This window comes from Aegilops tauschii, chromosome 2 (genome assembly GCF_002575655.3).
Source record: "Aegilops tauschii subsp. strangulata cultivar AL8/78 chromosome 2, Aet v6.0, whole genome shotgun sequence".
NCBI classification, from domain to species: domain Eukaryota; kingdom Viridiplantae; phylum Streptophyta; class Magnoliopsida; order Poales; family Poaceae; genus Aegilops; species Aegilops tauschii.
In genome coordinates this window covers 585,394,994-585,511,936 of record NC_053036.3, presented here as the reverse complement: position 1 = coordinate 585,511,936, position 116,943 = coordinate 585,394,994, and the positions used below count along the sequence as shown (strand labels likewise).

General features: G+C 46.8%; 3 protein-coding genes across 3 annotated transcripts; all 3 read right to left on the bottom strand.

The window, feature by feature from the left end:
* Positions 1-21,003: 21,003 nt before the first annotated feature.
* On the bottom strand, positions 21,004-44,676 carry LOC120974197 (anthocyanidin reductase ((2S)-flavan-3-ol-forming)-like). Its single transcript, XM_040400626.1, has 7 exons — positions 44,468-44,676; positions 43,590-43,825; positions 43,324-43,490; positions 42,979-43,179; positions 42,726-42,885; positions 42,426-42,642; positions 21,004-21,652 (listed from the first exon to the last, which is right to left on the bottom strand). Exons 1-7 carry the CDS (start codon positions 44,674-44,676, stop codon positions 21,505-21,507), a joined length of 1,338 nt encoding a protein of 445 aa, XP_040256560.1. The 3' UTR covers positions 21,004-21,504.
* Positions 44,677-111,056: 66,380 nt separating this feature from the next.
* LOC120961914 (anthocyanidin reductase ((2S)-flavan-3-ol-forming)) lies at positions 111,057-112,835 on the bottom strand. The gene is made up of 6 exons (XM_040399856.3): positions 112,552-112,835; positions 112,314-112,480; positions 112,039-112,239; positions 111,782-111,941; positions 111,461-111,677; positions 111,057-111,378 (listed from the first exon to the last, which is right to left on the bottom strand). The coding sequence occupies exons 1-6, from the start codon at positions 112,811-112,813 to the stop codon at positions 111,231-111,233; spliced, it is 1,155 nt and encodes a 384-aa protein (XP_040255790.1). The 5' UTR covers positions 112,814-112,835; the 3' UTR covers positions 111,057-111,230.
* Positions 112,836-113,928: 1,093 nt separating this feature from the next.
* On the bottom strand, positions 113,929-115,808 carry LOC109736128 (anthocyanidin reductase ((2S)-flavan-3-ol-forming)). Its single transcript, XM_040399857.3, has 6 exons — positions 115,517-115,808; positions 115,265-115,431; positions 114,892-115,092; positions 114,659-114,818; positions 114,366-114,582; positions 113,929-114,264 (listed from the first exon to the last, which is right to left on the bottom strand). The coding sequence occupies exons 1-6, from the start codon at positions 115,650-115,652 to the stop codon at positions 114,117-114,119; spliced, it is 1,029 nt and encodes a 342-aa protein (XP_040255791.1). The 5' UTR covers positions 115,653-115,808; the 3' UTR covers positions 113,929-114,116.
* Positions 115,809-116,943: the final 1,135 nt, after the last annotated feature.

Below are 116,943 nucleotides of genomic sequence, written 5' to 3'. Positions count from 1 at the left end.
AGGATGACCAAGGCGTGCATGCCAATGTGATGGAGACACACGAACACCACTGAAGGCACTGGGAGCTGGTGGCACATCAAGCACATAAAGACCATTATTGCGTAGTCGACCTCTAAGAAGTACGTCCCTCGTGTCCCGATCCTTAACAAAAAAATGAAAAGGATGAAATTCAGCAAGAACATTATTATCACGAGTAAGTTTAGGAACTGAAAGCAAACTACGTGAAACAGAGGGAACACGAAGGACATTAAGAAGACGTAATTGTTTGGATCGATGTGTAAGAAGTGATGCCTGACCAATATGTGAGATGTGCATACCTTCCCCATTAGCGGTGCGAACCTGATCGTGTCCACGGTACGGCTCCTGTGTAGAGAGCTTGCCCATCTCACTCGTCAGGTGATTGGTAGCCCCCGTATCCATGTACCAAGATGCATCAACTGGGTAAGAAGGAGTATGCCCCTGCTCATGAGTCGCGAGGGCAGCCTGCTTCTCATTGCCCTTGCCATTGTTCCCAAGCCCCAAGAAATCCTGCTTGAAGCGACGATGGCAACGAGAAGCAAGGTGACCATCAAGCCCACATAGCTGGCAGGGAATCTGAGCACCACATGAAGGGCAACAGGCACGGACTCGACCTCCTGTCGAGGTAGTGGTGTTCCGCGAATTAGTCGCGGTCGGCGGAGGCTTACCACCCGTTGGTGGCTTGGAGGGCTTGCCCTTCCCACGTGTTGCAGCGTTGGCGGAAGGAAAACTCGACGTAGACCGGCGAGCCTGGATGCGCTGCTCGGTAGCAAGGAGACGTGCGTACAACTCTCGTGGCTGGATGGGAGTGTCACGACCATTGATATTCTCCACCAAATTATCATAGTCGTCGCTCAGTCCGTTGAGTACATAGGAAGTGAACTCCTCCGGACCAAGCTCCTTGCCAATGGAGGCAAGTGTGTCAGCCATACCCCTCACCTTGTTGAAGTAGTCAGTGACGGTGAGATCATGAAGCTTCACCTCCCCAAGCGCAGTGCGAATGGCATGAGCCCGCGCCTGAGACTGCGAAGCAAAACTGGTGTGAAGAGCCGTCCACGCGTCCCGAGATGTAGAGGCGAAGATGACCAGTGACGAGACCCCCTCCGTAAGAGAGGACTGGATGGCGGAGAGGATGGCCTGATCCTGAGCCACCCACGCATGATGCCCTGGATGGTATGGCGGCGGGCACGGCAGAGTGCCATCAACAAACCCCTCCAAGTAACGACTGCAGAGAAGTGGTAAGACCTGAGCACGCCATGACTGATAGTTATCCGTCGTCAACTTCACCGGGATGAGATGCGCAAAGTAGAACGGTGCATGAGATACACCATAATCCGAAGGCGGCGGCGGCGCATAAAAAACCGGGGGTGAAGGACCACTCGGCACGGCGGACGAAGCCACCAGCTCCGTCGATGCACCGCCGTAGGGTGCTCCGTATGAAGCGGGCGCACCATAAGGAGACGCAGGCACCGAGGTTGGCGGGTAGGCGCAGGCCAACGGGGCAGCGTGGCCATAGGACTGCTGCAGCGGAGAGGGAGCCGACCACTGACTAGCCGGCGCGACGCCGTAGGAGCCGGCCACCGGCGGCTGTTGCAGGGACGAAGCACCCTGATGTGGATGTGCCGCTCCGTAGGGCACATACGAGATGCCCTGGTGATGCACGTCCGAGTGCAGAGGTGGGACGCCACCCGAGCCGGATTGCTGATGAAGATACGGGGCAGCGCCCTGGTAATGTGTATACGGAGCGGCGCCGTAGGAGCCTGCTGGCGGGACTCCATACGGATGCAGGACAGCGCCCTGGTGACTGGCGGCTGGAGCGGCACCATACGGTGCAGACGGGACGGCGGCGCCATAGGAGCCCGCCGGCGGCTGAGCGGCGGAGTCGCCGACGACCGGCGACGGTGGCATGGCGGAGCCCTGGGCAGTGGCAGCCATGGAGGCGCCAGCCAGGGAAAGCAGCGGCGGAGAAGCCAAAAACGGAGAGGCCGGGACGGCCGGAGCGGCGGCTGATGCGGGAGGAATCGCAGCTGCGGCGGCCGGCACCGAGGCCATAGATGCGATCGTGGCGACAGCGGAAGCAACGATCGTAACTAAGCTGATACCATATTAGACGTAGACTTCTTTTGATGAATCGCACAGCCCTCTAGGGGTGGCGTGAGTTGTATATATATTGGTGTTACATAGGTACAAAGTACAAATCCTAACCATACACGGTTAGGTATACAGAAGCTATACGTAATACAATTACATAGTCTAACAAGCTGTTCAAACCCCAAGAATCTACAACCAAGATCGATCTCGGATCTCAGTCTTTCAGCGATTGCAGTGCCCCGCTGATGGATCATTGGCAGTTACTCCTCGAACAGCAGTAACTCCCCAGGCGGAGATTTCTCGAAATAATGGCCATGTTAATTCAAGGGCGGGAGTTCGGGGTTTTGATTCAAATGGTAAAGGAATTCTTGGGCCTGCACCGAATGGTGGGCCAGCCAGTGGTCTTAATGGCCCAAAATGTGCAAGATGCCTCCTTTTGGGCCATTCCAGGGCAACCTGTCCAAACCGCATCTGCTGCTGGGTTTGCAAAGGCTGCGGTCATATTGGGGCCTCCTGCCCAACCAAGACAGACCAAACTGGCAACTCGCGTGATACGCGTCCTAATCCTCGGAAGCCAACCGGTCAGCCCAACAATCCGCAGTTAATCTCGCCCGCACCTCGACTTACCAACCTTGACTTGGCCCCACCTGTCAATCCCTTGGTGACGCTTCGGGCTCCTGCTTCCTCTGCTTCCCACCCCAGTCACGTCACTCCTCCACCACCACCTCCGCCTCGTCCCAAGACAGCAGACATCGCCGCCATCCGCCACTCCGCCGCGATAGCCATGGCCAACTTCCCTTTCGACCCACTCCCTTTTCTCCCTGCTGGACACTAGCCTATTCAGGTTGATGGAAGACCAGCTCGTGTGCGGGTGGTTTGTGGTCACATCCACAGGAAGCATGAAAACCTAGCAATGGCGATGATCATCCCCATGCCGGCTGGAGAGGTGCACTTTGCCAATGTAAGAGAAATCCTCTCCGATTTTCTTACTTTGCACAAGAGAGTAGGGTTTCAAAAGATCTCCAGGTGCCCGCTGGGACAAGCTTTTGTTCAATTGCACAGTGTCTTCGACAGAGATGAACTGGTGCTGCAAAGCCCCCATCGAGATGACGATGTTCACATTATTTTTGAGAAGCATGATGAGGGTATGAACTGGCGACGGTACCACATAAACAGAGAGTGCTGGATTTTTATTGCGAGGTTTCATGCAGATCTGCGGAACATCTCTAAAGTTTTTAATGCAGTCAAATCTTTTAGTACTTTCATCGAATGGGACCAACAACTGAGCACGGATGCGGGCATTTTGGTCAAGATCAGGGTTGAGGAACTAAAAGATATCCCCTCCAGCATTCTTCTCATCGGCACAAATAAGTTCAAAGGTGATTCTTGGGCCTGTCCAGTATCCATCCTGCAGCAGAGGTTGATTGAGGAAGGGCCAGCAGATGAAGAACCAGTGCCTGAGGGAGGTAATCCTCACCCAGCCCCAGAACATCCTCATTTCCATCCCAACTAGCACCACTTCTTTGGACCAATCAATCAGCATCACATTGAGGACCAGCAAGACAACAACTGGCAACAAGAGGAGGAGCAGAATTTCAATAATCAGGTTAACTTAGACCTGAATCTTGTCAATGTTCCTGTTCAGCCGGCTGATGGCTTTGACCATTGGGATCCTTATCCCAATATTGATCTCAATGCTGACCTGGAGCTACACCCTGGGGAGTTCCCTCAATTACAAGACCTCATGGAACCTTTCTTAGATATTAATCAGCCTCAAGCTGAATTGCCAATTATGGATGAAAACAATGATATTACTTTATCTGTGGGCTCAAATGATTCTGAAGGCACTCTTGATGGAATTGGCTTCCCTACGAAACTTGATTTAAATGCCCCAGTGCTTGCTTTGCCAGTTCCTCATCAAGCCCCTGCTTTACAACATCCATTGGAACATGCTGCAGCAGATGTGCTTGCTTTGCAGCATTTGGCACCTTTGGCTGATGAGCCTCATCTGCATGAGTATGCTACATCAGTTAATATTGCTTTGCAGCATGCTGCTCCTGTAGCTGAAGCACAACCTCTTGCTCTTGCCTTAGCAGACCATCAGGCTGAAGAACATCATATTACACCTATGGCTGTGATACTGCACCTGGCTCCTGTTGTTGCAGACCACCAGATAGTAGGACAGCAGCCTTTGGCCCAGATTCTCTCTCAACCTGCAATTGCCATGGTAGCAGAACCAAATTTCTTAGGATCTCAAGATCTTATGTCACAAAATCAGGAACTGGATAGGCAGCTCTTAGCCAAGGAACTTTTTGATGAATTTGCAGCACCAACAATTGATCCTAAAACTCAGGCTATTGCAGATGGTAAAGGACAGATGACTCTTGTTAGATCTGAACTGGATTTGTCTGTTCAAGGTGCAGAGGGGGAAGCAGAGATTAATCCTATGCCACAAGATAACACTGTACATCATGAGGATGTTCTGGCTAATACTGTGGCACTTCCCACATCTGAGGCCTCTGACAGTCTGGGCCCACCTCCAGGTTAGGAGGAGAAGGGTAAATTCCTCGATTCTGAAGATATCTCATGTCCTGACCTTGATATTACTGACCCTCACCTTCAGACCATGATTCCTGGAACAGTTCTTGCCAACAGGGTGATTAATTCTCCACTTGAAGACCCACATATCTTGGGAGGACAGAGTGCTAGGCTTTGGGCCACACATTTTGCGCCCAAGGAGGGAGATGACAAGGTAATTCAGTGTTGGAAATATGCCCTAGAGGCAATAATAAAATGGTTATTATTATATTTCCTTGTTCATGATAATTGTCTATTGTTCATGCTATAATTGTGTTATCCGGAAATCGTAATACATGTGTGAATACATAGACCACAACATGTCCCTAGTGAGCCTCTAGTTGACTAGTTCGTTGATCAACAGATAGTCATGGTTTCCTGACTATGGACATTGGATGTCATTGATAACGGGATCACATCATTAGGAGAATGATGTGATGGACAAGACCCAATCCTAAGCATAGCACAAAGATCGTGTAGTTCGTTTGCTAGAGCTTTTCCAATGTCAAGTATCATTTCCTTAGACCATGAGATCGTGTAACTCCCGGATGCCGTAGGAGTGCTTTGGGTGTACCAAATGTCACAACGTAACTGGGTGACTATAAAGGTACACTACAGGTATCTCTGAAAGTGTCTGTTGGGTTGACACGGATCGAGACTGGGATTTGTCACTCCGTATGACGGAGAGGTATCTCTAGGCCCACTCGGTAATGCATCATCATAATGAGCTCAAAGTGACCAAGTGGTTGGTCACGGGATCATGCATTACAGTACGAGTAAAGTGACTTGCCGGTAACGAGATTGAACGAGGTATTGGGATACCGACGATCGAATCTCGGGCAAGTAACGTACCGATTGACAAAGGGAATTGTATACGGGATTGATTGAATCCTCGACATCGTGGTTCATCCGATGAGATCATCGTGGAACATGTGGGAGCCAACATGGGTATCCAGATCCCGCCGTTGGTTATTGACCAGAGAGTCGTCTCGGTCATGTCTGCATGTCTCCCGAACCCGTAGGGTCTACACACTTAAGGTTCGGTGACGCTAGGGTTGTAGAGATATTAGTATGCGGTAACCTGAAAGTTGTTCGGAGTCCCGGATGAGATCCCGGACATCACGAGGAGTTCCGGAATGGTCCGGAGGTGAAGAATTATATATAGGAAGTCCAGTTTCGGCCACCGGGAAAGTTTCGGGGGTCACTGGTATTGTACCGGGACCACCGAAAGGGTCCTGGTGGTCCACCGGGTGGGGCCACCTATCCCGGAGGGCCCCATGGGCTGAAGTGGGAGGGGAACCAGCCCCTGGTGGGCTGGTGCGCCCCCCCCTTGGGCCTCCCCTACGCCTAGGGTTGGAAACCCTAGGGGTGGGGGCGCCCCCCACTTGGCTTGGGGGGAAGCCACCCCCTTGGCCGCCGCCCCCCTTGGAGATTGGATCTCCCAGGGCCGGCACCCCCCAGGGTCCCTATATATAGTGGGGGGAGGGAGGGTAGCCGCACCACAGCCCCTGGCGCCTCCCTCTCCCTCTCGTGACACCTCTCCCTCCCACTTGCGCTTGGCGAAGCCCTGCCGGGATCCCGCTACTTCCACCACCACGCCGTCGTGCTGCTGGATCTCCATCAACCTCTCCTTCCCCCTTGCTGGATCAAGAAGGAGGAGACGTTGTTGCTCCGTACGTGTGTTGAACGCGGAGGTGCCGTCCGTTCGGCGCTCTGTCATCGGTGATTTGGATCACGACGAGTACGACTCCATCAACCCCGTTCACTTGAACGCTTCCGCTCGCGATCTACAAGGGTATGTAGATGCACTCCTTCCCTCTCGTTGCTAGTAAACTCCATAGATGGATCTTGGTGATGCGTATAAAATTTTAAAATTCTGCTACGATCCCCAACAGTGGCATCATGAGCCAGGTTTATGCGTAGTTACTATGCACGAGTAGAACACAAAGCAATTGTGGGCGTAGATCATGTCAATTTAGTTGCCGCTACTAGTCTTATCTTGATTCGGCGGCATCGTGGGATGAAGCGGCCCGGACCGACCTTACACGTACGCTTACGTGAGACAGGTTCCACCGACTGACATGCACTAGTTGCATAAGGTGGCTAGCGGGTGTCTGTCTCTCCCACTTTAGTCGGATCGGATTCGATGAAAAGGGTCCTTATGAAGGGTAAATAGTAATTGGCATATCACGTTGTGGTTTTACGTAGGTAAGAAACGTTCTTGCTAGAAACCTATAGAAGCCACGTAAAAACATGCAACAACAATTAGAGGACGTCTAACTTGTTTTTGCAGCAAGTGTCATGTGATGTGATATGGCCAGAAGATGTGATGAATGATATGTGTGATGTATGAGATTGATCATGTTCTTGTAATAGGAATCACGACTTGCATGTCGATGAGTGTGACAACCGGCAGGAGCCATAGGAGTTGTCTTTATTTTTTGTATGACCTGCGTGTCATTGAATAACGCCATGTAAATTACTTTACTTTATTGCTAAACACGTTAGCCGTAGAAGTAGAAGTAATCGTTGGCGTGACAACTTCATGAAGACACGATGATGGAGATCATGATGATGGAGATCATGGTGTCATGCCGGTGACGAAGATGATCATGGCGCCCCGAAGATGGAGATCAAAAGGAGCAAAATGATATTGGCCATATCATGTCACTATTTGATTGCATGTGATGTTTATCATGTTTTGCTTCTTATTTGCTTAGTACGACGGTAGTAAATAAGATGATCCCTTATAATAATTTCAAGAAAGTGTTCCCCCTAACTGTGCACCGTTGCGAAGGTTCGTTGTTTCGAAGCACCACGTGATGATCGGGTGTGATAGATTCTAACGTTCAAATACAACGGGTGTAAGCCAGATTTACACACGCAATACACTTAGGTTGACTTGACGAGCCTAGCATGTACAGACATGGCCTCGGAACACGGAAGACCGAAAGGTCGAGCATGAGTCGTATAGAAGATACGATCAACATGAAGATGTTCACCGATGTTGACTAGTCCGTCTCACGTGATGATCGGACACGGCCTAGTTGACTCGGATCATGTTTCACTTAGATGACTAGAGGGATGTCTATCTGAGTGGGAGTTCATTAAATAATTTAATTAGATGAACTTAGTCTAAAATCTTTACAATATGTCTTGTAGATCAAATGGCCCACGCTAATGTTGCCCTCAACTTCAACGCGTTCCTAGAGAAAACCAAGTTGAAAGATGATGGCAGCAACTATACGGACTGGGTCTGGAACCTGAGGATCATCCTCATAGCTGCCAAGAAAGATTATGTCCTAGAAGCACCGCTAGGTGATGCACCAATCCCAGAGAACCAAGACGTTATGAACGCTTGGCAGCCACGTGCTGATGATTACTCCCTCGTTCAGTGCGGCATGCTTTACAGCTTAGAACCGGGGCTCCAAAAGCGTTTTGAGCAACACGGAGCATATGAGATGTTCGAAGAGCTGGAAATGGTTTTCCAAGCTCATGCCTGGGTCGAGAGATATGAAGTCTCCGACAAGTTCTTCAGTTGTAAGATGGAGGAAAATAGTTCTGTCAGTGAGCACATACTCAAAATGTCTGGGTTACACAACCGCTTGACTCAGCTGGGAGTTAATCTCCAGGATGACGCGATCATTGACATAATCCTTCAGTCGCTTCCACCGAGCTACAAGAGCTTTGTGATGAACTTCAATATGCAGGGGATGGAAAAGACCATTCCTGAGGTATATTCAATGCTGAAATCAGCAGAGGTGGAGATCAAAAAGAAACATCAAGTGTTGATGGTGAATAAAACCACTAAGTTCAAGAAAGGCAAGGGTAAGAAGAACTTCAAGAAGGACGGCAAGGGAGTTGCCGCGCCCGGTAAGCCAGTTGCTGGGAAGAAGCCAAAGAATGGACCCAAGCCTGAGACTGAGTGCTTTTATTGCAAGGGAAGTGGTCACTGGAAGCGGAACTGCCGCAAATACTTAGCGGACAAGAAGGCCGGCAACACGAAAGGTATATGTGATATACATGTAATTGATGTGTACCTTAGCAGTACTCGTAGTAGCTCCTGGGTATTTGATACCGGTGCGGTTGCTCATATTTGTAACTCAAAACAGGAGCTGCGGAATAAGCGGAGACTGGTGAAGGACGAGGTGACGATGCGCGTCGGGAATGGTTCCAATGTCGATGTGATCGCCGTCGGCACACTACCTCTACATTTACCTACGGGATTAGTTTTAAACCTCAATAATTGTTATTTAGTGCCAGCTTTGAGCATGAACATTGTATCTGGATCTCGTTTAATGCGAGATGGCTACTCATTTAAATCCGAGAATAATGGTTGTTCTATTTATATGAGAGATATGTTTTATGGTCATGCCCTGCTGGTTAATGGTTTATTCTTAATGAATCTCGAGCGTGATGTTACACATATTCATAGTGTGAATACCAAAAGATGTAAAGTTGATAACGATAGTCCCACATACTTGTGGCACTGCCGCCTTGGTCCCATTGGTGTCAAGCGCATGAAGAAGCTCCATGCTGATGGACTTTCAGAGTCTCTCGATTATGAATCATTTGACACATGCGAACCATGCCTCATGGGAAAAATGACCAAGACTCCGTTCTCCGGAACAATGGAGCGAGCAACCAACTTATTGGAAATCATACATACCGATGTGTGCGGTCCAATGAGTGTTGAGGCTCGCGGTGGCTATCGTTATGTTCTCACTCTCACTGATGACTTGAGTAGATATGGGTATGTCTACTTGATGAAACACAAGTCTGAGACCTTTGAAAAGTTCAAGGAATTTCAGAATGAGGTGGAGAATCAACGTGACCGAAAGATAAAGTTCTTACGATCAGATCATGGGGGAGAATATTTAAGTCACGAATTTGGTACGCACTTAAGGAAATGTGGAATCATTTCACAACTCACGCCGCCTGGAACACCTTAGCGTAACGGTGTGTCCGAACGTCGTAATCGCACTCTATTGGATATGGTGCGATCTATGATGTCTCTTACCGATCTACCGCTCTCATTTTGGGGCTATGCTTTAGAGACTGCCGCGTTCACTTTAAATAGGGCACCGTCTAAATCCGTTGAGACGACATCGTATGAATTATGGTTTGGTAAGAAACCTAAGCTGTCGTTTCTAAAAGTTTGGGGATGCGATGCTTATGTCAAGAAACTTCAACCTGAAAAGCTCGAACCCAAGTCGGAGAAATGCGTCTTCATAGGATACCCTAAGGAAACCATTGGGTATACCTTCTACCTCAGATCCGAAGGCAAGATCTTTGTTGCCAAGAACGGGTCCTTTCTGGAGAAAGAGTTTCTCTCGAAAGAAATAAGTGGGAGGAAAGTGGAACTTGATGAAGTACTACCTCTTGAACCGGAAAGTAGCGCAGCTCAGGAAAATGTTCCTGTGGTGCATGCACCGATTAGAGAGGAAGTTAATGATGATGATGATCAAGGTACTTCGGATCAAGCTCGTACTGAACTTCGTAGGTCCACAAGGACACGTTCCGTGCCAGAGTGGTACGGCAACCCTGTCTTGGAAATCATGTTGTTAGACAACGGTGAACCTTCGAACTATGAAGAAGCAATGGCGGGCCCAGATTTCGACAAATGGCTAGAAGCCATGAAATCCGAGATAGGATCCATGTATGAAAACGAAGTATGGACTTTGACTGACTTGCCCGATGATCGGCGAGCCATAGAAAATAAATGGATCTTTAAGAAGAAGACAGACGCGGATGGTAATTTGACCATCTATAAGGCTCGACTTGTCGCTAAGGGTTATCGACAAGTTCAAGGGGTTGACTACGATGAGACTTTCTCACCCGTAGCGAAGCTGAAGTCTGTCCAAATCATGTTAGCAATTGCCGCATTCTATGATTATGAGATACGGCAAATGGACGTCAAAACGGCATTCCTTAACGACTTTCTTAAGGAAGAATTGTATATGATGCAGCCGGAAGGTTTTGTCGATCCTAAGAATGCTAACAAAGTATGCAAGCTCCAGCGCTCAATCTATGGGCTGGTGCAAGCATCTCGGAGTTGGAACATTCGATTTGATGAGATGATCAAAGCGTTTGGGTTTACACAGACTTATGGAGAAGCCTGTGTTTACAAGAAAGTGAGTGGGAGCTCTGTAGCATTTCTCATATTATATGTGGATGACATACTGTTGATGGGAAATGATACAGAATTCTTGGAAAGTATAAAGGCCTATTTGAATAAGTGTTTTTCAATGAAGGACCTTGGAGAAGCTGCTTATATATTAGGCATCAAGATCTATAGAGATAGATCGAGACGCCGTATTGGTCTTTCATAGAGTACGTACCTTGACAAGATATTGAAGAAGTTCAATATGGATCAGTCCAAGAAGGGGTTCTTGCCTGTATTGCAAGGTGTGCAATTGAGCACGGCTCAATGCCCGACCACGGCAGAAGATAGAGAAAAGATGAGTGTCGTCCCCTATGCCTCGGCCATAGGGTCTATTATGTATGCCATGCTGTGTACCAGACCTGATGTAAACCTTGCCGTAAGTTTGGTAGGAAGGTACCAAAGTAATCCCGGCATGGAACACTGGACAACGGTCAAGAATATCCTGAAGTACCTGAAAAGGACTAAGGATATGTTTCTCGTATATGGAGGTGACGAAGAGCTCGTCGTAAAGGGTTACGTCGACGCTAGCTTCGACACAGATCTAGATGACTCTAAGTCACAAACCGGATACATGTATATTTTGAATGGTGGGGCAGTAAGCTGGTGCAGTTGCAAGCAAAGCGTCGTGGCGGGATCTACATGTGAAGCGGAGTACATGGCAGCCTCAGAGGCAGCACAAGAAGCAATCTGGATAAAGGAGTTCATTACCGACCTAGGGGTGATTCCCAACGCGTCGGGCCCGATGACTCTCTTCTGTGACAACACTAGAGCTATTGCCCTTGCTAAGGAGCCCAGGTTTCACAGGAAGACCAGGCATATCAAGCGTCGCTTCAACTCCATTGGTGAAAGTGTTCAAAATGGAGACATAGATATTTGTAAAGTACATACGGACCTGAATGTAGCAGATCCGTTGACTAAACCTCTCCCTAGAGCAAAACATGATCAACACCAGAACTCTATGGGTGTTCGATTCATCACAATGTAACTAGATTATTGACTCTAGTGCAAGTGGGAGACTATTGGAAATATGCCCTAGAGGCAATAATAAAATGGTTATTATTATGTTTCCTTGTTCATGATAATTGTCTATTGTTCATGCTATAATTGTGTTATCCGGAAATCGTAATACATGTGTGAATACATAGACCACAACATGTCCCTAGTGAGCCTCTAGTTGACTAGCTCGTTGATCAACAGATAGTCATGGTTTCCTGACTATGGACATTGGATGTCATTGATAACGGGATCGTATCATTAGGAGAATGATGTGATGGACAAGACCCAATCCTAAGCATAGCACAAAGATCGTGTAGTTTGTTTGCTAGAGCTTTTCCAATGTCAAGTATCATTTCCTTAGACCATGAGATCGTGTAACTCCCGGATGCCGTAGGAGTGCTTTGGGTGTACCAAATGTCACAACGTAACTGGGTGACTATAAAGGTACACTACAGGTATCTCTGAAAGTGTCTGTTGGGTTGACACGGATCGAGACTGGGATTTGTCACTCCGTATGACGGAGAGGTATCTCTGGGCCCACTCGGTAATGCATCATCATAATGAGCTCAAAGTGACCAAGTGGTTGGTCACGGGATCATGCATTACGGTACGAGTAAAGTGACTTGCCGGTAACGAGATTGAACGAGGTATTGGGATACCGACGATTGAATCTCGGGCAAGTAACGTACCGATTGACAAAGGGAATTGTATACGGGATTGATTGAATCCTCGACATCGTGGTTCATCCGATGAGATCATCGTGGAACATGTGGCAGCCAACATGGGTATCCAGATCCCGCTGTTGGTTATTGACCGGAGAGTCGTCTTGGTCATGTCTGCATGTCTCCCGAACCCGTAGGGTCTACACACTTAAGGTTCGGTGACACTAGGGTTGTAGAGATATTAGTATGCGGTAACCCGAAAGCTGTTCGGAGTCTCGGATGAGATCCCGGACGTCACGAGGAGTTCTGGAATGGTCCGGAGGTGAAGAATTATATATAGGAAGTCCAGTTTCGGCCACCGGGAAAGTTTCGGGGGTCACCGGTATTGTACCGGGACCACCGGAAGGGTCCTGGGGGTCCACCGGGTGGGGCCACCTATCCCGGAGGGCCCCATGGGCTGAAGTGGGCTGGTGCGCCCCCCCTTGGGCCTCCCCTGCGCCTAGGGTTGGAAACCCTAGGGGTGGGGGCGCCCCCCACTTGGCTTGGGGGGGAAGCCACCCCCTTGGCCGCCGCCCCCCTTGGAGATTGGATCTCCCAGGGCCGGCGCCCCCCAGGGTCCCTATATATAGTGGGGGGGGGGGGAGGGAGGGCAGCCGCACCACAGCCCCTGGCGCCTCCCTCTCCCTCCCGTGACACCTCTCCCTCCTGCTTGTGCTTGGCGAAGCCCTGCCGGGATCCCGCTACTTCCACCACCACGCCGTCGTGCTGCTGGATCTGCATCAACCTCTCCTCCCCCCTTGCTGGATCAAGAAGGAGGAGACGTCACTGCTCCGTACGTGTGTTGAACGCGGAGGTGCCGTCCGTTCGGCGCTCGGTCATCGGTGATTTGGATCACGACGAGTACGACTCCATCAACCCCGTTCACTTGAACGCTTCCGCTCGCGATCTACAAGGGTATGTAGATGCACTCCTTCCCTCTCGTTGCTAGTAAACTCCATAGATGGATCTTGGTGATGCGTATAAAATAGTAATTGGCATATCACGTTGTGGTTTTACGTAGGTAAGAAACGTTCTTGCTAGAAACCTATAGAAGCCACGTAAAAACATGCAACAACAATTAGAGGACGTCTAACTTGTTTTTGTAGCAAGTGTCATGTGATGTGATATGGCCAGAAGATGTGATGAATGATATATGTGATGTATGAGATTGATCATGTTCTTGTAATAGGAATCATGACTTGCATGTCGATGAGTGTGACAACCGGCAGGAGCCATAGGAGTTGTCTTTATTTTTTGTATGACCTGCGTGCCAAGGTGGAGGCCAGCAAGGAGGGACACAAGGAGGCATCTAAGGCCAAGGATATCTTCAAGCCATAAGAAGATTTACTAGTACTTTTGCTTAAATATGCATGATGATTCAAATGAATGTAATACCTGAGAACATGTTTGTCTGCCTTTTGCTAAAGTCTGTACTAGTCATCTCTAAGTGTGTCAGATTGTGTCCTATGTTGGTCAGCAAGATTGTTTGGTTGGAGCTCTCTGCTCTCACTCTCTCTGTTTCCTATGAAAAAGATATGAAATTCTTGTCCTGGTTGCTCCTCTTTCCACTTTTGAAGTTCTTGCAGTTTTACGATTACCCCAATGAATACAAACTGGAACATATTAAATTGGAATATTAGAGGGATTAACTCCAAGGATAAATGGACAACCATCTCAAATAAAATAGAAGAATCTGGTTGTGCCATTCTGTGCTTGCAAGAAACTAAGAAAGAAACCTTTGATGCTTCTTATATCAAGAACTTCTGCCCAAGAAGGATTAATAAGTTTGAGTTCACACCATCTGTGGGCACTTCTGGGGGATTACTGGTTGCTTGGAATGACAGTTACTTCCAGGGGCAAAAGGTGTTTGAGAACAAATTCTCTCTCTCCATTCAGTTCACCTCAGTCCATTCTGGAGAAGTTTGGATTCTGACAAATATCTATGGACCCTGTCTAGCAACAGAAAATCTTGAGTTCTTGGACTGGCTCAATAACATTCAGACTCCTGATGATGTTAATTGGATGATTGTGGGGGATTTCAACTATATTCGTTATCCAGAAAATAGAAACAGGGAAGGAGGGAATTTTCAAGAAATGTTGGAGTTTAATGAAACAATCAGTAACCTTGGCCTGGTTGAGATTCCACTTAAGGGAAGAAGTTACACTTGGAGTAACATGCAAGCAGCTCCTTTGCTCGAAAAAATTGACTGGATATTCTCCTCAGAAGCATGGACCTTATCATATCCTAACACCCAAGCTAAGGTTTTCTCTAAACCTATATCTGATCATGCTCCATGTGTAATCAAGATAGGAACAAGTATCCCAAAATCTAATCTATTTAGGTTTGAGAACTTCTGGCTGGAGCATAGTGAGTTCAAAGAGATTGTTCAAAATATCTGGACACAAAATGTGCATGAACAGAACAGTGCAAAAAGGATCACAGTAAATTTCAAGAGGTTAAGAAAGGGGCTTAAAATTTGGTCCAAAAAGATCTCCAATCTTGCAGCTACTATTAGAGCATGTAATGAGTTCATTCTGCTACTGGATATAATTGAGGAATTCAGGCCACTAAGCAATGAGGAATGGAATGGCCGATGTATCATCAGTGAACACTACTTGAAATTGTTATCCTTTCAGAGAACCTACTGGAAACAAAGAGCTACAATTAGATGGGTCAAGTTGGGTGATGAGAACACCAAATTCTTTCAGGCAAAAGCTACAATTAAATACAGGAAAAATCATATTAGTACTCTGCAAGATGAAACTGGACAAGAAACAACAAAGCACCAGGCAAAGGCAGCAATTCTATGGAGAGCTTTTAAGGAAAGGCTAAGCACAACCATACCCACCTTTGAACCATTTCCATTGGACAATCTGCTACACAAACAGGGGACCCTAAAGGATTTGGAAAGGCCTTTTGCAAAAGAGGAAATAGATGCTGTGGTAGCACAACTACCTTCTGATAAGGCACCTGGGCCAGATGGTTTTAATGGGGCCTTCATTAAGGCTTGCTGGAATATTATTTCTGCAGATTTCTATGATCTGATCAAAGATTTTTATGAAGGCAATGTTAATCTTCCTCATATATCACTCTCATCCCAAAAAAAAGACAACCCCATGCTTCCTAGGGATTTCAGGCCCATCTCCCTCCTTAACTGCTCTATCAAGATTATCACAAAGCTCTTGGCCACTAGGTTGCAATCTGTCATTCTCAAATTGGTTCATATCAATCAGTATGGATTCATTAACTCAAGAACAATCCAAGATTGTTTAGCATGGGCATTTGAATATCTTCACCAGTGCCACCAATCCGGAAGAAATTATTATCTTGAAATTGGATTTTGAAAAGGCTTTTGATCTAATTGAGCATCAAACTATCTTGGATATTTTGAAAGCAAAGGGGTTTGGGCACAGATGGATAAGATGGATTGATATGATCTTCAAATCTGGTACTTCTGCAGTGCTACTAAATGGAATTCCTGGGAATTTTTTTCATTGCAAAAGGGGTGTCAGGCAAGGGGATCCTCTATCACCCCTCCTATTTGTGTTAGTTGTTGATCTTCTACAGTCCATCATCAATGAAGCATGAGAGCTAGGGTGCTATCTCCTCCACTACAAGTGAATAGCTGCCCAGACTTCCCAATTATCCAATATGCATATGACACTATTGTGGTTCTCCCTGCAGACAGTAGGCAACTTTTGCAAATCAAGAGCCAACTATCTCACTTTGCTGCACAAACTGGACTCAAAGTCAATTACAGGAAATCAATTGCAATCCCAATTAATGTGGCACACCAGAGAATGCACCCCATCCTCAACATTCTGCAGTGCAAGCAAGGCTCTTTTCCTTTTCCCTATTTGGGCCTTCCACTCACTATCAACAAGCTCAAGATAGAGGATTTTAGTCCTATGCTACAAACAATTGAAACAAGAATAGCTGGTTGCTCCACTTTAATCCCTTATGATGGAAGATTACAACTGATCAAATCTGTGTTTTCCTCTTTGCCAACCTTCTACATGAGTTGTCTTGCTTTACCAATTGGCATGATTGATCAGATCAACAAATACCTCAGACACTGCTTTTGGAGAAAATATGGATATGAAGAAGCTGGACAAGCCATGACCTCATGGGGAATTGTAAGTAAACCAAAATCACATGGAGGCTTAGGAGTAATTGACATACAACAGCATAACAAGGCACTCCTATTAAAGAACCTGCACAAGTTTTTCAACAAGCAGGATCTCCCTTGGATTAAGTTGTTGTGGGAATTCTATTACTTGGAGGCTCCACCCAAAGATAGACTGGAAGGGTCCTCTTGGTAGAAATCCCATCCAAACTTGATTCCACTTTATAAAGAAGTGGCTCATTGTAAAGCTGGCACAGGTGACACAACTCTGTTTTGGACAGATAATTGGCAGTAGCAACCTCTGGCTGAAGTTCACCCTGAATTACACTCTTTTGCAATTGATGCACAAGCTTCTGTGGCACATATGAAGCAATCAACAGACATTACACATCATTTTCACACCCCACTCTCTGCCATTGCATTCCAGCAACTTAATGAACTGAATGGTTTGATACAGCAATTAGATGATTCCTCTGATGCTTGGAGCTATACCTGGTGATCTGGTGTGTTTTCAGTATCGCATAGGACCCTCAGAAGTGTACCACCTGTTTAGAGATTTGTGGAAGGCAGCCAGCAGAATCAGACATCAAATCTTCTTCTGGTTACTACTTTATGATAGAATCAGCTCTAGAAGTCTCCTAAAAAGAAAGAACTATCTTTTGCCAAGCTACACATGCGCTCTCTGTCAAGAACAAGCAGAAGAAACTTCCTTGCATCTTCTTTGGGACTATCGGTTTGCCCAGTCTTGCTGGGACTCCATTGCCCCAAATAGGCATAGAGTCATATCCGCTTTTGATGGCATCATCTTCCTCAAACAAGCTTTCCTCCCTCAGATTGCCATGGACATTGTTATAATGGGTTGCTGGAATATATGGATGCAAAGGAACGGGAAGATTTTCAGAAACATTAGGCTAACCTTGGAAGCCTGGAAATTTGGACTCAGGCACGATCTCTCTCTAGTGAAGCACAGAACCAAGCATAAGAACATCGATTGCCTAGAGCAATGGATAAACTCCAATCTACCTTAGTTCCCAGCTTATGATTTTTCCATGTTAGAGAAAACAGGAGTTGGATAATTTTCTTTCCTTTTCTTTTTTTGTTGTTTTCTTTTGTACATAACTATATTAATGAAAATTTACCGTAGAACAATTGTTCTACGGTTTCGGGGTCAAAAAAAGTATAGTCAGAAATGATTTTTTATTTCCTTTGCGACATGGCTCTTGTGTTTAGACGATTATGGAGTAGCAACCAAAAGAATATCTTGTGCTTGTGCTGGCAAAAAGTTTTACAAGTCCATTTTAGAGTAGGGATGACTTCCTGGTGATCTGTCGGGATTTTTTATGCTTGGGAGACTTGGAATCTGTAGTACCAGGATGAAACTGCATTTGATAGGCTTCATGTACTAAGGAGAGGTGATGTAGAAATTTTGACAAATCTTGGAATTGAGCAAAAGCTTCCTCTAACAAAGGTAAATGGAAATGATCTGCAATGTCTTCCATGTGACAGATGGACTGCAAGGAGATTTGTTGATTTTTAGAGAAATAAAACAAATGTGGTCAAAGTTGTTGCTTTGTGGTGTCATCCTAATTATCACTCCAAAACTTCATTGTTTTGCCATTCTCTACCAAGTAGATTGCATTTTCTTTGTACCTAGTCAGGAGCTTTAAGAAATTTCTCCACCAAAAGGAGCAGTGTATTGTCATTAAGGATGTAAAACCATGAGGGTAATAGAATTTACAGATAAGATGAATCCAACGAAGGTCACAGTGATTCATACATTTGAGCACCATCTGGAGCAGGAGGCAAATGTTTTGGGTGTGGAGGTCGAGCACTCCTAAGCCACCTTCATCCTTTGGTCTGCACACTAGCTCCCAAGAAATAAGAGGGGGGTATTTATTTTCCAAATCTCTGCCTCTCCAAAAGCAATGCCTTCTATATTTGTCTACTTGCTCTATTATACCTTTGTAAAGTAGTAGATAACTCATTAAAAAAATTGGTAGGGAGGAAAGCATTGCATTAACAATCACAAGCCCGCGATCATAACTCAAAAGTTGAGAGCAAGCATTCAATCCTTTTTGTATCCTCTCAATTATGTACATGAAGAACTCCATGTTGGGCTTAGTGTAGCTGAGAAGTACACCTAGGTAAGTGAAGGGGGAAGCACAAACTTGGCATTGTAGGATGTGGCACAAGCTTTGGATATCTTCCTTTGGGTTATTGATAGGCAACAAGTTAGACTTCTGAAAGTCTACCTTCAATCCATAAGCTTTAGAAAAAAGATCCAAGAGTCACTTCAAATGTTTTAGCTGAGTAGAGCGGGCTTGCATTATGATTAGGGTATTATCGACATAATGCAGAATAGGAAATTCAAGGCATGATGCAAATCCGAGTGGAGCCATTTGGTTTGTTTATTGGTCATTTATTCTTTGGAGGTAGCCTCTAACACTAACTGTGACACCTAGCTTGCAGGTAGTTGAAATGAAGTTTGCAGTGTATAGAGGCAGCATCTCAGACCTTAGAGGGGTCCTTAGATGCGGTAAAACACTACATCGTGGATGTTCTAAAGAAGCCACGCCACTGCTTGTTGGACGTCGACACTCATTGGATGTCTCGGAACCCGACGACCAGCAGGAACATAGCACCACCACCTTGACTTGGCATGGACGGCTGTTCGGAGACCAAGCCGCTTTGCCATTGTACCTCCACCATGCCGCTGACACCCTCTCCATCGCTCGTGCGCCCCTCCGATACCATGGCATGAAACCGAGAACCATGTTGACGTAATTGTGCATGTTTGCATCTCCGTCGTGCACGCCTTGTCCCGGATTGGTGGTGTTCGTACTCGGGAGGGCATAATACTCAGGAGGTGGAGGAAAGAGAAAGATGGGGGAGGGCCCGGTGCCACTTCTTCATTTTTTATGTTCCGTTACGGTTAGATACTTTAATTTTTATATATTTTGTTTTTATTAGTTAATGTCTCTGTCTCTCTTACTCAATCATATCAATGCCTATTTTTTGTTTTATTTCTATGTCCTTTTTTAATGGATTGTGATTTTCCCCCTATTTTTATGTCTATTTGGTTTTGGTTGTAGATGCTTAAAAAGTTTTTCAATTCAACATGAAGTCATGTCCATATATGTATTCATATGCTAACCAAATATAGCGGCATATTTCTTGAAAGTCTAGTTGTACACTTGTGTTTGGTTTTTTAAGCTGGCATATCTATACCTTTTTGAAAAGTGATTGGTGCAACTTGACACAACTCTTTTTATTCTTGACTCTTTTTTTAGAGAGGTTTATTCTTGACTTGTGTAAGAAGAAACCGTGTGAAATCCCAAAATCACTATGGAGTCTGAGCATCAATATCTGAGAATAGGTGGCTCTACAGAGCTACCAGGTGAGTCTGAGGCACCCAGTTGTAAGCACCCTGAGAGAACAAGGGGCGGGATCTTTATGGGGGAAACGATGAAAAAAAAGAGAGTTAAGCAAAAGGAGCGAGTAAAGGAGAAGACGTCCCACCGTTCGTTATTGCCTTTTGGCTCTGGCATGAAGTATTGGTGGATGCGACTATCGAATGTGATGTCATTAAGATGCTGATTAGAACATCACTTCATGTCCGGGATGAAAACTCTCTTCCTCACCTTTATTGGTCGGGTTCAGTAGTGACGAATTTACGACATTATCCTTGTTAAAGGCGTTGTCTATTGGTTATTTTGTTGATCTTCATTGGCTGGTCTCGGCAACCAACATGACAATAATTATTCATGTCATCTCCGGTTGGATGTGGCAGAGATGGCACATGGAAGTGTATCCCCTCTGAAGGCTTTGTTGCAGAAGAAGTTGACTTGTAGGTGTTTTTTCATATCTTGTAATGTTTTTGCCATCGTTGCCTTTGCTCTGTACTCTCTTTTTGGTTGTGTGCATCATGTTTACCTCGTTTCTTTAAAAGGAGGTCAACTGGAGAGGGAAAGGAAAACACTCTGTAAGCATCAGGCCATCTTCAACAAGCTTCTACAACACACATGGGCCGACCTCGTCAGTCCAGCAATGGTTGCCTTCCATTTTACTTCATCGGCACTGGCAGTAGATTCAGGGGGTATTTTAGCCATAGTTCCTTCTTCCTAAACATGGCTTTGGACACATCAGCGGAGGGGAGCTTCTGGCAACCACTCACAGAGATGTAGTGATTTCCTCCACTTATTCTCGTGCGCTTCTCGAGCATAAGGTCTTCCACTAAGAACATGCTTTTGCAATGTTCTTCAGGGTCGCCTATAAAATAATCCAAATGCTATTGTTGAAATACGGATCATTCCTACGTCTGCAGATAGCCCAGAGGGTTGCACATGGACAAGATTAATAGTCTGATTCTTCTAATTACCAACCCACGACCTAGCTACACCTTCGTAGGTGAGAAGTGGGCCAATACTAGCAAGATCAATCTTCCAAATCTCTACTGCTAAAACACAATCAAAGAATATACGAGAGCAAGATTCTGCCTCACTACGGTGCAGGCATGAAAAATCATCAAGCTGCTGCCTCTTGATCAGGTTGTCACTACTGAGCAACTTTTTTTTTGATAAAGAGACTCTACTGAGCAACTTATTATGAGAAAGAAGGCAAAGAAGTATGTGTATTTCAGGCGGTATATATACAGGAACAACCCCCCTAAAACGTTCATGATGTCAGCACATGGATCCATCACTTTTCATACATTCTTATACATTAAATCCCTTTTCCATATAAACTAAGCACCCACATTTCATCATTTGTGCACTCTATTAGACTAGGCTTATCTTGCTTGCAAGCCCATATTCTAAGATCGATCGTGCTAGTACGGAAGGATTCCAAGGGCCCTTCCGTACTCGTCGACGTTGTCATATATCTCGTCCAGGTTCTTGTACTTGTACTCAAACCCTTCCTTGACGAGCTTCGCCGACGAAATGCAGACTCTCAGCTTATCGGGGAGATCTCCGAACCTGAAAACAAACAAAACACACTTCAATGCACGAGCTTATTTTGAGCAAAAGATGGTTTTCCCCTCCGATTTCCATTAAAGAAACCAGCGAAACAGCGTCTGAGAAAGTTTCGTTCGACCCACACCACTTAAGCTAGTCCTATTACATGCCAGGAGGAATCTCAAAGTAAACCATAGTCAAGTAAAAGCTACATAAAGCAAAGAGGGCCTTTGGGGGCAGCCCCCAAAGGATGAAGTCTCATGCACGGTTTCCCCACTTCACTTCGCTGGAGCGCCAAAAGACCCCAAAACGCCAGCCTTGCGCAGCCTTATAGACATCACTTGCTACTTGCACGATGAGTTTTGCCCCCAGCATCAACATTTTTTCCTCTAGGTCCCTTTTCTGCAAAATAGCCCAGTCAGAGATCCATCCACAAAGCATTTTTACAATTCCCATAGGGACAAAAATCTTTTTCTATCAAATATAATATCATTTCTGCATCTCCAGATCGCCCATAACAGCGCTGAGATGCCAACCAAAATAAGTTTCTTGCTATCTTTCTGGAAAAAAATTAGCCAGTTTCCCAGACAATCATCAAGATCTCTACGAGTACATTTTAAATCAAACGCACATCTTACTAATGCCCAGATAATTTTGGCCACTGAACAAGAGAAAAACAGGTGATCAATTGTTTCATCCTTCCCATAGAACACGCAGTGCTTATCTCCTTTCCATCCCCTTTTTAGCAAGTTATCCCTGGTAAGTACACTTTTCCTCGCCAGAAGCCATTAGAAAATTTTAATTTTATTAGGAACTTTAATTTTCCACAGGAATTTTCTTGGAAACCCCACATCAGTCTTGATCAAATATCTGTATAAAGATTTGATCGAGAACTTTCTATCAGTGGTCAGCATCCATAAAGGTTTATCTCTACCCCCATGCATCAAGACTTCCTCACATCTCCCTTTACACTATCCCACAGTTGTTCAGTGTCACCATAAAGTGATCTCCTGAAGGTAAAGCCACCCCAGCCTTTGTCAACAGCATCTCTCACTGTTATCTCATGATCATTACTAATAAAGAAGAGGAGTAAGCCTCTTTGAGAGGTTTATCACCTACCCACCAATCTTCCCAAAACCTAGTGTTTTTTCCATCCCCCAATTTTTTCTTGATATGTGGATAGAAATATTTCCTAACTATCAAGATATTAGACCAATACTGGGAATCCCCACTTTTGTGTTTGATCCTAGAGAGGCATTTGTTCCCCACATACATTTTTTTGAGAATCCCCTGCCAAAAACCCTCTTCGTTCTCTATTTTCCACAACCATTTAGCTAACAGAGCAATGTTAAACATCTCAATATTGGTGACCCATAACCCCCCTTGCTATTTTGGAAGGCAGCAAGTTTTGCAGTTCACCAGGTGATACTTCCTTTTATCTTCTTCTAATTGCCACACCATCCTGGCTCTATAGAAATCTACTTTTTTTCTAACACCAGCTGGTAAAAGATAAAAGGACATCATGTAAATAGGGATATTGGATAAGCAGGACTGCACCAAAGTGACTCTACCTGCAATATTTAGTTACCTACCCTGCCAACAAGCACATCTCTTCTCAATTTTCTCAGTTACATTTTCCACATTTTATTTCTGATTCTTTTGTTAGACACAGGTAAACCAAGATATTTCAGGGGTGTCTCCCCCAGAATGCAAGTGAAAATGTCTTGATATAGGTCTTTTATCTCTATAGCTTCCCCAAACAAGAATACTTCACTCTTATGAAAATTTATTGTCACGCCAGACATCTGCTCAAAAGCAGTTAAGATAAATTTCATGTTTCTAGCACATCATCTTGAATCAAGAAGATAGTGTCATCTGCATATTGTAGCATATTGACCCATCTTCATGATAATCAGTAAGAACCCCTTTTACAAACCCCTCTGTTCTAGCTTTATCTAAAATAATGGCAAGGGCATCAACAGCAAGGTCAAACAACAGGGGAGAAAGGGAATCACCCTGTTTGAGCCCTTTAAATGTTTTGAAGTAAGGACCTACGTCATCATTTACTTTGACTCCAACATGCCCCCCTCATAGTATGCATAACCCAGTCACACAATTTATTAGGGAATTTTTTTAATTTGAGGATCTTATGGACAAAAGGCCATTTGATTTTATCATATGCTTTCTCAAAATCCACTTTGAAAAGCATAGCACTCTGTTTATTAGTGTGAATAGAATGAAGAGCCTCATGCAGTATCACAACACCCTGCATAATAAATCTCCCTTTCACAAAGGCAGTTTGAATGGGAGAAATAATGGGATTAACTACCTTGCTCAATCTGTTCATCAACACTTTAGTGATAATCTTGAAACTGACATTCAGAAGACAAATTGGCCTAATTTTTTTAATTTTTTTAGCATCTTTAACCTTTGGAACTAGGGTAATAATCCCATAATTCAATCTGGCCAAGTCAACTTTGCCACTATGGAAATCATCTAAAATAGCTTTTAAATCTGCCTTAAGCAACTCCCAAAAATGCTGATAGAAATCCACAGCAAATCCATCAGGGCCTGGACTTTTGTTTTTCTCCATGTTGAAAATCACATCCCTAATTTCTTCTAGATTAAAAGGTTTAATCAACTCAGATTCTTCCTGTGGGGAAATACCCTCAGGGTTTTGAATGTCCAAATTAATACTGGACTTGTCAGCTTGATCAAGTAGGTTTTTGTGATAACTGGTAACATGTTCCATGCGTTTAGAGTCACCCTCAATGAGCTCTCCCTCATGTTCTAGAGTAGTTATCCTATTCTTCCTTCTTCTGCCATTAACCTTGGCATGGTAATACCTAGTATTAGAGTCTCCCTCCTTTATTTCTCTATCTTTATATCTTTGCAACCATTTAATTTCCTCTATCTTCAGGATATCTTTCAACTCTTTCCTCCAACCTTTCTGAATCTTTCTGTCTTGTGCACTAAGGCCACTATTTTCAGCTTTTTTGTCAATCTCATCTAATAGCTCCAACAATTCTTTTTTCCTTTTTCTATAAGCAACATTTGCATTGATAATCCATCCTCTGCTTTTTTGTCTAATGTTTCTCATTTTAATTTTCCACCTGTCTAAGCTAGATCCTTTACATTTAATATTCCAATTTCTCTCCACAAACTCTTTAAACCCTTCCATAAGCATCCAGGCATTTTCAAATCTGAAAATCGGCTGGTTTTTTTTGTGAGTACCAGGGTCTAACAACAAAGGGGTGTGGTCAGATATCTCCCTTTCCATTGCATTCACCATAGCCAGGGGACATTTGTCTTCCCAATCAGGACAGATTAAAATTCTGTCAAGCTTCTCATATGTGGGCTCAGGCAGATTGTTTGCCCAGGTGTACTTCCTCCCATTCAAAGGGAGATCTCTGAGCCCAGGATGTTCAATAATAGCATTAGAAACAAAGCGAAAATGATCCAGTCCCCCAGGTTTATTTTTTCTGAACTGTTTCTTATAAGATTAAAATCACCCCCAATCACACAGGGTTGTGGATTATCTTGATAGAATCTGGATAGCTCAGCCAAGAAGGCTGCTTTTCCATCTTTTTGAGCATCACCATAAACTGTAACTAGATTCCAGCTAAATTTAGCTATTTTGTCAAACAACTGAATTTTAACAAAATAAGTTCCTATCAAAACAATCATTATTGATCCCTACTAGGATTCCTCTAGATTTCCCTCTAGGGGCAATCCATTCCCAGAGGAAATTCCTCCCTCCAGCAAGGTTATGCAACTCATTTTTTTGTAAAATCACTTTTCATAGTTTCCTGGAGTCCAACATAATCTAGTTGTTTCTCCAATATGGTATCCCTAATGAAATTTCTTTTTATATCCTGCCCAATACCTCTCACATTCCAAAACAGACCTCTCATTTCTTTTTCCTTTTTACTTTTCTCCCTTTGTTCCCTCCACTCAAGATGGACTTTTCTCCAGCTCCAAAGGCTGGCATCCCACCTTTCATTTTCCTGTTGCTAGAAAAGATCTTTTTAAGTTTGTCATAATGTTCTAATTCTACATCATCTTCAGTATTATCTCCTTCTGAATACAGATCTTCCAATTCAACATCTCCAATGTCAATGAGACTTGGAGAGTAATCTTTTTTTCCTCACTCTTTTTATTAATTGAGTTTCGGAGATATATATCTCTGTTGGGGAACGTAGTAATTTCAAAAAATTTCCTACGAACATGCAAGATCATGGTGATGCATAGCAACGAGAGGGGAGAGTGTTGTCCACGTACCCTCGTAGACCGAAAGCGAAAGCGTTAACACAACGTGGTTGATGTAGTCGTACGTCTTCACGATCCGACCGATCAAGTACCGAACGCACGGCACCTCCGAGTTCAGCACACGTTCAGCTCGATGACGTCCCTCGAACTCCGATCCAGCCGAGTGTTGAGGGAGAGTTTCGTCAGCACGACGGCGTGGTGACGATGTTGATGTTCTACCGACGCAGGGCTTCGCCTAAGCTCCGCAACGATACTATCGAGGTGTAATATGGTGGAGGGGGGCACCACACACGGCTAAAATATCGAATATCAATTGTGTGTAAAGAGTGCCCCCCTGCCCCCGTATATAAAGGAGCAAGGGGGAGGCCGGCTGTCTTGGGCGCGCCAAGGAGAGGGGGGGAGTCCTCCTCCTAGTAGGAGTAGGACTCCCCTTTCCTAGTCCTACTAGGAAGAGAGAGGGGGAAGGAAAGAGAGGGAGAGGGAAAGAGGGGCTGCGCCCCCTCCCCTAGTCCAATTAGGACTCCTCATGGGAGGGGGCGCGCCACCTCTTGGCTTCTGCCCTCTCTCTCCCCTCAGGCCCACTAAGGCCCAATACTTCCCCGGGGGGTTCCGGTAACCCCTCCGGCACTCCGGTTTTTTCCGAAACTTCTCCGGAACACTTCCGGTGTCCGAATATAGTCGTCCAATATATCAATCTTTATGTCTCGACCATTTCGAGACTCCTCGTCATGTCCGTGATCACATCCGGGACTCCGAACAACCTTCGGTACATCAAAACATATAAACTCATAATAAAACTGTCATCGTAGCGTTAAGCGTGCGGACCCTACGGGTTCGAGAACTATGTAGACATGACCGAGACACCTCTCCGGTCAATAACCAATAGCGGAACCTGGATGCTCATATTGGTTCCTACATATTCTACGAAGATCTTTATCGGTCAAACCGCATAACAACATACGTTGTTCCCTTTGTCATCGGTATGTTACTTGCCCGAGATTCGATCGTCGGTATCTCGATACCTAGTTCAATCTCGTTACCAGCAAGTCTCTTTACTCGTTCTGTAATACATCATCCCGCAACTAACTCATTAGTTACAATGCTTGCAAGGCTTATAGTGATGTGCATTACCGAGTGGGCCCAGAGATACCTCTCCGACAATCGGAGTGACAAATCCTAATCTCGAAATACGCCAACCCAACAAGTACCTTTGGAGACACCTGTAGAGCACCTTTATAATCACCCAGTTACGTTGTGACGTTTGGTAGCACACAAAGTGTTCCTCCGGTAAACGGGAGTTGCATAATATCATAGTCATAGGAACATGTATAAGTCATGAAGAAAGCAATAGCAGCATACTAAACGATTGAGTGCTAAGCTAATGGAATGGGTCAAGTCAATCACGTCATTCCCCTAATGAGGTGATCCCGTTAATCAAATGACAACTCATGTCTATGGCTAGGAAACATAACCATCTTTGATTAACGAGCTAGTCAAGTAGAGGCATACTAGTGACACTCTGTTTGTCTATGTATTCACACATGTATTATGTTTCCGGTTAATACAATTCTAGCATGAGTAATAAACATTTATCATGATATAAGGAAATAAATAATACTTTATTATTGCCTCTAGGGCATATTTCCTTCAATCTCTTCTAGCCTGTTCCATATTAGAAATCATGTCTAGATTTTGTGCAACCATAGCTAAAGCACACCCCAAATCAATCCCAACTTTGCTTGCCATATCATATAAAGAAATTTGTTTCTTCAGATAGAGTAGAGTTCTTACCATAATTGTGTTTTTCAGCAGCCCTTTCCTTGGCCAGTGTCGGTGTCAAAACCGGCGGATCTCGGGTAGGGGGTCCCAAACTGTGCGTCTAAGGTCGATGGTAATAGGAGACGGGGAACACGATGTTTACCCAGGTTCGGGCCCTCTCTATGCAGGTAATACCCTACTTCCTGCTTGATTGATCTTGATGAATATGAGTATTACAAGAGTTGATCTACCACGAGATCGTAATGGCTAAACCCTAGAAGTCGAGCCTGTATGACTATGGTAATGAGTACGTGTCCTTTCCGGACTAAGTCCTCCGGTTTATATAGGCACCGAGAGGATCTAGGGTTACACACGGTCGGTTACAAAGGGAAAAGAATCTACATATTTGGTCGCCAAGCTTGCCTTCCACGCCAAGGAAAGTCCCATCCGGACACGGGTGCAGTCTTCGGTCTTCGTATCTTCACAGCCCATCAGTCCAACCCATGGCTAACAGGCCGGACGCCCGAGGACCCCTTAGTCCAGGACTCCCTCAGTAGCCCCTGAACCTGGCTTCAATGACGAGGAGTCCGGCGCGCTGATTTATCTTCGGCATTGCAAGGCGGGTTCCCTTTTCCGAACTTCAAGATAGTCTCCGGACGGATGATTGTATCCGGACCTGTAACACACATCACACACAACCGTAGAGAGAATATAATATTACACGAGTCCAATCCGCTGACAACTTTTTATAACATGACGTCATATCTGTCTGGTCGTACCTTCGATCCGTTTTTCGTCTGCCGCTCCACGTTCAGAGACGCGGTTTGTCATAGGCACGTCTTGTCAAAGCAGAGATCATGTCCCCTTATTGCGGGATTCTCATCAATACGGGTATGGGTAACCCAACCGTGCTGTTTATACAGCCCTTGGGAATAGGCGAGTGAGGAAGCGTTTGACATTCGCTGCCTTTGTAACGGGATAAGGATTCGTCCTCATCCACCTACGCCTTCTCCTTCCTCCGCCCATCCATTCTTGAGCTTTAGTGCCCAAGCTCTAGCTTTCCCCGCCCGAGAAAGCACTCCAACCATGTCCGGATCCAGAGCTGGAGGCAAGTGGATGGCCTCCTCCGTTAAGAAGAGAGATATCAAGGAACTCCGAGAGGCCGGATACCTGGCCAAGGAGATCGTTCACCGACTCCCGACCAAAGGGCAGGTCATCCCTACCCCCGAGCCTCATGAGAGGGTGGTGTTCCTCGCGCATTTCGTTCGCGGGCTGGGATTCCCTCTCCACCCGTTTGTCCGCGGACTGATGTTTTACTACGGGCTAGACTTCCATGATCTAGCCCCCAACTTATACTCAACATCTCGGCATTTATAGTCGTGTGTGAGGCCTTTCTCCGCATCCCACCTCACTTCGGCCTGTGGCTGAAGACCTTCAATGTGAAGCCGAAGGTGGTGAGCGGTCAACAAGCAGAGTGCGGAGGTGACATGGTGGGCAAGATGCCCAATGTCACCTGGCTCGAAGGCTCCTTTGTGGAGACGGTGAAGGGGTAGCAGTCGGGGTGGTTCTATATCACCGAGCCGCGCGATACCAACTGGGCGGCGGCCCCCGAATTCCGATCCGGAGTTCCGATGCGGCTCACCTCCTGGCAAGAGAAGGGCCTAACCTGGGGTTCTTCGAACGAGATGACTGGGCTCCAGACGTGCGTCCAGAACATGATAACTAAGAACATCGAACTTGTCAACGTGATCCAGGTTATGCTTATTCGCCGGATCCTTCCGTGCCAGTGTTGGACCTGCTATTTGTGGGAGTTCGATCCGGCCAAGCACCAGACACTGCTAGAGCTCTTCGGCACGACGCACGAAGACATCTGGAAAGTACTCTTCAAGGCCGGCGAGACACCACCGCCTACGACCGAGGATCGTGGGCTTAGCTTAAAGCGCCAGGCTAACTCGGTAAGCTCTTTCATGTTTTCAAGGTATAGCCTTTACTGGCATATTTTGAGGAAAGAGTTTAAGCCTTCCTATCAATTTCTTTTAGGCCTGGACCGACATAGCGGGGCGGATTAATTATCCTGCTCCGCTACCCGGAGATGAAGAGACCCCACTCCTGACGAAGATGCTATTTCCGATGCCTTATGATGTGTCGGAGAAGAAGGCCAAGAAGACGGCCAAAGGAGTGGCCTTCGCCGAAAGAGTGCTTCGGACATGTCGTCCGAAGACGAGACTGACTCTTCGGCTGCCGAAAACAACGGCGAGGAGGAAGAAGAAAGCGGCTCCCCCCCCGAGGGGGGAAGGAAGAAAAAGGGGACCGCCACCAATCTGGAGGGGAAGGCGCCCAAGAGGAGGAAAGGCTCCCCTGCGGATAACTCCGCGTGGGATGTCGATAGCAGTCCGGAGCGAATGCTCCGGACCAAGCCTCGGGCCGCCTCGTCAGAACCTCAAATCTTGTACACATCAGATGCCTGGCCTTTCCGCTTTGTAATATTAATAAGTTTAAATTGTGCCATTGCAGTCCAGCCCGCGATCCTCAATGGAGGGTTCACTAGACTCAAAGGAGATGGCTAGCATGTCCCCGCTTCCCGCTCACTCTGTCTCGCCCAAGGGTGATGACAAGGTGGTGTCCCAAAGGACCTTCCCAGACCGAGGGGAGGTTTCGGAGATCGTCAGGGTGGCGCCCCAGGATGACTCCTCGGCCGCCAGACACATGGGGGAAAAAGCCCCCATGGGGACTGGTGATGGCGGCCAAGTTCCATTCGGCCCTCAGCCGGATACCATTCCGGAGACCTATACGGCTCCGGAGTTCAGCGAACAGCCTTCCCTGAAAGGAGGAGGTGTGCCTGTTCTGCTGGTGACCTCTGTCCAACCAGAGGCACCGGATAATCTGCTGGAAGCGCTGCGAGGCGCCTCCATTGTGGATGAACACAGTGCCCTTATGGGTACGGTGATCGAAAAGGTTCAGTCCACTAAAAGCAGACTGGCCGAGGCCTGCACTAGCCTTTTAACAGGCTTTGAGGTAATGATAGTAGAAAGAATGTCACAGTGTGGACAGTAGCCCTGATGCTCTGTTCGGTGTTCGGAAAGAAAAAGCCGAACAGAGGATCAAAACAATTTTTGCAGGAGTCTAACATAAGATGTCTATGTGAATAAGCAGGCGTCGCTGCTGGCTGCTGCCGCTCATACTGTGGAGGTCTCCGGCCTGAAACAGAGCCTTGAGCGAGCCAACGAAGAGCTCGGCCTCGTACAGAAGCAGCTGGAGGACAGCCAAGGTATGCAATAACCTACGCATATATTTTAGGAAGAATGAATGTTTCGTGCGGACTAAAGCGTCATGAACTTTGTTAGGGGCCACGACCGAGGTGGCGGCCCTCAAGAAGGCGTTAGCCGAGGCCGAGGACAAAGCGGCCAAGGAGCGCGCCGCACGCGAGAAGCATGAGGCCCGGGTCGGCGAGGTCCAGCAAGAGCTCCAGGACGCCGTCAAGAAGTACGAGGCATTGGAGCGTGATTCTAAGACGCAAGCGTTCGAACTTGCGAACGCCCACCAGAGCGCACGAGATGCCCGAGCCGAAGCCCAGAGCGCCCTCCAGGAAATCCAGGCGGCCAAGAAGATCACGGCGGGTAAGGCTTTCAGTATGCGAAGCAAGTCTGTGAAGGAAACGTTCCTTTTACTTACCCGAATTTGGAGCTCTCCAGGGGCGTTTACGGATTTGCCGCGCAGTATATCGAATGCTGTCGAGTTCTATCGAGCCGAAGAAGGGAGTTCTTCGGAGAAACTGTTCTGGTCTCAATACCTCGGACCAGACCATCCGGTGCCCTTCAGCAACCAGCTGAAAAAGCTGGTCGAGCTGCACAAGGCGGCTGAGTTAGCCATGAAGGACCTAATAGTCCGGCTATGGCCTGCCGAACCTAGCCCAGCAGCTACTTCAGACTTGTGAGGCGGCTTGTTAGTGCCTGCCCGCGGCTTGAAGTCCTAAAGCGGTCGGTCTGCATTGAAGGTGCACGGATGGCCTTCGCCCGCGTCAAGATGCACTGGGTGAAGATGGATGCCAAGAAGCTGATGACCGAAGGGCCGCCTGAGGGCAAGGAGCACCGCCGACCCGAGCTATATTTTGATGGTGTCCTGGAGGGATCCCGCCTTGTGGCGGAGCAATGTGCGAAGGATGTTATATTCCCATGAAAGCATTCATGTTATCCTGTCTTGTAACCATGAAACAAGGTCGTTATGTAATATAATGCTTGTGACTCTTAAAATTTACCTCTTGTGCAGCCGTTTATGTAATCTGAGGGTTAACTAGTCGTCGGCTTCTGCCCCCACATAGATACTATGGGGGTGTTCGGGATAAATCTAAACACTCTTTACTCCACATTCTGGTCCTTAAAGAAGGTGTTTAGTGCAACGAATAAGGCAATCGGACTATACGGCTTTTATCGCCCTCACGTAGCCATAGGGGTTTGACAATAAGAATCTTTGGCGAAGCCCCTGGTATTTGGAAGACCGAGCTAGGGGCGCTATACACGCCTGATCGGATAAAAACCGATTCCTCACATAAAGCGGAAAAAATCTATAAGGATTTGAAACCTCTCGAACAGCTGACCAGCTCTCGCTGCATTATGACAGTCGGTTTTCGGCTTTCTCTACTGAGGTGCTCGTCCGGAAGAACCGGGACACAATCGCAGTAGTTCTCCCTTTACTACCCTAGCCGATATAGCAGAACGTAAGGTAGTAAGCACAGAAGCCGGGTAACCCAACTATTGACCAAAGACATGATTCGGAGCCGATGCATATAATGCTATAAGTTCGGGGCGCCGAACCGTACTATAAAAAGTGTTCGGACTTTATTGCCATACTGCGGGGCGTGATGAAGCCCCTGGCGAAGTGATACGTACCAGAGTGTACATGTTCGATGAGTAATAAATACAAAGGCAGGGAGAAAATCAAGTAATAAGCTGATGCTACCATTTATTTACCATTGTAATGTGATTAATACGTCGAGGCATAGTTGTACAAGAAATACGATAAGCAAATAAGGCTATTTTAACATGCCATGACCAAGAGCAAGTTGCATGCGGGTATGTAAAACAGGTATAGCAATCGTTAGTAGAGACCACCTAGAGATTCCCTTGTACGCCAAAGCTCCTTGCCTCATTGGTGTGTCCGACAAACGGGTTGTCAGAAGAAACCTCGAAAAGAGAAAAACCCGAAATGAAATGGAAAGGTGAAGGTGTGCGAATCCGAGGGTCGGTCAAGCCGCACTGTGGATCGCGAGCTAGCCATGCCTCCGTCGATACCCATGGGATTTTGAGTGCGTAGTTATGTACGCGCGGTACGAATGCCACTACCTAATCAGGGCTGGGACGGGGGGCCAAATTGCTAGTCGAGCTCTTGATTTGCCACTCTGTCCTGCTGCAGCGTAGTTCGGACCCTCTTTACAATGTCCAGGGGCTCGGCAGCCGGGTTACGGTTCTGCTTGAGAAGGCCGCTCTGTACTTCTGCTGCTAGGGCGGCGGTGTGCTCCTCTGTACGGAGGGAGCGTTCCGTGTTTCCGTTGACCGTTATGACACCGCATGGACTGGGCATCTTAAGCTTAAGATAAGCATAGTGTGGCACCGCGTTGAACCGCGCGAATGCCGTCTGTCCGAGCAATGCGTGATAACCATTGCGGAATGGGACGATGTCGAAGATTAACTCCTCGCTTCAGAAGTTGTCGGGGGATCCAAAGACAACCTCTAGTGTGATCGAGCCCGTACAGCGGGCCTCTACACATGGTATGACTCCTTTGAAGGTAGTCTTCGTTGGCTTGATCCTTGATGGATTAATGCCCATTTTGCGCACTGTGTCTTGATAGAGCAGATTGAGGCTGCTACCACCGTCCACGAGGACTCTCGTTAGGTGGAATCCATCAGTGATTGGGTCCAGGACTAGTGCCGCTGATCAGCCATGCCGGATACTGGTCGGATGATCCCGACGATCAAAAGTGATCGGGCATGATGACCATGGATTGAACTTGGGAGCGACTGGCTCTATCGCATACACGTCCCTTAGTGCGCGTTTGCGCTCCCTTTTGGGGATGTGTGTGACGTATGTCATGTTTACTGTTTTCACTTGAGGGGGAAACTTCTTCTGTCCCCCTGTGTTCGGTTGCCGGGGCTCCTCGTTGTCGTCCTCGCTCTGCGATCCTTGTTCCTTGGTCTCGGCATTTAACTTGCCAGCTTGCTTAAAAACCCAGCAATCTCTGTTGGTATGGTTGGCTGGTTTGTCTAGGGTGCCATGGATTTGGCACGGGCGGTCAAGTATGCGGTCCAAGCCGGATGGTCCCTGATTGTTCCTTATATACGGCTTTTTTCACTGACCGGACTTGGAGCCGCTGAATCCGGCATTGACAGCAGTGTCATCGGTGTTGTCGCCATTGCTTCGGCGTTTGTGTCTGCTGCGTCGGAGCTTGCCGTTGCTGTTCCTGACCCCAGAGGGGCCTGCCTCGCTGCTGTGTTTTTGCTACGAGCTAGCCAATTATCCTCACCCGCGCAAAAGCGGGTCATGAGTGCCGTGAGGGCTGCCATGGATTTTGGCTTTTCTTGGCCGAGGTGGCGGGCGAGCCACTCGTCGCGGATGCTGTGTTTAAAGGCCGCTAGGGCTTCGGCGTCCGGACAGTCAACGATTTGGTTCTTTTTAGTTAGGAATCTAGTCCAGAATTTCCTGGCTGACTCTCCAGGCTGTTGGACTATGTGACTTAAGTCATCGGCGTCTGGTGGCCGGACATATGTTCCTTGGAAGTTGTCAAGAAAGGCTTCCTCCAAGTCCTCCCAGCTGCCGATGGAATTTTCAAGCAGGTTGTTTAACTAGTGCCGAGCTGGCCCTTTGAGCTTTAGTGGGAGGTATTTGATAGCATGGAGGTCATCTCCGCGGGCCATGTGAATGTGAAAAATAAAATCCTCGATCCATACCGCGGGATCGGTTGTTCCGTTGTATGAGTCAATATTGACGGGTTTGAACTCTTCAGGGAACTCATGGTCCATTACTTCATCAGTGAAGCACAGAGGGTGTGCGGCGCCTCTATATCGAGCCGCGTCGTGACGTAGCTCCGATGGAGTCCGTCTATGGTTATCGGCCCAAGCGTGACTAGGTTTGTCACGTCCAAATAGGTAGCCGTCGTCGCATGTCAAGGCACGTCCTCGCGATCCATAGATCAATCTTGTATGTCCTGCTCTACTATCCAGGTCTTGCCGAAGGTCATATGTATAGCCCCGAGCTGTCTTATCCTTGCCTTTACGGCGAGGTGGAACAGTCTGTTTTTCGGCTCGGGTTGCCGTTTTATCCCGGCCGCGCGATGGCCGATCGACCGCATTGCCTGATGCTGGTGCGGGCTCTGGCGCCTCATCATCGAACTGAGGTAGCAATTTGCGCTTCGGGTAACTTTTGGCTGGGCGTTTAGGGTTGTATTCCTCTACTGCCAGGACATCGGTCCATCTGTCATTGAGCAGGTCTTGATCAGCTTGAATCTGCTGCTGCTTCTTTTTCAGGCTCCTCGCAGTGGCTATTAGCTGGCGCTTAAAGCGCTCCTGCTCCAGAGGCTTCTCAGGCATGATGAAGTCGTCGTTGCCGAGGCTTGCCTTCTCCTCGGAGGGCGGATGGTAACTACCATCCTCCGAGTCTTCTTCCATTGCCTGTTCGTCAGGGCTGACTTGCCCATCTTCCCGATGATCTTGTTCGGCAGTTTGTTCATCGGGTTCTTCTGTGTCTTAGGCACCATCCGGAGTGTTATCGTCTCCTGTGCCGGTCTTGTTGTTGTCCCGGTTGCGACGGGATTTAGAGCGGCGCCGCTGACACCGACGCTTTGGTTGTGTTTTAGGAGGGTCCTCCTTTGTGGGGTTTTCCTTGTCATCGCCACTATTATTTTTTGGCGTATCTACCATGTAGCCGTTGTATGAGGAAGTGGCCGTCCATCGTCCGATGAACGACGGGTTTTGGGCCTCCTCGTCTCCGGCATCGTCGTCCATACCGTCGATGTCTTCGGAGTCATAGTCAAGCGCGTCGGTTAAATCTTCGACAGTGGCTACGAAGTGGGTGGTGGGTGGGAAGCAAAATTCTCCTTCATCAGCCCCTAGCTCGAATCGAACATAGTTCGGCTGTGAGTCCCCAGCCAAGGACATATTTTTTTAATGAGTTTAGCACATCGCCCAAAGGTGAATGTTGAAAGATGTCTGCGGCACCGAATTCGGAGATCGATAAACGATCAAGTTCGGCGTTCGCGGGCTCATATGGTTCGGAACTTATGACCGGAGACGAGTCCGGAGTTCCGTTGACACAGATAATGTGTGAGGTTAAGTCCATGTGCGGCTCCAACGCCGGGGAATTTGTGGCCTCCGTGGTGGGGTCGAGCCTCCGATCCTGGGATGCCGCGGTGTGCTCTGGATCTAAAGCCAGAGGGGTCATAGGAGCTATCTCCTGGATGCGGTCTGACGACAGATTTAGGTCATGTCCGTTAATGTGACCAGGGGCGGTCGCCGCGGTCTCAAATCTGGCGAAGATCAAATCTCCACGGATGTCCACAACGTAATTAAAGCTCCCAAATCTGACTTGATGACTAGGGGCGTAGCTATCAATCTGCTCCAGGTGGCCAAACGAGTTGGCCTGCAGTGCGAAGCCGCCGAACACGAAGATCTGTCCGGGGAGGAAGGTCTCTCCTTGGTCAGCGTCATTGTTAACGATTGAAGGGGCCATCGAGCCTTTTGGGGACGGCATAGTGGAACTCTCAATTAAAGCACCAATGTCGGTGTCAAAACCGGCGGATCTCGGGTAGGGGGTCCCGAACTGTGCATCTAAGGTCGATGGTAACAGGAGACGGGGGACACGATGTTTACCTAGGTTTGGGCCCTCTCTATGGAGGTAATACCCTACTTCCTGCTTGATTGATCTTGATGAATATGAGTACTACAAGAGTTGATCTACCACGAGATCGTAATGGCTAAACCCTATAAGTCGAGCCTGTATGACTATGGTAATGAGTACGTGTCCTTTCCGGACTAAGTCCTCCGGTTTATATAGGCACCGGGAGGATCTAGGGTTACACACGGTCGGTTACAAAGGGAAAAGAATGTACATATTTGGTCGCCAAGCTTGCCTTCCACGCCAAGGAGAGTCCCATCCGGACACCCACTACTAGAAAAAGGCCTACTAGTGTCGCACCAGTTTTGCCTACTAATGGCGCACTACTGGTGCGCCACTAGTACCACGCCACTAGTTTTTTTTACTAATGGCGCACCAGTGGTGCGCCATTAGTATACTACTATCTGACTTAGTAATGGCGCACCACATAGAAGTGCGCCATTAGTAACAATTTTTTTCAAATATTTTTTCAGAAATATTTTTTTCAAAATTTTTCCAAAAAAAAAAATTCAAATTTTTTTTCGTTTTTTTCTTAATCTCGGGTCAATATGCTTAATCCCAAGTCAAATTGCACTAAGTGGTCAAACTTTCCGGAAGGTCACCCATCCTCACACTACTCCAGCCCGAGCACGCTTAACTTCACAGTTCTATCCAACCCTAGCACCACCTCACTTAACAGCCACTTGTTGATATATCTATCATATCAATCCTATTAAACCTTGTTGATGTCTACGACTTTGTTCATATTCATGAGTATGATGAAATTTTGAAAAATATTTCAAACTTCCCTGTCATATTACGAATCATTTTTTGAAAAAAAAATTCAAAACCAATATTTTTTTGAATTTTTTTGCCTCTAGATCTTGAAAGCCCCGTATCTTTTTTCTGTTAGGCTTTTGAGGATTTTGAAAATGTTTAACGGGGTTCCCCCGGTTAAATTCGGATGTATCTTTTCGAGTAGATGATTTTTCATATAAAAAACTTTTCCATCATTTTCTTTTATTTTTTTAAACTAAAAAGGCGGTCCACGGGGGGCGGGGGGGGGGGGGGGGTGCATTCGGTGGAATGGGACAAGTTACTAATGGCGCATCGTGGGGTGGTGCGCCATTAGTAGTTCAACTAGTAATGGCGCACCACCCCCACGGTGCGCCATTAGTAGTTTTTTTAAAAAAAAAACAAAATTTGTAATAAAATTACTAATGGCGCACCGTGGGAGTGGTGCGCCATTACTAATTCAACTACTAATGGCGCACCACCCCCACGGTGCGCCATTAGTAGTTTAAAAAAATTTTGAAACAAAATTACTAATGGCGCACCATGGGGGTGGTGCGCCATTACTAGTTGAACTAGTAATGGCGCACTGTCCTCTGGTGCGCCATTAGTAAATTTGAAAAAAAAAAAATTTACTAGTGGCGCACCGTGGATGTGGTGCGCCATTAGTATTTGGACACTAATGGCGCACCCACGCATAGTGCGCCATTAGTGTATAGTAGTGGCGCACCCACACATAGTGCGCCATTAGTATATAGTAGTGGCGCACCACATGTGTGGTGCGCCATTAGTGTCCATATTATCTTTAGCCCTTTTTCCTAGTAGTGACGGGTGCAGTCTTCGGTCTTCGTATCTTCACAGCCCATCAGTCCGGCCCATGGCTAACAGGCCGGACGCCCGAGGACCCCTTAGTTCAGGACTCCCTCAGCCAGATCTTCTATTTTTGAGTCCTCCTTATCCAGATTTCTGTCACTTCTTTTAGTAGGTCCATCCTTATCTTTATGTGTCACTTTCCTCCTTTTTTGTGAATTCCTAGTTTTGAACCTAGGGATTCAACCGAATCTTGGCTAGCTGAATAGTCTACTGGTTCTGCATATGCATCTTCAGCAGTGTGATCCTGGGGGATTTTAGTCTCAAGCTCATTTTTTTCACCTAGGTCTTCTCCATAGATCTCTTTATCTTCCCAAGCATCAATTTTCTCCATGCACTTGTTAATAAGCTCTTGTTGGCCTTGAATCATTTCAAGCAAATTCTTCTTCTCTTCCCAATTTGCATTCTTCTTTTCCTCCACAGCTCCCCAGGCATCATTTCTGCATCTGATTTCCTCAACCTCCTGGAATTTTTTTAAAGCTGTATCTAGCTCAGCCTCAACTTTCTTTCTCAAACCCACTTCCAACAGGTAATCTTTCTGTATCTTCAGAATTTCCTCATTTTTTTGTTGCATTTCTTCAAATTGTTTGAGCCCCACACTTCCCAGAGAGATACTTTCTTTAAACCCTTCTGATCCCATATCACCTATCTTGATTTTTTTCTGCCGCCCCCCCCATTGTTGTTTTTCTCTGATTCATTCTCCCTGTTCTCAAGCTTTCTTTTTTCTTCATACCAACCCTGCTCAACTACCTCTTCCAACTCTATATTGATTCTATAAATCATCAGATCCTTGTCAGTTATCTCAGTATGGTGGGGTTTTTTTTTCATAATCTCTGACTCCCACTTTAGCCCTGATTTTCTCTTTCAGAATAGTGCTCATATCAATTTCTAAAACAGGACCAATAGAAGCAGACACCTCACACATTCCAAAGAAGTGGCTAAAGCACTCAGGAATTTTCCCAAACTGTACCCACGCTGTGTGCAATTTGCCAATGGCCTGAGTGTCATTGGTCCAACTGTCTACATTGATCACAGCATTGGTCCCCAGCAAGTTGAAGTTTCCAAATTTGTGAAGCTCTGCCAGCCTGCTTCTGCTAGGGAATCTCATCAAGTAAGCTCTATCTCCATGCTTTTTGCACCTCCACTGCCAGTTCCAACTGAACATATAATTGAACCTCTTCAGGAACTGTGTTTCATTGATCTCCCCTGAAGAAATGTTCACAATAGCCATGGGATTAATCTGTTCACTACTGATCACCTCTTTAGAATTCTGCACCAGCAACACCCCGAGACCTCTGGCAGCATATCCAAGAAACTTTGGGGTAGGTTTGATTTGCTTCAGCCATGCACAATCTTCAGGAACATGGGAGTTCTTGCCACAGATGATGCAATTAGGCAGCTTGCAATCTCTAGTCAGATGTCTGGTGTCCTTACATTTGTTACAGAACAATCTGAAGTTCCCCCCAACTTTGTTTTGATCCACATTCTCTCTCTGTCCAAACCTGTTGTTCTGACCCCCAACCTTTCTGTCCTTGTTTGTTCCCCATATCCACATCAGCTTCATTCTTCTCCATGTAGTCTTTCCCTCCAGCAAGCACTCTTTTGGTCTCGTCGGGTACATTGTTTTTGCTGCTTCCAGGGGGTGCAATTCCTCCCCCATCTGAACTTTCCATCTTTTGTTGAGCCATCTGGGCCATCAAGGCCCCGAACCACTGTTGTTGTTGGATCAGATCAAAGGAAGAGGCCAGTGTCGCGATATCATCTTTGCTCTTCAGATCCTTTTTCTTCTGTTCCTCTTCCATTTTCTTCCCAATTTCTTCCTTGGAGCTCACAGGCAGCCTTAGCTCTGCCATCTCTCTCTTCTCTTCCTCCCCGTGCTGATCAGAATTTCTTGGCTCTTCTCTGTATCTGAATCTTCCACCTCCTCTTCCATTGTTGGGGTAAATCTCTCTGTATCTATCTAGGTCCTCTCCCTTCTTTCTGTATTGGAAACTATCTCTCCCCCCTCTATTGAATCTGCCTCCTCCCCGATAACCACCAGTCCCTCTGTTCATCCTCTCTCCCTCTTCTCTCTCACCGAGCGGCGGCGGGGGAAGGGGAAACCATAAATCCTCAAGGGGATCGCACTGTATCTCAAAGCAGAGGAGAGGCGTGCTATTTATAGGCAGGAAAGCATGGGAAAGCGCATTGCTAAAACCCGTTTCCTCTTTTGTTTTGTGCACTTTTTCCTTTGTCTTTTTTTGATGTCCTTTCGCCCCAATCGGGGAGAGGCATCTCATTTCTACCCATTGTCTCATCATGCATTTTAACATGGCAACCATTAGATATCATACTATCTACATACACATCTTCATTCGACCAGAAATCAGGAATATGCGCAAAATTGACATCATTCATTTTCTCCGCAATATAAATGCTTCTTCGAATCAGGTCTGGATCAACCTTGCAACTGGATTCTCTAATGGAACCAGCGCAATCCTCTCTAGTACTATTCCTGACTGATTTGATTTGAGCAATATCTCGCATCTTCTTTCTTTTTCTGTCCACTATTCCCCCCAAAATTCTTGGATCTGAAGAAATTTCCTCAAAAACAGAACCCAAACATGATCTAGTTTCAATTTTATCCCCATTCCTCCCAATCAAACGATCCTCATCCTGATTAACCAGGTATTTATTTCGTGATGGAAGCTTACCTTGCAGATCTGACGAGGGCCCAGCCTCCCCGTCAGATTCCTCACCAGCGAGCAGCCAGAAGCGACTGCCCGCCGGCGAGGCTCCTATTCCCGCCCCTGGGGACGGGCGAGGCTGAGCAGACGCGGTGAACGCCAGTGAAAGCGTGCAGAGCGCCTTATCACCAACGGCATCTTCGCCTTCTTCTTCTTCGCGCGGGGCATCTTCCCTTTCTCTGCCATGCTGGGCATCAGAACCCCCATCGTCTCCTCCACCACCACTGGAACAGGCACCGTGGGAGGAAGCATCGGAAGGCCCATCACGGCGCCGACGACGAACTCCGTCGGGCCCGCAGGCTTGCGGCGGCCTTATACTGGGCACTGTGGCTTACCAGGAATGATGTGATTTTTAATAACAAGTGTGTCTCATCTCCTATGCAGGTTATTCATGTGTGTACACGATGGCTCCGTACTTGGTCTATCCTGCAGAGGCCGGAGGACAGAGACCTTTTTATGATGGCGTCTACACGGCTGGAGCATACGGCCAGGGAGGTTTTCTACCCCCATGGATGGCGGTGTGGCCTACGGATAGGATCTGCCACTCCTTAGGCTGGACATGTTTTTTTGATTGGCATTGTATCAAATTATTTTTTGCTTTTAGGGTACTCTGGACTTTTTTGGCTGTGTGCATCTAGCTATGCAGAGGCCGGGCTTTCTTTCGATGCGATTGTATCACCTCGATATATCTATTCAATGAAATGTCCTTTATCGAAAAAATCCACTTCATCTCCTGCTTGGGATCGTCGGACTCCGATTCCTCCATCGCCCTGAGTAGCATCCTGAGCGCGCCCACCGGCTCTCCCGTCGGCGTGAGGCGCCAATCCTCCTCCTCCGTGAGCTTCCTGAACGCGGCCCCCGCCGCCTCCTTGAGATCTCTCTCATCCGCGAACTAGGAGATGATCTCCATCAACTTCTCTAGCTTCTCGCCGTTCCCGTTGGCGATTTCCCTCGCCCTTGCCTCGAGTCTCGGCTTCCAGGACGCCATGTATCTCTCGTGGTGGAGCGGAGGTTGATGGTGCGGGAGGGGGAGTGGATCTCGTCGAGTGGGGAAGGGATAGCCACACCGCACCGCGCCGCAGCTTTAATCCTCCGCCATTCCCGACGCTCCTCCTCCTCCTTGACCTCGATTCTCGCATCGCGCCGCGTCTCCGCCCCAATCCCCAGCACCCTGCCCACCAGCACAACATGACAGGGAAATCGAATTTGTGTACCTTCCTGTACCTCCTCCTTATCGTGTACCCGCACCGCGTCGACTCGCACCGCGCGATCGTCCAGCAGCGTCAACCATGGCGAGCCGCCCCGCTGAAGGAGCACACCTCGTCGGAAGAGCAGCAGCGCCGGCGTCGCAAGGTCGGAGACGAGGTGCACCACCCACCTGCGATCAGGGGGATCCGCCTCGCTCGTGTCGCCATCGCAGGCTCGTGTCGCCCGAACCGCCATCTGTCAACTCGTCCAATGCACGAGCTTTGGAACTCGCCATTACAGAAGGGACGAGCCAAGACATTCGTGCGTACCGATCTGTATCGACGTTGTATTGCGGGTACTTTGCGGCCAAGAACCGGGCGAGCCCCACGACGGTGGTGTTGATGGTGGAGACGATGTAGCGCCCCGACGCGGCCTCCTCCTCGGCCAAGAACAGCTCGGCGCGGCAGAGGTCGTCGATGTGGACCATCGGGATCGAGCCCGACGCACTATGAATGTGTTCCAGGATGCCGGCTCTCGCATCATCGCCTAATATCATCGCACGCACGTCATTGTATATCGGTCCGACAGAGTGTGTCTGCTGGTATGTCTCAATTTGTTTCAGGCCTCACCGGATAGCAGGGAGAGGACGTGGCCGACGCTGGTGAGGACGTCCGCCGCCGGCGCCTCGCCCACCGTGACCACGGGGCACACGGTGACCAGGCTGACGCTGTTCTCCTCCGCGAACGCGCACGCCGCCTTCTCCAGAAGCACCTTCGACACAGGGTACGCCTGCGATCTGGCACGCCAGCATCATCATCGTTTCATCCGTGACTGAAATGATTGAACAGATGGGAAAAATGAAACTGCACATATGTCGAGTACCCAAGGACCGGTCTTTGTCGATCTGAGGAACTCGACGTCGGACCAGGATTCTTCGTCAAGGACATGGCCATCGCCTTCCAGCGGCCGGCTGGAGATCGCGGCCGCCGACGATGTCAGGATCACGCGCTTCACCGTGCCCGCTCTCACGCACGACCTCATTACGTTGAGGGTTCCGTGCACGGCCGGCTCGATCACGTCTTTCTGCTATCGCCAGATGAAATATAGGCAGTGTGCTGTGTGCGATCGGGACACTTGATAGTTTCAGAGATCAGAGAGTAAGTGACGACTGACGGCAGCCCCAAGAATGGGTGCCGTTGATAGTTGTAGAGCTGATTGCCGTTTTACCTCAGGGTTCTCTGCTTCGAGGTTCATAGGAGCGGCCACGAGGAAGGCATAGTCACAACCGGCGACGGCGCCGTCGAAGCTGCCCTCCTCGTTCAGATCGGCGCGTAAGACCTCCAATGGGCCGAGCGCCGCCAAGGCCTTGAGATGCGCGTTCTTCTCCGCGTCATCTGCCAACCCAAAGCGCCACGACGCGCGCATGCCATCGGTTTCGTTCAAAGGATCACGTCCAGAATCCCTCCACGGCTCCACCGGAGTATTTAAATAACCGGGGTTTCTGACGGTGGTCTTGACGGCGTACCCCTTCTCCAGCAGCATCTTGACGAGCGCCGAGGCGATGTACCCGCTGCCGCCGGTGACGCACGCCGTCTTCCTCCTCGTCGTCCCATCGCTTGCCGCCGACGCCCTATCGTCCCCGGTGATCACTACTCTGCACTTCTCCTGGCAACTCTGTTTCTGTGAGGCAACTCGATTATGCTCGCACTCTACAGTTACGTGCATGTGGCTACACGCAAGTCGAGATTTCAGGCTGCAACAGAAAATATGGCGGGGAGCGTGACGTGCTGCCGACCAAAAAGATGCTGTTGACCAAAAGATGTTGAGCGTCTCAAGAAGCAAAACTAAATGACGTTGCGGATAGGAGCACGAAGTAACTATACAATTCTCACTAAATCAAACAAATGGATTCAATTTAGCCCTCTCTTGCATGCTGTTTTTTAGGGTTGGAAGTGGAGGAGCAAAAATAATTGTTGCTTGTCAATGGATAATAAGAGCATCTCCAACCGTTCGCCCCCCAGGACGCCGAAAAAGAGCCGCCTGGGGCTGAACCGGTGTTCGCTTGGCGCGTGGGGGCGGTTGAGTTCCCAGTCGACGCCCCCCGGGTCGCCCCGAAAAGCGCGCGAACTCGGCAATATTTCGTAGAATTTGTACAAACTCGCGATCTGGCACAAACTCGACGATATTTGATAGAAATTTGTAAAAAAAACAGTTAAGCATGCGAACTACGCCTAGCCCTGCTACGCCGCGGCCGCCGCCCGCCATGTACATGCCGAGGAGCCTGCAGAAACGGGTGTAGTCGCCGCCGTCGTCGTCGTCATCATCATCATCGTCGCGCGCCCTGCCGGAGCCGCCGCCGTCCCTACTGCACCCCTGGCCAGGGTCGCCTTGGCGGGGTGGGGGTTTGGAGAGCCCGGCCTCGCCCTCATCGTCGCTGTTGAGGACGATGATGCCACCCTCCTCGCGTTCGCGGCGCCGGGCCTGGAGCTCCGCGTATGCCCGGCGCTGGCGGAGCACCTGCTCACAGGCGTAGTCCTCCCTCGCCTGCTTGAGGGCGGCCTCGTCGTCGGGGGCCACCATGCCCGCGTGCTCCGGCTTCACGAGGAGCAGCCCTGGCTTGGGTTTCGGCCGGACCAGGCAGAGGGAGCGCGGGGAGGGGCGCGCGGCGCCAAAGCGGCGTCTCCTCCTCCGGCTCCAGCTTGAGGGAGCGGAACGCCGGCGAGCCAGAGGAGAGCGAGCCGGAGCCCGACGAGGAGGACGCCCTGGCTCCATTCGCCGCGGCGTCCAGGAGCTGCCACGGCGGCAAGAGAACAACGGGCGCGGCGGGTACTCGAGGCGTGGCGTGTTGTCGGTCTCGATGTAGTCGAGGACGGCCTCGAGGGTGCGGCCGGGGACGCCCCAGCACTCGCGCCGCCCGTCGGCATTCAGGCGGTTGTGGGGGATGGTGACGTTGGTAGAGGCGGTCTACTCTTGGTTGCGGCGCTCGAAGAACATCGTCCACAGCGTGTGGCTGTCGACGGCGTACCTCGGCTCGTTCCGCTGCGCCTCCGTCAGCGACGCACGGATGCGGGCGATCTCGACCCGCTGTGCAGCCCCTTCGGGCACCGGTGGCACCAGGACGCCACCGACGCTCAACTCCCACGACCCCGGCACCCGCATGTCCGGGGGCACCGGGTAGTCGGCCTCGTAGAGGAGGCGCGCCTCCTCCTCGTGGAGATGGCGGCGGCCAAAGCCGTTCGCCGCCGCGGCGTCGCCAGGGTACCTCTCACCCATTGCTCATCGACGGGGAAGAGGGAGGAGTGTTGCTTTGTGTGGAACTACGAGGCGAGGTGTGGCGACTATGGCGTTCACCGGCGGGGAGATCGGCTTTTATAGCCGAAGTGAGGCGGTGAGAGCCTGCATGCCGGGCGACGCGTGGCGGGAGCGGGGGGACGCGTATCGATGGCGCCTTCACTGCGCCGCCCGTGAGGAATCAATGGAGGCTGACCGATGCGGTAGCGCGGCAGCTTGGCCAGCCTTGGCATTGATTCCCGCGGGAACCGAGGCGATGAGGACGACGAAGCGGCGTCTCGTTGACTTGGCGGGCCCATCCCCGTTCGCGCCAAAACCGCGTCCCCCGGCGCCCCCAGTGCACCGGGTTCGGCCTGGGTCCGCCCCCGCCAATTTCGGTCCAAACCGGCAAAAAACGGGCTCCTGGGGCGTGACTGGGCCGTTTTTTGGCGCCGGCGGTAAAAAAAACGCCTGGGAAGGGCCTGTTGGGGACGTGGCTGGAGATGCTCTAATGTATTTGGTCATGTTTCAGGCCACAAGGAGTGACAGGATTAATTACAATCACAACAAGAAAGAAATAGAGAAGGAAGCAACAAATCGTAGCACACATCATAGGGTACGGATTGCCTTTTTACCTTCTGGATTTCGCCTGATCTGACTAGGAACAAGAAAGATTGTTGGGGGAAAGATGAATCAAAGCCAACAAATCAGTTTTCCATGCAATTTCATCTCCTTCCCACAAGAACAGGAGAGAGAGAGCAGGTCGTGAGCGAGCTGTGAGGTATGAACGAAGGGGGAAAGTGAGTGGAGGTGGAGGGGAAAGTGCTTTGCTCTTATATTATTCCCTCCGTCCCAAAATATATGACATTAAAGGTGTCTAGTACTCCCTCCATTCCTAAATATAAGTCTTTTCTCAAATTCTAATAAGTGCAGCTACACTTTTAACATTCCCGAGCACACCCTGCGAGAGCCGTCGGATGCATCGCGATTAATCTTTAAACTAAAAATGACCGGTGTCATAGCATGCCATGAAATGCAAAACAACACATGCATCACATATTGATAAAAATGACCGACGTCATCCATATGCACACCAAGCATAAACGTCAACAACTCATATTACTCTACTTGCTCAAAATGACTCACAACTTAACCAAAATATTTTGCAACAAGTTTTATTAATTTCCTACGCAAGAAAGTAACTCTGATAAATCTTTCATATGCTTGATCAAAAAATATCATTATCAACAACTCTTAATTTTTTTATCACTAAGTTGGGTTCAAACATTCTGTAAGACAAGTAATATGATTAACAAGTATTTAACAGAATATTTTCTAACAAATTTTTATCAATTTAAGAGTGCAAACACAAAGCTTTACATAATTACTAACATGCATAACAAAATAATTTCTAACATCACCTCAAATAAATTTTAACTTGCTTTACTAGTTTCAACTATTCTGTAAATCAAGCATAACAACTGACCAATACTTAACAGAATACAAATAATTCAATAATTATTTAAATGCATGGGTTAATCATTTCATTTAAGTGAGAAAATCACAAATATTGAAATGGCATCATAAAAATGTTGCTGTGGCTTGCCTTAGTACAGATGAGGTTCACAAGCCTCCTGGTGATCCTCAAGACAAGCCTCACCTTCTGAAAATAATTTTAAACACAAAAAGAGAATATCAAGAACACTTCTGAAATTCACCAGAAATTCTAAACAGCTCAGAAAAATCTTATCTTTGGTGAGCTGTTAGATTTCCTTTCAAAGAAAACAATGCAAAAAGAATCATCTCATTTGGACTTATGGTTAAATAGTTAAAATTGTTTGAAGCTCTCTGGAATATACATGAATTTGAATAAAAGAAACAGCTGGGGGGGGGGGGGGGGGGGTGACGTCGAAGGCGTAAAGCCCAGGGGCGCCACCACTCGTACCGTTTCACACGTGTACTGAGTGACTGACTAGCGGGCCCTGCTAGTCAGGTGGGGGAAGAGGGAGAGAGAAACAGAGAGGGCCATGGCTTCGCGGGAGCTCTCGCCGGCGACGAGGGCTCCTTGGCCCAAACGAGAGGGAGGGATGGCAAGAGGGGGTCGAGGCGCACCTGCCCGTACCCGTAGCGTGGCTAGGGGTGGTCGGACGATGTCGGAATCTAGCTCGCGAGCGGAGGCAGAACGAGGAGGTCGTCGGAGTTGAGGAAGACGGCGAGCAGAGGCCGCTCCAGGGGCTCCAAGCGGGCGAGACGGCCTCACCGGAGAGAGGCGGAGGCCTTGGAGGGGTCGCCCAGGCCTGGGAGGGGCTGGAGCTACCGCGGCGACCAGAGGGGATCACCGGCGAGCTCGAGCTTGGGGACGGCGGCCCGAGGCCTGCCCGGCCTGGCTACGGCTTTCTACTCAATCGTGGGGTGTGTGTGAGTGCTGGATGGTGCTCGAGAAGGCTGCGGGTGGCTCTATTTATAGGCGAGCGGCGAGGGTGCTTCGGGCTCCGCCGGTGGACACCTGTTCACGGCGCCCGGCGACGAGCGGCGTCACTGAGAGGGGGAGAAGGCGACGGAGGTCACGCGGCCACTGTGGGCGAGCGGGGACGAGCACAGGATCAAGGGGGGTGACGACGAGCACAGTGCGCCCGCACTGTTGGGCTGGCAGGACCTTGCCCGTGCTCGCTGCGGCGAGCTCCGGCGTCGGCGAGTGCCAGGGTGGAGTTAAGGACGTCGAGACGATGATGGTGGCGAGGTTTGGCATGGTTGGGCAGGCGGGGGAAGCAAGCACGCGTGAACAGAGCGTTCGGCGGCACCCAGAGCGCGTCGACACGCATGCCTGGCATCGTGGACACGCGTGGTCACCGCGCGAACTCTCTCCTCCGGCCAGCCTTCGTATCATGTCTGGCATGTTGTTCGTGGTAGTTTTGAAGTTCACCACGGTTTGGTTTGGATCCAGGTGCAGTAGAGAAGATTTTACAAGCCAGGTAAGTTTCTGGTCAGTAACTTTGTGAGGTTACTGTGGTCAAATGGCTGGGAGTTTGGGGCTGTGCTTTGGAGGCTAGTAATAAGTTACTAAGGTAAAGATGCACAAGAAAGTTCAGGTCAAATGGAGCAAGTAAAATGGTAGTTGCTGTAGAAACCACCATTTCTGTCCAGAACAGAAAAGATTTTCTGTAGCAAAAATATTCCAGAAAGTGATGAAATATTTTTGCTCACGGAGGTGCCCTAGGGTCCCTAGAATATTTGTGAATTATCTTAGAATTTTGTGAGCCATAAAAATTAGGCTTGCCTTGAAGCAAACAGATCTGGCTTAGGGTTTTTGAGAGAAAATGAATATTTTTCATTTAAGAAAAATATTCCAAAGGTTATTTTGTGGTGGATCAGAGGTGAAGTGATGGTTTGGGAGAGAAGTGAACACCTGGGTGAAAGCCAAGGATGCCCAAGTGTTTAAGTCCAAATGAAAAGATTCAGAAACTCCAAGTTTCAAAAACTTTCAAATGAAATTTCAAGCAAATAAGAAAGGGCAAAAACCAGGCTGTCACAAACCTCCCCCACTTAGAATGAATCTCGTCCTCGAGATTCGGTTGCTTGGGAAAACCACTCTGGATACTGACTCTTAAGGAACTCTTCCTGCTCCCAAGTTGCTTCTGACTCGGTGTGATGCTCCCACTGAACTTTGAAAAAATTTCTGACTTTGCTGCGAGTGACCCTTTCCACTTGATCCAAAATTTTGGACGGTCTTTCTTCATAAGTTAAATCCTTTGCCAATTCTATCTCAGCCATTGCAGTCCTTTTCTCAGGCGGGGATATGCATCATCTCAATTGCGAAACATGGAACACATTATGTATTTCTGACAACTCCGGGGGTAGTTCCAGTTGGTATGCAATCGTACCCACTCGAGACATAATTGGGAATGGACCAATGAATCTGGGTGCCAGCTTTCCACGAGTCTGAAATCGCTTAACTCCTTTCATATGAGTGACTCAGAGGTACACATGTTCTCCGGGTTCAAAACTGACCTGCCGGTGCTTTGCATCATAATAACTCTTTTGACGGGATTTGGCCAATTGTAGTCGGTCTCTGATTTCCCTGACTTGTTTCTCGGCTTCCATCATGAGATCGGTTCCGAAGATATGGCTATCTCCAGCTTGAGACCAATTTAGAGGAGTGCGGCACTTACGACCATACAGAGCTTCATAGGGTGACATCTTTAGACTGGTCTGGAAACTGTTGTTATACGAGAACTCGGCGTATGGCAAGCAATCTTCCCAGTTCGCCCCGTTGGCTAGCACACAGGCTCGCAACATATCTTCGAGTATTTGATTTACTCGCTCTGTCTGACTGTCCGTCTGGGGGTGATAAGCAGTACTATATTTTAGTGCTGTCCCCAAGGCTTGATGGAGGCGGGACCAGAAAGCGGAGGTAAACAAAGAACCTCGGTCGGAAGTGATAGTCCGGGGTACCCCATGCAGACTGATGATTCTGGATACATACAGTTGCGCCAGTTCATTTGCTCTGTATCTGGTGCTGACCGGGATGAAATGAGCAACCTTGGTTAGGGTGTCCACTATAACCCAGATTGCGTCTTTGCCTCGCTGAGTCCTAGGCAATCCGGTGATGAAGTCCATGCAAACATCATCCCATTTCCATTGTGAAACTAGCAGTGGTTGGAGAAGTCCGGCTGGCTTCTGATGCTCTGCTTTCACCTTGTTGCATATGTCGCAACAGGCTACAAAATAGGCAATGTCTTTCTTCATCCCATTCCACCAGAATATTTGTTTAAGGTCTTCATACATTTTCGTACTTCCCGGATGAATGGAATACGAGGATTCGTGTGCTTCTGACAAGATTTTCCTCTTCAAGTCCGGTTGATTTGGTACACAAATTCGTCCACGGAATCGGAGGGTACCGAAGTTGTCCTTGAAGAAATCTGGGGGCTGCCTTGCATGTTTTTGTAGCTTGGCGTCATCTGGCTGGGCCTTGCGGATTTCCATCTCAAGTGTGGGGGTAACTCCCAAAATATTAGTGAGGCCAGCATCCACGATGACCAAGTTGAACTGAGCGATCTCCTCCTGAAGTTCGATAGGCAATGATTTTAACATGACATTTAAGCTGACGGGCTTTTGACTGAGCGCATCGGCAACGACGTTGGCCTTGCCTGGATGGTAATTTATTCCAAGGTCATAATCCTTGACCAACTCTAACCATCTTCCCTGACGGAGATTTAAATCTGGCAGAGTGAAGATGTACTTGAGGCTTTTGTGATCGGTAAAAATTTGGCACCTTTTTCCAATGAGATAGTGTCTCCAAATTTTTAATGCATGAACCACTGCAGCCAATTCCAAATCATGAGTAGGATAATTTCCCTCATGTAGTCGTAGTTGTCGTGATGCATAGGCTACCACCTTGCCGTCTTGCATCAATACACAACCAATACCTTGTCTGGAGGCATCGCAGTACACGTCGAAGCTGCGATAAATGTCTGGAAGAGTCAATACGGGTGCGGTTGTCAGACGCGTCTTTAGCTCATAAAAACTCTTCTCACAGTCCTTGTTCCACTCAAACTTTGTATCCTTTTTGAGCAGTTCCATCATAGGTTTAGCAATTTTGGAAAACCCTTCAATGAAACAACGATAGTATCCAGCTAATCCAAGGAAACTCCGGATCTGTGTTACAGTTGTGGGCGGTACCCAATCGAGCACATCCTTTACTTTGCTCGGGTCCACGGCTATGCCTTCGGCGGATAGTACATGCCCGAGAAACCCAACTTGCTTGAGCCAAAATTCGCACTTACTGAACTTGGCGTATAGCTGATGGTTGCGGAGCCGTTGTAGCACTGCCCGGAGGTGATCCTTACGCTCTTCTTCACTCTTGGAGTAAATTAGGATGTCGTCGATAAAGACTACCACAAATTTGTCGAGGAAGTCCATGAACACCTTGTTCATCATATGCATGAAGAAGGCAGGGGCATTGGTGAGACCAAAGGACATCACAGTATATTCGTAAAGACCGTATCGTGTAGTGAATGCTGTCTTAGAAATATCTTCCCTTTTAATCTTGAGCTGATGATACCCGGTCCGTAAATCGATTTTTGAGAATACTTTAGCCCCACTGAGCTGATCGAACAGATCATCAATCCTTGGCAGTGGGTATTTATTTTTGATGGTGACCTCATTCAGCTGGCGATAATCTATGCACATACGGAGAATGCCATCCTTTTTACCCACGAAGATTGCAGGTGACCCCCACGGTGAAGAGCTGGGACGAATATAACCTTTCCGAAGTAATTCGTCAAGCTGTTTCTTTAGTTCCACTAATTCTGATGAGGGCATCCGGTAATACTTCTTGTATAATGGTGCGGTTCCGGGCACAAGATCTATGGCAAATTCCAGTTCCCGATCTGGTGGCATGCCTGGCAGTTCTTCTGGAAACACATCAGGGTACTCACTGACCACAGGAATAAATTCCAATTTGACCACAGCAGTGCACACTAGTTCTGGCTTGGGTATATGCTTGCGAGCATAGAATTTGGTGAGCTGCCCATTCAGACTGGTTAAATTGACTTCTCGGGTTGCGCAGTTTATACAAACTTGATATTTGGTCAGCCAATTCATTCCCAATATAATATCCAACTGTTCAGACTCAATGATTATCAGAGATGTTGGAAAGTGGACCCCGTTGATATTGATCTCCAGATCGCGGCAGACTAGATTGCTCTTGATTATAGATCCCGGGGTTTGTACCAGCATATCTTTGCCCAAAATTGTGCAAGGAAAATTGTTTTGGGCGGCAAAACTCCGAGAAATAAAAGAATGGGAAGCCCCAGAGTCAAATAAAATTACTGCAGGTATGTCATTAACAGAAAACATACCAATGATGACTTCTGGCTTCTCTTGGGATTCATCGGCGGAGATATGATTCACGTGCCCAGTGAAGTTTTGCTGGGTTGGCCCTGACTCCATAAAGTTGACTTGTGGCCTGCTCAGCGCATTCACTCTGTGGTTCTTGGGGCACTGTTTGGCATAATGTCCGGGCTGCCCGCAAGTGAAACAAGAATTATTGCGCTGCCGCTCCTCATGCATTGGATTGGCCACAACATTCTTGACTTGAGTGGTGGTCTTGTTAACATTCTGCTGCCAATTTGGCCGGTATTCCACCTGAGTCTGCTGCCAGGTACGAGCCTTTTGCATAGGTTGCCCATCCTTCTTTGGCTCAAACTTGCGCTTGTTGTCGTTAACAGGCCTATTATCTGATATAAGCTTGTGTTCCCGTTCAGCAATGAATGCCTTGTCTACCAGAGTTTGGAAATCCGTGAAATCAAACATACTGAGAGCACACCGAAGTTGCGGATTTAAACATCCAAGAAATCTGTCCATCTTCCTTTCTTCGGTGGCTACGTCATACAGAGAGTAACGGGCCAGATGATTGAATTTTTGCAGATACTCAGCCACAGATTGATTTCCTTGGACAAGAGCGAGAAATTCACGCTGCTTGGCCTTCATAACTCCAGTAGGGATGTGATATTTGCGGAACTTATCCTTGAATTTTTCCCGGGTGACTTCCTCATTAATCGGCCACATGGCTTTTGTATTTCCCACCATATGGCGGCTGCGCCTTCAAGGTAATGGGTTGCAAATGGGACTTTATCATTTCCTTCAGTACGGGCGATCTCAAGCTTTTTCTCCATGGTGCGCAACCAATCGTCTGCATCCAATGGGTCAACAACCTGACTGAAATTGGGTGGATTTGTCCTCTGAAAATCTGACAGCTTTGAGTGATGACCATTCTGATTTCCATTTTGTCCAACTATAGCTTGCACACTTCTCAATATTTCAATCAGATCATTGTTCCTTTTTTCTTCAAACATACGCATAACTTGCTCGGTGGAGGGAGGATCAGGCGGAGGAGGTGGTGGCTGAACGTACGGCTCGGGAGAATATCCTGCCTGTCGTGCGGAATGACGAACAGGAGTTCCCTCACGAACGTTGCTACTGCCGCCTCCCCGCGTCATCCTATTGAGTATTTTTCCCAAGGCAACGAAATCGAGATGAGAGACATCCAAGAATAAAATTGGGGAAAATCCAGCAACAATTCTCCAAAAAAAAAGAGCGAAGAGAATATGGAGATTAAAGTCCCATCATAATTATACATAGACTCATACATGAAATTTTAACATCCTGACTGGTTCCACTACTCTCATACATGAAGCATCATGACTCATACAACTACATCCGTACACCATCTAGACGAATGCGAATACTCAAAGACACTACTGCTCTGCTGGTGCTGCGGTGTCCTCCCCTGAAGCGGTCTCAGATCCCGAACTGGCGTGGTTAACGGAAACCTCCGGGTTAAAGGTAACACGACGATGCTGCCTCGAGGGCTCTCCCTCAGGGGCAGGGGTAGGATGAAGCATCGGGACTGCAGGAATAGCAAGAGGTGAGACCCACTCGGCAGGAGTACTGAGAGGGTTCACGGCCGGAACGCCTGTGCTACTCGGGGGAGTAACCGGCGAAATAGGGGAGCTAGAGCTAACTGGGACATAAGGGGTAAATCGCAGTGAGGATGGAGTAATGGTGGATCTAGTAGTGATCAAGGTAGCGGCTAAAGCAGTACGGGCACGAGTCAGCTCTCGAGCCAGCTCGTGGATCATCAGATAGCTAGCAGTGATATAGCGAGCAAGATGGCTAGCAACACTATCAAACTTCGGGTTAACGAGAGGAAAACGGACACGACCGTTGTCGTGCAGAGATGGGTAGTAGTAGAATCCTGGATGATGCTGCATTTGAACCTCGGTATAATGAAGCTCGACAAGGATCTCAAATGCGGCAAACTAGACAGCCTGAGAAGCGGTGGAGGCGTAACCGCTTCGAGAAGTGCGAGTGTAAGAGCCGAAATCGGAACTGGTGCGCAGAGTAACCATTGCGTGATACTCATACAATGAGTCTGCTAGACGCTCCCGGTACACATGGTAGACTGGTTCGTCTCCGTGAGGGTACAACCGACGCCACACGTTGCAGAGAAGGTGCGGTGACATGTACGGCATCAACTGCAACTGGCACGGATACGGCACCGGAGCCATCTACACTCACAAGCATTAACAGGTTAGCATAAAAATAATAATCAAATGATTACAATGCAACAACCAGCCATAACTGCTACCGACACTCACATTTACTCGTGTCTAGCGTCCAGTTAACACGTCGTAGTCTAGTGTGGCCTACAGTCAGCGCAGCTCTGATACCAACCGTTGTGGCACCCGGCTCAGAGCGACCGGTTTACCCTCATTGCCAGCCCAGAGATCATGTCTTCTGGCAACACACAACATATTGGTACAGAAAACAACCGCTTTATTGATGCTAGCGGAACAGAGTTCATATTACAAAAGTGGTCAAGGCCAAGCGGCACACTCGGTGCGGCGGAACAATATGTACATTATTTAGTGAACATAAAGGGGCCTCGACTCGAACAACTACGTGGCAGCGGAATAACGTCGTAGCGGAAGCTCCATATCACAGGGACACTGATGTGGACACGATCTAGACTCAAACAGCGCTCCTTTCCAACGAGACTTTCCTGAAATCTGGCATGACACGCCAGGTCAGTACCTTGAATGTACTTGCAAGCTCACAACAAGCATAATCATAATGACAAACAATATCATGATATTTAACCAATTATTAATAATGCAACATTATATGTCAACATGTTGTGATCAAGCCCGAACGTACCTCAGGGCAGCTTACAAACTGTGATCATCTCTAGACCACAAACACACCACCATAGTGGTCTTTCTCAAGAACAACTCGTGATCCTTACGGCGATCACAACCACGACCATCATTTGGTCCCAAATACCTCGATGGCCTTTCTGCCATCCATTGACAATGCAAAGTTCATAGCTTAGTGTGCATTTTTTATTAAACGTTGACTCATGGTGGGACCTAGTACGAGGTGTCCGTAACCGTGGACTCGGCTATCGATAGATTATACACTCTGCAGAGGTAGCACACTGTACCCACACCACGGAACCCATGGCCTCGCATTCCCATTCGGGTGGACCAACGGCATTCCGACAAAACCCCTCCATTGCCACAACACTCTCCCGGCCACTCCGACCCAAATCCCCATTAGGCTGGTCCTGGGTGGCCCCGTGTCTACCAAAGACACCCCGACCACCATCGTGGTCAAAACACTCCCACTTGGGGACTCGGTACCATAATCTCATCAACGAGCACACAAGATTATGTGTGCTTACCGGGCCAGGGCAAGCACGACATAATCTTCCCTAGATGGAGGCACCGACCAGAGGCCGTGTCAATGGACTGAATCAAGGCCTCCCACAAGGCAAATGTGGTTGCACTGGAAAGAAACTCGATTCAGCGGCACCATGACACAGTCGACGGTATATTCAAGTTGAAATATATTCAGGATTAATCTTTAAACTAAAAATGACCGGTGTCATAGCATGCCATGAAATGCAAAACAACACATGCATCACATATTGATAAAAATGACCGACGTCATCCATATGCACACCAAGCATAAAAGTCAACAACTCATATTACTCTACTTGCTCAAAATGACTCACAACTTAACCAAAATATTTTGCAACAAGTTTTATTAATTTCCTACGCAAGAAAGTAACTCTGATAAATCTTTCACATGCTTGATCAAAAAATATCATTATCAACAACTCTTAATTTTTTTATCACTAAGTTGGGTTCAAACATTCTGTAAGACAAGTAATATGATTAACAAGTATTTAACAGAATATTTTCTAACAAATTTTTATCAATTTAAGAATGCAAACACAAAGCTTTACATAATTACTAACATGCATAACAAAATAATTTCTAACATCACCTCAAATAAATTTTAACTTGCTTTACTAGTTTCAACTATTCTGTAAATCAAGCATAACAACTGACCAATACTTAACAGAATACAAATAATTCAATAATTATTTAAATGCATGGGTTAATCATTTCACTTAAGTGAGAAAATCACAAATATTGAAATGGCATCATAAAAATGTTGATGTGGCTTGCCTTAGTACAGATGAGGTTCACAAGCCTCCTGGTGATCCTCAAGACAAGCCTCACCTTCTGAAAATAATTTTAAACACAAAAAGAGAATATCAAGAACACTTCTGAAATTCACCAGAAATTCTAAACAGCTCAGAAAAATCTTATCTTTGGTGAGCTGTTAGATTTCCTTTCAAAGAACACAATGCAAAAAGAATCATCTCATTTGGACTTATGGTTAAATAGTTAAAATTGTTTGAAGCTCTCTGGAATATAAATGAATTTGAATAAAAGAAACAGCTGGGGCATGACGTCGAAGGCGTAAAGCCCAGGGGCGCCACCACTCGTACCATTTCGCACGTGTACTGAGTGGCTGACTAGCGGGCCCCGCTAGTCAGGTGGGGGAAGAGGGAGAGAGAAACAGGGAGGACCGTGGCTTCGCCGGAGCTCTGCCGGCGACGAGGGCTCCTTGGACCAAACGAGAGGGAGGGATGGCAAGAGGAGGTCGAGGCGCACCTGCCCGTACCAGTAGCGAGGCTAGGGGTGGTCGGACGGCGTCAGAATCTAGCTCGCGAGCGGAGGCAGAACGAGGAGGTCATCGGAGTTGAGGAAGACGGCGAGCAGAGGCCGCTCCAGGGGCTCCAAGTGGGCGAGACGGCCTCACCGGAGAGAGGCAGAGGCCTTGGAGGGGTCGCCCAGGACTGGGACGGGCTGGAGCTACCGCGGCGACCAGAGGGGATCGCCGGCGAGCTCGAGCTCGGGGACGGCGGCCCGAGGCCTGCCCGGCCGGGCTACGGCTTCCTACTCGATCGTGGGGTGTGTGTGAGTTCTAGATGGTGCTCGAGAAGGCTAGGGGTGGCTCTATTTATAGGCGAGCGGCGAGGGTGCTTCGGGCTCCGCCGGTGGACACCTGTCCACGGCGCCCAGCGACGAGCGGCGTCAGTGAGAGGGGGAGAAGGCGATGGAGGTCACACGGCCACTGTGGGCGAGCCGGGACGAGCACAAGATCAAGGGGGTGACGACGAGCACAGTGCGCACGCACTGTTGGGCTGGCCGGACCTTACCTGTGCTCGCTGCGGCGAGCTCCGGCGTCGGCGAGTGCCAGGGTGGAGTTAAGGACGTCGAGACGATGATGGTGGCGAGGTTTGGCATGGTTGGGCAGGCGGGGGAAGCAAGCACGCGCGAACAGAGCGTTCGGCGGCACACAGAGCACGTCGACACGCATGCCTGGCATCGTGGACAGGCGTGGTCACCGCGCGAACTCTCTCCTCCGGCCAGCCTTCGTCCTAAAATCATGTCTGGCATGTTGTTCGTGGTAGTTTTGAAGTTCACCATGGTTTGGTTTGGATCCAGGTGCAGTAGAGAAGATTTTACAAGCCAGGTAAGTTTCTGGTCAGTAACTTTGTGAGGTTACTGTGGTCAAATGGCTGGGAGTTTGGGGCTGTGCTTTGGAGGCTAGTAATAAGTTACTAAGGTAAAGATGCACAAGAACGTTCAGGTCAAATGGAGCAAGTAAAATGGTAGTTGCTGTACAAACCACCATTTCTGTCCAGAACAGAAAAGATTTTCTGTAGCAAAAATATTCCAGAAAGTGATGAAATATTTTTGCTCACGGAGGTGCCCTAGGGTCCCTAGAATATTTGTGAATTATCTTAGAATTTTCTGAGCCATAAAAATTAGGGTTTCCTTGAAGCAAACAGATCTGGCTTAGGGTTTTTGAGAGAAAATGAATAATTTTCATTTAAGAAAAATATTCCAAAGGTTATTTTGTGGTGGATCAGAGGTGAAGTGATGGTTTGGGAGAGAAGTGAACACCTGGGTGAAAGCCAAGGATGCCCAAGTGTTGAAGTCCAAATGAAAAGATTCAGAAACTCCAAGTTTCAAAAACTTTCAAATGAAATTTCAAGCAAATAAGAAAGGGCAAAAACGAGGCTGTCACAGCCGTGGGACGTGCTTATGCTAATTGTTAGTAGTGTCTTTTTTGTCCCTTTTTTATTTGCGTTCAATTTTCATGTACTTGTTTCAGACAACAATACAATGCTGAAATGAATGTCGTTTCTGCTTCTTCCATGAGCACTGCAATATGTGAAGAGTTTAATCCTTTGCTAATTTTCTGTTAATTTTTTCCAGCCAAACATGGCTGGTCCGTCAAGCAAAAAGCGTGGTCAAGTGGTGTCAACATCGTCGCAACACAACAGGGTCCCATCTCCTGCATCTGAAGTCCGAGTGGAGGTTTAACCGCCCCCACCCCACCTGCCATACCTCGTTCTACACCTTTTTTTCCTAAGTGCATCTTAGTGTTTATCTTTCTTGCTTTTTGGTAGGCACCTATATCAGAGGAGCAAGCTATTAACCGAACAGTTGTTTACAAGTGGAAGCGGCAAAAGCTAGTAATAAACCGAGGGAAGCGGCCTGCTAGCACCAGCAGTAATGAGCAGGCTCCAGCTGAAGGTGTGAATGAGGGGGATGTTTCTGAAGAGCAACAACCAAAGAAGAAGCGCCGTAAAGTTGCTGACACTGAGGTATTACAGAATCCGTGTAAACTGCACTTCAAATCCCTTAATCAGAAACTTTTATGCGCCAAAGCAGATGCGATGTTTTTTTCTGTTGCTATATAATTGTTGCTTATGTGCCCACCCACAAAAAAATGGATCATAATCATGTTTAATAGGCAAAAAGAGGTGGGCAGTGAGGCAACTCATGTGCCCCACCAGCACATAAGTTGCCCCCCCCCAATTGTTCCTGGATCATGTTTTTTCCCACCGAAACACCACCCAGAGGTGACCAGGGGGGCAACTCATGTGCCTCACCCACACACAAGTTGGTTTTTTGTTGCATTTTTTATGCCGTTTTCATATTGACTGTTCAAGCTAATTTCATATCTATACAACTTTTCTTAGGGTCCCAGGAACAGGTCATCACTTGCAAGGCTTTTCAAGTTAAACAAGGACCTTGTCTATGACCCAAAAGATTGTTATTAGAGACATAGAGTTTGGGAGCTTGTTGGATATAAAAGCCACTAGCATGCCAGGGGATCTCAGTCAGTGGATCATGAAACACTATGATCAGGAGATGTCTCAAATAGATATACCTGACAAGGGCAAGATCCCAGTCGATGCAGAAAGTGTTCACAGGATATGGGGCTTGCCTAACAAAGGGAAGAAAGTTTGCTTCAAAGTGAATCCTGATGTCATAAGGGAATTCAATAGCATCTACAAGATTGAGGGCAAAAACTCCCCTACGCTGACATCGTGGTGCAAAATGATTGAAAATATGAATGGGGCTGCTGATGACAATTTTCTCCGTGCTTGGCTGGTAGTTGCCTTTTCATGTTTCCTTGCTCCAACCACAAGCTTGAGACTCGCCAAGGTGCTTTCCTGCTATCTTGAACACAAGTGTCATCAAAGACTCGAAGATATGCGACTTTGTTGTTCATCAACTAAGGCTAGCATTCATGGAGTTTGGGGACAAGAAGAAAGCGGTTTGCTATTGTGTCTTCCACCTAGTAGTAAGTACAAACACAATATTAACAATTTTTTGTTTGTTTATTCCTTTTTTCCTAAATCACATATACTATGGGAATGAAGTTTGATGCTTCTTTAATCCAAACAATGCAGATACTTTACCTTGATTCATTGGAGGTCGATGAGCCAATTCCTAACACGCTGCCCAGGGCAGCCATTTGGAATGATGATCTCATAGCCAAAGTCATGAAGAAAGACAAGAAGGGGCCAGGCGTGTATGGAAAGTTGTGTGTAAGTTTTTCCTCCGCTTACATAAATAGCATGATAGCATGACAACAACCTTTTCAATGAAGACTATAATGAAGTTGCCGTTAATTGGATAAGGAGAGGAGGGGTGTCTAAATTGTCTGATATATGTGTGTTGCAAATTGCGTTATGTTTACTACAGAAACATTTTACCTATTTTATTTTTTGTACTCACAATCTAGAAGCACTAGAATTTCCATGTTTCATCAAATCATGACAGCTCCCATAACTTGAGTTCTGGCAATCGATGGTACAAACACTAGCAACTCCCACTTGTTTCTGTTGTTTAAGGTTTTTCCAGCAGGCAAAAACAAGTTGCCAGGCAGGCAAGTTATGTGCCCCCCACACACATAAGTTGCCCCAAGTTACTATCCATTTTTCCTAGCATCAAGGGAAACTTACTGTTATTCATTCCTCTTCCTAATCATATCCGGAAATGGGCATGATGTTAGCTTGTGACTCAAAAATCAGGCAAATGATACTAGAAACACCAGCAACTCTCTCTGTGTTGTTAGTTTTCTAACAAGCCAACTACTTTTATTCGAAAGCTAGTTGAATTAACCTTTTCTTTAGCTGTTGTTTTCCCCTTCCCCCGTACAGTCGCAGACACTTTCTGTTTTTTTACAAACATGCTTCTGTTGCAGCTCAAGACCGAATTTTCCCGGTGCGCAAAAGACAGCTTGTTTGGCAGCATGGATCATATCACAAAATTTGTTGCAGCCAGGCTCCCTCAAAGCTACAACAAAAATGTAAGTATGCAAACCATCTATCTTGTGAGGAAAGTTTTCTTTTTTACTTCAAATTTTGTGTTATCATATTTTTTTTCAATGACCTACTTGTGTTCGTGTGCCTTGTGCAGGAACAAAAGATGCTGACAGAGATGGTTCATGAGATGTGCACTGAAATGTCACATGTTGTCGGGAAGCTGGTAGTAGGAGTAGGCAAGCTTGATGACAGGGAAGCAACGACAAGCACATATGCGCACTGTACAATGGGGGCAACGTCTAAAAGGGGCAGTAAGAAGGGGAAACCCACCCCCAAAGTGATTGAGCACAGCTCTACCGAGGATGAAGAGTCATACAAGTCTGATAGTGAGAGTGATGCGGATGAAGACAGCGAAACTGATTCGGACAAGGATGACCCAGGTGGCAGTGAAGATGATGATCCGGACGATGATGATGAGGACCCACAAATAGGCAATACTAACTGAGGGAGTCCTGGATTAAGGGGTCCTCAGGCGTCCGGGCTATGTGACGTGGGCCGGACTGATGGGCCATGAAGATACAAGACAGAAGACTTCCTCCCGTGTCCGGATGGGACTCTCCTTTGCGTGGGTGGCAAGCTTGGCGTTCGGATATGAAGATTCCTTCCTCTATAGACCGACTCTGTGCAACCCTAGGCCCCTCCGGTGTCTATATAAACTGGAGGGTTTAGTCCGTAGAGGCAATCACAATTATACAGGCTAGACATCTAGGGTTTAGCCATTACGATCTTGTGGTAGATCAACTCTTGTAATCCTCGTATTCATCAAAATCAATCAAGCAGGAAGTACGGTATTACCTCCATCAGAGGGCCTGAACCTGAGTAAATATCGTGTCCCCCGTCTCCTGTTACCATCGACCTTAGACGCACAGTTCAGGACCCCCTACCCGAGATCCGCCGGTTTTGACACCGACATTGGTGCTTTCATTGAGAGTTCCATTGTGTCGTCATCAGAAGGTTCGATGGCTCCATCAGTCATCTACAACAATGCCGCCCTGGGGGAGGTTTTTCTCCCCGGCCAGATCTTCGTATTCGGCGGCTTCGCACTGCAGGCCAACAAGCTTGGCCATCTAGAGCAGATTGACAGCTACGCCCCAGGTCACCAGATTAGTTTTGGAAATCTGGACTATGTCGCTGATATCCGAGGAGAGTTGATCTTCCAAGGGTTCATGACCCCAACCTCCGCTCTGGCCTTAGATCCGGAGCGCGTCGCCAGGTCCGAAGACGGGATTCCTGAGTCCGCCGGACTATCTGCGGCCACTAAGCCCAGTACGGGAGAGCCGGAGGAAGTAGTGTCGCAGGCAGCCGTCATGAAGTCGGACTCTTCTCCGGACGCCGGCTCCGAACCCTCGGAGTCAGCATCGTGTGAGCTCGGCCAAGGAGTCTCCTTCCCGCCGTACTCCACGGACTCTCTTGTCCCTGGCCAAACCTCGCCTTTAAGCGAGGCTCTGGACTTGATGCGATCCGTCGTTATTACAGAGGATCAACGTCCGAACTATGCCCAATCCGGACTAGGGGCTGAGAGCGGGGAATTTTACGTCCCACCCACCACCCACTTCATAGCCACCGTCGAGGACTTAACTGATATGCTCGATTACGGCTCCGAAGACATCGACGGTATGGACGATGATGCCGGAGAAGAGCAGGCCCAAAACCCGTCGTTTACTGGACGCTGGACGGCTACCTCTTCGTATGACATGTACATGGTGGATACACCCAAAGAGGGTAACAGCGATAACGAGAAAAATGCAGTCGAGGATAAACCTCCTGAGATACAACCAAAGCGCCAACGTCAGCAGCGCCGCTCTAAATCACGCCATGGAAAAGACAGCAATACCAGCACGAGAGACAGCAATACTCCAGACGATGCGGAAGACCAAGAAGAACCCGTCGAGCCAACCTCCGAACAGGACGATCGGGAAGATGGGTAAGTTAGCCTTGATGAACAGGCCGTAAACGAAGACTCGGAGGACTGTAATTATCTTCCACTCTCCGAGGATGTGGTGAGCCTTGGCGACGAAGACTTTATCATGCCTGAGGAAGCCCTCGAGCAGGAGCGCTTCAAGCGCCGGCTAATAGCCACTGCAAGGAGCCTGAAAAAGAAGCAGCAACAGCTTCAAGCTGATCAAGATCTACTCAACGACAGGTGGACTAATGTCCTTGCAGCCGAGGAATACGGCCTCGAGCACCCAACCAAAAGTTACCCGAAGCGTAAACTGCTACCTCAATTCGATGACGAGGCACTTGAGCCCGTACCATCAGCGTGCAACGCGGATGACCGACCACCACGTGGCCGGGACAAAACGGCAACTCAAGCTGAACACCAGCCTGTACTACCTCGCCGTAAAGGTAGAGACACAACAGCTCGGGGATATACATACAACCTGCGGTAGGACCTGGAAAATAGAGCAGGTCAGACCAGATCGATCTACGGATCGCGGGGGCATGCCTCGGCGCGCGACGACAGCTATCTAGCCGGACGTGACAAGCATAACCACGTCCGGGCCGAAAACCGCAGACTGACTCCATCTGAGCAACGTCGCGACTTGGCCCGATATAGAGGCGCCGCACACCCCCTCTGCTTCACTGATGAAGTAATGGAGCATGAATTCCCAGAAGGGTTTAAACCCGTGAATATCGAATCATATGATGGAACAACAGATCCCTCGGTATGGCTTGAGGACTTTCTTCTCCATATTCATATGGCCCGCGGTGAGGATCTTCATGCCATCAAATACCTCCCGCTAAAACTCAAGGGACCAGCTTAGCACTGGTTAAACAGCCTGCCAGAAAACTCCATTGCCAGCTGGGAGGACTTGGAAGACGCCTTCCGCGACAACTTCCAAGGTACATATGTCCGACCTCCGAATGCCGATGACCTAAGTCACATAGTTCAACATCCCGGAGAGTCGGCCAGGAAATTCTGGACTAGGTTCCTAACTAAAAAGAACCAGATACTCGACTGTCCGGATGCAGAAGCCCTAGCGGCCTTTAAGCATAGCATCCGCGACGAATGGCTCGCCCGACACCTCGGCCAAGAAAAGCCGAAGTCCATGGCAGCCCTCACGGCACTTATGACCCACTTTTGCGCGGGCGAAGATAGCTGGCTAGCCCATAGCAATAATAATGCAAGCAAACCTGGCACCTCTGAAGCCATAAATAGCAACGGCAAGCCCCGATGCAACAGGCACAAGCGTCGAAGCAATGGTGACAATACCGATGACACGGCGGTCAACGCCGGATTCAGTGGCTCCAAGTCCGGCCAGCGGAAGAAGCCATTTAAAAGAAACAATCCGGGCTCATCCAGCTTGGACCGCATACTCGATCGTCCATGTCAAATCCACGGCACCCCGATAAACCAGCCAATCATACCAACTAAGTTGTTGGGTCTTTAAACAGGCCGGCAAGTTAAATACCGAGAATAAGGAGAAGGGGTCGCAAAGTGAGGACGACGACGAGGAGCCGTCCCCCCCCCAGGTTAAAATGGTGAGCATGATATACGTTACCCATATCCCCAAGAGGGAGCGCAAACGCGCGCTCAGGGACGTCTACGCGATAGAGCCAGTCGCCCCAAAATTCAACCCATTGTCGTCCTGCCTGATCACCTTCGATCGCAGGGACCATCTGACCAGTATCCATCATGGTGGTTCAGCCGCACTGGTCCTCGACCCGATCATTGATGGATTCCACCTCACGCGAGTCCTCATGGACGGTGGCAGCAGCCTCAACCTGCTCTATCAGGATACAGTCCGCAAGATGGGCATCGATCCATCAAGGATCAAACCCACAAAAACTACCTTTAAAGGAGTAATACCAGGTGTAGAGGCCCGCTGCACAGGCTCAATCACATTGGAAGTCGTCTTCGGATCCCCGGACAACTTCCGAGGTGAAGACTTGATCTTCGACATCGTCCCCTTCCGCAGCGGCTATCATGCACTGCTCGGACGAACTGCATTTGCTCAATTCAATGTGGTGCCACACTATGCTTATCTCAAACTCAAGATGCCCGGACCACGCGGTGTCATAACAGTCAATGGAAACACGAAACACTCCCTCCATACCGAGGAGCACACCGCGGCCCTAGCAGCAGAAGTACAGAGCGGTCTTATCAAGCAGAATATTAATTCAGCAGCCAAGCTCCCGTGCAGTGTCAAACGAGTCCAGACAACTCCGCAGCATGACAGTCCAGCTCGTCAGGAGTTGGACTAGCAATTCGGCCTCCGTTTTAGTCCCGACCAAATGGCGGCGTACGTACCGTGCGTACATAACTACGCACTCAAAATACCATGGGCAAAGATGGAGGCATAACTAGATTGTGGTCCATAATACGGCTCGACCTTCCCCGGGCACACATACTTTCCCTTTTCTTTTTATCCCTTTCAGGTTTCTTTTCCACAGGCCCCTCACGACGGCCTGATCATCGATCCTTTCGAAGGATGGATATACCAACGCGGCAAGCATCATAGACGTGTGGGGGAATCTCTAGGTGGTCTTCTTGACGATCACTGTACCTGTTTTTAGGACCCGCACGCAGCTCCCCCTTGGCCTCAGCATGTTAAATAGCCCTGTTGCTTATCGCACTATTTGTACAATTACGCTTTGACGTATTAATCAAATTATAATGGAAACAGTTTGCGGCCCAACTTATGTGGCACTGGCTTACTACTTCATTTTATTTCGCTATTCTTATCGATTGCACCCGTACACTTTAGTATGCTTTAATTCGCCAGGGGCTTCATTGCGCTCCATACTATGACAACAAAGTCCGAACACTTTTTACAGTATAGTTCGGCACCCCGAATTTAGCATTATATGCATCGGCTCCGAATCATGTCTTTGGTCAATAGTTGGGTTGCCCGGCTCCTGTGCTTACTACCTTAGGCTCCGTCCTATCGGCTAGGGTAGTAAAGGGAGAACTACTGTGATTGTGTTTCTGGTTTATCCGGGTAAACAACTCAGTAGAGAAAGCCGAAAACTGACTGTCATGATGCAGCGAGAGCTGGTCAGCTATTCGGAGGTTAAAATCTCTTGCGATTTTTTCCCGCATTATGCGACGGATCGGCCTCGACCCGATCTTGTGTCTACAGCACCCTAGTCCGGATTAAGAAATACTAACTAGGGGTTGTGCCTACATTTCTATTGTCAAACTCCTATGGCTAAGTGAGGGTGATAAAGCCTCATAGTCCAATTGCCTGGTTCGTTGCGCTAAACACCTCCTTCAAGGACCAAACTCTTGGATCAAGAGTGTTTAGGTTCCAACCCGAACACCCCCATACTACCTACATGGGGGCTGAAGCCGACGACTGGCCAACTCTCTAATTTAATAAAACGGCCACACAGGAGGAATTTTTTTAAAACAAACAAGAAGCATTATATTACATATTGGCTTTGTTTCGTAATACCAGACGGGATAACATGAATGTATTCATTCAAAGATAATGTATTTTGCACACTGGCCCTCTACAATGCGGGATCCCTTCAGGACATCATCAAAATACCGCTCGGTAGTGCGGTGCTCCTTGCCCGTGGGCGGTCCCTCGGTCGCGAGCTTGATGGCGTCCATCTTCGCCCACTGCACCTTGACACGGGCGAAGGCCATCCGCGGACCTTTGGTGCAGATCGACCGCTTGATGGCATCTATCCGAGGGCAGGCATCGACCAGCCTCTTCACGAGCCCGAAGTAGCTGCTGGGTATGGCTTCGGCAGGCCATAGACGGATTATCAAATCCTTCATGGCCAATTCGGCCACCCTATGCAGTTCGGTCAGCTGTTTCAGCTGATCACTAAAGGGCACCGGATGCTCTGGCGCAAGGTATTGCGACCAGAACAGCTTCTTCGTTGAGCTCACCTCTTCGGCTCGGAAGAACTCTGCGGCATCAGCAACACTGCGCGGCAGATCCGCAAACGCTCCTGGAGAACTCCAAATCCGGGTCAGTAAGAGGTACCTTTTCTTCACAAATTTGCTCTGCACAATAAAGGCCTTACCCGCCGCGATTTTCCTGGCCTCCTGGATTTCCTGCAGGGCGCCCTGGGCTTCAACCCGGGCCTCTTGTGCGCTTTGGCGGGCCTTAGCAAGTTCAGACTCTTGGTCTGCATTCTTGCGCTCAAGGACTCGCATTTCTTCACGGCGTCCTGGAGCTCCTGCTGGACCTCCCCGACCCTTGCCTCGTGTTTTTTGCTGGCGGCTTGTTCCTTTGCCGCTCTCTTCAGGGCCCTGGCCAGCGCGTTCTTGAGGGTCTCCACTGCGGTCACAGCTCCTACGAAATATCATGATAACATGATCAACACAAACAATTCGTATCTTTCCAGATCCAAATAGGCCATTGCATACCTTGCTTGTCCTCTAATTGTTTTTTCACACGGCCAAGCTCTTCCTCGGCCCGCTCCAGACTCTACTTCAGTTTGGAGACTTCGGCAGAATGGGAGGTTGCAGCTACAATCGATGCCTGCTTATTCACATAGACATGTACGGTTAGTCTCCTGCAAAAGTTATTTGATCCTCTGTCCGGCTTTTCTTTTCGAACACCGGACAGAGTCTCAGGGGCTACTGTCTATACTATGACATTCTTTTTGCATAAATTACATTGCATACCTCAAAGCCTGTTAGAAGGCTGGTTCAGGCTTCGGTCAGTCCGCTCTTAGCGGACTGAACCCTGTCAACCACCATAGCCATGAGGATACGGTGTTCCTCAACAATGGAAGCACCTTGCAGCGCTTCCAGTAGAGTATCCGGTGCCTCTAGATGGACAGAGGTCACCGGCGGAATAGGTGCACCTCCTTCTTTCGAAGGAGGCTACTTGCCTAATTCTGGAGCCGTATGGGCCTCCGGAATAGTATTTAGCTGGGGTCGAATTGGATATGGCCCCCATCGCCAGTCTCCAGGGGGATTTGCTCCCCCATGTGTTCGGCGTCGAGGTATCACCCTCTGGCGCCACCCTGACGGCCTCCTGTACCTCTCCCTGGCCTGGGAAGGTCCTTCGGGACAACACCTCGGCGTCGTCCTTGGCCTTGGGAGAGGAGGCCGCCGGAAGTGAACCGTTGTCCATCACATTTGGATCCAGCGAATTCCCCGAAGATGAGGATCGCTGGGGGCGGGCATGGGCTGGACTGCAGCGCATGATTTGACATATTAAAACCACGAAGTGGGATATATGTGTGTATAAGTGCCTTTTAAGTACTTACGATTCGGCCAGGGGCTTCTCCCTGGGGCGCCACTCGGAGCTGCTATCAGTGTCCAACGCGGAGTTGTTCGCGAGGGAGACCTTCCCCTTCTTGGACGCCTCTGCCTCTAGATCCGTGGAGGCCGTCCTTTTCTTTCTTCCCCCTTCAGGGGGAGTGTTGCTTTCCTCCTCCTCCTCGTCGTCCTCGGTGGCGGGGGAGGAGTGGGTTTCGGCATCTTCGGACGTCACGTCCGAATTGCCTTTACGGTGGAGGCCCCTTCTGGTCTCCTTGGCATTTTTCTTGGCCTTGTTCTCTAGTGCCTAGTAGGGCGCCAGAACCAGCATCTTCGTGAGAAGTGGAATTGCTGGGTTTTCGGGCAGCAGAGCCGGACACTGAATCCGCTCCGCCTTCTTTGTCCAGCCCTGAAAAGGCAGATAGGGAAGCTTAGACATCTTCCTTGAATGTACAGGTGAAGGATACACCTCGAAATATGAAAAACTTACCGAACTGGCGGAATGGGTCAGGTTGTACCCACGGTCCTCGGTCGTCTGCGGCCACGTCTCATTGGCCTTAAAAAGCACCTTCCAGATGCCTTCGTGCATGGAGCCGAAGAACTGCTGCAAGGTCTGGTGCTTGGCCGGATCAAACTCCCACAAATTGCAAGTCCGTCTTTGGCAAGGAAGGATCCAACGAAAAAGCATCACCTGGATTACATTGACGAGCTTGATGTTCTTGTCCACCATGATCTTGATGCGCGTCCGCAGCGCTGACACCCTCGTCCGATGACGCCCAGTCCAGGCCCTTTTCTAGCCAGGAGGTAAGCCGCATTGGGGCCCCGGACTTGAATTCGGGAGCCGCAGCCCAGGTGGTGTCGCGGGGCTCTGTGACGTAGAACCACTGCTGCTGCCACCCTTTGGCAGTCTCCACAGAGGTGCCTTTGGGCCACGTGACATTGGACAGCTTGCTCACCATAGCACCTCTGCACTCTGCGTGTTGACCACCCACCAACTTCGGCTTCACATTGAAGGTCCTCATCCACAATCCGAAGTGGGGTGGGATGCGGAGGAAGGCCTCGCACACAACAATGAATGCTGAGATGTTGAGGAAGGAGTTTAGGGCCAGATCATGGAAATCTAGCCCGTAGTAGAACATGAGTCCACGGACGAATGGGTGGAGAGGAAATCCCAACCCACGGACGAAGTGGGGGATGAATACCACCCTCTCATGGGGCTCCGGGTGGGGACGATCTGCCCCTTGGCCGGAAGCCGGTGAGCGATTTCCTAGGCCAAGTACCCCGCCTCGCGGAGCTTCGTGATGTCCTTCTCCGTGACGGAGGAGGCCATCCACTTGCCCTGCGCTCCAGATCCGGACATGGTTGGAGTGCTTTTTTGAGGCAGAAGGGATGGAAGCTTGGGCGCTGGAGCTCGAGAATGGGTGGGCAGAGAGAAAGAAGGCGTGGATGAAAGGGTGAATCCTTATCTCTTTATAAAGGCAGCAAATATCAAGCGCCTCCCCATTCGCCTTAAAACTCGCCTATTCCCCAAGGGTCGTACAGACAGCGCGGTTGGATTACCCACACCCGTATTGATGAGAATCCCACAATAAGTGGACATGATCTCTGCTTCGACAAGACGTGCCAATGAGAATCACAACTCGAAACATGGAGCAGGAGGCCAAAAAATGGTTCAAAATAATAACCGGGCAGGGACGTAATGTCTCGCTACAAAAGTTGTCGGTAGATGGGACTCGTAAAATATTATACTCTCTGCGGTTGTGTGTGGTACTTGTTTTGCAGAGCCGGACACGTTTTCTGTATTCGAGGGCTGCTTTGGAGTATTAGGAGGAGGAACCCACCTTGCAATGCCGAAGACAATCTGCATGCCGGACACATAGTCATTGAAGCCTGGTTCAGGGGCTACTGAGGGAGTCCTGGATTAAGGGGTCCTCGGGCGTCCGGGCTATGTGACATGGGCCGGACTGATGGGCCATGAAGATACAGGACAGAAGACTTCCTCCCGTGTCTGGATGGGACTCTGCTTTGCGTGGGTGGCAAGCTTGGCATTCGGATATGAAGATTCCTTCCTCTGTAAACCGACTCTGTGCAACCCTAGGCCCCTCCGGTGTCTATATAAACTGGAGGGTTTAGTCCGTAGAGGCAATCACAATCATACAGGCTAGACATCTAGGGTTTAGCCATTACGATCTCGTGGTACATCAACTCTCGTAATCCTCATATTCATCAAGATCAATCAAGCAGGAAGTAGGGTATTACCTCCATCAAGAGGGCCCGAACCTGGGTAAACATCGTGTCCCCCGTCTCCTGTTACCATCGACCTTAGACGCACAATTCGGGACCCCCTACCCGTTATCCGCCGGTTTTGACACCGACACTAACACCAATACAGCTGAAGAAGAAGAGTTTTTGGAGGAGGACGAGGGAGTGGGTGTAGAAAAACAAGTTGATGGGGATCAGGGGAAGAGGGCGATGAGACCAGCTCAGATGGAGGTAATGGCAGCTGTCCCAGTGAAGAGGTGCATAGAGAGGAGGGATCTGAAAAGGCTAGAACGGAGAAGGATGATTAAGAACAGCCGAATGAAGATGAGGATGAGGACGAGGACGATGACCAAGCAAGTGAAAAGAGAGGGGGTGATAGGAATGGCAATGATGAAGATGATGAGGACAGAGGTGGAGGTGTCAACACCGGAGCAGGTACCTGCGGTGGTAATTCTGCTGAAATGAGCCAGCAGCAAGTTCAGGTAGCACCAACGAAGGCAATTGCTCTACAGACTTCTTCATTCAAGAACATGGCAGCAAAGCAAAGGGGCCAGATGACCCAAAAAGTATATCTCTTATAGACATTGTTATGATGGAGTTCAAGAAGCAATGGAAACCTCTAGAAGGCGAGAAGCTTGATCTGCCGGAAGTTAATGATGGGCGAACACCTGCTTCATACAGCGACATGATATTCCAAAGGGTTCTGGAGGACAAGAACATGCAAATGGCCTGCACTTTCAATATTGAAGAGTTGTGCCCACTACGCACACGGAGGAGATTATGCAAGAAATTTGTGGATTCCACGCCGAGATAGCAAAAATAAAAAGAAGAACCAAAGAGGCATATGCCCCCACTACCACCAAGGAAGCAAAAGAGGGTATCATTCAACTTGGCACCCACTGAAGCTGGAGCATTCAAGCCAAGACATGAAACCAGGGTGCTTGTTTCATCACTCAAGCATAAAGAGCAAACTAAAAAAGTTCACCACCGAGTCGAGCTGAAAGATGAAAGCAAGTGAGCTGAAAGTTGGGGCAACTTTTATGGGAGTACAGGCAGTACGAAGAACAACCGAAGCACCAATAGCAGACGCTTCAATTTTTGGAGAAAAGGGAACAGTGCAACCCTTAGGCACCACATGTACGCAAGGATCAGCTTAAGAACCGCTTACGAAGGAACTGAATGATAAAACCAAGGCAGCAGAGGGTGGTACAATCTCTACTGGAGAGAATAACAAGCAAGCAAGTTTTGCTGCAAAGTTGCCCACAATTGATCTCAAGTTGCCTGCAACCTGCCCAAAAAGCCCCTGCCGACCATTTACTGATTTCAGAGAAGCAAGCTTGATGACCCACAAATATAGGGGATCAATTTTAGTTCTTTTTGATAAGTAAGAGTGTCGAACCCAACGAGGAGCAGAAGGAAATGACAAGTATTTTTTAGTAAGGTATTGTCTGCAAGTGCTGAAACTTTAAGTAGTAAGTAGTTTGATAGCAAGATAATTTGTAACGAGCAAGTAACGATAATAATAACAAGTATGCAGCAAGTTAGCCCAATCCTTTTGAGGAAAAGGACAGGCCAAACTGGTCTCTTATGATAAGCAAAGTGTTCTTGAGGGTACACAGGAATTTCATCTAGTCACTTTCATCATGTTGGTTTGATTTGTGTTCACTACTTTGATAATTTCATATGTGGGGTGCTTAGGTGCTGTTCTTACTTGAACAAACCTCCTACTTATGATTAACCCTCCCGCAAGAATCCGCAACTACGAGAAAAGTATTAAGAATAAATTCTAACCATAGCATTAAACTCTAGGATCCAATCGGTCCCTTACAGAATAGCGCATAAATTGGGGTTTAAGCTTCTGTCACTCTCGCAACCCATCATCTAATTGCTACTCCACAATGCATTCCCTTAGGCCCAAATATGGTGAAGTGTCATGTAGTCGACGTTCACATGACACCACAAAGGGAATAACAACATACATACTATCAAAATATCAAACACATATCAAGTTCACATGATTACTTGAAACATGATTTCTCCCGTGACCTCAAGAACAAAAGTAACTACTCACAAATGATAAACATGCTCATGATCAGAGGGGTATTAAATAGCATAATGGATCTGAACATATACTCTTCCACCAAGTAAACCATATACTAATCAACAACAAGATGTAATCAATACTAGTCACCCACAGGCACCAATCTATAGTTCTGGTAACAAGGTTGAATACAAGAGATGAGCTAGGGTTTGAGATGAGATGGTGCTATTGAAGATGTTGATGGAGATTGCCCTCCCCAAGATGGGAGAGTTGTTGGTGATGATGATGATGATGATTTCCCCCTCCGGGAGGGAAGTTCCCCTGACAGAATCGCTCCACCGGAGGGCAAAAGTGCTCCTGCCCAAGTTCCGCCTCGAGACGGTGGCGCTCCGTCCTGAAAGCCTTCTCCTTATTTTTTCTAGGTCAAAATGACTTATATACCAAAAGATGGGCACAAGAGGTGGGCCGAGGAGGCCACAACCCACCAGGGCGCACCCAGGTGGGTTGTGCCTACCTGGTGGCCCCCCTTTGGTGTTTATTCACTCCAGTATTTCTTAAATAATCCATAAAAAATCTCTGTGAAGTTTCAGCTTATTTGAAGTTGTGTAGAATAGGTGGCCTGACGTAGCTTTTCCTGGTCCAGATTTCCAGCTGCCGGAATTCTCCCTCTTGGTGTGTTCCTTGCAAATTATGAGAGAAAATGCATTAGTATTACTCCAAAAAGCATTATTATGGATAAAACATTATAAATAACTGTAAGAAAACATGATGCAAAATGGACGTATCAATTCCCCCAAGCTTAGACCTCGCTTGTCCTCAAACGAAAACCAAAATCTAAAAACATGTCCACATGCTTTGAGAGAGAGGTGTCGATAAAAAAATACGGACATTGAAACATCATGTTGATTATTATAACAGCAACAAAATTAAACATAGGACTTTATCATAGAACTTGCATCATATACTTCCTATGAATAAGTAACAGTTCATCACATAATCAAAGTATAAAGCAAAAACTCTCTTAGAAACCAACAAACTATGTTCTCAGTCAACTTTGCAACTACAATTCATCATATTTTCAGGAAGAGTCAAGTGTCGGAGCCTTTAAAGCAATCCACATACTCAACCATCATATAGTCTTCTATGATTGCTAACACTCACCTCGTACCCATGAGCAAAACGTTTCAACCGGACACATAGAAAGATAGGGGCTTATAGTTTCGCCTCCCAACATACTCACCTCAAGGGTGATGTCAACAATAATAACTCATGCTATCTATATTCAACTGGACATATGTGCCTAGATCTTTCCTCACCATATGATGCTTGCCAAAAGAGAAAATAAAAAGGAATAGAAGGAAAACATTGACTCTTTGCATAAAAGTAATACATAAAAGTAAAAGATAGGCCCTTCACAGAGGGAAGCAGAGGTTGCCATGCGCTTATTTGTTTGTATGCTCAATCCCTTAGTGCAAGAGAACGTCACGTTGTATTGCCCCTTAAGATGACAACCTTTATTATGCAGTCTGTCGTTTTTATTCTTTGTCATCCAAGTTCGTACAACTCTCAATTTTCTCTTACACTAAATGATCTCACATATTTAGAAGCAATTTTTATTGCCTTTTTGCACCGATGACAACTTACTTGAGGGACCTTGCTCAATCCATAGGTAGGTATGGTGGACACTTGAAAAGGATTTGGGTTTAAGGGTTTTTTGATGCACAAGTAGTATCTGTACTTAGTGCGGAATTTTTGGCTAGCAAAGATAGGGGCAAGCACCACATGTTGAAGGATCTATGACAATATGACTTCTATGTGAATATAAACAAACATAAACCATTAAGTTGTCTTCCTTGTCCAACATCAACAATTTTGGCATATAATATTTTGATGAGGGTTCACAATCACAAAATATTTCTAGGATAGTATATTTATATGTGAATCTTCTCTTCCCTTATTAGTTCTTTCATGAGTTGCATCATTGACTAGTGGTATGTTTGTCAATCTCTAATAAAATTTTCTTACTTATACTTTTCCTTATGTGGTGCTATCACCTACCATACGATTAGTATATAATCTTATTGATTTATTTCCTTTCTTTTATTTACTTCCTTTCCCTTTTTCTTTCTTTCTTATTTCTTTTCTTTTCTTTATTTGCAACATGAAAGTAAAGAAAGCAAAAACTCAAACTAAACTTTATTATATAACTTGCACATGATTACAATGATAGATCACTAAGCAAACTCTCAAAGAAGAAAGGATCGAACTAAACTTTATTTCATCTAAAGCAAAAAAATGAACTAAGATAAGTAAAAGCACAAAGATAGTGGGATGATACGATACCGGGGCACCTCCCCCAAGCTTGGCGGAAGCGAAGGGGAGTGCCCATACCCGGTACTTAGTTCACCTTTAGTGGTGAAGAAGATGATGGTGGTGATGAAGTAGAGGTCTTGTCCTCGGATTTCCATGGCAGTGGTCCACCATCATAAGAGGAAGAGCGAGTCTCACGGGTCCTGCAACTAGCAGCCAAACTCATACCTTTAAACTTGCCTCATATTCAAAGACTTGGTTCTGGAGGTCATAGACCTGGCTTTGGAGGAAGTTGATTTTCTCGTTGAAGGTAAAGACGATGTCCTTCATGGGCTTGCCATCCACCTTGAGATCACGGGAGAGGTCCGTGATCATGAGGTGATTGACATGGAGTCCATGCTCCACCATCCCCTTGCATCGGAAAACATCTTGCTCCATAGCTTCAAGCCTAGCCTCCACGGTTCCCGTCCCCTTGGTACAGGGCACATCGCGAAGGTGAAGCACCCCCTCATGCATCTCAATGACCTGAGGGTGCTGCACCACCTCCCGAAGATATGGGTTGATGACGTTCTTGAAGAACTTGTCCTTGGAGGAGATTGAAGCAGCCATGGTAGATGGGATCTGACAGAAAACAGCAAGGGAAAAAAGAGAACAGAGGATTTCTTCGCGATACGGTGGTTAACAGGTTCGGGAAGTATATATAGATTTTTTTATCTTGCAGGATAAGCACATTGAAGAAAAACGGAGTATGGAAGGTGTCCCAGGTGGGCACAACCCACCTGGGCACGCCTGGCAAGCCTGGCACGCCCTGGTGTCTTGTGCCCACCAGGGGACGCTTCCTGGTAGTTTCTTTATTTCCAACATTCTAAAATATTCCAAAACTGACAAAAAATAGTTTTGCGGATTTTTCGGACTTACCGTATCACGTACCTCCTTATTTTCACAATTCTGGAGTGTTGCGGAAAGACTCTTTTATGTGTTCTTCCGGTGTCAAAGTTTGGATAATATTACTTTCAACATTAATAGGCGTACCTGAGATATAATGCTTTATTCGTTTCCCATTGACAACCTTCGGGTTAGTACCTTCGGAATTATTTATTTTGATGGCTCCAGACCGGTAAACCTCCTCGATGACATATGGGCCTTCCCATTTTGAGAGGAGCTTCCTTGCAAAAAATCTAAAATGAGAGTTGTACATAAGAACATATTCTCCAACTTTAAACTCACGCTTTTGGATCCTTTTGTCATGCCATCTTTAAACTTTCTCTTTGAATAACTTTGCATTTTCATAAGCTTGGGTTCTCCATTCATCTAATGAACTAATATCAAATAACCTCTTTTCACCAGCAAGCTTGTAATCATAATTGAGTTCTTTAACTGCCCAAAATGCTTTATGTTCTAACTCAAGAGGCAAATGACAAGCTTTTCCATAAACCATTTTATAAGGAGACATACCCATAGGATTTTTATATGCTGTTCTATAAGCCCAAAGTGCATCATCTAATTTCTTAGACCAATTCTTCCTGGACCTATTAACAGTTTTTGCAAAATTAATTTTATTTCTCTATTGCTAAGTTAAACTTGACCACTAGACTGAGGATGATAGGGTGATGCAATTCTATGGTTAACATCATACTTGGCAAGCATTTTACGGAAAGCACCATGAATAAAGTGTGAACCACCATCAGTCATTAAATATCTAGGGACTCCAAATCTTGGGAAAATAACTTCCTTAAGCATTTTAATAGAGGTGTTGTGATCAGCGCTACTGGTTGGAATAGCTTCTACCCATTTAGTAACATAATCAACAGCAACCAAAATATGTGTATACCCATTAGAGGAAGGAAAAGGTCCCATGTAATCAAATCCCCAAACATCAAATGGTTCAACAGCAAGTGAATACTTCATAGGAATTTCTTGACGCTTACTGATATTACCTATTCTTTGACATTCATCACAAGATGAGACATACTTACGGGCATCTTTGAAGAGAGTAGGCCAATAAAATCCAGATTGCAATACCTTGTGAGCAGTTCTATCTCCAGCATGATTCCCTCCATAAGCCTCGGAGTGACATTTCCGTAGGATTTGTCCCTGTTCTTGCTCAGGTACACAACGTTTAATAATACCATCTACTCCTTCTTTATAAAGATGTGGGTCATCCCAGTCTTAAATCATAGAATAGTTTTTTCTTTTGTTGGTATGTAAAGCTAGGTGGTAAATATTTAGCAGCAATGTAATTAGCATAGTCAGCATACCAAGAAGTACCATTAGCAACATTTATTGCAGCTAAATGCTCATCAGGAAAACTATCATCAATAGGTAGTGGGCCATCAAGCACATTTTCAAGCCTAGACAAGTTATCAGCTACGGGGTTCTCAGCTCCTTTTCTATCAATGATATGTAAATCAAATTCTTACAACAAGAGAACCCAACGAATAAGTCTAGGTTTAGCATCTTTCTTTTCCATAAGATATTTAATAGCAGCATGGTCTGTGTAAACAGTTACTTTGGAATCAACAATATAAGGTCAAAATTTATCACAAGCAAACACAACTGCTAAGAATTCTTTTTCAGTAGTAGCATAATTTCTTTGAGCACTGTCTAGAGTTTTACTAGCATAATGAATATCATTCAATTTCTTATCAACTCTTTGTCCTAGAACAACACCAGCAACATAATCACTAGCATCACACATAATTTCAAAAGGCAAGTTCCAATCAAGTGGTTGAACAATAGGTGCAGTAATTAAGGCTTTCTTGAGTGTTTCAAAGGCTTCAAGACAATCATCATCAAAAACAAAAGGAATATCCTTTTGCAAAATATTAGTAAGAGGCCTAGAAATTTTAGAAAAGTCTTTGATAAATCTCCTATAGAAACCAGCATGACCAAGGAAACTACGAATACCTTTGATGTCCTTAGGACATGTCATTTTCTCAATTGCATCAACCTTAGCTTGGTCCACTTCAATACCTCTTTGAGAAATTTTATGACCCAAGACAATGCCTTCATTAACCATAAAGTGGCACTTCTCCCAATTCAAGACAAGATTTGTTTGTTCACATCTCTGCAAAACTCGATCAAGATTGCTTAAACAATCATCAAAAGACTTCCCATAAACAGAGAAATCATCCATGAAAACCTCAACAATCTTTTCACAAAAATTAGAGAATATAGCCATCATGCATCTTTGAAAGGTAGCAGGTGCATTACATAAACCAAAAGGCATACGTCTATAAGCATAGGTTCCAAAAGGACAAGTAAGAGTGGTCTTTTCTTGATCAGGTTGAGAAACAGGTATTTGTGAAAAGCCAGGATATCCATCAAGGAAGCAAAAGTGTGTGTCCTTAGATAATCTTTCAAGCATTTGATCAATAAAAGGCAGAGGGTAATGATATTTTCTAGTTGCTTTATTTAATTTTCTAAAATCAATTACCATTCTATAGCATGTAACAATTCTTTGTGGAATAAGTTCATTCTTATCATTAGGAACAACAGTAATACCTCCTTTCTTAGGGACACAGTGAACAGGACTTACCCATCTACTATCAGCTATGGGATAGATTATACCTACTTCCAGAAGTTTTAATATTTCCATTCTTACCACTTCCTTCATCTTCGGATTTAACCGACGTTGGTGATCAACAACGGGTTTAGCATCAGGTTCCATATTGATTTTGTGTTGACATAGAGTGGGACTAATGCCCTTTAAATCATCAAGAGTATATCCAATAGCAGCCCGGTGCTTCCTTAGAACTTTCAATAATCTTTATTCTTCATGTTCTGAAAGGTTAGCACTGATAATAATAGGATATATCTTCTTTTCATCAAGATAGGCATATTTCAAAGTGTCTGGCAATTGTTTTAATTCAAACACAGGATCACCTTTAGGTGGAGGAGGACCTTCAAGAGTTTGAATAGGAAAATTGTGTTTAAGCAGAGGACGTTGTTCAAAGAAAACTTTATCTATTTCATTTCTTTCATGCATATGTAAATCATTTTCATGGTCTAGCAAATATTGTTCTAAAGGATCAGTAGGTGCTATAGCAATAGAAGCAAGACCAATTAATTCATCCTTACTAGGCAATTCTTTTTCATGAAGACTCTAGTAAACTTGGAAAAATTAAACTCATGAGACTCATCACCAAAGCTAACACCAACAGTTTGTTTCTTACAATCTATCTTAGCATTAACTGTGTTCAAGAAAGGTCTACCAAAGATAATGGGACAGAAGTCATCTTGTGGGGAACCAAGAACAAGAAACTTAGTAGGGTATTTTTATTTTCCCACACAAGACTTCAACATCTCTAACAATCCCAATTGGTGATATAGTGTCTCTATTAGCAAGTTTAATAGTAACATCTATGTCTCTATCTCAGCAGGTGCTATGTCTTTCATAATTTCTTGATATAAGGTGTAAGGAATAGCACTCACACTAGCACCCATGTCACATAAACCATGATAACAGTGATCTCCTATTATAAATGAAATAACAGGCGTGCCAACAACAGGTCCATGTTTATCTTTTCTATCAGGTTTAGTAATTCAAGCAGCTTCTTCACAAAAGTAAATAACATGCACATCCATATTTTCTTCCAAAAGATCTTTAACCATAGCAATGCTAGGTTCTACTTTAATTTTTTCATCAGGTTTAGGTGTTCTAATATAGCTTTTGTTAACCACAGTTAAAACTTTAGCATGTTCCTTTATCCTAACAGGGAAAGGTGGTTTCTCAATATAAACGGAAGGAACAAATGGATCAACATTATAAAGTATAGTTTCTTCTTTAACTGGTACTAGTTTTTAAATTTCTTCTTTAATAGGTGGGTGATATTTAAACCACTTCTCTTTAGGGAGTTCAACATGAGTAGCAAATGATTCACAAAAGGAGGCTACTATCTCAGAGTCAAGTCCATATTTAGTGCTAAACTATTGAAAAGCATCGGTATCCAGAAAAGATTTAACACAATCATACTTAAGTTTAATACCTGACTCTTTACCTTTGTCGAGTTCCCAATCTTCAAAGTTGTGTTTAATTCTTTCCAAAAGATCCCACCAGAATTCAATAGTCTTCTTCATAAAAGAACCAGCACAAGAAGTATCAAGCATGGTTTGATCATTACGAGAAAGCCGAGCATAAAAATTCTAGATAATAATTTCTCTTGAGAGCTCATGATTGGGGCATGAATATAACATTGACTTAATCCTCCACCAAGCTAGAGCGATACTTTCTCCTTCACGAGTCCAAAAATTATATATATAATTCCGATCACGATGAACTAGATGCATATGATAAAAAAATTGGTGGAACTCCAATTTCAAACGATTCCAATTCCATGATCCAATATCATCGCATAGCCTATACCATGCCAATGCTTTTCCATTCAAAGATAAAGGGAAAACCTTTTTCATAACTTGATCCCTGGGTAAACCTGCAAGCTTAAACAATCCAAAAATTTGTTCCACATATATCAAGTGTATATCAGGATGTTCAGTTCCATCTCCTGCATAAGGATTAGCTAGCAGTTGTTCTATCATACCCGAAGGAATTTCATATTCAATATTTTCAGTAGGTGCAGTAGGTTGAGGAGTAACTAATTGTCGTTCCGGACAAGGTGAAGATACCCCGAACAAACCCCTCAAAGGATTGTTTTCCATAGTAATAAGTGACAATAAATTTCAGCACACTATATAAATGTTTCCTTACAGAATTCCACTTACCAAATGCGCTTCACTCCCCGGCTACGGCGCCAGAAAATAGTCTTGATGACCCACAAGTATAGGGTATCAATTGTAACTCTTTTAGATAAGTAAGATTGTCGAACCCAACGAGGAGCAGAAGGAAATGACAAGTAGTTTTCAGTAAGGTATTGTCTGCAAGTGCTGAAACTGTAAGTAGCGAGTAGTTTGATAGAAGATAATTTGTAACGAGCAAGTAACAATAATAGTAACAAGTATGCAGCAAGGTAGCCCAATCCTTTTCAGGCAAAGGACAGGCCAAAACGGTCTCTTATGATAAGCAAAGCGTTCTTGAGGGTACACGGGAATTTCATCTAGTCACTTTCATCATGTTGGTTTGATTTGTGTTCACTACTTTGATAATTTGATATGTGGGTGGACCGGTGCTTAGGTGTTGTTCTTACTTGAACAAACCTCCTACTTATGATTAACCCTCCCGCAAGCATCTGCAACTACGAGAAAAGTATTAAGAATAAATTCTAACCATAGCATTAAACTCTAGGAACCAATCGGTCCCTTACGGAATAGCGCATAAACTGGGGTTTAAGCTTCTGTCACTCTCGCAACCCATCATCTAATTGCCACTCCACAATGCATTCCCTTAGGCCCAAATATGGTGAAGCGTCATGTAGTCGACGTTCACATGACACCACTAAGGGAATAACAACATAGGTACTATCAAAATATCAAACACATATCAAGTTCACATGATTTCTCCCGTGACCTCAAGAACAAAAGTAACTACTCACAAATGATAAACATGCTCATGATTAGAGGGGTATTAAATAGCATAATGGATCTGAACATATAATCTTCCACCAAGTAAACCATATAGTAATCAACTGCAAGATGTAATCAACACTACTAGTCACCCACACGCACCAATCTATAGTTCCGGTAACAAGATTGAATACAAGAGATGAACTAGGGTTTGAGATGTGATATGTCTCCATCGTATCTACTTTTCCAAACACTTTTTCCCTTGTTTTGGACTCTAACTTGCATGATTTGAATGGAACTAACCCGGACTGACATTGTTTTCAGCAGAATTGCCATGGTGTTATTTTTGTGCAGAAATAAAAGTTCTCGGAATGACCTGAAACTTCATGGACAATATTTTTGGAATTAATAAAAAATACTGGCGAAAGAATCAAGGCCAGGGGGCCCACACCCTATCTATGAGGGTGGGGGCGTGCCTACCCCCCCCCCCCCCCCCCGGCCCCTGCCTCGTGGTCCCCTGGTGCTCCACCGACCTCAACTCCAACTCTATATATTCACGTTCGGGGAGAAAAAAATCAGAGAGAAGGATTCATCGCGTTTTACGATACGGAGCCGCTACCATGCCCTAATCTCTCTCGGGAGGGCTGATCTGGAGTCCGTTCGGGGCTCCGGAGAGGGGAATCCGTCGCCATCGTCATCATCAACCTTCCTCCATCACCAATTTCATGATGCTCACCTTGTGCGTGAGTAATTCCATCGTAGGCTTGTTGGACGGTGATGGGTTGGATGAGATTTACCATGTAATCGAGTTAGTTTTGTTAGGGTTTGATCCCTAGTATCCATTATGTTCTAAGATTGATGTTGCTATGACTTTGCTATGCTTAATGCTTGTCACTAGGGCCCGGGTGCCATGATTTCAGATCTGAACCTATTATGTTTTCATGAATATATGTGAGTTCTTGATCCTATCTTGCAAGTCTATAGTCACCTACTATGTGTTGTGATCCGGCAACCCCGAAGTGACAATAATCGGGACCACTCCCGGTGATGATCGTAGTTTGAGGAGTTCATGTATTCACTAAGTGTTAATACTTTGGTCCGGTACTCTATTAAAAGGAGGCCTTAATATCCCTTAGTTTCCAATAGGACCCCGCTGCCACGAGAGGGTAGGACAAAAAGATGTCATACAAGTTCTTTTCCATAAGCACGTATGACTATATTCAGAATACATGCCTACATTACATTGATGAACTGGAGCTAGTTCTATGTCACCCTAGGTTATAACTATTGCATGAGGAATCGCATCCGACATAATTCTCCATCACCGATCCAATGCCTAGGAGCTTTCCACATATTGCTCTTTGCTTAGTTACTTTTCCGTTGTCACTGTTACTTTTATCACCGTTACCGCTACTATCATACTACTTTGCTACTAAATACTTTGCTGCAGATATTAAGTTATCCAGGTGTGGTTGAATTGACAACTCAACTGCTAATACTTGAGAATATTCTTTGGCTCCCCTTGTGTCGAATCAATAAATTTGGGTTGAATACTCTACCCTCGAAAACTGTTGTGATCCCCTATACTTGTGGGTTATCAAGACTATTTTCTGGCGCCGTTGCCGGGGAGCATAGCTCTATTCTTTGAGTCACTTGGGATTTATATCTGCTGGTCACTATGAGGAACTTGAAAGACGAAAGAACTAAGATTTTTCCCTCAACTACGAGGGGAGGTAAGGAACTGCCATCTAGCTCTGCACTTGATTCACCTTCTGTTTTGAGTAAGCTTGCGACACCTAAACCTGCTTCTGCTATTAATTCTGATATGTCGCATGTTATTGATGATGCCACTTCTGCTATGCACGATACTTATGATGAAACTACTTCTATGCTTGATACTACTGTGCCACTAGGTGAATTTCTTGATGAACAACTTGCTAGGGCTAGAGAGAATGAAATTATTGAAACTGATAATATTGATGAAAGTGATGATGAAGATTCTCCCCCTAGATATGAATTACCTGTTGTGCCTGAGGGTTATGTTATGGATGAAGAAACTGCTAGAGACTTTCTTGCTTGCAATGGTAGGAATGATCGTAAGAAATTATTAGCTAAGCTGAAAGAAAAGTCTTTGAATGCTAGAATGAAATATGACCCTGCTTTTGCTACTTCACCTATATGCATGATAAGGATTATGATTTCTCTGTTGACCCTGAGATAATTACTTTGGTTGAATCTGATCCTTTTAATGGCTATGAATCCGGAACTGTTGTGGCACATCTTACTAAATTAAATGAGATATAGCCACCCTGTTCACTAATGATGAGAAAACTCGCTACTACTATATCCTTAAGTTATTTCCGTTCTCATTAAAGGGTGATGCTAAAACATGGTTTAATTCTCTTGATCCTGGTTGTGTGCGTAGTCCCCAGGATATGATTTATTACTTCTCTGCTAAATATTTCCCCGCCCATAAGAAACAAGCTGCTTTAAGGGAAATATATAATTTTGTGCAAATTGAAGAAGAGAGTCTCCCACAAGCTTGGGGGAGGCTTCTCCAATTACTTAATGCTTTGCCTGATCATCCTCTCAAGAAAAATGAAATACTTGATATCTTTTATAATGGACTAACCGATACTTCCAAAGACCACCTGGATAGTTGTGCTGGTTGTGTTTTCAGGGAAAGAACAGTTGATCAAGCTGAATTGCTATTGAATAATATGTTGACTAATGAAAATAATTGGACACTTCCTGAACCAACTCCTAAGCCAACTCCGAAGAAAAGGGGTATTCTATTTCTCAGTCCTGAAGATATGCAAGAGGCGAAGAAATCTATGAAAGAAAAGGGTATTAAAGCTGAAGATGTTAAGAAATTTACCACCTATTGAAGAAATACATGGTCTTGATAACCCGACACATGTAGTAAAGGTAAATTCTCTCTATAGATTTGATGAAGGTGATATTCCTTGTTATAAGTCTGCTAGCCAATGCTTAGATGAATTTGATAATTTTATTGTTAAACAAGAAAACTTCAATGCTTATGTTGGTAGACAATATGATTGAACACTTGAGTGATTATATATCTAGAGTTAAAGGTGAACTTAAACTCATTAGTAAACATGCTTCTATGGTTACCACTCAAGTAGAACAAGTGCTTAAGGCTCAAAATGATTTGCTCAATGAATTAAATAATAAGAAGAATGATAATGTTGTTAGAGTTATGACTAGAGGGGGCAAAATGACTCAGGAACCTTTGTATCCTGAGGGCCACCCCTAAGAGAATTGAGCAAGATTCTCAGAGAACTAATGGTGATGCACCTAGTCCTTCTAAAAAGAAGAAAAAGAAAAATGAGAGGACTTTGCATGCTTCTAGTGAACCTGTGGTTGACACACCTGAGAATCCCAATGATATTTCTATTTCTGATGCTGAAACACAATCTGGTAATGAACATGAACCTAGTGATAATGTTAATGATGATGTTCATGTTGATGCTCAACCTAGCAATAACAATGATGTAGAGATTGAACCTGCTGTTGATCTGGATAACCCACAATCAAAGAATCAACGTTATAATAAGAGAGACTTTGTTGCTAGGAAGCACGGTAAAGAAAGAGAACCATGGGTTCAGAAACCCATGCCTTTTCCTCCCAAACCATCCAAGAAAAAGGATGATGAGGATTTTGAGCGCTCTGCTGAAATGATTAGACCTATCTTCTCTTGTATGCGTTTAACTGATATGCTTAAAATGAATCCTTATGCCAAGTATATGAAGGATATCGTTACAAATAAGAGAAAGATACCGGAAGGTGAAATTTCCACCATGCTTGCTAATTATACTTTTAAGGGTGGAATACCTAAGAAACTAGGAGATCCAGGAGTACCAACTATACCATGCTCCATTAAAAGAAACTATGTTGGAACTGCTTTATGTGATCTTGGAGCCGGTGTTAGTGTTATGCCTCTCTCTTTATATCGTAGACTTGATTTGAATAAGTTGACACCTACTGAAATATCTTTGCAAATGGCTGATAAATCAACTGCTATACCTGTCAGTATTTGTGAGGATGTGCCTGTTGTGGTTGCAAACGTTACTATTTTAACGGACTTTGTTATTCTTGATATTCCCGAGGACGATAGTATGTCGATTATCCTTGGTAGACCCTTTTTGAATACTGCAGGGGCTGTTATTGATTGCAACAAAGGCAATGTCACTTTTCATGTTAATGGTAATGAGCATACGGTACACTTTCCGAGGAAACAACCTCAAGTCCACAGTGTCAATTCTATTGGAAAATTTTCAACTATTACTATTGGAGGTTTTGAATTTCCTCTTCCTACTGTCAAGAATAAATATGATATTCTTATTGTTGGGGATGTGCATATCCCTGTTGAGGTAACATAGTGTTATTCGAAATTTCTCCGGTTCAATGTTAATGGAAAAGAGTTTGTTAACAAGACTTGCTCAACCTTGTTAGTGGATTCCTTTTGATGAGCATGAGATGGATGAAGTTAGAAAGCACAACCTTCTGTACCCTCCTTTTACTTTCTGTTATTTAGATTAAATAAAGCAAAATTAGTATATTCTGTCTGTTTTCTGAATTATCCGTGCAATAAAAAATACCCCGAAAATAAGAGGTCTCCAAATGTCCCGAAAATGAAATATGATTTTTTCTAGAATATATGAGAATATCTGGCACTGAGAACACATCAGGGGGAGCAAGCACATGTCCACGAGGGTCCAGGGCGCGCCCCCTGCCTCATGGGCCCCTGGTGGCCCCCCTCCACTTATTCCAGCCACCACACACTCCTTCTTCCTCCCAAAAAAAATCACCAACCAGCTCAAGCACGAGTTCTAGCTCATCTTGCTGCGATTTTCGATCTCCTTGCTCAAAGCTCCACGCACATAGCTGCTTTGGGGGATTGTTCTTCGGTATGTGACTCCTCCAATGGTCCAATTAGTTTATGTTCTAGTGCTTTGTTCATTGCAAATTTTTGCTGCTTAGGTGACCCTGTTCTTGAGCTTGCATGTCAAATTTATTTGGTCCCAAGTATTTCTAATGCATGATACAGTCTCTAGGCACTTGTGGGAGTAGTTGCTATCAATTTTGTTGAGTTTGGTTCACTTTTATTTTAAGTTACTAAAAAAATTCAGAAATTTTCAGAAATTGATGAAGAGATTTTTGAGGGGCTCTTCGAGCCGAAGCTCGAAGGATAAGCAAAGTGAAGAGGCTAAAAGGCCCAAATATAATCTCCCTCGCACCGCGGAGGTTCGGCCGCGTGAATGGCCTTGTGATGAGTTCTTGAGAGCAGCCGGGATACATGATGATTTTTATTATTTGGCTGAGAATGCAGGCCTCACCGACTTCCTCCACGACCAGCTCGATCATTATCTCTTACTCACTAATATTTTTGTGCAAAATTTTCATTTCCATGCTAGGAGATCACCACCTTCGGTGGATTTATATATATATATATAATGAGTTTAAGGAGATGTCACTATTTGATTTCTGCCGAGTCTGTAAGATACCCTTTGCGGGCAGCATAGAGGAACCACATCGTAATGATGTGGAAGGGTTTATTGATATGATTGTTGTAGGGGAAACGAGGAAAGTTTCCGATGCAAGAATTACTAGCATACACTTTCCTGTTCTGCGTTACTTTGCAATATTTGCTAGTAGATGTTTAATTGGTCGCGAAAACTGTGGAAACCTTAGTGCCCCTGATATTGTTATTTTGGGCCATGCCTTGTTTCGTGATAACACTTTTAGTCTAGGCGCTATTGTTGCCAAGCGGTTAAATCTGAACCGTACGAAGGGTCCCATCTTGGGAGGTATCTTCGCCTCGTGCCTCGCTACACACTTTAACATACCTATTAGGCATTACGAGAAAGAAGAAAAGTTGCTGCCTCCTATTTTTCTAGACTATAAGAGTATGGTAGCACATGATTTTATTGTTAGAATAAGAAAAAGATGCTTAACTATAGACTGATATTTGATAAAGATTATTTTGAGACCATTACTTTGCCTGCTCCTTCTTTGTTTAACTTATCTTCAGGCAAGTATCTTGTTCTGCCGGAAGCCATTCATGCCTACCGGAACCTCACACCAGCTCCAGAGCCAGAGCCGGAGCCACAACTTGATCCTCACCATAGGTCGGTCTATCAGTGGGATCCGGAGGAGATCGCCAGCCAGTGGCACCCCGAGGATCCATGTCAGTACGACCCCAGCTATAACTTTGATCCTTGGGCATAGACCAACTTAGGCCAAAAGCCTAAGCTTGGGGGGTACGTATCTCTCACCGACATTACATTCATGTTCACACACTCATGCTAGTTGTCGGTGCTCATACTTTTTCATTGTAATATCCATGCTAGTTTATTTTCTTTTTCTCGCTTTCTTCTTGTGTGTTTGAAAAACCTTAAGAAAAACCAAAAAAATAGTTGTAGCTTCTAGCTAGTTTATTTTCCATGCTTGTAGTAGTAGCAATTAAAAAGAAAACCCAAAAAGATTTCATGTTCCTCTTTTGCTTGTTGGGAGTTTTCCCGTGTAAATAGTTTTATTTCTTTTCTTTTCTTTGGGGGTCGAGAGGAGAAGACCATAATGAAAATGTTGAAGAGGCTCTTATATGCATTATTGTTGATTTAACAAAGAGCCCATATTACCTTGTCTTCTCCTTTGTATCAGATGCTTGAAGATTCTAGCTTAGTCCAATGCACGTGCACTATTATTATTATACACATCATTCGGTCGTGCAAGTGAAAGGCAATAATGACGATCTATGATGGACTGATTGAGATGAGAGAAGCTGGTATGAACTCGACCTCTCTTGTTTTTGTAAATATGATTAGTTCATCGTTCCCGATTCAGCCTATTATGAATGAAACATGTTTGCAATGACAATTAGAGATTATAGTTGCTCATGCCATGCTTAATTTGCTAGGAGTTTATAATGGTTTACCTTGCGTGCCAACACGCTATTAAAATGGTTGTGATGTGGTATGATAGGGTGGTATCCTCCTTTGAATGATTCAAGTGACTGGACTTGGCACATGTTCACACATGTAGTTGAAACAAAATCAACATAGCCTCCACGATATTTATGTTCATGGTGGATTATATCCTACTCATGCTTGCACTCAATGTTTATTAATTTTAATGCATGTTCATGACTGTAGTCGCTCTCTAGTTCGTCGCTTCCCAGTCTTTTTCTAGCCTTCACTTGTACTAAGCGGGAATACTGCTTGTGCATCCACTTCCATAGATCCCAAAGTTATTCCATATGAGTCCACCATACCTTCCTATATGCGGTATCTACCTGCCGTTCCAAGTAAATTTGTATGTGCCAAACTCTAAACCTTCAAATGAAATTCTGTTTTGTATGCTCGAATAGCTCATGTATCAACTAGGCATGTCTGTATCTTCCATGCTAGGCGGGTTATTCTCAAGAGGAGTGGACTCCGCTCCTCACTCATGAGAAAATGGCTGGTCACCGAGATGCCCAGTCCCATGCTCTAAGCAAATCAAATCGAAATAATTGCAAACACAACTCCCCCAGGGCTGTTGCTAGTTGGAGGCACTCGTTGTTTCGAGCAAGCCATGGATTGATGCTTGTTGGTGGTGGGGGAGTATAAACTTTACCATTCTACTTGGGAACCGCATATAATGTGTGTAGCATGGAAGATATCGAGATCTCTCGGTTGTTATGTTGACAACGAAAGTATGCCGCTCAAAATATTATTTATCTCTGCTTTAAAATCAAGCTCTGGCACCTCTAAAAATCCCTGCTTCCCTCTGCGAAGGGCCTATCTATTTACCTTTATGTTGAGTCATCATCCTCTTATTAAAAAGCACCAGTTGGAGAGCACCGCTATCATTTGCATCCATTAATATTAATTTATATTGAGTATGACTATGACTGGTTCTCTTTTACCATGAATTACAATGTCTAGTCAGTCCTTGATCTTCAGAGGTGCTCTGCATTTATGTTTTTGCGGTCTCGGAAAGGGCTAGCGAGACACCATCTTGTTATATCATATTATGATTGTTTTGGGAAAGTGTTGTCATCCGAGATTTATTATTATTGCTCGCTAGTTGATTATGCCATTGATATGAGTAAATATGAGACCTAAATGTTATTGTGAATATGGTTAGTTCATAATCTTTGCTGAAAACTTGAATGCTGGCTTTACATATTTACAACAACAAGAGCAAACAGAGTTTGTAAAAAATTTTCTTTATCACTTTCAGTTTATCAACTGAATTGCTTGAGGACAAGCAAAGGCTTAAGCTTGGGGGAGTTGATACGTCTCCATCGTATCTACTTTTCCAAACAATTTTGCCCTTGTTTTGGACTCTAACTTGCATGATTTGAATGGAACTAACCCGGACTGACGTTGTTTTCAGCATAATTGCCATGGTGTTATTTTTTTGCAGAAATAAAAGTTCTCAGAATGACCTGAAACTTCACGGAGAATATTTTTGGAATTAATAAAAAATACTGGCGAAAGAATCAAGGCCAGGAGGCCCACACCCTGTCCACGAGGGTGGGGGCGCGCCTACCCCCTAGGCGCGCCCCCTGCCTCATGGGCCCCCTGGTGCTCCACCGACCTCAACTCCAACTCTATATATTCACGTCCGGGGAGAAAAAAATCAGAGAGAAGGATTCATCGCGTTTTACGATAAGGAGCCGCCGCCAAGCCCTAATCTCTCTCGGGAGGGCTGATCTAGAGTCCGTTCGGGGCTCCGGAGAGGAGAATCCGTCGCCATCGTCAAATTGCAATTATGAAGATTTGTTAGGAATATCTTCTCTTCTGGAGGGATCCCTTGGTGTGATCAAAGGTACTTTGTGAGTGATGGCTTGTCAATTAGTGCATGATTGTGTTCAGCAATGAAGAAAATGACTTCCCACCGACCATCCTTTAGCTTTACAACCATCCTTGCCCTACACCCTGTCTGCACTATTGTATCTCGTTTTTGTTTCTTCTTTCTCTTCTTCTTTGCGCACTGATCATCAATGAAGACTATATCATCATGTGCATCATCGTCATCTGCATGTTCACAAATATCTGGAATCTCACCTAGGGTAGGGGCAACTTCTGCACCACCATCGTCCACTTTTGGTTTCCTAAACTTGTTACAAACAAACTGTTGCTTTTCCAGCTGGCCAGTAAGAGTAGATTTCCTCAAGGTGTTCATCTTTATTGAAAACCCAAGGCGGAGAGCATAGGCATTGTAGTGTTCTTGGGCACCCTCTAGAGTATCGAACCTCATTCCTATGGTGGGTTCTTTTGGCTGGGACCAAGCTTCATCATCATTATCTATTCCCAAACCTTCTTGTGCAATAGTTCCCCCTGTTTTACCAAATGTAGTCGTGTCATTAAAAGTGTCACTATCTGCATGGATGGCTTCGGGCTGGGCAGCAGCATGTTGGGCAATTGTGGGATTAGGAGATTTAGCTACAACTTCATTATATTCTCCACCAGTTTGTGGGGCACCAGGTTGCGTGCAGTACACGGGGTCTTGAACTCCCACGGCATCTGTTACGGGCACTTCACAGTTTGTATCATCAGGCAACTCACTCAGGTCAATCATTTTCAAACCTGAAAAAGCAAGCAAAAGACAGTATTTTAAAGGCAAGTAACAGTATTTTTCAAGGCAAGTCTAGCTGCAAAAGTGTAACAATAATACATGACCAAATGATTGACTTTTTTCACGATACAAGAGTGAGACCATCTCCCTTTTTTTGAATCCAAACTACTTTTTTTGCTTTTTTGTGTTTTGCAGGAACATGAAGACTAAAGATGTGGCGGAACTGTAGAAGTTGTAGCAGAATCGCGCAGAACATGAAGTCTAAAAACTGTAGCAGAATTATATCTCACTTTTACATAGGAGTTGCATTTTTTCTAGACTTCTATTAGCGTGTACTAGACCTGATCAGGGGGTTGTCCTTGAAGTGCTTTTTTGTCACTTCTTAAAACTTTCTATTGCACTTCTATAATGGTTGTTACACTATATGCCTTTTTCTGGAAATCATAGTTTTGCTACCAATGTTACAAAAAACAGCAGGTACGGGAAGAAAGACGAATTCCAAGAGAAAAGCAACTTACTAGGTATTTTTCTACTATCTCTCTGCCCTATATCTTTATTATTTTTGCAGTAGTGAACATGTTCTCTCATTTGTACAGCACAATTTGCCTGTTTTTTATTCATGAAAATTAACATGGTTGATAGGAGGGGGGTGGCTGGGTATGTTATTTTTCCCTGCAAAACAAAACCTGCTTACAAATCTATTATGAGTTGCCACCCCTATGTATGAAACTTGCCAAAGACTTGATAATGTCAAACTCTTGTTAGCTAAACACATTATCTGCTCAAAATTAACAATGTTTTTGCCTAGATTGCAAACATCAATTTGTTGGATTAGAAACTAGGGTAAATGCATACATCCCAACAAATATTGTGATGTTAGATGGGAAACAAAACTTGCTTGCAGATATAACTTAACTTGCCAACCCTGTGGATGCAACTTGTCTACAACCATGTGTTTTGAAACATAACCTGCTTCCAAATCTGACTTGCTAACCCTGTGGATGCTAATTGTCTACAATTCTATGCTTTTTTGACTATTTTTCTCCTTACGTCTTATGCTTTTTTTGACTTGCAAATCCTTTTTTTTTGCTGCAGCAATGAGGGAGGCCATGAGGGAAGGAGGATGAGGGAAAGGATGAAGGTGGACATACCAGCAGATGTAGGAGAGGGGCAGGGCTAACGGGGGAGGAGGTGGGGGCAAGAGTTTCCTGGTAGGTGCTGTTGGATTTTTTGGGCTGTGTCAAACTTTAGCTGTAGCCATGGAGCTCTGGATCCAGCAACAATGGAGCCCACACCCCCTCTCTTGCTACAGGGAGGCAGGGGATCGTGGCGGGCATCCGACCGGCCATGGCCGCGCCATGGCGCGTGCCGGCCATCCCCCGGTCCCCTTGGAATATAAGGCCGAGTCCCCGTGCCCCTCGGCGAACCCTAGCGCAAATCCTCTCCCTTCCCCATGCCGCTTTCTTCCTCCCCCACCATGGTTGTCTCTGTCGTCACCATCGATCCATCTCCCACGAAGCCACAGAGCGCTCCACGTCGTACCACCATGTCCAGGAGATCCACCTCGACGTCCTCTTCCTCCTCACCAATGCACCTGAGGCCAAGCGCTCTACATCGTCGACATCGACTTCGTCTTCTTCATCGCTGCTCGGAGCTCGCCGCCGATGATTCACTGCATACTGCAGCTACTAAACTCCCACCGGCCTTTCTTGCGCCTCATGGTGAGCTCCCGGTCGAAACCCCTCTCTTGTAGGCTTGGTTCGTTGTTCCTGCTGCTACTACCATCGCCACCGTAGCTCGTTGCCGCCGTTGCACTTGCTACTGCCACGCTCGTCACCGGCCGCCGACACGGCCGAAGCTCCGGCCACGCCCGCTAGGGCCGCTGCTTGTTTGTGCTGCGCCCGCACTGCCGCTCGCCCACTGCCCCTTATGCGAGCCAGCGCCCGCTCGCTGCTGTTCTGCCGCATCTGCTGCGCCCCGCCCCGCATGCCCCGCGCTTGACTTCGGCTGCTTGCCCTGCTGCCCGATGCCCGCTGCGGCGCTGATGCTGCTGCCATTGTGTCGCTGCCGCCTCGCGCTCACCGCCCCGCGACCGTGTCCTGTGCGCGTCGCCCCTGCGTGCCCCGCGTCGGCCACACCCCCCACGTGCGCCCACTCGCATGTGGCCGCACCCCTGCGAGCCACCGCCGCTCCCGGCACTGCCTCCACCCCCCTATTACTGCTGCTAATGCCCCTACTACATGCTGCTTCGCTCGCTGCTGCGCTACTCTACCTGCTGCTTCTTCTGCTGCCGCCGTCGCTCATGCACTGCTGCTGCGCTGCCGCCATTGCTGCTTTCCTTTGCTGCTACATAGCCGGCCGCCGCGCCCCGGGCAGCCCCGACTGCGCCCCCAACCCCACTCCTCGTGCCGCTGCGCCTCGCCGCGACCCCAGTTTGCCTCGCCCGGGCCAGCGCCCGCGCGCTCCCTTCTCCCCGGGCCTCTGCTCGCCGCGGCGCCTGGCGAATGCCCCCGCCCGCGCCCGGTAGCCCGCCCCAATTAGGCTCTAGGCCAATGGCATTGGGGCCCATCCCCTTTAAATAAATAAATAAAAGAGAAACAAAAATGTAAATAAAAATATATAATTAATTAATTAATTAGTGAATTAATTAACTTAATTAAAACTATTTAATAAACATAATCACTTCTTTAGTTAGTTAATCTGTTAGGTTAGTTAACAGGTCTATGACAGGCGGGACCCACATGTCGGTTTGACCAGTCAACGGTCTGCGTTGACCGCTGACGTCATGATGACGCAATAATGATTTTTTGAATTATATTAAATCTATTAATTCCTGAAAATGGTTAAATCTTTATAAATTAATATAAAATAATCTGTAGCTCGGATGGAAAAACTTTGTACATGAAAGTTGCCCAGAACGACGAGACGAATACGAATACGCAGTTCGTTCGTCCGCCGCACGTCCCTAGCATAGAGAACATGCAACAATCCACCTCCGTTTCATCTGGCTAAAACGTCAAACACCGGAAATACTTTCTCAGATGTTTTCCCCCTTCACCACTAGTACCTAGTACTGTGTTAGGTCACCCCTAGCACCGTATATTGCCATGATATGCTTTGTGATGCTTTGATTGCTCTGTTATTTATTGTGTTCCCCTTCCGTTACTTCTTTCCGGTAGACCCCGAGAGCGCCGCCGATACCCCCGTGATCGGCTACATCGACGACGACTCCTCCTTGCCAGCGCAACCAGGAAAGCCCCCCCGGATCGCCAGATATCGCCTATTCCTTCTCTCTACTGCTCGCATTAGAGTAGTGTAGCATGTTACTGCTTTCGGTTAATCCTATTCTACTGCATAGCCTGTCATTGTTGCTACAGTTGTTACCCTTACCTGCAATCCTAAATGCTTAGTATATGCTATTATTCCATCAGTGTCCCTACATTCTTGTCTGTTTGCCATGCTATACTACCGGGCCGTGATCACTCGGGAGGTGATCACGGGTATATACTTACATACATATTATATGTTACATGTGGTGACTAAAGTCGGGTCAGCTCGTAGAGTACCCGCAAGATGTGGGGGCTGAAAGGACAGGTGGCTCCATCCAGGTAGTGGTGGGCCTGAGTTCCCGACGGCCCCTGATTGTTACTTTGTGGCGGAGCGACAGGGTAGGTTGAGACCACCTAGGAGAGAGGTGGGCCTGGCCCTGGTCGGCGTCCGCGGATACATCAATTAACATGCTTAATGAGATCTTGGTATTTGATCTGAGTCTGGCCACTGGCCTATACGCACTAACCAACTACGCGGGAACAGTTATGGGCACTCGACGTCGTGGTATCAGCCGAAGCCTTCTTGACGTCAGAGACTGAGCGGCGCGCCCCGGGTTGGACCGCGTAACGCAACTTCCTTTGTAATGGAGGTTGCTAGGTCTGCTCACCGGCCGGGTACGCAACGTGCAGGTGTGCAATGGGCGATGGGCCCAGACCCCTGCGCGCATAGGATTTAGACCAGCGTGCTGACATCTCTGTTGTGCCTAGCTAGGGCTGCGATGTGTTGATCTTCCGAGGCCAGGCATGACTCAGGAAAGTGTGTCCGGCCAGAGGGATCGAGCGTGTTGGGTAATGTGGTGCACCCCTGCAGGGAAGTTTATCTATTCGAATAGCCGTGATCCTTGGTAACAGGACGACCCTGAGTTGTACCTTGACCTTATGACAACTAGAACCGGATACTTAATAAAACACACCCTTCCAAGTGCCAGATATAACCAGGTGATTGCTCTCACACAGGGCGATGAGGGGAGGATCGCCGGGTAGGTTTATGCTATGCGATGATACTTGGTGAACTTACCATCTACTCTCTTCTACATGCTGCAAGATGGAGGTTGCCAGAAGCGTAGTCTTTGATAGGACTAGCTATCCCCCTCTTATTCTGGCATTCTGTAGTTCAGTCCACCGATATTGCCCCTTTACACAGATACCTATGCATATGTAGTGTAGATCCTTGCTTGCGAGTACTTTGGATGAGTACTCACGGTTGCTTTTCTCCCTCTTTTCCCCCTTTCCATTCTTCTCAGTTGTCGTAACCAGATGCTGGAGCCCAGAAGTCAGACGCCACCTTTGACGACTCCTACTACACCGAGGGTGCCTACTACTACATGCAAGCCGCTGACGACGACCAGGAGTAGTTTAGGAGGATCCCAGGCAGGAGGCATGCACCTCTTTCGATCTGTATCCCAGTTTGTGCTAGCCATCTTATGGCAACTTGTTTAACCTTATGTGTGTACTCAGATATTGTTGCTTCTGCTGACTCGTCTATGATCGAGCACTTGTATTCGAGCCCTCGAGGCCCCTGGCTTGTATTATGATGCTTGTATGGCTTATTTATGTTTTTAGAGTTGTGTTGCGATATCTTCGTGTGAGTCCCTGATCTTGATCGTACATGTTTGCATGCATGATTAGTGTACGATTGAATCGGGGACGTCACATGTTGGTATCAGAGCCGACTGCCTGTAGGAATCCCCCTTCCACCCTCCTTGGTCGAAGTCGAGTCTAGACATTGCAAAACTTTTACTAACATGGTTGTGTGTCTTACGGGCCCATGTCGCCATTGGGTGGTATTAGGATCTTTTATTCCTCGACCTATACTCTGGGACTCTGATCTCTCTTCTATTCGGGTTAAATGATTTTACTAACTCTGACTCTAGGTTCTCGTAATTACTTCCTCTCGGAGAGCCTCTCACTCCAGATGATTGCATGGTGCGCTGAAGGATTCCAAGGATACTCTCCGATGCTATCCTGAGAACTTGTGCTCACTGCGTTTGCCATTCCCTTCCACCTTCAACCCCTATAGATAACTACATGCACTTGCCATTCTTACATTAGTCCTCAGTTGCTCTTGTTATTACAAGATACCCCGAAATACTCGTTGTTGTTCCAAGAATCCTTGTACCTACTGCCTTGCAGCTCTTTTCCGCATTAATACCCCACACGAACAATTCCTCATACTTACCGGGGATCCGTCCATCCCTAGTTGTTCAGGTGTTTCACAAAATTCTTTGAAATACTATCCGATTTTTTGGGAATCCTTCACAGCCTATGGCTCTTGAAATTCTTGTCTGCCTGCAATTTGGTTAATTCCAAATGCCTAGCAATATTCTTTGACGTCCTTTGCCTTTATCATCTTGAGTCCCTTGATTCAATATGTTGCGAATGTACGCAATCCTTTATCAAATCTTAGAACTCATCCTTTCGGCTCAGATGTCATTTTAAACATGAGCTGGATCTCGACCAATCAAATTGTCGTCGATTGTACCCCTAAGCTTAATCAACTTATCCATCCTTAATCAGAGTGTTTGCTTCTGATCCCTTATCTGGGAATCGTAATTCCATTACATTTGAGCTTTGAATTAGTCAGTTGTTTCTATAATCTGATATCCTTGCATTCTTTCTTCTTCTGGTTGAGTACCATTGCTCACATCAGGTCCCTCGTGGACCACCGGATCCTTTGATGAGTTTTATCCGACATCGTCCTTCATATTCAATAACCTTGTGAGCCTTTCCTCGGAAACATAATGCCATTTGGTAAATCCTATTCTCTGATTTGGCCAACCATGCTCTGCTTTCGAGCTGGTGATATTTACTCTTGAAACTTGGGGTATATGTTTCTAAGAAGTCCCTATGGGTTGAACATATGCCTTCTCTAAACCGTGTGAACCCGAAAGTTTTCATGAGTCATACTCTTCTGGCGCTTCGCCAGATAAAATTTCAAGACTACAACTTCTTCGAAGACGAGAAGTGAATGAAAGGTTATGCATTAAAGAAGTGGGAGTCGACCTTGAACTTTGTGTTCATGCCCATGGACACGATGTGGAACTTATCATGAAAGCTTCTTGCAAGAATATTTAATCATTCGAATAATTCTTCCGGTGTAGTAAATTGGATCCCTTGCAGCTATGGTTCCGACCATGCTAACCTTATTCAATACATCTGAAAGGAAACCATTTCATTGCCTCGTCTATTATGACAAGATTAAAGTATCTGCTATTGCAAGTCAACACTCCAGTTCAGTTGCTATTCTGATCTGCATTCGAGTATTACCCTCTGGTATCTCGAGAATATCACGGAACTATATAACTTCTTATGGGTTCTTCATCAACTGTTATTTCTCGCCGATTCCAATTTTCATGGGTTCTGGGTTGTCGTCAACCAAGAACACCGCATAGTGAGTCGAATCAACACTGTGATTCAGTACTCCTAGTACTTTTTTGTTAGGAAGTTTAATATCCCATCATGTCATTCCTAGCCTGCTTGTCTACATTATTATCATGCTAATCTTAACTGTGCTACCCGACCCTTCTTCCCGGAGCACAATTTTCGACGATGAGCAGAACTTACGTCAATCATCCTCATCATATTGTTTCGCCTTGAACATCAAGCGTGATTCCGAGTTTGTGTCGTATCTTTGATTCCAATAGTCTTTCGCTACATCAGTCCTTTCACTTGATGAAGTCGCTGTTCGATTGCTTCTTCATGGAGCCTCTCGACAAAATTTGTCGTGATGATCATCAATATTTTTGACCCCTTCTGGGATATCAATCGAATTCATGATGATAAGTACCAACCTCGTCCCTTGGTAATCCGAGTTACCATTGACAACATCCTTACCTTCTTTTGTCACAAACTTGTTCATGTTATGGATGCAACTTGCTATCCAACTTGTATTATGTTCTACCTTGAAGTATTAATGTCTTTTATGTCAAGGATGTTGTGAGGACTGCCTCTTAAGGAATTCTTGGTATTGTGATACTTCTCACCCTCACCATTCTTTCTTGGTCCCCATGTTGATTTTAACCGGGATACCAACACATGAACCGTGCTGCTAGGATTCTGTACTTGTAGCAACCCTATTGCTTTGAAGTTAATGGTCGACATTTCATTCTTAGACCATTGGTTATCGAATCACCATTCTAACTTTGATTATGCTACCTAAGCCTATATTTTGGGTACACCTTTCAATGAATGTATACTCATGGATGTTATCGTCGAGCATACCTCATTATATCATTTGATCTGACAAATGTTGTCTCCTTGTTCACATAATTGTGGAAATCCATCTTTTGGAAATCTCGATGAATTGTCGCTGAGTTCATCAGCCACCTACTCATTCTCTCCTTGGTTTAATGATGAACTTTTGTTTCAGAACTCGCTTCCATAGTTCATTTCCAGAGAATCTTACAATGTCATCTCGTCAATTGGTGTTGCGCCTTTTCTTCTCAGGCATCCCGAGTCTGAGGTATCCCGACACCAATTAGATCAGAATCTCAGGTCAGATATGATGGTTGGGACACATTTCCAAGAGTTATAACATTGGTCTATATATGACCCAGTAAGGTGATGTCATGCCATAGCACCCCCAGCCAGAGTACCTATTATTATAGTTTCCTTTCTTGCAAGGTTGACCATTCTTCCATGAGGAAATTGTAAGACTTATTCTATGAGTTGTTGCTGACGGATCCTTTGTGTATCCAAAGTCTAACCTTCACCTAAATACCATGTCAATGCTATCTCGGAGTATGTCTGTGGTACTCCGATTTTCAATAAGAGCATTTGAAGCACAGTGCTAAATTCTCCTTATCAATTATCCAAACACCGTTGTACGGGTAATGTCATGAAATTTCTCTCCCCTTACCTAAAGGTTTTTCTACGTTATATCCTGTCATGGACATCATGCCCTGCTTGTCCTTGGGAATGAATACCCCTGAAATATGTGTTTAAACACATTTTCCTTTCCATTGTTTTGTTTAACCTAATAATCACATTTTCCTTTCCATTGTCCTGTTTAACCTTTCTTGAGGTCTATATGATCTAAGCAGTAATAATTCGCTCCTTATGTAAACACCCTGGTGTACAACCTTGTCCGTAAGACCATGTTACTATTGCTGGTGACATTTTGGTAACCACCGATGGACGAGAACTTTGCCTATTGGTCCGCCTTGTTCAACGAGCAGGAAAATGGTTCTCTTTGTCCCTCGCCCTTGGTACCGATGTTGTTGCCGACATAACTAATAGGCCATCATCTGAATTGCCTTGCTATCATGACCGTGCAAGATGTCAACGCCCTTCCTACTTTTAACCACATGGTGGGCCCATAACCCACAGTTCCACATGATCGAAACCTGACTCTCCTGTACACCCATGTTGCCAAAGTTATTCCTCGCGCTTGATTTCGTATGTAATTCATGGGCCATCTTCCTAGTAATCTACTTTGGTATCAGGCGCAATACTTATTCTCGTTGCTCTGGACCCCTTTCACACTTTGTTCACGCATCGAACGATTGCCTACCCGCTTAAACTTCTCATGGTACCTTCTTACTTTGCTCTCGAAATTTTCCTTAAGTTTCAGATCGAGAGTTACTTTCCGCCACCTTCCCCGATGTTAGCTACCAGGTAGTCAACCTTGCAGAGGTCCATTCTTCCGGAATAACCACCCTTTATTCTTTCCTAAGTACGATGCAGTTCCCGAAGAAAGGAGGCCGACTCTATCATGATGACCTGAAGCGGAGAAATAAAGACATCAACAAAGAGGATCAACTACTTCAGGAAGAGCAATCAACACCGAGAAGACCCGTTAGAATTTCGTAACCAAATCCCTTTCCCCCTTACTCCCGCTCCTAAATCTCGGGACGAGATTTCTTGTAGTGGAGGAGAATTGTGACGCCCGGATAATTAAGCTATAGTAAACCTCTGCTAATGATGCCACATCACCTCGGTTACTGTTGCTAACCTCGCGTTAGTTCAAAACCGATCCAAATTCAAATCTGAATTAAGGAAAACGACAAAAGTTTTCAAACAATAAAACTAAAATGTTCGGGTTGTACCAAATAATGCATAGGTAATTATGGTGGAGAAACCACCCATTTATAAAATGTTTAATTACTCAAATGTGAATGAAACAACAACATAACCAATTTAATAAATGCCTTTTATTATTTATAAAATGTTAAACTATTTTATTTAGTTACCCCAAATTAATGTGGTAGTAATAGATATAGTAATACTAATTTAGAAACCATTTGTGTATTTTATAAAACTGTAACCATTAAAGAAATGAAATAAACAGAAAAGAAAAGAAAGAAACAACTACGGTGCGCTGGGCCCTAGTGGCCACAGCACACGGCCCAGCACACACAGTGCCAGGCCCGGCCCACACCCCCACTCATCCCCAATCTCCTGCTACAGGGAGGCCGGGGATCGTGGCGCGCATCCGAGCGGCCATGGCCGCGCCATGGCGCGTGCCGGCCATCCCCCGGTCCCCCTGGACTATAAGGCCGAGCCCCCGTGCCCCTCGGCGAACCCTAGCGCAAATCCTTTCCCTTCCCCAGGCCGCTTTCTTCCTCCCCCGCCATGGTTGTCTTTGTCGTCACCATCGATCCGTCGCCCACGAAGCCACAGAGCGCTCCACGCCGTACCGCCTTGTCCAGGAGATCCACCTCGACTTCCTCTTCCTCCTCACCAACGCACACGAGGCCAGGCGCTCTACATCGTTGACATCGACTTCGTCTTCTTCATCGGTGCTCGGAGCTCGCCGCCGACGATTCACCGCCTACTGCAGCTACCAAACTCCCACCGGCCTTTCTTGCGCCTCACGGTGAGCTCCCGGTCGAAACCCCTCTCCTGTAGGCTTGGTTCGTTCTTTCCTGCTGCTACTACCATCGCCACTGTAGCTCGTTGCCGCCGTTGCACTTGCTACCGCCACGCTCGTCACCGGTCGCCGACACGGCCGAAGCTCCGGCCACGCCCGCTAGGGCCGCAGCTTGTTCGTGTTGCGCCCTCACGCCCGCGCCGCCGCTCGCCCACTGCCCCTTTTGCGAGCGCGCCCGCTCGCTCCTATTCTGCCGCATCTGCTGCGCCCCGCCCCGCATGCCCCGCGCTTGACTTCGGCTGCTTGCCCTGCTGCCCGATGCCCGCTGCGGCGCTGCTGCTCCTGCCGTTGCGTCGCTGCCGCCTCGCGCTCACCCCCCGCGACCGTCTCCCGTGCGCATCGCGCCTGCGTGCCCCGCGTCGGCCACACCCCCCACGTGCGCCCACTCGCATGTGGCCGCACCCCTGCGAGCCGCCGCCGCTCCCGACGCTGCCTCCACCCCCCTATTACTGCTGCTAATGTCCCTGCTGCATGCTGCTTCACTCGCCGCTGCGCTACTCTGCCTGCTACTTCTTCTGCTGCCGCCATCGCTCATGCACTGCTGCTGCGCTGCCGCCATTGCTGCTTTGCTTTGCTGCTACATAGCCGGCCGCCGCGCCCCGGGCAGCCCCGACTGCGCCCCCAACCCCACTCCTCACGCTACTGCGCCTCGCCGCGGCCCCAGTTTGCCGCGCCCGGGCCAGCACCCGTGCGCTCCCTTCTCCCCGGGGCTCTGCTCGCCATGGCGCCTGGCGGATGCCCCCGCCCACGCCCGGTAGCCCGCCTCAATTGTCCTCTGGGCCAATGGCAGTGGGGCCCAGCCCCTTAAAAATAAATAAAAGAGAAACAAAAATGTAAATAAAAATATATAATTAATTAATTAGTGAATTAATTAACTTAATTAAAACTAGTTAATTAACATAATCACTTGTTTAGTTAGTTAATCTGTTAGGTTAGTTAACAGGTCTATGACAGGCGAGACCCACATGTCGGTTTGACCAGTCAACGGTCTGTGTTGACCGCTGACGTCATGATGACGCAATAATGATTTTTTGAATTAGATTAATCTATTAATTCCTGAAAATGGTTAAATCTTTATAAATTAATATAAAATAATCCGTAGCTCGGATGGAAAAACTTTGTACATGAAAGTTGCTCAGAACGACGAGACGAATATGAACAAGCAGTCCGTTCGTCCGGCGCACGTCCCTAGCATAGCAAACATGCAACAATCCACCTTCGTTTCATCTGGCCGAAATGTCAAACAACCGGGAATACTTTCTCGGATGTTTTCCCCCTTCACCACTAGTACCTAGTACTGTGTTAGGTCACCCCTAGCACCGCATATTGCCATGATATGCTTTGTGATGCTTTGATTGATCTGTTATTTATTGTGTTCCCCCTCCATTACTTCTTTCCGGTAGACCCCGAGAGCGCTGCCGATACCCCCGTGATTGACTACATCGACTCCTCCTCCTCCTTGCCAGCGCAACAAGGCAAGCCCCCTCCCCCCCCCCCGATCACCAAATATCGCCTATTCCTTCTCTCTACTGCTCGCATTAGAGTAGTGTAGCATGTTACTGCTTTTGGTTAATCCTATTCTGCTGCATAGCCTGTCATTGTTGCTACAGTTGTTACCCTTACGTGCAATCCTAAATGCTTAGTATAGGATGCTAGTATTCCATCAGTGACCCTACATTCTTGTCCGTCTGCCATGCTATACTACCGGGCCGTGATCACTCGGGAGGTGATCACGGGTATATACTTACATACATATTATATGATACATGTGGTGACTAAAGTATGGTCAGCTCGTAGAGTACCCGCAAGTGATTCCGATGTGGGGGCTGAAAGGACAGGTGGCTCCATCCAGGTAGTGGTGGGCCTGAGTTCCCGACGGCCCCTGACTGTTACTTTGTGGCGGAGCGACAGGGCAGGTTGTGACCACCTAGGAGAGAGGTGGGCCTGGCCCTGGTCGGCGTCCGCGGATACATCAATTAACACGCTTAACGAGATCTTGGTATTTGATCCAAGTCTGGCCACTGGCCTATACGCACTAACCAACTACGCGGGAACAGTTATGGGCACTCGACGTCGTGGTATCAGCCGAAGCCTTCTTGACGTCAGCGACTGAGCAGCGCGCGCCGGGTCGGACCGCGTAACGCAACTTCATTTGTAATGGAGGTTGCTAGGTCTGCTCACCGGCCGCGTACGCAACGTGCAGGTGTGCAATGGGTGATGGGCCCAGACCCCTGCGCGCATAGGATTTAGACCGGCGTGCTCACCTCTCTGTTGTGCCAAGGTAGGGCTGCGCCGTGTTGATCTTCCGAGGCCGGGCATGACCTAGGAAAGTGTGTTCGGCCAGAGGGATCGAGCGTGTTGGGTAATGTGGTGCACCCCTGTAGGGAAGTTTATCTATTCGAATAGCCGTGATCCTCGGTAACAGGACGACCCGGAGTTGTACCTTGACCTTATGACAACTAGGACCGGATACTTAATAAAACACACCCTTCCAAGTGCCAGATATAACCCGGTGATCGCTCTCACACAGGGCGACGAGGGGAGGATCGCCGGGTAGGTTTATGCTATGCGATGATACTTGGTGAACTTACTATCTACTCTCTTCTACATGCTGCAAGATGGAGGCTGCCAGAAGCGTAGTCTTCGATAGGACTAGCTATCCCCCTCTTATTCTGGCATTCTGCAGTTCAGTCCACCGATATTGCCCCTTTACACAGATACCTATGCATATGTAGTGTAGATACTTGCTTGCAAGTACTTTGGATGAGTACTCACGGTTGCTTTTCTCCCTCTTTTCCCCCTTTCCATTCTTCTCGGTTGTCGCAACCAGATGCTGGAGCCCAGAAGTCAGACGCCACCTTCGACGACTCCTACTACACCGAGGGTGCCTACTACTACGTGCAGGCCGCCGCCGACAACCAGGAGTAGTTTAGGAGGATCCCAGGCAGGAGGCATGCGCCTCTTTCGATCTGTATTCCGGTTTGTGCTAGCCATCTTATGGCAACTTGTTTAACCTTATGTCTGTACTCAGATATTGTTGCTTCTGCTGACTCGTCTACGATTGAGCACTTGTATTCGAGCCCTTGAGGCCCCTGGCTTGTATTATGATTCTTGTATGACTTATTTATGTTTTTAGAGTTGTGTTGTGATATCTTCCCGTGAGTCCCTGATCTTGATCGTACACGTTTGCGTGCATGATTAGTGTACGATTGAATCGGGGGCGTCACACGGCCACGACGGCCATCTCCCGCCTTCGGGCCACAGCGGCGGAGCGGGCGATGGCCCTGGCTTTCAACGGTGGTGTGGCGGCAACGGCGGCTGGCAACAGCTGCCGACGGGCACCGGTGGTGGAGCGTGTGGTGGGTGTTCCACGCACACCCAACATGGACGCCACGCGCACTACAATATGTCGGGGACTGCGCCGCCGCCGTGGTGTAGCCTCCCAGCTGGAGCTGTCCTCTGATGATGGCGGAGTGGCTGAGTGATGACGACGGACCGGTGCCATTGGCGAATGTGGGAGAAGCAGACGAGATAAGCTACAGGGATGGAGGGGAAATGCGACGCAGGACTCGCCGGCCGTGAGGGTTTTTATAGCAGGCCGGTAAGCATTGGGATTTTGGGGGATTTCACCCGTCGGGCGGGAAGCTTGCGCGGGAACGGGCTCACCAACGATTCATTGGCGCCACTGTTTGGCAAAAAGAACGCCCCCGCGCGCTGCGCAAGCTTGCGATGTAAGCCGTCTGCGGCAGCGGGGTGACAAGACATGCGAGAGGAGGACGAAAGGCCACGTACACATACTGTTAATAAAAAAATATTTGCGATTTAATTACCTACTATACCACCGTCCTGGTTTATAATTATGATTTAACTAATAAAATACGAATGCATGTCGCCAAAGATTATATAGTTGGATTTGTATTTGAACATGGTTTCCAATTATATAATTTTTAAAACATGCATTAACATTTTGTTGGTTAAATTTGAGGGCAAAGTATGGCACGGAATATAAAGGAGACTATAGACTAGACGGGGGTGGTGCCACATGGCCGCTCTCTATGCAGCGATGCAACTGTCGGCCGGCTTGTAGGCGACCATTTGCTGCGTGTTCAACTGCTTCATGCGTGTGGTTACTTGCGGTTCAGGCGGCCGCGGCGCGCTCTGCTCGCGTCCCGCCGTGCACGCTGTGCTCTCGCGTCCCTCCGGGTGCTCTGCCCTCGTCCCTCCACGCGCGCTACCAGTGTTTTGGGCCGGCGCGCAATCACGCACGTTCGTGTGCAAGCGGTTGCGCCGGGCGTGGCGTGACGATGTAGTTACCCGCTGCAAAAACTGCCATGCGGACGCGCCGAGAATCCACGCCGCCCGGCCCCCTTTTATACCTACAGCCATTTACCTTCATCTCTCGTCTCACACGTCACAATAAGCACACCCATGAGGACACATACAGAGAGGACATCCAGCGGTTCCAATGGCGCTCTCCGTGGCTCCAATGGCGCTCCCAGCGGCCAATGACAACAAATGGCGGGCAGTTCACCACGCATCACATAGTGGACGCCCACGTGAGGGGGAAGGCCCTCTCGGTGGTGTACACGAATGATCCGGTCTCGGTGGAGAGCTCCATCCAAACTATGGAGCAGTTCCTTGCCGAGGACAAGTACCGAGTGGTCGGCTTCGACCTCGAGTACACCATCGGTCGTGCCGGGCACGATCAGAAGGTTGTCGTCGCCCAGTTGTGCGTGTGACATGACGTCCTCATCTACTACTTCCACCTTGCCACAAGGCCTTGCGAGCGTTTCTCCAGGTTTATCAAGAGCTCCGACTACAGTTTCGCTACGGTGGACACCACCAACGATCTAAAAGCGCTCAAGGTTTCGGACTTGAAATGCCCGAATCTTGTCAACATCCAGCACCACTACAAGGTCTGGGGCACCGACAAAAGCAAACTGAACTCCCTGGTTGACCTCGCCTCGGCCATCATCGACCCCTACTACGCGAAGATGAAGCAAGAGAGCAATAAGGACAAGAACGCCTGGCATAGTGTGTGGCATAAGAGACTGGATGAACAACATGTCAAGTACGCGGCCATGGACGCGTACACAAGCTACGAGATGTACAGGCGGATCGTTGACATGAGGGATTGCCTTCTTCCTGACCCAGATGAGGGATCGAGCCACATAGCAGTGGCGGGAGCGTCACAAGAAGTAGATGACTAGACGATCGTTTCTCCTACTTTAGAATGCATGCAATTGTTTATTGAGGTGTGTGCGAATGATCTGTATAGTCACTTATGTAATCCAATTACATAAGTGACTATACAGGCATCCCAGTGAACCGTATGCTGTATATCACACACGCCTTCATCTAGCTGCCTGTTTCTTTTGTGCCTCCTCATCACAAACAATTCATTGAGCTGAACCTATGCCCTGTATCGCACACGCAAGTAAATTCTGAACCGTGTTTGATGCATCTGTCATCGCAAACGTTTTGCACCTTTTTTGACGGTTTTTTTACACCACCGTTGCGATTATGGCATTGCACACAGTTTGGTCGAAGGGTCTTTAATCGTAGTGTCACGTTTGGACCATCCTGCAGTAGTGTATAGCGCTCTATTTTTTCACTCTTCTTCTTAGTAGGCATCAGCAGAAACACGCGAACTGAAAACTGGATTGAAAAAAGTAGGGCCAAAGTCGAAAAGATTAGCAAATGTTCAAAACCGAACTTAGCTCCTTCGGTCAAGATATTGGATATAAGGCCTATAGCAAACTAAGCCGAATAGGCAATAGCCGATCTACCAACTACACCTACATTGCCCGCGAATGCTATGTATCGCTCTTTACGAGTGATCGCCCACTATAGCGGTATATTGGGCTGGTCCATTTAGTCTTCCTTGTATAAGTGCGGGGCTTGAACCAACGACAGCTTTAGGAAGCTTCTTGAAGGTATCTAGCCAGTTTTGGGAATCATCTAGAATGTTCCTGAACCGCTTGTTTTCCTTGTAAGGTTTTTTCAGTTTGGTTTCATTTTGTTTTATTTTTTCTGTTTATTTTTTTCACCTTTTTTAAAAAAATTACAAATTTAAAAAAAAGTTCAAAACTATTCGGATTTTCAAAACATTTTATGGATTTAAAAAATTGTTCAAACTTTGTTTCTGTTTTTCAAAAGAAATATTTGAAATTAGTAAATTAGTTCGTAATTTCAAAAAGTTCCCATTTTTCAAAAAATATTCTGACTTTCAAAAAATTTATGCCTTTTAAAAAAATTGGGAATTTAAATTTTGTTCACTTATTTCTCAAAATGGTTCATATTTTCAAAAATGTTCATATATTTCAAAATAAATTAGGAACTTAAAAATTGTTTGGGTTTCAAAACTGTAACGCCTTTTGAAATGTGTCGTGTGTTTTTTTTAGTTCTCATGTTTTCAATTTTTGTTCTGAATTTCGAAAATTGTTCACAATTCAAGAAATGTTCGAGTTTATTTTTTTCGCAAATTCGTGATTATTTTTCAGGTTTCTGAACTCTTTCAAATTCATGATTTTTTTTTGGATTTAGAAGATATTTTCAAATTTATGAACATTATTTTTGAATTTGTGATTTTTTTTGAATTATCAAACAATTTTTAATATTTATTAAGAATTTTTGAATCAGCTAAAACAATTAATTATCAAAAAAAATCTCCTGTAATTTTATTTCAATATAAAGCCGGCACGAAATAAAAATATAAGTAAAAAATCTGGAAAAGAAACATTAGCATGTTGCCACTCCCGTACGTGCCGTGCTGGCCTATTTACCGGATTCCAGTGAGTGACGCGTTGCATGTTGCCCGCTTGATCCATTGCAGCGCCCAAATCTATGTATCCCCCAAGGCCCCAACGCTAACACGTTCCATTCTTACCATAAACATCGCCGTCTCCGTTCATCTGGGAACGTATCTAATGCACCAGACGCTGTGTAGCATTTTAAAATGTTTAAAATCCAAAAACAATCTAACATTGACACAACATCAATTTATGTTGTCACAAAAATTCATATCAAAATTCAAAATATTACACAAGATACAAAAATGAAAAAATTGTCCTCAGTGTGATAATGGACCCAATGTAATGCCCAACTTATGTTATTTACTATTCAGTGCCCTATTTGTTAGTTTTGTACCTCGAGTAATGTTTTGAATTTTGACTTGCAATTTTGCGACAACATAGACCGATGTTGCGTGAATGTGGTAAAAAAATCTATTTTTTTGGAATATTTATAAATGCACTACGGGCATCCGATGCATCAGTAGCACCACAAGCACTGGTGCACCAGACACATCACCCCATTTGCCTACCTCCATAGTCCCAGGAACCACCAGCGCCCATGAGTTGTATGCGTCGGTGGCCATGGCTCCTTCATGGACGAAGGTCGTGCCCGTATTTCCCAAAGCACAATGACCAGTCGTTCGCATGGCTTCCACGTGCGACGGCCATGGCTCCTTCATGAAGATGATATTCATAGCACACGCACAGCTACCGGTAGCCCGCTTGCAACAACTTCTAGCAACAGTTCCTTCCGCCTACCATTTCTGCCAGTGGTTCCATCATTTCTTGCTCAAGATCCGACTCCTAATTTGTTCCTCCCAATAAATATCGGTCCTATCGAGGACCGAATCGAGTTCTCGGTGCAAAAACAACCAGTTTTGCATTTTTTGAGTAACCGGCCAATCATACATATATGAAGGAATCAAAATTCTTTATTACTTGAAGCCTCGAGTCGATTGGTTCAGTTAGACCGAGACGATGACCAAGTCAAATCATGGGGCAAAATCTCAAATTGTACACCTCATTTGATTGTGAGAGCTTCAACCCCTAGGGAGCTTAGTGAATTAAAAGATATACGATATTTATATCTTCTAGTCAGTTCAGATGTTTTGTGATGTCCCGGACCAAGTTTATGCCATGTTTAACTAAAGCCTATAAATGCACGTTTTTGTCTATGATTGATATGTCAATTATTTGGACTTCTAGTAGCTTGTGTTTGGTCATGTCCAGCAAAGATACAGGTACCCTGGCCAAGAGTTTGTGACAACTCTTGCTGGTTATACTTTTTCTTATGGAGTTTCCTCAATGGCCACACAATCTTCAGAAGTTCTTAATTGAATCATCAAAGGATTAAATTCCTCAGACAAATGGTTGCTCATTCAGAATATAATTGGCATTGTCATCAATTATTTCATAAAAGAATGAACAAGTCAATCTCATATTTCTACACATCACATAATCAACTCATATCAAAACAAAATAAATATAATATTGGTGTGGGTTTGGCTCAAACATGGCAAAAAAATGACATGCATATATCACAAGAATGATATACATGCCCTGAACTATGCCACAAAAAGGCATCTCCCTGTAAAAATATGCCAAAAGTTTATATGTCATCTATACATGAAAACTATGCCAACAATGATATATAATATCACAATCACTGCATGTATGTCCAAGCAAGTTTTCCAACATAAAAAATTGTATCTCTCAAGTCCAAGTGGCATACCACAAAACCTTTATAATTTCCACCGAAAACAAACTAACAAACAAACTATATTAAACATGATTGAAATAACAATATTTGCCAATAATTACGGTATCACCTATTGCTAAAAAATGCACACAAAATAGGAAGAATCAACCAAAAAAATTTGGAGGAGATTTACTTTACTTAGGCATGGGAGGCAAGATCCACAAAAAAAGATGAATTGTTTGAGGGGGGTCTAAGGAGGATTAGAGAAGAGGAGAGAGGAGCCTCCTCTGTTCGTCATGTTCGACTAAGGTGCAGCACGTGGGTGGGTGACCCACCCCATGACTCCAATGTGCCTTTACCCTTTGAGGGGTATACCGCCAAAGACCCTTGCGGAGGGTAACTAGTCTACCACCGCCACATTTAGCGGTAGCCATTTTGCCATTTTCCATGTCGGCATGGTCAGCAACCGTTGACTGGGGTCTACCAACGTTGACCCTAGCGTTAGCTCCGATGGTCGACCCCGACGTTAGCCCAGGTAGCCTACCACTACCGTGTATGGCGGTAGGCCAGAGCGTCAGATCTTGCTATACTTCCAAACAGGGGTCAAATCATATACTATTCTTTGTTCACGAGGTTGAGACAGTGATTTTGGCCACTAAAGGTGAGGAAAAAGCAATTCAAGAGAGAGAAAGAGAGGAAAACAAGAAGCCTTCTTGTGCATTGTGGGAGATTTTAATGGCGGTTTATCTCTGTGTGCACGATTACGACTTTTCTCACCATGACTGAAATAACAATATTCACCAATAATTAGGGTATCACGTATTGCTAGAAAATACACACAAAATAGGAAGAATCAACCAAAAATAACTGAGGAGATTTACTTTACTTAGGCATGGGAGACAATATCCACAAAAAAGGTGAATTGTTTGAGGGAGGTTTGAGGGGGATTAGAGAAGAGGAGAGAGGAGCCTCCTCTGTTCGTTTTGTTCGACTAGGGTGCAGCATGTGAGTGGGTGACCCACCCCATGACTCCAATGTGCCTTTACCTTTTGAGGGGTATACCACCAAAGATGGAGGGTAAGATAACTGGTCTACAACCACCACATTTAGGGGTAGCCATTATGCCATTTACCATGTCGGCATGGTCAGCAAGCGTTGACTGGGGTCTACCACCGTTGACCCCGGGCCCGGGTAGCCTACTGCTGCCGTGTAGGGCGATAGACCGGAGGGTCAGATCGTGCTACTTTCAAATAGGGATCAAATCATATGCTAATCTTTGGCCACGAGATTGAAACAGTGATTTTGGTCACTAAAGAAGGTCAGCTGGTGAGGAAAAAGTAATTCAGGAGAGAGAGAAAGAGAAAACGAAGAAGCCTCCTTCTGCATTGTGGGAGATTTTAATGGCGGTTTATCTACGTGCACGATTATGGCTTTTTTCACCAGGACTTGAACCCTGGTGTGCTGGAATACCGCTATCCCTCTAACCATCCAACCAATATGTTAGTTCGCGACACAACTAGATTATGGCTTTTTTCACCAGAACTTGAACCCTAGTGTGCTGGAATACCGCTATCCTTCTAACCATCCAACCAATATGTTGGTTCGCGACACAACCATTATTCGAAGAACGTTCATGATGTTAGGACATGCCGACATGGAGCCATCACTTTCCATACAAGTACATTTTTCATATAAACTGAACACCCACGTTTCATCATTTGTGTACTTCAGGAGACTAAGCTTATTTTGCTTCCAGCGCATCGTCTGTTTCTACGATCGATCATACGTACTTAGTAGGGAAGGATTCCCAAGGCCCTTCCATACTCGACGACGCTGCCATATATCCCGTCCAGGTTATTGTACTTGTACTCAAACCCTTCCTTGACGAGCTTCGCCGAAGAAATGCAGACTCTCGGCTTCTCGGGGAAATCTCTGAACCTGAAGATAAGCAATCAAAACACGTACACATTGACAATGCACGAGCTTGAGGACTCACCATGGCCAAGACATTGGTGCGTACCTATCTGTATTGACCTTGTACTGCGGGTACTTGGCAGCCAAGAAGCGGGCAATCTCGACGACGGTGGGGTTGAGGCCGCACACGATGTACCTCCCCGACGCCGCCTCCTCCTCCGCGACGAATATCTCCGCTCGGCAGACGTCGTCGATGTGCACCATTGGGATGGAGCCCGTCGCCCTCTCGATGTGTTCCAGGGCGCCGGCATACGCATCATCCCCTAACATCATGGCATGTAAATAAAACTCGCATGTAGTATCGGTCCGGCAGCGTGTCTGCTGCTGGCGCTGTGTTTTGATTCGGTTCGCTACAGACAGGCCTCACCTGATAGCAGGGAGAGGATGGTGCCGACGCTGGTGAGGTCGTTCGCCGCCGGCGCCTCGCCAACAGTCACGGCAGGGCACACGGTGACCAGGCTGACGCCGTTCTCCTCCGCGAACGCGCACGCCGCCTTCTCCACAAGCACCTTCGAGACAGAGTACGCCTGCGCGAGCGAGCATGCATCACCGTTTCATCTGTCGGTGAAATGATTCAACAGATCGAGAGCACTCAGAGTGCATATGTCATATGTGTGTGTGTACCCAAGGACCGGTCTTTGTTGATCTGAGGAACTCCACGTCGGACCAGGATTCCTCGCCGAGGACATGGCCGTCGCCTTCCAGCGGCCGGCTGGACACCGCCGCCACCGACGATGTGAGGACCACTCGCTTCACCGTCCCCGCTCTCACGCACGACCTCATCACGTTCAGGGTCCCGTGGACGGCCGGCTCGATCACGTCTTTCTGCCATCGCCAGTTGAATTATAAGCGGTGCGCGATCGCCTGAAGAGTGCGTGAGTTTGGTGGTTGTCGCTTACCTCGGGGTTCTCTGGCATGAGGGCCACCGGAGCGGCGACGAGGAAGGCGTAGTCGCAGCCGGCGACGGCGTGGTCGAAGCTGCCCTCTTCGCTCAGATCGGCGCGGAAGACCTCCAAGGGGCCGAGCGCTGCCAAGGCCTTGAGATGCGCGTTCTTCTCCGCGTCATCTGCCATCAGTTTCATTCAGAGACAGAATCCCTCCAGCGGAAGTGAATAGAGATCTAACAAGACAGATTACCGGGGTTTCTGACGGTGGTCTTGACGGCGTAGCCCTTCTCCAGCAGCATCTTGATGAGCGCCGACGCGATGTACCCGCTGCCGCCGGTGACGCACGCCGTCTTCCGCCTCGTCGCCCCATCGCCTGCCGCCGCCGCCATATCGCCGATGATCACTACTGACTGAGCTCTCTTGTCCTGGCAATAGCTCGAGCACGGGGCTCTGTTTCTCTGGCGGCTGATGAGAGGTAATTCGAGCATGCTCGCACCTCCACGTGCGTGCATTTATGCACAGATGTTTGCCACGCAAGTGGCGATGGCCAGCGGTGGCAGCAACAGAAGAATGCCGACGACGACCATACGGTTATCTCTTACCTTCAAAGTCCATAATGACGCGCTGCCGATCAAAAGCGAATTGACCACGCAAGTCGGGATGACCAGAGCTAACGGAAGGAGGAGGAGAAACCACTTTCCTTCTCTGTTGGGGTCAATGATCGATCCTTCTCAACCATTTTTCCTTTTTCCGTTTCTTTTTTCTTTTTACCTTTTTCTCAAAACATGTCTACTTTTTCTAAACACATTGTACATTTTTATATACCCGTGGCACATTTTTTGATACACGTTGAACATTTTTCAAATTCATATTGTAAAAAAATTAAATACATGTTTCCGAACATTTTTTCTGATAAATGTTAAACTTTTTTAAATGGGCATGAAACATTTTTTTAAAACCACGTGAACTTTTTTTACATTGTTATAAACATTTTCTAAAATGTGAGAATTTTTTAATGTCGCGTTATTTTATTTGAATGGTATGAACATTTTTTTAATGGTACAAAATACCTTTTTTGCGTTATGCGAACATTTTTTATACATTGTATACACATTTTGGAAAAACAATCACATACATTGTCATGAAATGCGTGAATATTTTCTAGTTGTCACAATCATTTTTTCTAATGCTACCAAAATTTCTTAAAAGTTGCGGACACATTTTTTAACACGGCGTTAACTTTTTTGGAACATGTGGTGACCATTTGTAAAATTTAAACAAAATTAATTTCCATTTTAAAAATATAAATAAAATTATTTAAACAAAAAAGTGTGCTAGGGTGCCAGTGCTCCTCTTGCGTGTTGGGCCGCCCATTTTTGGAGTACTGCAGGTGACGTTGCGCTTTTTGTCACAGCAAGATATACCTAGTGTCTTGTTTTTGGTAGTTCTAGTGTCTTGTTCGGGTGGCGAGGCGGCGACTTCGTTCCCCTCCTATCTTCGCTACGGCGGTGGTTCGGCGAAGGGTGTGTGGACGTGTATCTCTGACAGATCTTCTTGGATCCGGTCGGCGTTGGTCTTCCATCTAAACCATTGTTCCGAGAACGTTCCGAGCAGATCACAACAATTGTTCCGAGAATGTTCACAATACCATATATCACTTTTCATACAAGTATGTTTTACAAATCATTTTTCATACGAACCAACACCCACATTTCATCATATATGTACTTTAGGAGGCTATAAGCTTATTAACCAGCAAAAAAAGAGGATAAGCCAATTTTGCTTGCAAGCGCATTGATTCTTAGATCCATCATACTAGCACGGAAGGATTCCCAAGGCCCTTCCGTACTCGACGACGTCGTCGTATATCTCGTCCAGGGTCTTGTACATGAACTCAAACCCTTCCCCGACGAGCTTCGCCGACGAAATGCAGACTCTCGGCTTCTCGGTGAGACCGGCGAACCTGAAACAATCAAATCGACCATTACATACGCATCCACGCCACGATGCACGAGCGTCGGAGTTCGCCATGGCCACAGAGCTCGTCATGGCGTACGTACGTACCGGTTGGTCTTGACACTGTACTGGGGGTACTTGGCCGCCAGGAAGCGGGCGAGCTCCACGACGGTGGTGTTGACGCTGCCGCAGTTGTACCGCCCCGACGCGGCCTCCTCCTCGGCGAGGAACAGCTCGGCGCGGCAGAGGTCGTCGATGTGGACCATCGGGATCGAGCCGGTCGCCCTCTCGATCAATTCAAGTTTGCTGACCCTCGCATCATCGCCTGACACCATCGATCGCACGCACGCCATGTAAAGCACATGTACCGGTCGCGCACGTAATTTAGTTTCAGGCCTCACCGGAGAGCAGGGAGAGGATGTCGGGCACGCTGGTGTTGACCTTGGCCGCCGGCGCCGCGCCCACGGTGACGACGGGGCACACGGTGACCAGGCTGAGGCCGTGCTCCAGCGCGAACGCTCTCGCCGCCTTCTCCAGAAGCACCTTGGAAACAGGGTACGGCTGCGATAGCAAGGCGGTGAGCGTCAACTGTTCGTCCGTCAATGAAATGATTGAACAGGTTGAAAACGCCTACCCAAGTCCCGTTCTTTCTCGATCTAAGGAACTCGACATCCGACCAGGACTCCTCGTCCAGGACATGGCCGTCGCCTTGCAGCGGCCGGCTGGAGACCGCGGCCGCCGACGATGTGAGGACGACGCGCCTCACCGTGCCCGCTCTCACGCACGACCTCATCACGTTCAGGGTCCCGTGCACGGCCGGCTCGATCACGTCTTTCTGCCATCACCGTACAGATTCAACGGTGTGCGGTCGGCAAAAAGGTGTCAGTTCTTGGCGGGCTTCAGAATTCAGAGTGGCAGTCTGAAGAATGCGTGTCTTGTATACTGGAGTACTACAAACTACAGTAAGAAGAACTGATGGCACAATGAGCTTGGTGGTTGCCGTTCACCTCAGGGTTCTCTGCGTAGAGGTTCACCGGGGCGGCGACGAGGAAGGCGTAGTCGCAGCCGGCGACGGCGCCATCGAAGCTGCCCTCTTGGTCGAGGTCGGCACGGAGGATCTCCAAGGGGCCGAGCGCCTGCAGATCCTTGAGATGCGAGTTCTTCTCCATGTCATCTGGAATCCAGAAATCAAACCATAGTGCCAATCACCCACTGAGGCAAAACAAACAGAACTGAGAAGAATCAATCGATGGTCAAACCGGGGTTTCTGACGGTGGTCTTCACGGCGTAGCCCTTCTCCAGCAGCATCTTGACGAGCGCGGAGGCGATGTACCCGTTCCCTCCGGTGACGCACGCCGTCTTCCTCCTCGTCCTGTCGCCCGCCGCCGACGCCATGTCGCCGGTGATCACTTGTACAGGTACAGCTCTCCTGGCAACTCAAGCGCCCGGAGTTCTGTGTCCCTCTAGTGGACATGAGCACTCGGCGAGGAAGGCAGGTCGATGGGGATGGCAAGCACCATCGACCGACAAAGGCAGGGCACTACCTGCTCCACATCCCAAAAAAGCTTTAGCTCCTGCATAGCCTATTCTGTATTATTGTACTTTTTGGAAATCACCTAGATTTAGCGTCAAAGATGTCATGGCCACAAGATGTACTACCTCCGTCCTGTTTTGTTGGTTCTTTCGTATTTTGTGTCAAAGTTTCACCATAGATTTAACCATCAAAATGTTAATGCATCTAACCAAAAATTATATCGTTGAATTTGTATTTGAACATAGTTTCCGATGATATTATTTTTACTATGTATCATCTATATTTTATTAGTTAAAATCATGGTCAAAATATGACATAAATATACAGGGGACTAATAAACTAGCACGGAGGCAGTAGTATGAGCGTCAAGATTCGTGTGCATGTGCAGGCTGGCTCGCACGCGCTCCCTTTTTGCCGCCTCGCTAGTTTTTCTTGTTTGGTCGCTGCCTTAGAGCATGTCTAGTAGTACCCTCAAATCCTCAAATCCTCAAAAATAACCGCTTTTTTACGGATTGAAACAAAAAAAACGCAAAGGCTAGAACCCTTTAACCCCTAAACCTGTAAACAATTTTAAGGGTTAGAGCCCGGGTCGCTCTCCCAGCCTCTAAAAGTGAGGGCTGGAGAGGGGAAACAACCCCAACCTCTATTTGTCTGTTGCGCATGCGCGGGAGGGAAAAATCAGGTTCGTCGCCCGCCTCCTCCCTTGCCCCGCCCGTCGCCCCGCCCCCAATCGCCGCTGGCCGCCGCGCGCCATGGAGCCGCCACCCGCCCCCGTCCTCACGCCCGCCTCCTCCCTTGCCCCGACCGTCGCCCCGCCCCCAATCGCCGCCGGCCGCCGCGCGCCATGGAGCCGCCACCCGCCCCCGTCCTCACGCCCGCCTCCTCCCTTGCCCCGACCGTCGCCCCGCCCCCAATCGCCGCCGGCCGCCGCGCGCCATGGAGCCGCCGCCCGCCCCCGTCCTCACGCCCGCCTCCTCCCTTGCCCCGACCGTCGCCCCGCCCCCAATCGCCGCCGGCCGCCGCGCGCCATGGAGCCGCCGCCCGCCCCCGTCCTCACGCCCGCCTCCTCCCTTGCCCCGCCCGTCGCCCCGCCCCCAATCGCCGCCTCCGTGACGTCCACGTCGGCCCAGCAGCCGCCCGTCCCGAGCCAGG

Coding starts and splice junctions, on each gene's coding strand:
- LOC120974197 (XM_040400626.1), bottom strand. CDS start 44,676: ATGGTGGCCCCCGACGACGAGGCCGCCCTCAAGCAGGCGAGGGAGGAC. Junction 43,180..43,323: donor TCGAAGCAGAGAACCCTGAG/GTAAAACGGCAA, acceptor TGGCGATAGCAG/AAAGACGTGATCGAGCCGGC. Junction 42,643..42,725: donor CGTCCTCTCCCTGCTATCCG/GTGAGGCCTGAA, acceptor CGATGATATTAG/GCGATGATGCGAGAGCCGGC.
- LOC120961914 (XM_040399856.3), bottom strand. CDS start 112,813: ATGCACGCACGTGGAGGTGCGAGCATGCTCGAATTACCTCTCATCAGC. Junction 112,481..112,551: donor GACCACCGTCAGAAACCCCG/GTAATCTGTCTT, acceptor AACTGATGGCAG/ATGACGCGGAGAAGAACGCG. Junction 111,678..111,781: donor CATCCTCTCCCTGCTATCAG/GTGAGGCCTGTC, acceptor CCATGATGTTAG/GGGATGATGCGTATGCCGGC.
- LOC109736128 (XM_040399857.3), bottom strand. CDS start 115,652: ATGGCGTCGGCGGCGGGCGACAGGACGAGGAGGAAGACGGCGTGCGTC. Junction 115,093..115,264: donor TCTACGCAGAGAACCCTGAG/GTGAACGGCAAC, acceptor CGGTGATGGCAG/AAAGACGTGATCGAGCCGGC. Junction 114,583..114,658: donor CATCCTCTCCCTGCTCTCCG/GTGAGGCCTGAA, acceptor CGATGGTGTCAG/GCGATGATGCGAGGGTCAGC.